At 45.5% G+C, this 144,179-nt stretch overlaps 1 protein-coding gene across 1 annotated transcript; it reads right to left on the reverse strand.

Moving 5' to 3' along the window:
• Positions 1–10,401: 10,401 nt before the first annotated feature.
• LOC128297996 (mushroom body large-type Kenyon cell-specific protein 1) lies at positions 10,402–86,534 on the reverse strand. Its single transcript, XM_053033719.1, has 7 exons — positions 86,441–86,534; positions 39,689–40,072; positions 39,169–39,618; positions 38,699–39,078; positions 38,370–38,628; positions 38,072–38,303; positions 10,402–17,588 (listed from the first exon to the last, which is right to left on the reverse strand). Exons 1-7 carry the CDS (start codon positions 86,532–86,534, stop codon positions 14,291–14,293), a joined length of 5,097 nt encoding a protein of 1,698 aa, XP_052889679.1. The 3' UTR covers positions 10,402–14,290.
• Positions 86,535–144,179: the final 57,645 nt, after the last annotated feature.

Consider the following 144,179-nt stretch of genomic DNA (forward strand, 5'->3'; position numbering starts at 1 on the left):
TACATTTGTTTTTCTTTTCAGACTGACGTGGGCCAAAAATTGTCTTTAATCGGTAGTGTATGGTTTTTCTTGCCCTAACTTTCGTTTGATTGGCAAGGGTTTCAATAATTTTGATTTGTTCTGTTACATTAATTTCGACATTAGCCGTGCCATTTGCCATTCTTTTATTTTACACATGGTTTTTTTTTGTTATCTCTTCTCTACCCCAACATTACAGGGTTTGTTTTAAACTTATGCTCGTGTACTAATTGTCCTTATACTGTATCCAACATAAATTTACATATCACATTTAGACATCAGATGAAATGAAAGCTCCACCTCTCGTAGACGCGATCCGGTGCAATGGATACATTGATCGTTACGTTTCGGTTTATATCTGTACTCAGCATTACTTGTTACAAGCGACGAACCTACACTGTGACATTTGTTTCGGCCACGGGCGTATTAAAATTTTAGATGTATAAATGCATTTTACTTTTGGACAGAGAGTAAATATTCATCGTCAGCGCTCCCGGGCCCAATCATGACGCGCAGGTGGCAAGAGTATTGACACGCGCCTGAACTCTTTTTCGTTTCGCCTTTTTTGTCCGGCCCCTAAAAGGTGTGTATAAAAGCTTCATTTGCTACGGCAATTTCTTTATACTGGTTTCAATATGAAATAAAGGAAGAATCTATAAACATTTTCCCTAAACGGTGTAAACAATGGGTATCTTTTACGATCACTATATCATCCACTAGAAGCACACCTAGCGCACACAGACCGATTTGCCGGCGTTAAGAGATGATAACAACAAAATAACAATTTCTCACCCGCGTAAACGTGGTTTTTCCTGCGTGGTTCATGCGTGCGTTTTTTCTGTCTTCCTTGTCTACTATGTACACAAATCAATGTTCATGCTCGAAATCGAAACAACTAGAGAAGCGAAATTAAACTAAATTGCGCAATGATCCTTCGCCTAGCACCATTGATTAACACATTCGAATGTCGCGCTTGCACTTAGTCTCATAGTTTTAGTGTATGTTTCGTCGAACAGCGCTCTGCTGCCTTCGCCAGTAACATGAATTTTGGGAAAATCAAAACGCTAAAAGCTATCCAATCGCAAAATATCGGGTTCGCGTTCGAGTTTTGGGGTTTGTTTTAAAAATTCCTAATTAATTTAGCACCTTCTCGTTCCGGCGTATGAACACTGTACTCAGTGGGTTCGAATTTAGATTTTGACAATCGAGTCCGAATGCTTGACTGCAAATATAAATCGCATGTAATCACATTTTTGGTGGCACTTTTTTGCCGGTTTTTGATCGTCTAAACAACGTTTTCAAATTTAGTCTTGCCAATGTTTCGCTTTTTTCCTCAGCACGGGTATGGTGTTTCTAAAGTGTAACAGTGTGTGCTTGCAAAATGGGGTTGTAAAATTATTGACAAAAATGCTGCCAATCACAAGTGTTCCATATCGTTCCGCTTAATCGTATCGACTTTTGTGGTTGTTTTTTTTTAAATGCCAATTATAAAGGGTGCTTTTCGTACATGTTTTTGCTTAAGATGGGTTAACAATGGTTGCCGTTTGGGTGCTGGCATTATACAGTTCTGCGTGCTTTAACTGAAACGATCTGTCATTGCAGTTTTCCTTTTTACAATTCCTTGAGTGTAGAGTTCCAAGAAAAGCTAACGAAATGAAAGGTCAGCTAGCAACAAGGTATAGTACTAGTATAGCCTTGAAACCGTGGTTTGTTTTCTCGCTTTTCATGAATTTCCTTGCGTTTTGCTTCGGAAATTGGGTCGTCAGCATCAATACTCTACAGTGGCACAAAATGAAATACCTTTTTTGCAAAAGAAAACAAAAACAATATGTACGTCTTTCGGTGGAAAACAACGAAAAAATTTACATCCGACAAACACGAACATGTACTATACAGATATACATTCATAAGAAAAACTGTGCCGCTCCTGTACCGGGGAGTGTACAAAGTGTGATCATAAGTTAAATGAAAAAGCACAGCTTGGATACATTCCTACTTTTTGCCTCGAAGGGTACACCTTGGTTTATAAATTTCTCTTGTTAATCTTCATGTGGAAAAGCTAGCCTCCAGACGCTGGCCTAAACATGGCGCACAGGCTACATCCTAACCTCACACTTATGTAGCGCGCTTGGGACAAAATTTAACAGATCCACGAACATGCGCCGTACGTGTGGAGGGGGTCCGTATGATATCGTCGCTTTTGCATTTCGTACGAATAATTAATTAATATCTTCCTTTTTTCCCCCTCTTTCCATTTGCTTCCGCTGTAAGGCATTGATTTTGTTTATACAAAGATAAATTTAGTTCACTACTATTACCCTATGTGCACTTCTGTACTTCGAGATTTGATTTTGCGTACTGCCAGATTTGATCTCGACAATGAACGAAACGAAATAAGCAGCAAGACATCTGAACGGGGGGAGGATGTTTCAATAAAATCCATTCGGTTGCTCCTATTGCCGTAGATTTTGTTTAATTTGGATAGAAATATATCTTTTGTTCGCTGTTGCATTACTTTGTTTACTATTTCTGTTTTGCGGGTTTTTCGCTTGTGTGTGTGTGTGTGTTGGTGTGTGTGTGTGTATTCATTAAACAAAAGGACAAATTAAAAATATGTAACTCTAGTTTAAAACTCGAAATTGTTCACAATTGTATAGGTGCACAGGGGCGCACTTGTGTTACGCCGTGCACTTGCATTGTTTTTTCATTGCATCTCCATTTTGTTTCTGGCACATTTTTGGTGGTAAATACTTAGTAGTTGATTTCTTAACATGTTTTTGTTTTAATTTTTCTGTGTGTGTGTGTGTATGTTTGTGTATGTTAGCATTGTCTTTATCTACATAAAACAATAAAATTACAACGAAATGTAGCGAACCATAAAATTAGAAACAATAGAACCAAATATGAATATAAAGAAATTGAAATCGTAACCACACTACGTTATCCCCTGGATCACCGTTAAATCTTCAAACAACCCGAATTGCCTAAGCACGTGATCTGCATTTGCATGGAGCGAATGGAGCGAAAAAAACAAAAAGAAAAAAGTAAGGACCTGATCGCGAACTGTTGCAATTCTTTCCAGACAATTCAGGAAATGTGTGTGTGTGAGGAAGGTGACTGTGTCCGCGAGAGAGTGTGTGTGTGTCTGTGTGTCAAATTCCGGTGTGTTTATTGAGGGTAAATAAAAGACAGTTTCGACATTTTGCGGCAATACATTCTGACACTGTCACGCACAGTGTTTCGATTGTATTATGTATATGTATAAGTATATATATATAATATGTATAAAAAAAAACATAACGTAAAGTATTATTGTGCCAACTGTCGCCCACTTAAAACCAAAACGCACATGTCTTTGTTCACTGTGTCACTTAAGCGCTAGCACTAAACCGAATGAATTTGTGTTGATGCAAGTATACTATTTTGTTTAAATGTATATCTCTATTTTCTAGGCAGCCATTTTATAAGTGTTCTTATCTGTTTATCCCGTTCATTTTACTGTTGTTCATTTTACATAAGACTATATTGTGTTGTGGGTGTGCTTTTTTTTCTTCAAATGTTTGTGTGAGAGTGTGTATGTGTTGTGTGTGTGTGAATAGTTTCTCACATTATTGTTATGCTTATTGTTAGCCCCACGCGGGGGACACAGAAAACCGACCGATATTTGAATTGTTTGTTTGTTTGTTTGTTTGTTTGTTTGTTTGTGTGTGTGCTTTTTTTTCTCTCTTCATTTGGCGGTACGACTTTCCGGGGTTTTCCCTCGAACATGACAGATACAACTCAACCATTAATGCTTACGATGGAACGTTTTGCCACTAGGCAAACAAAGCATCCATAGGTGGTATACACGTGTGAAACAAATTTACTTAAAATTAAAGAGTAAAACGCACTATACAACAACTGCATCCCGGTGCACCCGATCGTGGTGCACGCCATGCAAATAACATTCATATTCATTGCTGGTGGTATTCGCCCGGCGTATTTCTTACGTTTGGATATTTCCTTCCCACTGTTCCAGTTATACAACTATTTAACTAGTCTTACGCTAAACAAAGGGCAGGAGAATGTGCTTCTCTCCGTGCTCCCTGCTGCTTTGCTACGTCTGGCCCTGTTCGAATTTGTTCCACTCTCGTCTAACCGTGTCTAACTGCAGTTTCCGTCCGTTATCCTGCTTGTCTTAACTCGTTGCGAGCGATTTTGTAGACGCACGTTTAAAACCTATGCGGTGCATAAAATAAGTGTAGCATTCGCCCTACGCGCCCTCTTACTCACAAAAGCATGCTACGCAATTTATAGCTAAGCGTTTATCACTATTTGAAGTAAACCAAAACCCCTCGCGGCAATTAAAGGCGGAATTAAAAATGCGTTCACTGCGCCGGGTATTTTTGTTTTACCGGACAGTTCGTGATCCGTTCGATCACGGTCGTTACTGTTGCTTTAAACAACTGGTGTTCCCCGTCAGCGGAAACAAAGCCTTCAAAAGTTCACATTAGTTTCATAAACTGCATGCAAATACGAAACGAAAAAAGGTTGGGGAAACACCACCTCATCTTTGGATCTGCTCGTGAAACTCCTGTCGCTTTTCTTCCTCTTCGCTTGAACCGATTGATCGCGTTCCTATCTCGCTTTTAAAGTTGAAGGTCACAATGAAATAATTGGGCGGCTTTGCATCCACATTTTCATGCATGTTTTGTTCGCATTTACTGTTTGCTGCTGTTTCGTGGCAAATGTGTTCGCAAATCTGCATATGTATGTTGGTTCTGTATTTTGTTTCGTACTGATGAATCTGATCGGTTGATCCATCGGTTTGTGTTCTCTATTGTTCAGTTGCATCTTCTTGTTTCACACTATCTGCGTAAGCCATACTTTAGTGACTTTTTATTTCCAACTTCTACCACATCGCTGTTTGAGAAATTGTATTGTGTATTTGGTTTGCAATATGATAAAGAAAGGATGGTTTCTGTTTTTCCTTGTTTTGTTCGCATGTGTGTATGTATGTATGTGTATGTTTGCATCCGGCTTTATTACTATGGTTTGAGTTTCTATTTTAATGCGCATTTTCACATTCAGCACAACTATTACATGTTTTTCTTACTGTGTGTAAAGTGTTGTATTTGTATGTTGGTTGTTGGTTGTTGGTGTGTGTGTGTGAAATTGAGTTGTGATTTAATTCTATCCTGCTGCTTGGAATGATAAGGTCTATTGTTTCTATTGGCATCGAATGGTCCTCCGCAGACAGTAATAGCGCGGTTTTTCACTTTTACTGATGTCCTGTTCTTGTTCCTTCCCCAGTACTCCCCTGAATGACACCCGGCGGAAAACCCGGCACAGGGAGTACAGGGGTTGTTGCGGTGTGATTTTGTTTGCCCACGGGGGAACATCCGATTTGACATATATTTGCTTGTTGTGATTGTGCTGCAGCAATTGCAGCAGTTTTTTTTGCTTTGTTTGTTTTTACATTCGGTTTTACAGATCGGGTTTTGCTCTTATTGATTCCTATTGTAACTATTGTAAGATACTGCGGTTGTATTGAATTGAACTGTGATCGCTGTGAGTTTGCTGAGAGTTGCCTGTGTTTTACTGGTCACTTATAGAGGATCATCATCAGCTGTTTGGTTGGGTTTGCTTTGCTTTTATTCTTTTTTTTTCGCGCCTTTACGACGCAGTGGTTGGGGGGAAATGTTTTTGGGGGGGAAAAACGTGGGGGAAATATCTTTTTTTTTTGTTGTATTTTTGCTTTTGTTGTTGTTGCTGTATTCCATCTACTATTTATTGTTGCTGTTGCTGTTCATTACGGTTATTAATTACTGCTTAGCAAGAGAACTGTAACAAAATTTTAAACATTAATTGCGCACGTCGAATCGGCTGATTGCGATATCGTGCCTTGGCTGTATTATTGTAATATGATGTGTGTAAGTGTGTGTGTGTGTGTGTGGGTGTGTTGAAGTGAATATGTGAACAAGAGATAAGTCAGTGCTTATCCATTAATTCTGGGCTATTGTACAATAAAGATTACTGCTGTAGGTTGTGGCGTGAAGAACAACACTGTCGGTTTGGAGGCCCTTCAGTATCTCCGGGCTATTGTTTACCAAACCGAGCGTTTTCTGTAAGTGTGCGTGTGTGTGTGTGTGTGTGTGTGTATATTTGTAATAGAGAGAGATAGAGTGAGTGAGTGAGATTGATATGGAGTCTATTGATTTACTGTTTCTTACTGAACTTGGTTGGTTCCTCACAGGACTGTAGCAATAATAATTATAACCGTAACTGGGAGTTTGAAGTGTTGGTATTGCTGGCTGTGGTATTTTATCCATTTTATTACGTTTTGCTATTGTCGGCCCATATTTGGGTCCCGTTGGGCTGGTTTGTTTGTATTGGTGTGTGTTTGTCAACTGTTGAGTTCTGGCCTATTGTGTTACTTTACTGTTTGCTGTTCGATGGTTGTGTTGGGTTGTTGGTCTATTTGTGTGTCAGTTTACCTTACTGTGGTGTATATGGTGTGTACACTGTGATACATCGCGACAGCACGCGTACGCGGAAGCACCGTAACCAAGGCAACGGTTGGCTTCGATCGCGATGTATCTCAGTGCCAATCGACTGTCGGCATAGGCTAGTTTTCAGGGAAGTTTGTAGTAGTGTTTGAGTTGGAGTTGTGTGTGTGTGGGTTGCTGGGGGGGGAGGGGGGGTGGGGGAGGTGATTAATGGTGTGTGGTGGCGTTATCCTGCTGCTGATAGGGGTGGTGTAGTGATGATGATGGTGGTGCTATTAGCTGTTTTTTTTCCTCTTGCATTTATCCGGTTTATCGAATCAGAGTCGTAGATTCGATCTTTTTTGTGTTTTGTTGCTGTTGTTATTTGTAATTGCTGGTGAGACAGCTTTTTGTTGTTGTTGTTGTTGTTATTGTTGCTATTTTGTTTGCTCGTTAATTGATGGATCTTCTTGGATTTTTTTTTACTCGCCTGATTCTGTTCGCTTGTCACTATGTTTCACTGCATAAAACCGTGCTTACATGTGCCAAGCATTCTTCTTCCTATTTCCTTTCTTCCTCTTTTTGCAGATAGTTATGGTGGAGATGCATTTTTACGAACGGTTAAACATTTGCCAAACGCGGTTCAATTGCTCAAATTGTCACATTTCCCAAAAGTGAACAAATAGTTGTGTGTGTGTTTAAACGTACGACAAACAATTGACCATTTTCTGTTGGTGATTGTGCGTGTGTATCTGTGTGTGTGTGTATGTGTGTGAGTGTGTATTTTATGAATGTAACTGTTGCTGTTGCAATACTGTATTGTTCTATAAGGGTTGCTGTTGTTTTATTGCGTAAGTTTGAAGTTGATTTCGTGGTGGTTCGGTGGCCGAAATCCGGTATTTTATTTCTTACTTTGAAACATGTGCCGAAACAAAGCGTTGTTCGAACGTTTACGTTACCGCATTTCGCATTGATAAGATACTTCCTCTCTGTTAAGGTTGGTCCATTCCGGTGAAATAATGCATTATTATGGTGTTTGTAATCAATCGTTTGTAACGCATTAAAATCATAAGGTAGGATAACTGGATCGTTACCATACAGGTTTTGCGATTCGAAGAGGGTTTTTCCGTTTGTTGTTTCGCAGTCGCAAACGCATCTGTTTTGTTGGTGCCTTTTTTGTTCGTGTTTTTCACTCTGCACCGATTCACTTTGGTAGCCGCCAAACATTTTCCGTTGTGTGTTTCGATCACTTTCCGGGTTTTGCATTAAAAAAAAACGTAAGATAAAGTTCCGCTTGCAAATGTGTTTTGTTTTGCGTCTTCTTCCTGCATTCTGTTGCGCATTTTCCCTTACTTTTCCATTCTACCATCGCTCGCTTAGTTACGCTTGCGCACGCATAGTTTTACATCTTAAAAGTTATTTTTGATTTCGTTCACTTAAAGCACAGATAAAAGGAAAACATGGAAGGGTTCGTTCATATTATTTCGCATTAGTAAAACAATAATTATATATTAAAAAAAAAAAAAAAAACATTGCACTAGCTATTTGTTTTGAGTTTTCTTCCACCGCATTGGGGTAGCTTTAAATCGCCTGGTAGAGACCGATCGACAACCGCATCGGTAACGATCTGCCGTTGCCGCTTGCTCTGAAAGGGCAATTTAGTGGCAGCATTGTTTTTCTTTTCATTTTCGAACAAGGGTAAGTAAGGACATGATGTGAAATGGAACGTGAAAAGGAACCGAGTGGGATACGTTTTGGGAAAGAAATAGAACAGGGAAAAACTTAAATGAAAACTGAAAACATTCGCATACAAAAACACCATGGGGAGAAAGGTAGGTTAAAACGTTACGGAACGCTTGAATGGCTGGTGGTTTCGTTTGATACAGAGAGATTTCATCCAACTGTTAGCAGCGTTCTCGATAAATGCTTGCTTCTTTAGCCTCTCCCAAAAACCTTGCCCAAACAACAGTTTTGAACGCGACTACTTCCGTGGAGCTTGCGCGTGTGGCGTGTGTTGAAAAGCTGGCGCGTTGTTTCACCTTGACATTGCACGATTTATGTGAAAGATGTCCTTCCCAAAAATGCAACACGTGTGCCGTAAGCCTAACATAGAAATGAACGAAACATTTGCCCGTGTTGCATCCGGGGTGCTTTAGCTTGTTCTATGCTTGTTCTGGTTTAAATGCATTTTCCCATTTTTCATTGGATTTGTTTTTTTTTTCTTCAATTTGTTATAATTTTGAATACCGTGTACGTGCATGTGTACGTGCTCCGCCATTACACTGGTCTCCCCGCCTTTATTCGGGCCTCATTGTTTCATTCCGTACGCCATACTTACGCCAATAACCACGTACTGGCCAGCGCCGTAATGACTTTTCTTCGAACGCTTGACTGCCAGTTTCTGTTTTGTTGCTTTGTTTTTGTTTTGCTTCATTTTGTAAATATAGAATTAAATAATTTTTCCTATATATTTAAATTTATTACACCTACCACTTGTATTCGCATGTCCGCATGTATATGCTTGTGTGTGTGTATGTGTGTGTGTGTTCGTGTGTGTGTATGTGTGTAGTTAAGTTTGTTCTGTTTAGACTCGTTTTTGGGTTTTTGGGTGTTCGCTTCCTGGCTTTCTCTTGCGCATATTTTCGCATTAATATTTTTTGTATGCTTTTTGTATGGTTTTGTTTAGCTTTTCAGTTTTTTTTGTTTTGTTTGTTTCTTTGTTTTGTCAATATAAATAACGAATATGTTACGGTTTACATCGTTCTAATTGCACTTTTTGTTTTTTTACTTCTTCGTCTTCTTCTTCTTCTTCTTCTTCTTCTTCTTCTTCTTCTTCTTCTTTATCATCATCATCATCTTCCACGTCTCCGTTCCCGCATCCGATCGCACTCCATTCAATATTGTTACTGTTTTCAATTGTTTTTCTTTTTGTTTCGCTTTATCTTTACACCACCATGCATCGATTCCTTGCGCATTCTCAGTCTATGTTTGCGCACGCTTTGTCCCATTTCGTCGCCACCGTTTTTGTTTTTCCTCTTTCTTGGGGTAGCTTCACATGTTTTACCTAAACCGATTTCCACTAAACACTAAAATCGAAGGACAAAAACGTTGCCACATCGTTCCTGCTTTCCGCCGGTTACTTACAACGCTCCGAGCGGTTACTTCGGTACTTCGGTTTCATTCATTCGACACTGAGAAACACTGGTGCACTAAATAGCACGCACTATTTGAAACGGGTGGGGGGGGGGGGGGGGGTTTGTTGTCGTTTGGAAACATTTTTTTTCTGCTTAAAATAAATCCCATCTCGTGACGCGTCGCATACCTGCATACCGCGTCATAGACTTCCTTTTTAATATATATATATACGTGCTATTTTGTTCGGTTTTGGTTACGCTACACCCTGACACCGCTCACTGTCCTTTCGCCTTATCATTTTGCTAACGAAATCTTGCTAGTTTGGTCGAAAGAATCAACGCAACGCAGAAGATGGAACAAACAGACCCGAAACGCACTCACGCACTGTAAAGGGGGTGGGGGGGGGGGGGGGGGTGGGGGGGGGGGTGGCCATCGATAGGGTTGTGCCGTGTCCAGGCCCGTATTACGGCGGCGTTTCGGGCAAACATTCGCCTGCAAATCGCCTAAAAAAAACCCTACCGCTGCCTCTTTTGCCTAACGTCACGTTTTCACCAGTGTGTCTGTTTCTTTAGCTCTCCCCTGGTACCGTTTTGCTGCTGCCATTCGTCGAACAACGGTTTTGTTTTGCTCCTAGCAATTAGCTCCTAAAGTTTTAAATTTTCTTCTTTTGTTTTGTTTATTTAGAGAAAAATATACATCAAAATTTTGGATTATCAATCACAGATAGTGTATAAATATATATTTTTTCTTATCGTCCTTCTTCTCTCTCCGTGCCCTCCCATTTGCCTGTGTGCCATTCCGTTCCATCATCCGAAACATTTACCGCTAGTCTCTCGCTAGTGTTTTTTTTTTGTTTAGAACATTCGATATTCGTGCCGAAATGGGGACGATATGCTTTAGCGGAGTTCCTGCTCGCATCCCCAGCATCGTAAGCATTCCAGAAAGGATGAACGTGTGCGGAACAACCAAAGACTGGTTCTATTTCACGTAATTTGATATCATTTACACACGCCTAGCTACTTAGATTCGGGTGGTTTTGGTAAAGTGTGTTGCATAACTGAGCGATTGAAACGCGGGTAGAGGGGTAAAGAATCGAACTCAACCGTCAAAACGGAAAGCTCACGAGTGTGTGGCCGTGGGAAAGTAATTTCAAGTATCAATGAATCGTACTACATACATCCCTTTCTGCATGCTTGCTACTAAAGCATCCCCCCTTATGTGTGTCGATACATCCACTCGGTTGGCATTTTGGTGGTAATAGCTACGTTTTTTGTTTCTCTCTCCCTCTTTCTATCTCTTTCTCTCTCTCCAGTGATTCGCTTTGCAAATTTCGTTTACATTCCGTGCCCGAACAGTGTATGCCATTCTCTCAGTTGATCAGTTAAATATTTTTTTGTTTTGTTTTGTTTTTTTTTGTGTTATCGTTTGAGGTATACGCGACGTGAAGACACACACATATAATATATTTCTTACTTATTTTCACCCTTAATGTTTTTTTTCTTCTCTGTTTCCTTGGTTTTTTTCACTACTAGATTGGATTTTCTTGACCTATCTGCGGTGGATGCCGTTACGGGCAGCAGAATGGGGTGATGAATGTGGAGGGGGATGGGGGGGGAGGAAAGGTATGAATGATCTCGTTACAGGGTGGGCTAGGTTACAGGGGGGATTTTTTTAATCTTTTGTGTGGGGTGCCTGTTCCTGTCTGGACGGGACGATACACGGCTTACACGCATACATCGCTCCCGGTGGCAAGCCTTACGGTGCGTTGGCATAGGAATTACGCATCGAAGTATGTCACGCTTTTAAATAACGCTTGGTAACGCCGCGTGATGGTGTTTTGACCGCAAAGTGGATGTTGGTTGGTTCCGTACTCTTCTTAACCCCTTACGCTTATCAGCTCGGAATTTTCATGTTTCAGTCCTCATGTTTGCCTTAGAATGTGTCGCTACTTACTGCAGCCTAATACAACACTAGCGCACTCACCAGGCTCGCTATCGAACCTTGTGTGTGTTAGTTTAATCTTTCCACAAATGTCTAGACTTGTTTTTTTAGAAAAACGAAAATACACATCCAGTTATAGTTTAGTGTTTAAATTTGTTGTATGATTTTGTTTGTATAGATAAATTTTGATACGATTTCGACTGCACACAACATCATTTAAACCGGCATACCACCCTTTTTTTTGTTCTGCCATCACTGCCTACTGATAGTATGTTGCTTAAATTTGAATGTAAAAACGTCGAAACATAGAGGGATTTGTTATTTTTATATACTATTGAGAGCTTTTCTTTAGCTTCTACGCGGCTTCCGGGCAGCAAACCTCCATTTTACTCGTGTGTTTTGTTGCAAGACGGCACTAGCACGGTTGGCTTTGGTTCCATCTGTTGCTCTTGTTTGATGCTTTTGTTCCTGTTTTTGAATTTTGACGTTGGTTCGTTACCGTGAAGCAATCCGCTTGGGAAGTGTTTTCTGCTTTGCTTACAGAATGATACAATTTTGAACACCAAATAGATTTCAGGATCACGTTTCGCCTGACAATACGATAATACTTTTATAATTTTAAGGTTTTAGTTCTAAACGTTTTGCCCTTTTTAGAACGACACGGTTCCACCCGGAACCGGTAATACGTTCGCAAATTTTGATATAGCCACAACACTTAGGTATTTTTTAGATTTTCTTAGATTTTACTTTTTGCCCGCTGCGCTGCCCGCGCGTTCGCTCACAGTGAAGTACAATGTTAGAACGCAACTGCCAAAAACATACACGAGTACACGTCTAGAGATATCAATTTTGCATAAGTGTTAGGTTGTTTTTCGTTTCCATTCCTGGAAAATATGCTGGCCCAGCCTCTTGCTGTCAGTTGTCTCGCTGATATTGTTCGCCGTCTGCTGCGAGACGCAACGTCCCAACGCGGGTGGCTCACACGAATGGTTGCCTTTCTATACATGAATGTGTGCTTATATGTGTGTGTGTTTGTGTGTGTGTGTCGTGTTCTTCAGTTTTTGCCTGAACAGAAGGGACAGGTTGTTTTTGTTTTGCTAAAGTGCCTAAAAAAGATTTCCAAAACTTTGTAATTACATTTGTGTCCCACGTGTCCACGACTGTTAATCCGATGTTAATCCTTTACGGCCCTGTTGTCATTCGCACTGGCACTGTCTGGCTAAAAACGGGGGACATTATTTTCTATTGTTTCTGCTGGTGGTGTCGAGTGTGTCAACGCAACGCATTGGAGTGATCGGTTTCTTTACCCCTTTTTTAGTCTATTGCTGGTCAACGGTGGATGCGATGGTGGTGGTGTTCTGTTTTCAATGGGTGCTAGATCGTATCGGGGAATCGAGGGGGTTTGATTTTTGCGCGCGATTTAACCCCCCATTCCGGTTTCTTGCACTTGCATTACTGATTTCGCTAATTCCTATACTCAGCCCGCCGCTTCTTGGCCGGGGTCACGGTGATGGGTGATGGACTGGCTGACAGCACGCACACTGGCATGCTACCATAGTAACGCTCTCGTTGTAGGTTGTTAGTAGTGGTGGTGGTGGTGGTGGTGGTGGTGTGTACATTTGTGTCGTAGTGTAAAGTTGTTACACCAAAGGAGCCTATTTGTCGATTGTCAAACAACGTTTCGTGTGCTTCAAATGTTTTGCATTTGGGTTTTTTGGGGTGTTTCCCTTTCTACCGCCTGCTGTCTGCGTGATTCCCGTTCTATTTAGCTAGATGCGCGATTTTCGTAGCCATTCTGGTTCTGGTTTTACACCTCCAATGCCTATATATTCACCCAGTCTCCCGCACGCGAGATGTACGCGGGTGTTTGTTTGTTTTTTCTTTTTTGGTTGATGTGTGGATCTATGCTCGAACCTCGAACGAGAGCCACCAAGCTACACACTAAAGCTCTAGCGGATGATCGAAAAAAGTATGATCATTCGTGGTATATGTTCCGTGGATGATGCTGTTTTAGAATGTCGATGATGGTGATCGGTTGATGATGATAGACGGTGTAAAGTGTAAGGAAAATAGTAAAGTATTCTTTGCCATCTCAGACGCTTTGCTTTGTGGTGCCGTCCAATACTCTCCAACTGTCTGTATAGCTCTTTGTAACATTATTATCGCTAGGTTTCTCTCTCTCTCTCTCTCTGTCTCTGTCTCGCCACCTGTTCCGCATTTCCGCTTCACTTCTCCCCTGCTGCTTGTTTAGCGATCTACGATAAAGTTAAATCTGCTTCCGCGATCTTCAGCCCTTTCGCTTAAATGGATTAAATTGTTAACACTTCGTGCTCTCTGTTAGCGGTATCTACTCGTTTCGTCAGTTATTCTTGTTTTTTTTTTTGTTTTCAAACTCCCTTAACCCCATTCAACTGCTACTGCATCGTCCCGGTTTTGCCTTCGGTTACCGCCCTCCCCCCAGGCCCTTCCCGAATTCCCGCTCTCGGAATTAGCCGGGGGGGGGACCACTCTTTCTGCTTCTCTGCTTTGACTACGATGATATACAATTAATATAAGAATAATATTTGAACTATGGATTCTCCGTTTCTCAACGAACTGCCCATTTTGTGTACGGTTTGCCAGTCGCGCGGTCGCTCACTTGCACAGCACAGCATCATCGTCACTTACATTTCACACGCTCAGCAGATGGGTCGTCGCAGTTGCATTGCCGATGCACCGCGCAGCCGGCCCTATGAGCTGTCATCCGTCAGGCCCCGCTGGTGGTGGTGATGGTGCTGCTGCAGCAGACTGTGGCGCAGGCTGTGCCCGCCGTGATGGTTGGTGGTGGTGGTGGTGTGCGATCGCATCGAGTCCGTGTCCGTGTCACCGTCCGAGCCACCGTGCTGGTCTACCGCGTCGGACTGGTGGCCGAGCAGCGATCCCCGGGATGCACCGCCGGTGCCGCCTTGCTGAGTTCCGTTGAGTTCTTCCATCGCGGTCCGCTGTAGGTGCGCCACGGACATCGACGAAAGATTCTCGTGCAGTTTCATGAGGCTTTCGACGTTTTTCGCCAGCAGCTGCTCGGTGGCCGATTGTGATGGGTTGTGTTGTTGCTGCTGCTGCTGCTGCTGAAGCCCGTGCCCGTGATGATCGTTGCCCATGCGGTGATTGCTGCTGCCGGTGGAGGACGTGGACGAGGCACCCGGACTGGCCCGCTCGCGCTTGACGCTCTCCGGGTGGAAGGATATCGGGGGACTGGTGGCCGCCCGTTTCGTTGCCGCTTTGGCAAGCAGTGCGACCGTGCTGGCGTCGTCCGACGCGCCGACGGCGGCCGCTGCTGCCGCTGCCGACGAGCGCAGTTTGCCCTTCAGCAGATGATCGAACAGCGCGTTGTGGGTGTTCAGTTCGCCCGACTTCTTGTCGAGACTCTGGCGGATGATGTCGTCCAGGAAGGAGCCCCCATTGGCACCGCTGCCGTCGTACAGCTGCTCGGCCATTTCGCGCACACTGCTACCCTTGGGCAGGGCGGCGAGGCTCGCGGCCGCAGCATTGGCACCGGCCGGGCCCGACTTGCCACCCGCGTAGTGTCGCGTGTCGGCTGGCGACAGTGGGCTGGCCGTGGCTTCCTGCTGAAACCGCTGCATCAGCGACGGGGAGTTGAATACGCCATCGGGGGTGGGTTGGCCACGGGCAAAGTCAACGCCCGCCATGCCACCGAAGCCGGACGCGTGGGGCCAGAAGAAGGGTGCACCGTAAGCCATGGCCGACGCATCGAACATGGGCATTTTCGCACCGAGCGCTCCGTTGGGGGAGCTGGTGGAGAACTGCGCCTGCTGTGCCTGCTGCTGCTGCAGATGGTGATGGTTCTTCCCGGCGTGGCCACTCATGCCGGCCGCACCCTTCGATCCACCGCCAAGCCCCCCCATTCCACCCTTACCCTTATCGAGACCGCGGAGCGAGGACGAACCGTCCGACGCGCCTTTCGAAGACGACGAACCGCCGAGTCGATGATCGTCCAGACCGGGTTGGGGTTTGGGTTCGCGCTTTCGTGGCCGCATCAGATGCCGCTCCTTCACCTTATACTCCAAGGTTGAGTGGGGCACGCCGTAGTAGCTTCCCGCCCGATGTACCGACATTTCACCCCGCTGCACCGCCTTCACCGCCTCCACCAGGCTGTCTCGATCGTAGTTCCGGTACTTGCCCCGCTTGGGACGGGTGCCTTTGCCGCCGGTGCCGGTATTGTTGGCCGCAGCAGCCGCCGCAGCCGCCGCCAACTGTGCCGCGCTGCCCACCGGCCCAAGGCCGGCGGCCGCTGCCGCAGCACTGCCGAAGTGTGAGATGTCGCCGAGCGTTTTGATGACGGAAATGCTCGGCCGCTTCATCTGTTCCATCTGCTGCTTGTGCATGATATCGGACTGCTGCTGGTGCTGTTGAAAGTTTTTGCTGATGCTTCTCGCTATCACCTCATGTACGGAAAGCATCGATTTGCCGGCCGATGCTGACATTCCCGCTGCCACCGAACCGTGTCCGGCGGCTGGCGGTGAGATGGCCGACTCCGCTTTGACGACACCCCGCAGGTTCATCAGGGGTGGCGAAATGACCGAGAGGTGGTTGGCCTGGGCACTCCCTCGCTCCTGCTGCGCTGCCACCGACGATGCCACCGACAGCGAGGAGAGTGGCGACGAGGACGAGAGGGAAGACGCCAGAGACACCTGCGAGGAGGTAGGTGCGGACGCAACACCTCCAATACTGGGCCCTCCGTTGCCGACGCTGTTCAGCAGGTTCGCCTGAGGGCTGGCCGATGCATGCGGAGCGCGGACGGGGGCCGCCACGAGGCTGCTGAGCACGGCGGCGGCCGCCGCTGTCGGGGGCGACGGAGTGGTCAGATTGTGCTGGTGCAGGTGCCGTTCCAGGTCGCCATTTTTGCTGCCGGCGGGAACGCCCACTCCCGGGGAAGCGCCGGGCGCTCGTCCGTAGGACGGAATCTTTAGTATGACGTGCGGATCGTCACCGGCGGCGTCATTCAGCTCGATCGAGGACATCGACGCGGGCGTGTCCGGTGTCCCGGCGGACAGCGTGCGCAGTTTCCCGTGCTGCTGCTGCTGCTGCTGCTGCAGCTGCTGTAAATACGGAAGATAGCAGGAGTCGAGGGACACCGCCGGTGGAACGGTTCCGTTCGCGTTGAGTGCCGCACTGAGCGAGGGTGATCTTGCCAGTGCCGCATCAAGCGCGGAGGAGTTGCCCAGGGCGGCGGTTCCGGTGACGGCCGGATGTCCGGACATGGTGGGGCTGGAGCCCGGCCTTCCCGACGCGGACGCCGCCGCCGGTACACTGCCGCTCGCCTTCTTGATCTGATCCGCCAGCAGCTGCTGCTGATCGATGATCTTCCGGAGCAGCTCGGGCAGTTCGGCCAGCGCTTGCTGCGTTTCACCCGATGCCTGGGCCGTCGCCGTGACCTGCAGAACGCGTTCGACCTGCATCACCAGATTCGGCGTGAGCAGACTGGAAGCGGCCGCGGCCACCAGGGGCGACGACTGCGGGGGCTGTGTCGTCGCGGGAGGTGTGCCAGTCGTCGTGGCGGACTGGCGCGTTACCGGGAGGGTGCTGGGATGTGGCTTCAGACTCATGCCGGCTATGTCGAGGGAGGCCGGCTCGGGTGTGGCACGATGGGCGGGCGGGGTAGCAATGGCGGGCGGCGTTCGGGTGAGGTTTGTCTCGTGCGTTCGGGGTGTGCCGGCGGAGCCGTACATCTTCAGCAACATGTCCGCCAGCAGGTGCTGGGGCAGTTTGTCCAGCAGGTCACCCTCCTTGATGTCGCCGTCCTGCGAGTCCTTATCGTCGTCATCGTCCAGCAGCGACGCCATACCGCGCTTGCTTCCGAGCGCCATCTTGTAGACCTTGTTGCGCAACGTCGATCGCGGTATGCCGTACTGCATGGCTGCCTTGCGTGTGCCGAGCCGCCCGCTCAGTATGTCCTGCAGCGCATTCTGCAGCCCATCCTCGGTGTAGGTTTTACGTCCTCCGACAGGTGATAACCGTGGCTTTGCCCTGGAAAGAGTGCGAAATTGACGGGTGAGAGATGTTTGCGAAATGCACCAGCGAATTCGACAAGGAAAGGAAAATTGATTTTGAAGTGAAGTCGAATATCCCCTCCGAAACGAGGTCGAAGCAATGTGATTGCGTTTTCGAAAGGCGCAGCCGAAAATATATGTCCATCCCTTCCGGTTTGCGGAATGCGATGTGTTCAGACAATGGAGCAACGGCGGCAAGCGAAAGCCAAAACGTCAGCAAACGTGATTTTTCATTAGTTTGCTGTCGTGGACAGAAGATTCTACTCCAGTTCCTTCATGATTTAGACTAACGGCTCGTGGAACGGCTCGTGGGGTTTTTGTCCGTTCCGTGCACACAGATTTGCCTACATTATGCCTTTCCCTCTCTCCACCTCCCCTCCCCCCCCAACCCCATCAACCCGAGCCACTGCCAGGGGCCGGGTCCTCGCTGGGTCCTTCTCGTTGCAGGGTCGCGTGTGTGAGAGTAGTTGACTGTACACATATCGCTAACGCTAGCATCTTACTATTCGCAGACACTTGTTTCTTCCCAACCGACCCGGTTCCGGTGACGGTGATATTGCGTTTCTTTTTTTTTTTTCCTCTTCCCCGCACAAATCCTCTTCACTCCCGCATTCTTTTTTCAAACCCGAACTGGGCGGAACGGTGATAAGTGGTGGCTCCCTCTTGTGAGGTAAGGCTTGGTGAAAAATTTTCGCCAGTCAGAAAACAAGTGCCACTCGTCGTGCCCACAGTGCGCCAGCAGGATGTGATGTGATGTGCCGTACCGAGTCGCACACATATGGGGGGGGAAAAAAAAGGACACCGGGCAAAGCAAGAGCGCACCATTCTCGCCGCGAACACAAAAGGAGCGAATATGGCGAAAAAGTAAAAAAAAAAAAAACGCCCAACGAATGGTGAAAATGGTGGTGAAAATGAAGCACGATGCTCAACGACCAACGACCGGCACTGTGTTGCGGGACTGTGCGGTGGTGGCCACCTGTCTCTGCCGGTGGTTCGATCCTGGGGAGGTTGGGAGGACCGTAACCGTAAGGAAGCCACTTTCCACAACCACTTGCCCTAATTCGGTCAGCAACGAAACACTGGAAGCGGAAGGGCGAAAGGGTAAGGAGCAACAGGAGCAGAGGGGGATCTCATTTTCCATCTTTATACCGCCTAATCCTACGGTCTTTTGGAAAAATAAAATCTAAGCAACCAAGCAACCCAAGCCCCACCCCCCCCCGGCAAAACAATGTCAGTAATAACGACTTTAACAGAGTGGCGGTAGCAGAAGAAGCAGGTTTAAATGTGTGCGCTTAAAATGGCATGAATTGAAATGAAGCGTTGGCGGTCACAGCACACAGATGGCCGCCTTGGATGCACCGAAATAAGATACTGCTGCAATTTCCGGATCCATACCACCAAATTCACCGCTCACAGTGGTCGTCGATGTGGTGGGCAAAATAAAACACAAAACGTGTTACGAACGGCACGGCACGAAACATGATCCATTTTTATGACGCTGACGCGCGGATCCGCGTTTCCTTCTACAGCTTTATTTTGTTTATATCAACCTTGCGCGCAAGATGTTGCTCGAATGCTGTGTGCGCGCTAGATTGTTTGCCGATGCATCCAAGTAGGTTGTGAAGGACTCTAACGTCGCAGAGTGGCGATAGAGCGAGAGCCAAAAGGGGGCGACTTCAATCAACCGAATCGCACCGAAACCAATTCAAACTGATAGATGCAACGTTAAATCAATCCGCCTTCGACCATCCGCGTACGTTGGTTTCCGCTTCGGTTTGCAGTTGGGTGAAGCTAACGAAAAGTAAAAACTCACACACACAAACAGCACAAAACGAGTGAGAGAAAGAGAGAGAAATAACACATCCAAGTGTCGCACGGTGGGCTGAGACAAGGACAAACGGTGGGGAATGGACGCGTCGAGGCGATAATTGCATCATAAAACGTTTCCACACTGCCGTTGGGAGAGTGCCCGGCTCTGGTGTGTATCGATGGCCCCGCGTCAGGTTACTGACCAGCTCAACTTGACGACGTTTATATGTACCTATCGCCGCTCGAGGGGCCGGGCAGATCGAAGGATCTTCTTATCTGGAGCTCCGTCTCCGTTTGGTTCATTTCGCACTTGATTCATACGACGACCCGGCGGCTGCCTGATGACGATGTTCCAAATGCCAGCCAGCGACGGAACCGATGGCAATGGTGTTGATTATGTCGTTGCGTTTTGGGGTTACACTCACGGCCATTTGCTTCGGCATGCCCCGCACACCCTTGTGTCACACATGCTGCCCCGCAGGAATGCATCGGTTTGATGCTTCTTTCGAACGTTTTATGCTCCTTTCAAATCCCGGAGTTTGATTGTCGGAATAAACTGTTCGGAGGAGATCGTTACTTGGGATGGGAAGGAGGCGGATGACGACGACGACGACGACGTCGACTTGCGAATCAGACAAAAACCGCCCCGGCACGACGGCACAACCGTGGGGAGGAAAATAAATAAGAGAAAAAAAAGCGGCTGCGACGGCTTCGTACGAACATTCGCCCCGCAAACACAGTGTCACAAAGCACAGAAGTTGTTGAATAAGCTCGCAAGATAAGCGAACCCCATAAGAATGGGGCGAGCATTTGAAAGGCTACCGAAGAAGAATCCCGCATGAGTGATGTCAAAGTTGTAGGGCGAACGACCGGAAGGAAGGTTCCGCGAGCACGGGGCGTGTGTGTGTGTGTGTGTGTGTGTGCGAGGGAGCCAGCAGAGAGACAGAGAGCATGTCTAGACGTGTCGATTTTTGTGAGGCCTCTTGTTCGGCTGTTGGCCCAAATTCCAGCGTCATACAACACAAAACCACCCCCCTTCCCCCCCCCCCCTTCTTCCTCCATACCTTCCACCCTGTCACCCCTTTCGCCTCTCAAACAGATACGGATTGGGAAAGGGTTGGTGCGGGAGGGATGCGCGACCGTTGTGGGGGGTGGGGGAGGGGGAGGAGAAGGGTGGTGCAATCGGGTTCAAGTGGTCGCGTCATTCCGGGAAAACTTTGGCAGGCAGTTTTCGGTGGAACCGTTTGGTGGGAACCGAAAACAAAAACGGTTGACGCTGTCGACAATTCAGCTGCGTTCGAACATTTGCATCCCAGCAGTACATCGCCTAATGGCGCACAGCACAATTTCCTCGAAATCTTGTGTGTGCCAATCACGATCGGCTTTTTACACTTTCGGCACCTTTCTTCCGGGAAGCGGCCACTTGCAAATTACAGTAGAAGAAATGCAGCACAAAGCCGGGGAGAAAAGAAAACACACCAACGCTCGCATAGTTGAAGGTTGCAACAGCACCTGCAATGTAGCATTCGATAACATGAGAAGAAAGTGCAAATTAAGCGATTATGTTTCTTCTTTGCCGCCTTGGCGATTTGTACGTTTGATTGTGGTACATGGTTTGCGAACCAAGTTCGATTACATTTATATATGAAGTCAACTGAGCTTTGGAAAATATAAATTACTACTTCAGAATTAGAGATATTTGGGTGTCTGGAACTCTTTTCTGGATGCTCAGCGTTGAAGTCGAAAAATCTGATGTGTTCAGGAGCTGCTCAAATCAATCTCTCAGCTGCTCAAGGAACCAATCTTTAATATTCCGCTGATGATTTCAAAGCTTCCAATGAAGCTAATCCAAGAATTTGTGAAGTTACTGATGTCAAGGACAAAGTATCCACAGTTACATGATATAGCGAATTCTTAACCTCACGAAGACATTCTGTAGGTGTTTCCTCATGTATTATTTTCGGTATGATCCAATTGACCATTTCGAACATAAATTTGTTTTAAATGATCGGCAATAATTTAATAAGCATTATATTCGTAACTTTATGGGTTTGATAAAATTAAACAGAAATTATATTCACTTTGAAAGATCATTATTTTGGTGGATAACCGACACAACGAGCCCACATAACCCATCTTGACAACAGAACACGCTGTTTATTATTAGGATTTGAAACATTTGACCACGGACGTGAAGACAGACATGAAATTGACCTTCTCAGATATTCTAACTAGACCAAACTTGTATATCTTAGCCCGTACATTAAGAAACCGTGAATTCTTTGCTGCTCAACTTTGTCGGAATTTGTACAGTTTCAATGATCCTGTTCTAGTCCTTATGAGGAGCTACAATCTTTTTGCTGTCAGCTTCTCTCTGTCCCAGTGCAAAAAATTCACTTCTTCAAATGTACTTACACTTCCACATCAAATGTACCGTATTTTAGTATGTATAACGACCCCCTTTTAGGTCTAAAATTAGGTTTAAAAACTGTTTGAAACAAGAGACCTGGAGCTCTGTAGTACTGGATGCATTTAGAGGTCATGTACCAGCAGAAATTAAACAAATTGTTGCTCAAGCAAAACGTTTCTGGAAGTCATTCCTGGAGGTCTAACCCGTCAACTGCAAACACAACCGTTTAAGGGTAAGATAAGAAAAGAATGGAGTAAGTGGATAAAAATGTGGCCGATTCGAATCTGACTCCAGGAGCCAGCAAAGCGATTGTCGTCAAATCGTTTCAAAAAAGCGAAATCAGTAACAATCTTAATGGGACTGAGGATCGTGCAATTTATGAAGATCGTGATGCCGGGGATGATGACAACGAAAATGTGTTTCAAAACATCAGTGAGGATGATATGAAAGAGTAGTATGAATTGTAATGTTCAAAGATAAAAATGTAACAATAAAATTGTTCCAATTGTTTTAAAAAAATAAATGTTTTTTTTTGCAAAAATCTTAGATAATTCATCTAGGGGGTCGTTATACACCCTAAAATACGGTACACAATATGCGCTTAGTTAGTGATTGGGCCGAATATGTTGTCATACACTTTTGGTAAAATAAAATAAAATAAAAATAGCGTGTAATGGGCACTGGGACAGATTGTACTCGTTATGAGGTCAGTGTTGAACTAATATTCACGCGTGTGTCAAACATACCAAAGAAACGATAGACACCATGCAAGTGTGAGAGAGATGTACACGCATGGAATAGATGCGCAATAGTTTTAGTTTCTGTGCGAACGCCTGCTTGATCGACGGATCGCGATGGTCGCTGTCGGCACAAAAATGGACCGGTTTTTTGTTGCCGATTCTCTTTTGTGTTGTGTTTTTGCCCCACGCAGTCTTCGCCTTTGGAATGGCGGCACGCTTAGACGAATTTACGAAACGCAAGCAAAGCAAAGCAGGCCCAAAATCTACGTATTAGGAACGCCTTCCAATTGGCTGCCGGTCGCAGGAGGCCATGTTGATTTTTGGGATTAGAAATGGTTACCGATCGGATGTGCAAGGGGGAGGGGTGCATGCCATCTATTGTATGCTTTTGCTTCACTACGCTTGCGAAACGTGATCGCCCGGTTAATGGTTTTCCGTCTCGATACTTCGAAATAAACTAATGCTGCCAGTAGCAGCACTGCAGCGCGCACTGCAGCAATGTGATGTAAACGCACGTGCCTGATCTGTCAAAAACAGTGGCCACAAATTGGTTTGCTGACGGTTGAAATAATTTGGAAGGCAACGCTAATTTATATTAGCAGCTTCGCATCGTTTGGGACTGTAACTAAATAAAGAGTCGTGAGCGTTTAAGGACGGCAAGTATGGCATCGATTTTGCAAACAGTGTCACTTCCTGGGGCACAGTGTAAAGCGTGCGTTGTGCAACTCTGTCAGTGATCTGTGAAATCTCACAGCTTATCAGGTGGGATATTTAGAGGTCAGCTTTTAGAACTGAATCTCGTTCGTCGTGCAAACAGTTTTAACGAGCTTTGGCCACAGTTGAAATTTTGCGTGACACGTTGCGTTGAAATGTTTCCATTTTTTTCGCATTATTCCGCAAGACGTCACGTAACAAAAGACGTCTAAAGCAGAATGCATCAGCAGTGATGTATGTCCTTCGCGTACGCCAAAAACCGCCCCGGTACTGGTTGTACTGCTTACTTGCCTGATGCTAGTTCTACGACTTATCCTATTCCGTTCGGCCCAGCTCCCTTTATTTTGACAATTTTTTTTTGCGCTGGTTAGCATGAGCTTACTTGCTTGGGTTGTAAGTCGTACCGTGCACCAACTTAATATGAAAAAAAAATATGTAAACGATGACGTAGACGAAGGGGGTAGCGCTTGGTACGTGGCCCGAGGGAGTATACGCCAAAGTGCATCTTTCTATGGGATTTCCCTACCCTGTACGGTGTGGCCGACCCGATGCGGGCTTTTTTTTCCTTTCCAACGTGCCGACCAACTTTTTTCGGAACGCAATGCATTCGGCATCGAATATGACTGTCCATGTGTGCGCGTATGTGTTTGGTTGTATGTATGCTTTTTAGTGGGAATAGCAAAGTGCAACAGAACTCATACATATTTTCTGAATGCATTTTTTGTGCATCGTCTCAACCATCTTCTCGGTGCGTTTCTCGTCCCTTGCTCCCCTCCCTGGCAAGGTTTGTGGCGGACAGGCCGGGCGGTTTGCATTGAGAAGCCGCATTTCGGTAGCAAGCGGCGCAGAGCGCAAAAAGAATCCGTCCCACGTTTCAGGCAAGCGGCAAACGGGCGTAACACCGCCGGTCCTTGTCTTTTCACCATCCGCCGAATCACCTTTTGCCGTGCATAGCAAGTTACGCTGGGAGTGTATAGTTTCCTTCCTTTGGCACAAGAGCAGCGCAAACATTGCACATCCCGTTGCATCCCACCGGCCGCCACCAGCGGACTAGCAGCCATTGCGGACTGACCAGGGCTTGGCCGGGTTCCCTCTGCCGTTCGGTACATTATCCGTCCAAGACGACGACAACGGCGACGTGCAGAGTGGAGTGGCTGCGGGTGGCATCTTTTGGCTAGCTGAAGCCAACGCCATCGCCACCGGACCGACCGTAACGTACTTTAAATGCATTCGAACGGGCATCCCTTCTTCGCAAGGGCAGTTCACATACACACAACAGTGACAAGCGGTACGGTACGCGAAAAAAGTGTATGGATTTTTTGTTTTGCTTTTTTCCTCAATTGAAGTACTTACAGTGCTGGACAAAACAAGTGCAGTTTTGCATGATCACTAACAAAAAAACAACCCACAGTCATATTTTAATGGAGCGTTACCCCAGAGTGGATGGATGGATTCCACTATCCCTTATAGGTTTTTCCTATAAAAACTATCCTGTTTATGATAGACATAGTTTAACAAAGCAGAACTAATATCTTCTAACAAAATGCACATTAAAGTTGCTTTTATTTCACAACAACGCAACGACGAGAGTAGTTTTAATTGTTGTTGCAAAAAGAAGCTTCTTAGGTCTTCATGTTTGTCTTAATGTACCGAAAACAGTTTAAAGTCCATTAGAAATCGTGGAAAGTCTTTTCAATTTTTTGCATTGTCTCACGCATCTTAACTGAGTTTCCTAGCTATATTTTTCACGCGTTTCCGCAAGAAACACAAAATTCCAAACACACACCTACAAATAACCAACTCGCATACACCGTGGAAGAATAATGTTAAATACCTTGAAGTAATTCTAGATAAGAGAATTACATTTAGACAGCACATAGCGAACAAAATTATCAAATGTGAAACAATATTCTGATCCATTTATTGTTTCATAAATAGGAAATCTAAATTTGATTTAAAAAAACAAGCTTATGCTCTACACTGCTTTGATAAAACCTATCTTAACGTATGTTTCCCCAGTTTGGATGAATTGAAACTTCAAATATGTCAAAATAAGTACCTTAAAGCCATACTAAATGTCCCACCATGGCATAGGAAGCATTTAATTCACAAAGACTGTAATATAAACACCATTCAACAATATCTAACAAAACTAATGTTAAATTACAACGATAGGAATATAATCAACTCCAATTGATAAAATAAGATAACATTAATAAGTAAAAACACTCCTACACACATTCCCATATCCTATCCGGAAAATCCCTTATTGCTATTAAATGGTAATGGTACCTATTCCAAAACAGAATAGCCAAAATAGATCTTTATATGTTGCAAAACGATAAATAAGAATAGGAATAAGAATTTTGTTTCTTTATTATTATTTTTCCCTACGTTTCCTTTAACCTAATGCGGGTTTCTACATTTAAATTTTTTCCCTGCACAACTCCCGTCACAACGCCTCAGCAGGTAACTAAAATCAACAACGACAAGCTCAAAGATTTGTTACAAAGAACGAGGAAAAGACAGAGTCGAACCCGTTACAAAATTATCAAATAATGTGTACACTGTACTAATTAATGTTGCAATCAAATATATTCTTCTACTACTAGTACTACTACGCTGAGTTTCCTAACTTCACCATCATTAGATCATCATTAAATAAATTTTATTTACTTTCTTCAACAGTTTGTTACGGTAAGTGTTTAGCTCAGTTTTGTGTTTTTAAATCCGAGTACAGTTTATTTAGAGTAATTTACAACTTGTGTGTCTTGTGCTCCACGTGTTATCCAGAAACCTACGCTTCTTTCTTCTTACTGACTTTTCTCACTGACTGATGTCATTCCAAACGTCAGACGGTGGTGACGTCTGGATACGTTTAAAAAATTCGTTATGCCCTTTAAGAAGGCATAACGAACAGTAAGTATGTACGAATCGTTGCTTCACTGATTGCAGATGTTTTGTCCAATACTGTATATGCAAGTTTTGTTGCAATTATATAGGTCTTTTGGTAATTTATTCGTTGTTTTGTTATAAAATATTTTTTTTTAAATAATAATAACAATGTAACGATTCGAAAGCGGACTCTGTTGCTACTGGTTTCAGCTAACAATTCCTGGCAGTACCATGAGTGGTTAGAGCAAAAACCGAAAAATGGTTTGGTAAATTGTAGATTTTAAATGCCCGCTTTTTTTTTTTTGTTATTACCTGCCATGTATGTGAAATGCCGCTAAAATGGAGCATACACCGATGGTGCCACTTCAAAACAATGGTGGTGTGAAATGTGACGGTGTCATTGCATTGTAATTATGCTTTTCATCAACTGCCAAAACCACCCAAAAGATGGTCTGAAAAACTCGAGAGCGAAAAATTACAAACAGAGCAAAAAAAACGCTTCCAAAAACCCAAAAAACATATCACCTTCGGGAGGCAAACAGGCGGCAAACTCATGCCCTTCCCATTCCACTCCCATCTTCCCTTCTTCCACACCCCACACACACACACACACGCATGTAGAAAGATTCGAATCTTCAGTTTGTGGTTTTTTGTTCCGATTCGAAGGGTGAAAGACGGTAATGAGCATGTTGGTGCATTTTCGGAGCAATGCATGGAGCCGGATTGCATATATGCAATCGGGGAACGGAAATGGTGAAAATCGTGGAAAAGGGATCTTTATTCGTGCCACCGAAAAATGCATTCTAACATGCATGTGCACAAACATATCAGGCCCCCGTCGTGTGTGCATGTATGGGGCCCCGTGTTTGGCTCGCTTTTCGGGATGGTTTTTCTGCGCTGGAGGTGGTGTGGTGCTGGTTTTTTTTTTCGTCTTCGCCTTCCACCGACGTATGTGTGTGTGTGTGTGTGTGGTGCTTTTTTTAGGATAGGAGAGGAAATGCAATGATAGAATGCAGCTACGGCCGAGAGCGACAAAGATAGTGCGAAGGGATAGGAACAACACGGTAACAGTGCAAAAGGACGGCCGTCAGGAACAACAATCGGCCCCGGCAGGAAGGGCCAGTGTGTAGGAGTGTAATTTATGCTACCGTCAAAAAAGCCGTTTTGCACAAAAAAAAACCCCCCCGCACTTACGCACACTTTTGCAAGGATGGCCGGGAAGATGGCAGAGAAGAAACACCATAATCCCAGGGCGAGTGCACATGCAACTGGCGCACAAAAATTGCACCGTAGGAAATGAAGGTACTTTTTTTGTGGGTTTACATATGGCAGCAAGACGCACGACATACGCTACGACAATTCGTCCTTTCTTGGGGATTTTCGTTGTTCCATCCACGGAGCGTGTGTGTGTGTGTGTGTGTCCCTCGTTCTCCGTCGCTTCCAAAAAGGGAAGGCTCAACCACAGCGACGCTGGAAATGCACTTTTCTGCAACGGGCACTCGGGGTCCGAGGCAAATCGGAAGCGAACCGTCAGCCGGTGGCGAACGGTGGCTAATGAACGGCGGTGTAAAGCCAGCCATCGGTGGCACTACGACGACGATGACGACGACTGCTGGCAGCTCACCTTCACCTCCCAAAACCCCTTCCACCATTCCACCGTCCCCGTCCACCCCCGTGGCGTTGGTTTCGATATGATATGCACTCCGCGAATAGATTGTGGACGATGCGATGCGATGTGCGGTGTGTTGTTTGTGTCGTCGTCGTCGTCGTCCCGTTTTGGGATGAAGGTTGCAAAGGGTGCAAGTTTTAAAATTTTGATGAGAGCTTGCCTTCTTTTTCTTCTTTTTTTCGTTTGTCGGGCCCACCCTCTATTTGTAAATGTTTCGCGGCAAAACCGGGAAGGGCAGCAAGGGAACATAAAATTGCATCCAAACATTGCGGTTAACGCGCGGGCAGAGTACCGACGACGGTGGCGGCAGCATATGTGTGTGTGTGTGTGTGTGTGGAAGCATGTCAGTGTGTGAGTTTGTGTTGCTTTTTTTTGTTGAATTTTCACACACACACACACACACACACGGGCACACGGGGACGGGATGTGGCAAAGCAAGTGTTTGTATGTGTTGATGTGTGTTGGTGACAGAAATGCAAATTCAGTGTGAAATGCACTCCACAGGAGCGGGGGGGGGGGGGGGGGGGGAGTGTGAGAGGAAGGGTGGGACGAGGGGAAGTATTTTACCGGTGGTGACGGTGAATTCGAAATCCTCGATCGCAAGGAACCGCCAAGGACCACGCCACACGGAAGGGTGAGTGATGCACGGGTGTATGTGTGTATGTATGTGTGCGTGCATCGTTGCATGCAGATTTTTTTTGTTCAGCTCTTCTTTTTAGCTAATAAAAGGAAGGACCGTTCCCAAAAGGAAGTTCCTTCCGCACAGTTTTCAATCACAGCGTGCCAGGCACAAGCTGTTCGTTCCATCGCACGTTGAAAGGATTTGGGGTCGAGTGAAGGATGGAAGGGAGGATGGATGCCCGGGGAGGAATTCGTTGCATCGAGTGCAAATGCATTTGCAGGATGTGTGAGCCCACTTTCTGCATACGTGTCGCAACGTGTCTAACGTGTACGGGTACGGTGTACCTTTTGAAGATTCGGCTTCCCTTTCTTCGGCCGAACACGGGCAGGGTGCGTGGCAGTAAGCAGAACGGAAGTTCGGCAAGTTCATTAACCTTTCCTTCTTGGGGCTGATTGATACTGCGGGGCCGGTGTACTAGGGGAGGTGTTACTTTTTTTCATGAAAATTTGATGATATTTGCCCACGTGGTGGTTGTTTGGTGTTTCAGGGTTGGGCCAGTGGACACACATTTTGGATAATGTATTGATTTTTAATGTTAGGAATCGCACATGCTTTAAGAAGAACCGCTCTGACCGTCTCGGGCGAAAGATAATTCCCCAATGTAAGGACGGTATGCTTTCCCAAAGGATTGTACATTCCGAGTCCAAAACTGTGTCTGTCCCTTGAGAAAGATAAACCATTTTTTGCTTTGCTGATGATATCTCCATAATTCATCCTGAAGAGTGTAGTTTTCGGTTCCTTGAGCTTCGTCTCCATTAACACCCAAAATAAAGAGCCTCATATCGCAACTGTGACACTTCTTGAGAACCATTCCTGGATGAGAACGGGAGTCACCTACATGGCGCACAGTGGCAGGATTGTATCAGTCGTTGCCATGTTTCCCTCGCTCTTCCCCGGTTCAGTTCGGTTCTCGGTGTGAGCGAACGGCGGTCGAGCCTTTGTCGAGAGCCATTTGCCTTGGGCTTGAGAAGTAGAGACTTGAGACTACATGGTGCTGTGGCGCCTGTTGCCCTTCTCCTCACACAGGAATCACAGTTTGCAACCGAATGCGAATCGATGTGATTAAATATTTTAAGGTCAGATTTATTATTTATGAAACTCGCGTACTACCCCCTAAACCCTGGCGGAGTTTCTGCATGTTCTGCAGCACGAGCGGTGCCGGGCGGTGCGCCGCAATGGTGGTGTGCAGTGGCGGTAATTTTCGATTAAAATTGCAGTAATGCAACGCACCATCATAGTTCAATGCATTGCGGCAAACAGGCACAGCAACAAGCGTCGTGTCCTGTCCCTCTCTCTCTCTCGGGCACTCACAGGATTTTCCCTTTCGATCAGATCGGGAGATTTTTTTTGCTTAACTTTAGCTCCTTCTTCAGCTTCTTTGTCCATAACAGTGCGCGGACATAGCGTTGCATCGCAGGCAAACATGCGTGTCATCGGATTCGAGCCCAGATACAAGGAGGGGCTCAAGTATTATGGCGATGTGGACAAAAAAAAACCTCCGAACAACGTGGTTCTGAACGTGAAACAGCATACGAGCAAAACGAATCGACGCTAAAAAGGTCAAGACTCGGCGAACGAGTTGTGAGGTCGCGCGACGTAAGCCCTCCATCATCATCACCATCATCATCATCATCATCATCGTCCGAAAGGCGCGAAACGTTGGCGAAACGGTACGCAAGTGGCATTTCGTAATGCCCGCTGACATTTGATGGCCGATCGGCAATGGTTGATCCGCATCCGGCCGGGATTGTGCGGCAGTGTCGTGTGTTGTTGTTGGCCTGGGGGGTGCCAATCGGCTGTTGCTGCGTTAACAATTTATTCGAGCTTCTTTCGAGCGAAATCCGCGGCGTGCCCACCACCGTCAGCTTCCTCATCAGCGCGCGAAAAGGAGATCAAAGGTGAATACGACGACGACGATGGTCACATAACCAAGTGGGATCTTTGCTATCATCTCGGTGCCGTGTGAAGTGTGACGGAAGAAGATTGTTTAGAAACTATTGTACCAAACACGCCGGCCTCCGAGCCGTCCGCGGCTAAGATAACTGTTCTCAAAATGACACCCAGGCACCCACAATCCTCAGGTTACCTTCTGCTTATTAGGGAAACGATAATAATTTGTCAAGACATCATCCAGTTCCAGTGCGAGTCGCGCACGGTTGCCAGCCGTTCCCAAACTCGACCCGTTTTTGTTTTCATCTTAAGGAACGTGATACGCTGCAGATATTATTTTGACCGCAGTTCTTGGAATTCATAGATGGGGTCCTCGTAAGAACCACACAGAGTATTTATTTATCATAACTAAATTCGTATGCAATTTAATGGATTAAAGCTACCATTACTTTATGGTTTTAGTGCATACATTTGGGCATGTTCGGTACGTACTTTAATAAATGGAAAGTGTTTTTTTTTGCTCACTGCGCAGTCTAAAATTATTACAAATGAAAACACGACTTCCGATTGATGGAAATATAACGATATTTCCATTTTGGTGTTTGGTTTGCTACGATAACAACATGTTTTACTCGGCACTCATTTTGGATTGATCCCCCATGGGATGGCGCAGTGAAGCAATAGATGAGAGAGAAAAACAAAACACAATAAAAACATATAGACAGGGAAATAAAAAACTGTCCCATCCAATCCGGCTTCTAATTGGAATACACTCGTCCATAAATATGTGTGTTTTTTGCTGTTGATTTTTACTAGTGACATAGCGACTGTTTGTATTATTTCAACGTATTTTCAACCCGAACGCATTGAAGTCCATCCGGTGCGAATTGCTTCCGCCAAAGTGGTGCCAATGAAAAATGGGTGCGAACAGTGTTCGGAAAAAATAAATCAGAAAAAGCGATTTACGAGAAAAGAGATCAGTAGAAAATTTATAACATAAAAAAAGCACACCAACACACGCAGCAACAGCAGCAAACGCACGGAAACGATTATTTTGTGAGCGATTTGAAACGCATACGCTACGTACCGGGACATAATATGCAGGAAAAAGCAAACGCAAACAGCAAAAATATGAGTTGCAGCAAATCCATAGAAATTCTTTTTCAACAATTTTGTTTTTGTTCCGTCACCAGCGCACCGCCGTCCTGCGTGGATGTTGTGGAATTGTATGGGAGAAAAAATAGAGCCCCCAACCATTGTTGCTTGGCTTTGCAGCGGGGAAGAGTGAAAAAAAAAATCAGGGAAGGAAATAAAATGTTGAAAAAGAGAAATTCCGACAGGTGCATCATTCAATTAACAGCTAGAAACAATGGATAGAGGTTTTCAGAGTTTATGTGTTTTTTTTTGTGTTTTGTTTTATTTAAATTGGAAATAGAAAAATCCTTTTGATGGTTCGACATTATTGACCCGTTGGTGTTTTAAGCATTTTGCATTTCAAAACGGAAAAATTGCGTATGTTGAATGATGTCGCGAAAAGAATGGATCGAATGATAGATGCATACAACATTGCATTGGGCGAGCGCCATTGCCACGCACGGCCCAGAAGTACGGTAAATATTCGCTTATCCATTTCATCGTTGCACATGTTGTACATATTTGCGGAAATCCCGTGCCGAAAGATGAATAATAGTGATAATAAATACTTAGGAAAATGCATCGATTTCCAGTCAAAAGGAATAAATGACGTCTACCTATTCATTGATAGAAATCTGCGTTTTGTGTAATTTTTGATATGATTTATCTCATATTACAGGAAACAAGTTGTATTTTGAGTATTTGCTCAATATGGGTGTAACATAACTTTATTAGAATGGCCAGCCAGAGAAAACCGGCTTTGGAATTTGAATCCTCTGAATTACTCTCAACTTTTCGTTTGATTCGTTTGACATTAAAGCGGAATATTAGTAAAATGCCTCACAGAAAGTCATGCTCTGCATATGGTGGCATCAGAAACGGGTCAGAATTATTATATTTAGTGAAGGGAACAGAAATCCATTATTTTTGCTTGAAATTCTAGAAGAAAACGTTTCTGATTTTGTTTAAGTCACTTAAGAGGTGTTTGCTATGCTAACACTGTAATAAGATTACTGCTTGTTTGGCAACACTGGTGTCAATGTCGACAGCAGGGAAATTGTCAGACGCACGTCTGACCGCCTGGTGATGGCTGACGGTCGTACGTAGGCAAACAAAAGTACGTATAAAGAACAAATTATTACAAACCCAACATTTTTTTTGTGGCATATGTGTTGCAATTCATAATAGATATTTTTCTTCCAGTCCCACCATGTGCACAGTAGAACCTTGCTGGTCATTAGTACAGATTTGGACACCGTTTGAGCTGTTTTCGAGGAACTTTATCGACGCATTTGACCCCTTTGTAATCCAAAGCTTCTATCCGTGGAAGAAATGGGTCGCTATCATTTGGTTTGACCTCCAAGGATTGGAGGTTAAACGGTTAGAATAAGAGGTAAGAGCCAGTAATGTTCCATCACGACATTTGACACCCTCTTGTTTGGCTTAATGCTCTTAAAACAAATACGCTTCTCATCTTAATAGGCAAGAATTAATTTTAGGTCAGAATTTACAAAAAACTTGGGAAAATGTCCAAAATGAAATTAACAACACACTAACCATCAACCGTGCGGCCTGAACTGATCTTTATTGCAGTAAATCGTGTCATATTGAATGTTTAACGGTGACAGCCAGTATCTGTCACATTCAATCGGATAATTTGTCACACTGTTAACACTTCCACGTAGCTCATCACGCAAAGAATCACGAACTTACCAGCCGTAAAGCATGCTGCTACTAATTTGTCATGCGACAACTCTGTGTGTGTTGCTATGGGCAACCGAGCGCATGGTTTAACGTAAAGGGGAAAAAAATGATTCGTTGATATAATGCGACAAACTGTCTGTTCTCGGCAGATTTTGGAGGGGTGGGTTTGCTTGCTTCATCGTGCATTATTCCTTATTGCTTCGAATGGTAAGACGGAAAATAAGTAACAAAATTATAAAATTATTTTAGGTGTTAAATGTTGTCGTTTGAAGAGACCAACAGAGCAAAGTTAATGGAAAGTGTAAAATTTCTTGCACCCAAGGTATTGTTTTTCATACACTACATAACGTGGATGTTGTGGCAAATGATATCGTTAAAGCAACAACAAATTCAGACCATATGTGACCGTAAGGAACGCAACCATACGGTGAAAGCGGACAGTGAAAAGAACGGAGCAATTTGCAGCACAAATTTGAGAGATCCATTTCAAAGCACACCATAAATATTGTAATTCTTTTCCGCTTCTGTTAGCTCCAAACCTATTACACCCTGTGTTTTTGCAGTGCGAAGCCAACGAAAAGGAAAGTTGAAAGGAAAGAAAATGCCTGAGAGCAATGACCCCGGCCCGTCCCGGCTGCAGTGTCGCCTTTGCCGTTCTCGAATCCCGTTTCCCGGGGCCTATCATTCGCTCGGTTTGCGTTCGCTTTCCTTCTGCCATTCTGGCAGAGTAAAACGTAAAACATACGAAAATAAAAAAAAAAGATAAACCGAGCTAAATATTACAAAACAAAAACCGGGGAACGTGTAGCGGAAAGGCAAATATAAAAAGCGAAAGGGTTGCTGCCTTGCGGCCACCACCGGGCAAACTGGCGATGCACCGGCCCAAAACATGCATTTCGTTTGCCACCAGTCGAAATGTTGTCGTTCACCTTTTTTATTTTTGTTTTTTGTTTTTGGGTTTCGGCGTTTGGGCTGGGCATCATCTTTTCGGTTTGGGCGCGCGTGATGCACGAAACATAAAACGGCGCAAAGAACACAATACGGTGAAAGTGGAAGAGCATAACCGGCATTATTAAGGCCGAGGGCAACATGCAGAAGATTGCTTTTTGACACATTTGGCCGCGCGTGTGGCGTGTGGCGATGCAGGATGCGTTCGGGTGAGCGGATGTGCCCCGTACATACCCCCGGCCTGCATTTGTTTTGGGGCGCTGTTCGCTGTTGCTTTGGCCGTGTTCGCGCAGCATGATTATTATTACCATTGCCCGTTTTTATGATGATTATTTTGGCGGCAAATTAACCTCACATACGCGCATCTGGCCGGGTCCTGCAACTGTGCGGGCGGTAAGAGGGGGGGACAGGAAGCCAGGAAGTGAAGCCTCAAAATCTGCTCCAAAAGATTCGCTCCCGTTGCGTTCCCGTTAGATTCGGTGCGATGTGAACGAACTTTGCGGTATTTGCGGATCGGGGAAGGTCCCATATGGGATCAGATGTAAGATTGTGCGTATGTTTGTTTGTTTGTTCGCTGGTGGCTTTTCCGTTTTTCCTTCTTCATTAATTTGGTGCACCACTTGGAGCACCCGTCCCCATGTGTGTGGCAAACATTTTGCATGTGTGGATTCGTTTGAGGGCGCGCACACACACACACACACACACACACACGGGCAAGGCAAGGGGTCGGTCGCTACGGTCGGTCAATTGAAGAGCAAAGTGAAGACAAATGCAATGCGCATCACGTGTGGCGGGTTTTCAGAGATGCCATAAAAGCATCACGAAAGACGCGCGTTCTGACAAATGATGCGCCCGTACCAAATCTGGCCAGCGGAGTTTTGCAAACGTGTCAGCGATATGTTACGATGTGTTAACAAATCACGGCCAGCTGTCATTTTTATGGAAGGAAACCGTTAGCGTGATACATTTTTCATTCGCCATAAAAGGCAATACATCGGCTGAAGGGGGAACGCATTGATCGTGTCGCCTTTGGACGTAGATCGTACTTGAACCAATGATTAATGGTGCTGCATTGTCATGAAGACGCCCTCCCAGATAAGAAATAATAATTAACCTTTTCTTGGCTTGGCTTTTTTCAGCCTCCTAGCCGGTGTGTTAATCTACGGTGTGTACGGTGAAACATTCTAAGATGCACTTGATATCTTCCGCATTATTCCGTTTTCCGATAAGGGCTCATTCAATTATTACGTAACGCAAAAATTGTCAATTTTCGACCCCCTCCCCCCCCCCCTATTGTAACAAAACGTAACACTGGACGCAACCCCCCTCCATTAATTACGTAATATTTCGTTGACCCCCTCCTCCTTGCTTGAAAAAAAATGAAATTTTCTTAAGTAATCCATGTAATTCCATCGTATTTCGACAATCGCAAAACGAAACGAACAAACTGCCTAATAAATTTACTACTCACGCCAGGCTGGCTTGCTAGATCGTTGCTAATAATTTGAAGCGGTTTTAGAACCTACTTCAATCTATTCAGCTACGATTCTGCGTACGATACTTGATTAACCATGTTTGTTTTCAGGCTGTCCTTATCTTTCATCAATATAATTGGTATCATTAGCATGTACCAAGTTAACTTAAACAAGGTTGGATAGGTTCTGCATAAAGATATTATTTTCCGGAAGACGCTTCGTATACAATTATATACAATTCGTACGTAAAATATTTATCAGTACTATTGCTCTCTTATTTATCTAACAACCTTTCTTTTGCGTAGTTGTCTTCTGCTAATTCTCATTATTCATTTACTTTTGACTAACTTATTTTTTGATAAAACACAGATTTAAAGGATCTAAAAAATGGTGAAGCCATAAATACATTTGTTGGTAAAGTAGATTTATTGAATAATTTTCAGTTGAACGCAGCTAGGAGTATATAGAACTTATAAAGCTCTAGTACTTACATACGCCAGTGAGACATGGTCTTTGTCCAAAACTGACGAAACCCTCTTAGCCGCGTTCGAGAGGAAGATGCTCAGAAGCTTTTTTGGCTCCGTATGGAAGGACAATGGAGCCGCTACGAGCTCTATGAGTTGTACGGCGAACCTACAGTCGTACAGCAGAATAGACGACCCAACAATTTTAGCTGGTATGCTGACTTCAAACACGGCCATACAAGCACCGAGCACGATGTTGCACGTTATAGTTGTTGAAAGTTATTCATTGTACCCTGAATTAGCTTCAGAGCATTAAATGATGTCGAATAATTAACTGATGTATAAGCTCTTTACGTTAGTGCATAATTTGGATGCATCATTCTGAGTCTGTTTAGAGCTCTTAAGGCTCAATGCAAGTTTTAAGAGGCGACGATGCCTGCTATGTGACAATGGATGTAAACTGGATCCACTACTCCACACATCGGAATTCAAAATCACCAACTGAGTAGACACCAGAAGTTCTCAATGAATGGGTAGCAGAAGATACCAAGAGACTTGACAAGTAGATAGATAACATGGAATTTGTTTAAAAATCCCTTAAATAAGTTAATTTTTCTTACAGAGACTGTGAAGCGGAAATCTAAATATAATCTTATTTTATGTTACGTAACAAAAAGTTAAACCCCCCCTTCCCCTTCCCCCTATGTAACAAATCGTAACGCTGGTACTGACCCCCTTCCCCCCCCTATCAGCGTTACGTAATAATTGAATGAGCCCCAAAACATTTCCCGAGCATAAGAATTTTTTCTGGTCCGGATTTTTATGCTTTTGTTGGCAAAAAAGGGACACAAAAAAGGGAATCCACGCTGCAAACAGCAATCGCCGCAGGAGTGTTTCGAATTACTAATTAAAAATTTATCCATCGATAACAATGATCACGCGCACCGATAGTCTGCGAGCCGTGGCGAGATCGTGCGAGCGCCAACGATGGATGGATATCGGCCATTTCCTTTCTTAATAGCATTTTGTCTCACTCTCCACTTCCGCAGCGTAATCGCATTCGACATCTAAAACACACAGCCAGCGCTGGCTGGGTGTGGTGGATGGATGGATGGATGGATACACGATACAGAAGCATTTTCTTTTCCAATCACCTGCACCTGTGCACGAAGAACTCTACGGTGCTGAACATTGGCACCCCCGGGGGGGAAAGTGTTAATGAGAAAGTGATGTTAATTGTGACGGGTTTGGAAGCTCCGTGCGATGGACAACAAAAAAACAACCAAACGGCAGGTAAAGTCCACGCGGGGGCAAGGAAAAACATGTGGACCAAAATAGCGCACTGCCCCAAAGAGCGGGGGCTCGGGTGAATCAAAACCAATCAATCGAACCGCTATCGCGCGATTGCCTCAAGAGATCGGGAAGGACAAGGAAAGCTCTTTTGTTTTCCCTCACACGATGTTACTTCCCGAACGGGTGAACTGTGACGCTGGGAGGTTTTGATCGGGAAAAAGGGGGGGCGGGAAAACAATCGACAACTAGTATATTTTCATTATCTCGGCACAAATCCACCATGCGGCGGTTCCCCCGTACCGGGTGGTGGGTATCGAATTTCAATTCCTCCCTGCTGCAGTGCAGGGCGCGCGCAAGAGTGTAAGAAAAGCGAGAAACCGTAGGGAAAAATTCAATTAAAAAATGGCGACATGGGCGACACCATTTGGGCCGTTCGCTGGGCCCGGTGGAGCAATTTGTTTCTATTGGATCGAAGGATCGATGGTTCGATTACGATCGGCGATACCTGAAACCCGTGAACTAACCCGGGTGTTTGGGAAGGAAGGACATAATTGAAATAGTTTGTCGATGGGCCATGCCGCATGTGGGTCTGCCCGAGCGTCCTCTATCATACGTAGAAAATGCGTCACTTACTTGTAGATGTGCTTCGAATCCATCATACTGCTCAGCAGTGATGTCATGCCGGAAGTGCCCGGTTTCGCGCTGAGATCAAGCGGTTGCTCCCCGGTTCCGCCAACCGCCGGTCCAAGCTCCGCCGCCAGCTTGGCCGCGGCTGTGGGGCTGATGGCAGCGGATGGAGCCGCCCCAGCACCAGACTCGACGGTAGTCGGTGACATTTGCTGCTGTAGTTGCGAATACCAGAGCGCTGTTCGGGAAGGAAGATATGATAACACACAGTAACGCATCGTGACGGCGTAACGTCGTTACTTACGGTTGTAGAGCTGGGCAAGATTCGGCTGTAGGCCCTGCAGCGATGCCGCCGCCGTGTACTGTGCCACGAACGACTGCAACGAGGGCAGATTTTGTGAGACTCCGGCCTCGCGCAGCAACGCGGCCAGCGACTTGGCGGACACGCCACCGGCCGCACCGACGCTCAGCAGATTGGCCAGCAGTTCCGGCTCACTGCTCTCGCTCGTATCGCTATCGGATTCGGCCATCGCGGCAGCAGCAGCAGCAGCAGCAGCGGCAGCCTAAACAAAGACCACAGCACAAGAGCGTTAGTCCTCCTCCGGCACTGTACTACAGACGGCTCGTACTTACCCGTCGGTTAAGAAAACGGTCTCCTTCAATCGGGGCCGGTCCAGACTCGGGCACCAGCTCGCCCGCCTCGTTCACGGTCAGGAGCTTGCCGTCGACACAGAAGTAGCACTTGTCCTGCGGTTTCCAGTCGATCGGTGCGGCAGCCTCCGATTCCGTGGGCATTTCCGTGGTGCCGGCGGAACCGTCCTCTGTCGCCATGCCGTTGCTGCGATGCTGGATTGTGTTGTTGTTACTGTTGATAGTGTTGTTGTTGTTCGTCCCGACAATGGGCAACTTGGACGCGAGGCTCAGCTTTGCCGCCGCCGCCGCCGCATCCGTCGACTCTGGGTTTGGTTGTTCCGATTTGATGAGCGACGCATCTGCACTTTCGGTAGAGTTTTCTGTGAAACAACGTGCAACATTAAGCAGTGCAACGGCTCGTCCAGAAAGCTTGAGGAATTGGGTTGGGGAACAGGGTGTGCGTCACTTACCTACGGGTTCCTGTTTCACGATGGACACACTGTCGTGTACGGTGGCAGTTTGGTCTCGTTGGAGATCGGGACTTGTCACGGAAGACGCGCGACGATCGGGCGTGCTGGATGGTCTTGGCTCGGCAGTTACTTGCTGGGGACCGGAGGCTGACTTGGGCCGCGCCGGATCTCCATCGATCGTGCCCGAGGGCGACGGCGAGGGCATGGGCGACGCACCGTCCATTGTCGTACCGGTCGATGGTGTCGCGGTGCCGTTATCGTTAGCGTGACAGTCGCGCGACACCGGCGAGACCGACCGATCGTCCTTGCCGTGTCGCGGCGATCTGGCACTAGCGGGGCTGAGCTTTTCCGATGCCAGACAGTTGGTGGCACGGGGACTGTCGGGGCTGGCGGAGGCGGCAATTTTTGGATCGACATCGACGTCGCCTTGCGGACAGTGCCCGTTTCTTACTGTGTTATGGAAGTGGGGAGAGACAACGCGTGTTAGAGGCGTGACGTTGCGCTGCGGCATTGCGCTTACCTATTGCTGTCGCGGCAGTCGTGTTGGCAGCTTGGGCAGCGGCAGGTGTAGTGAGGGAAGCCACGGCAGCAGCGTTGGCTGCGGCCACAATGGCGGCGGGACTGGTCTTCTGATCGATCATGCCGCCGCCAGCAAGCGTGAGGGCTGCGGCAGCGGTTGTCGCGCCGGCGGTATTCATCAGCTGCCCTTGCTGCAGTTGGGCGGCCGCGGCTGCAGCTGCTGCAGCGGCGGCAGCGGCCACACCGGTCGTGCCGCTCAGCAGATCGTCCTCGGTGGAGTTTGTAGTACTGGGGTCCAGCAGATTCAACTGTTGTCGCGTTAGGACGTCCTGATAGTGTTTCCATTTCCTGCGTCCCATCAATTCTTCAGCGACACGTTCTAGTCCTGTACCGGGGGCGATAAACGGAGAGCAAAGTTCAAATGGACTTCAAATACTACGCCGAAACTCATCGAACACCGGTGGTTATGTATTGCGAAATGTATGTTGGTTAGTAAGAAAGAAGAAATCTATCAGATGATGTGTTATTTTACAAGTATATAGCATTCTCCGCCAGAAACAGTCAATAGATCAATAAAATCCAAGCCAACCAATAGAACGAGAATCTCGCAGCGGACCAAGGTCTGTGTAGGATAGAGGTCGAGTAATAGCCAAAATAGGGGTTCGCCATTTTGGATTTCATTTGACATTTCGTCGCCCGTGTAAGATTCCTTACATCTAGCCTACTTGTTTACTATATCCCGATTAATCAACACAACTACACACAAAACATTTGAATGGAAAAGGGCGTCCAAACGTCAAATCACGTGTAACGAACTTTTGGCTACTTGTCAAATTGCTCTATATTACTCGACCTCCAATCCTACACAGACCTTGGCAGCGGACAGTGTAGCAGTGTTTTGTTTGAACGTAATGTCAAGTAACAAGTACCAATCCGTAGTAGGCCAACTAAAACATATCCTTTTCATTCCCTTGTTCAAAGCCAATCGTAGTAGGCCAACTACAGTCCTTGTTCAAAGCGCACGTCGTTACAACACCAATGTTTCAACTAATTACAAATCAGTTCCAGCCTGTTCGGTCCCTCCCCTTTGCGTCCTGTGTGTGTTTTTTTTTTCGTTACTAGAGTGCGTTTAATTTCTTCGACAGACATGCTAAAAAGCGGGCTCCGAAACGGGAAATGCATTGGACCGACCGGCTGGAATCCGGTCGGAGAAGGGAAACCCCGTAAGCACTTCGCTAATCAATAATCATTTACTATGGCTCCTCCCCCCCCCCCCCCAATCAGTACCTTCCGCTGCTGCCTAGCATAATGTGGCGTGTGTTTTGTGTTTGTGTGTGTGTGTGTGTTGTTGTTGTTTTTGTTGTTTAAATGCTTACAAAATGAGGCCAGAAGGGAAAAAAGCCACCCAAATGAACATGGGATCTTTTGTGTTTTTCCCTTTTTTTTTGCTTCCAACTCCTGCACGATTACGTTAATGTTGTTACTTTCGTACGGTTCCAAGCACATCGTCACATCACGGCTGGATCTTTAATGTTGCCAGTTTGTTTTGGCGAGTTTCCCCCCTTCAAGAAGGGAGCCATTGTTCGGAAGCCAATGTTGCTCTAATGCTACATTGCTGCCCTCCCGGTTTGCTCTGATCTCCCCCACCCCTGATTCCCCTCCCTGTGAGGCCGGAACCGAGGAGTTTATCTATTCGCGCCAGTGGGTAGTGAAAAGAAATAAATAAATAAAAAGAAAATAGCAACCCTTTTGCTTAGTGTTCAACCCCGCTTCGATAGCTCGATTCGATCCTATTTTCAAATTTTAATTACTTTCCGTTTCCGTTGCCTCCGCTGCGGGGCCCCCCGGACCACCATGCAACCAAGAAAGCCAAGACCGTGCCCGGCAAGACCGTGCGGGCGGGTGGGCGTCGGTACGAGGGACGAGGGTTCGAATCCACACGCAATTTTGACCCATTTAACCTGCATTCGGTTAAAACTGCCGGGCTTTGCTGCAGTTAGTGCAACGGGGGGAGTAACGCGTAACGCGACCGGCAAAGCACTGCAAACGACGGTAAGGATAATAATTAAGGAAACCCCCGTCGTACCGCGTCGACTCTCTCCACCTCCGTGGGTGTTTTTCACTCGTCATCGATCGACTTGGTGAATGCATATTAAAAATGCGTACTTTTTCTGTTGTTCCTTCGCGCGGCATGCAATTCGCCACCCCGCCTCGTGCTAGCGTTGCTGTTTTTTGAGGTTGTTTAGGTGATTATTCAAAAGCAAAAGCGGTACGGTCAGCTAGACTAGGGCCGCTGCTCACAAAACAGGATAACAAAATGTAGCATTTTCATCGAGTACATCGAGTGCGCACCGAAAACGAACCAGCGTGGCCCAAAGAGCGAAGAAAAAAAAGTGTGTGTGTGTGTGTGTGTGTGGATAATGCCTGCTGCAACGATAATGGCCGCGGACCGCGGTACACGCATCGCAGTGGAGGCACACAAAAAAAAGCAAAAATAAAGCAACCCTTCTCACCCACCCCCGGGAGGCCATTTTCATCCTGCCCGTGCGTGTGTGCATGTCATTTACGCGTGCCGTGCATCGTTGGATCGCTACCCCTTGCTTAATGCACGTCGCCAGCCGTCGCTCCCTATGGTCAAAGTTCCGCCGAATGCAAGAAATCATTTAACCGGGAAAGGGAAGGTCGCCGGTGCCGGACGCTCCAAACCGTCCAACACCGTCGGGTTCGGTTCTTAAGTGGCGAAAATCCTAGGCAACGATTTTCCGGTTTCCCCGGCTCCCGCGACGCCTCCTTTCGCCCGCGGAATTTGGCCGCACGGCGCTCATTGGGCAAGAACGGGGAGAACGGCTTCATTTATGCGTAACAAGCGCCAAAGTGCGTTCGGCCAACACGCTTCACCGCGCACCCCCCCCCCCCCCTCCCCCCCCCCCTCGCACAGCCCGCGCCTCCACGAATTTGCCAAACTTTCTTGCTGCCCCCCACCACCTTCATCGCGGGGTTCATCGGGTCGAACGAATTGCTGTTGCAGCAAGGGCGGTGCATCCTGCCCTGGCGGGACAAGAAGGCCTTACATCCTCTGGCCTGCGGTGTTGCGTATCACGCATGTTTCGGCGAGCACCACGTGGGGCGCCACCGAGAGACAGTCGGTTGGGTAGGCAGGGAAGGAGGGGTTCGAACATGCCTCAACATGCCGAAACTGGACCCTACGCACATACATAAGTAATAAATAGAAAATCGATAATGCATTTCATTATTTCAATATTAGTTTGCATTAAGTATTATTATTTCTGTCCTGCACCAAAGGACGCCACGCACACGCAAGCTTGGGCTGGATCTCTTACGGCCATCTCGCTCATCTGCAGCTCTGTTTGTGTGCGTATTTCGGCTCTCAAATCTTGATACATCCTTATCACACTAACCCGGTGCACCATTCTTCCCTGGCGGTTTTGCGTCCTTTCCTTTGCGCGCACCGGTGCACTGGCGCTTTGTAAGGACGTACGTGCCCCGGAATCGCGTATGCGCACGTGTTGTGCAGTGATGGAGGGCTGGCACGGCAGAAGAATATCAAAAATATCAACACGAACAGCGCAATTCCATCATCACCCAAAAACGGACCCACCGCCCCTTCTTCCGTCTTTGGGTCGGTGGTAAAGTTTCTTCCCACAGCAGTACGAACGTTGTCTTCGTGCCACGCTCTAGCCAGGGAAAGCCTACCAATACATCTTCACAGGTTCGTTCGGCCAGTTCCTACCGAAAATTGGAGAAAATGACCACGTACTTCTTCATCTTGCCATCGTTCGTACACCCATTTACCACCTCTCCATGTGACCGATGCAGACGGTCCCCCAAAACCATGCCACAAATGCCGGAAGGAATGAGAATGAATGCATGAGGTCCCGCTGCCTTACCGCAGCCTCTGCCTGAGACGGGATGGGAACGGTTCGATTCTCGAAAATTGCATTTTCTGGCCACATCCTAAGGTGCTGTCGTCTCCCACCGAAAACCCACCCCATCGCACCCGGTGTGCCATTGTGTGTTCGAATCGAAATCTTACCCCGGGTCCATGCATATAAACACGCACGCATAAATACGCACATAACAGCATCTCGGTCGCTTGCCCCAAGCATCATCGTGTCCGGTAAGAAGCACAGCACACCGTCCATAAGGAAATTTCAAATCTTCGATCGGATCCGAAATTTACCATCCCCCCCACTGTCGGGTTAGGATGTCGTACTGCCCTGCTGCTGCTGAGGGCGGCCCAAAAGAAGAGGGACGTCGAGTAGGCAAGAATAAGAAGACTGCTTCTTCTAATCTAGAGCACCCGGAAGTCTTCGAACCCGGCCACCCGGCATGTCCTTGCCCGGAAAAACCACACACCACCTGTCCCCCCCCCCCACTCAACTGCTCCCCAACAGCATGGCTTCCCGGCCATGGTCATGCAGAACAGAAAGAGACAAAGATTAGGCAGAGGTTGGGCAGGTGGTAATGAAGAAAATGGTGGGCATTTCGGTGAGGAAGCGGAGCGGTGGGGTGTTTGGAAATATTCCGACCGATGCAAAACCCACTCCATGGGCACGAGACACACTGTGCATTGTGTGGGCATCCACATCTCCGTTTGGGGTTTCTTTCCCCAAGATGAAAGAAAACGGCAAGAAGTGCGACACCGGCTGAATGGAAGGAGGAAGGTGTGAGAGGTGGTACCAGTTCCGATCTCCCCGTTTCTTAACGTTTCCTTTCCCCCCTCCCACTGCACACGAAGACCGAAGGACGAAGAATTGCTTTAGACGGCCCACTGTGCGCTTTACAATCTAATTTCGACTGCCTCCTTCCATTATTGATGCATCCGAAATGCATCCGAAAATTCGTACCCTTTGGGGTGGAGGGGGAGGGGGAGGGGGAGGGGGAAGGTAGGTGCATCGGGTTTGCAGGGCAAGCACTCATTTGCACGCAGCAAACGCAAGGATCGGGCCAAAGTCTTGATGATGTCTTGTGTCGCAAGGCCTACTGTTCGAGAGATCCGCACGGTAAGATGGAAATTGTGCTCCAACAAACCGGTGAGCCCGGACCGAAACTGGAGAAAGGCTACCGGGTTGTTAGTGTGCTGCCCGGTGCGTACACTAATGTACCTTGAAGAAAATTTCAACCCCCCCCCCCCCCCCCATTGAGTCTCACTTCATCCACCCTGCTTATATGCCTTCGCCCTTATGTCGGGGGTTGGGTTGCTCGGTAGAGTTGCCTTCTGGTCATTCGTCTCACTTATTCGGCGTTACTCGACCCTCGATGTTCCGATGGGATGGGTAGATATGAAAATCGAAGAAACTACGGCCAGAGCTTGCAAGCCGGCAGAGGGACGCATGGCACACAAAGCGGATGGATTTCATCGTCTTAGACCAGGCAATAGCCACCCAGCTGCAACGTCTTCCTCCCTGTGACGGTTGTAAATAGAATCCAGTTTCGGAAATCCTTTCGCACACCAATACACACACACACACTAACACCAAGGCAAGGGTGGTACAGTGCAGTCGAATGGCAGTCGAGCAGCCCTTTTCCTTATCTCGAACTGACCATTTTGCTGAGAAATTTTCGGATGACCGCCCCAATCACCGCCACCCAGTTTCTCACCGCCCGTGCAGCCGAAAATCCTTATCATAAACATAATAACATGTTTACGTAGGTTTTACACACACGAATTGTGCTATAAATTATTCGGTAGGAATCGAATGTTTCTGCACCGTGTGCCGCCCATTGTTTCCGCTTGTGTGCGCGCCCGTTCGGAAGATTTCCATTACGAGACGAGGTTTCGAGTGTCACCCAGGCGGGGAGGTGGTTTTACGAAAAAGGTGTATTTTCGGACCGGGATGGCCGGGACGGGCGGTAAGTCAGCGTGTCAGCGGAAGGCTTGGTCAGTCAGCTTCGGTCAGTTGTGGTTTTGTGCTCGTTTGAACCAAGCCGGTGGGGTCGGTTGGGATTTGTTGCGAAACCCTCATCCCGGTTGGCACATACATGTGGCACATCGAACGCTATTCCGTGCGTGGCCATGTCTTCGATCGACGTGTTGGTAGCTCCGAAAATGTGATTAGCAAATATGGGGTGGGAAACCGATGGTCACCAGGACCGGATGACGGGGATGGCATGCGTGGCTCCGTACGGTTTGTAATGCCGTTGTAAGGCCGGATGGAAGCTGAAGAAGGTGAAGGTCCGTGCTGTCGGGTGGATCAAAACCACCTCCTTCAGGCATTCTTCTCCTCCAGTTAATCCTTTCTCTCTTTCTCTATCTATCTCTCTCTCTTTCTCTTTCGCCTTGCTATTTCGCCTTAAAACCAATGCCTTGGGGCGAACTAGTTTCTTGTGTTTGATAAAATGTTTCAATTTTTGGCATCATTCCTAGGCCAAGGAGAGGAGTGCACGTGTGGAGTGGGGGGGGTCTATCGTTAAGAAAGTGAAGAGCAAGCACTGAAGTGAGACAGGGTGTTGTAATTGGAATTGGATTGCACTTGGGTGAGGACACTCGATTTGGCAGTCGACGAAAAGTAGGCTGTTGTTGGTTCAATGACAGCAAAAGAAGCGTCGTGAAGGGGAAGTGAAGCTTACAGCAGTTACTGCTAGAAACCATCCGAGTAGCCTGATGTATTCCAACGAAAGCAGTTATAATTGGTAATATGCTGATCGAATGCAGTGTTTACGCAACGTGTTGTTTGTGAATTAAATTTAAAATAAAATCTAAAGCGAAATTAAAATTTTAAATTAAAGTCCACGATGTCCACCAGTACAACGTCAGACAGGTTTTCAAATGTATAAGACGTTGGTAGCTGAACGTGGTAATACTGTTCAACATTGCAACATACAAGTTGTTTCATATACATATGTCGATCAAATATCAAATAAACTGACCATCGATTGCCAGAAAACGTGTCATCTTGAAACTCATTTCGACATCTTCAAACGGTACCTTTCTCCACCTGAGGTTGACACCATCGCACGATGTTGGGGGTGGACACCAGCACGAGCACACGGGTGTGTGTGTGTGTGTGTGTGAGCAACATATTGTGCTGCATACCGAACCTCCGTCCCCTGTTCGACTGATTTCGTACTTGAACGACATTTCCTATGTCTCCGAGAAAGTCTTCTTGATATCGTATGGCCGTCGGGCAGGGTTTTCCTACATTTTCCCTACATACCCGAACGGAAGACGGTTGAAACGGGTTGCAGAGCGGGAGGCGGGCCAGTGATACAAATTTAGGTTTTAAACCACATTTGCATCTTGGTTTGGCATTTCGAACGCATTTTAATAGAGTTTCTTCGCATTCGGTACCGTATGTCTTAGCCGTGTTGTGTGTTGCAGCGAATGAACTCACACACACGTGCGGATGGGGCAGGATGCGGCTGTGTACCGAAAATTCCGGATGCAACGTTACGCACTTGCGCCCGGCACCAGACTGAATGCAGATTATTGGAATCCAGGGCGCCGGAGCTGGAGAGGTTATCGGAGTTATTGCAAAGGATCAGAGTGCCAACAAAAGTAAAGGTAGTTGCTTTTTCTCGAATGCGAAAATTGAATGCAAGCAACCGGACGGTTCGATATCTCTGCATGCCGTGTTCCTCCTCTGTCATTTGCATTCGACTTGGGAGTGGGAGTGCGGGAAACTTTCTTTCGTTCGAACGCAAGGAGCTGGTCTATAAGAAAAGGAAGTGTCCAAAGGAATACCACATAGGATGGCAGCACTTTGAACATGAGCCGGCAGCAAATCTTATGGTACTGGTTTCGCATCTATTAGGAACCACCGGGGCACTGACGCCTGCAATAAGATACAGTTGCCAGATTTGCCAGATGCGGTAGATGAGTTGTAGTGGTGGTGGTGGTTTGCGTGTGTGTGTGTGTGTGTGTATGTGCACCGAGAGGCTATCGGGCCACCCAAACTCATCGAAAAGGCTATGCGGGAAGCATGCATAGTTTACAAGCAGCAATTAGATTTGCCTTTATACACGCTCGGCCGTCTCGCTTGCTCGTCTCCAAAATAACAAGACGATACCATTATTGCACGAAACAGTATCCCACGCTCCAAAAGAAAGACAGTGTCTGGAGAGGAACTGGCCATCTTCCTGCCTTCGGTTTGGTTGGGATGTCTTTTTAAAATCAAAATTAATGAAATTTCCAGTCCATGCTACCGGTTCACTCCGGACAACGTCTTGCTAATCGAAGACGCAGAATAAGGAATGCCTTGGGGGGGGGCGACTTGGGCAGGTAGAGACCCGAGATCCGAGCGTTAACCATTAGGTGAGTTGCAACATTCAGAGCTACCAGAGAGCCTGCTGAAACTATCCACATCCAAGGCGAAGGCGAATGAGGTAAGACATTTTGGCGTTGGCTTCTGGTGTGGATTAGAAGTTGGCAGCTCTTCCCATTCGCTCTATTCCAAGATGCCACGCTGGAAGTGTGGAAATGGACAGGACAATAAGAGGAATGCTTCCGCTGCTCCTTCGCAGAAGAATAGGCGTACTGTGCTGGCTGGTCTGTGTAATAAATACCGATCATAACTCGATCATCAATCAATTCTTCCGTGCATTCGGGTTTCTTATTGATTGTGAGTTTTCTCGAAACTGCCATCGCCGCCTCCGTACTGTGCTGTCACAAGTAAGACGGGGGGGATCGTATTCTTCAGATTTCGTCCATCGTCCATCGCCATCGTGCATCTCAATAAATTCACATTGTTTCGCCGGCATGGCTCGAGACGGTTGCCCAAACGGGGGAGTTGTAGGTGGACAGGCCTTTAATTTATATTTACCATAAGAGCTACCGGCTCACACACCGAGACCATTATGCTGGGCAGCCCGGGATTTCAATGGAGAAGGGACAATCTCGAGTGGATGGGAAAATAGCATGTCCGGGGAACCATGTCCACAGCCCATGGAACGTCTTGCAGTGGAAGAAAGTTTGAAGAAAGAGGAAGATTCCTCAAAATATTATGCCTATCGAGCAGTGGGAGAGTGTCTTCTCGTGGCCCTCCTCGTTCCAATTAGGTTGCAGCTGCTACGCAAGTGCGTGCACATCGACGAAAGGAGGTAGGACGACGACTCACCTTTTGTGTGTCTTGGCGTTGTTGTGAAAATCATCGCCGATAAGAAAATCTTTCCCACCCACCACCCATCTGCACCATCTTCCGATTCTGGTTGGGCTTCTGGTTTCGGGAGAGTTTTCACACCGGCCAAGTGCATCATGTTGGTTGGGTTGCTGAGCATCGGAGCACACTGGATGACCTTTTCCAAGGTGCGCAGGGCGCTCATCTGGATGCACGAAAGGGAAAGCGTGGGACGTGCCTTCTCTTTCTTCGCATCAACATCAAAAAACCACTCACAATTACCTGTGTGTGTGTGTGTGGGTTTGTGTTCACGTGTGTGAAAGATGGAAAAGCCATCAAGAACATGTACACGCAAACGGGCATCGTTAGGTTTAAGATTAATGTGAGGAGATTCTAAAATTTCGTCTCAGAAATCTTACAAAAGCAAACGATTTTCCACACGGGACGAAGCCACAAGGCTTGGGGGAAGGGTACCAATTTTATGTACCCCCACACCCACAGGTACGCCATATGCTGAATCCCGTGCAGACAACGCAACGTCCGATACGCATCGAAGCTCATCAAGGATCTGTTCCATCCGAGGCCCGATTCCTTGCATTCCCAACTCCACCTCACCCAACCCGGGTGCTCTGGCAGATGGATCGATTCCTGCCACTGCCATTGGAGAAATCGAATCCTTAATAATTTTCTTAAACTATCCACTATGGCCGGGTTTCTCGGGGCCAGCCTTTTTCTTGGCTTCCGGGGGAGCCACAGGAGCGTACCGGTGTTCGATTTTCTTCCGTGGGCGAATGTTGTTTCTTGCCCTGATAAGATTATGATCCCGGTGCCGGTCCAGACCTGACCTGAAGGGGGCTGGATAGTGAGATGAAAAAGATGCCTTCGGTGCGCAATAATCTTTTATCTTTGCCCCCCCCCCAAAAGGTGCACGCATACATGGATGCATCGAGCAGCGTAACCCGCCTCACCAGGCTCTCTAACCATGCCTCTGGCCGCACGTAATCAATGAACGAATCAAGCAAACGAACAAACTTCTTACCAACAATTTTCGTGCATGAGCGTCTTTCCAGGACCGGTCCAGGAACTGTCGGAGAAATGGGGAAAGATTCCCGGGAAAGGATAACCACTGGCCAAACCTTCGGCTCGATGAGTACGGTTCGGATTTTGGAACAGAGCTGCAATCTAGCTCGGGGTTTCGATTGTGGTGCTCCTTTGCAATGCATCGATTTAAGACTTGCACAAAACTTGCAGTGCAGAAAATAATTTTCTTTCAGATTTAAATGCATCTTGTTTTGTGAGTCTTACACCGGTTAGACCGGTTATCTATTTTTAGAAAGTGTTACAAATAAATTTCACCAAAGATGCCTCAAACGAAAGCTATTTTTTCAACCTGAAATTAAGGGAGGCAACTTGAAATTAAGGAGCCGCACGGCAAACGGGGTTACCCGAAACCCGGATGGGGGCCAACATTCGCATGGAAAAAGAAGCTTGACATCGTGTTATCGATTATTTTCCGCACCCACTTTTCTGCGTGAAAAAGGGCACCAAAGTGCAAGCTGCAGCAGGGCAGCAGGGCCGGGTCGGAAACCGGCAGGAACGTAGGGGATTTAAAAGCAAAAAAAAGGAAGGAAGCAACTACACTACTACTTCGTTTCGTTTTGGTTCGTCCGCGGTCGTAAAATTTCTTCCGTTTAACCTCCCTCATCCCCACCTCCCATCCCGCACACTCGTGAGAACTCGTCACTGTGTTAGCTAATCCTGACAGCTAGTGTTGTGTGAGTGTGTGCTGTTTGTGGGGGTGGGTGGGGAGGGTGGGAAGGTTTTTTTTTGGTTCTTTGTATTTTACTTTCCCCCCCCTTCTTGACCGCGTGTCCTAGGTCGCTTTTCCAAGTGTTCCAAGGTGGGATAAGGAATTGGTGACGATGACGCGACCGAAAATGGCGACCGAAACAGCAGTGAGGCGGATCGATAGCGAAAGAAGTGCGAATGAGCGTGACATGCAACCGTGTACCGTGGTGTTTGTGGCACTTTCGAGGCCACATATGTCGGTTTTGGAGGTGGACATTTTTCTTCATTCGAGCAGCATTTTCGAGTCCGGAAATAGTAACACAAATTCACTGCCCCAACAATGTGTTCGTGAAGGTGCGATGGTGGTTATAGGGTGGCGCTTAAAACCCCTTTTTTGTTAAAATCTGTCACTATTTATACTCAGTGGACATTTTGCTGTGTAATATTTACTCTTTTCTAATATTTACTAGTTTACCCTTTATCATGACAAGGTTTGTTTTTCCTTTTTAATTATTATAATCACGGAAATATTGAAGTATTCAATTAACAATTTACATTTTATTGTAAGTGTAAGCAAATCTTGCATTTGACAATTGATTTCAACCATTGCAAGTGTGATTGTTGATGATTGTTTTGAGTAACGGGTGGAATAAATGTCCACTGACTGATTTAAGCTCAAGACATCCAGGAGCACATTATGGCATGGAATGAAATAACAATTGCTAATGAAAAATAAATCATACGAAACGGATTGCAAGCAGCGCTGGCGTAGACAGAATATTAGAGTTTATCGAATCGAATAGACAAAGATGGCTACAGACTGGAGGGTGCTCAGGAAAAAAAAACTCACACCCACACACATACACCGGGGTGGATTTAAAAATCCCGGGGATTCTGCATCGATGATGCATAAATATTTCACTTTGTCATTTATATCAATTTTGCATGAATGTTTTTACAAATAATGATAGGATAATAATAGGCTCGGGTTGCCGGCAAAAGGGGGGGATGGCGTCATGCACGGCCCGGATGGAGTGCAGAGAGAGAGAAAAAAAAAGTAGTATATATATAATCGGGTTGTTCGGGCGTAAATACACGTAAATTGTCGTCCCAGGGGGGGGCATGGGTCAGGTTAGAAGACGGGGCAGCCATTTCCACACCCCCGGGGGGGGGGGGGGGGGGGGGGGGGGGGTGGAGCACCGTATGCTTGTTTGCATGTGACGTGTGTGTAGGCGAGCCTTCTTCACGGCACATACCGTGTCACCGCGATATCTTGTCCCACCCTGCCTTGCACCCAGATTTGCTGGAAGGCTTTGTAAAAAAAAAACACACACACACACACACACACACACTTACACATAGGCCATACACATACACGGTCCACATGCTCTACTAGGCGTCTCCATCGGACCTGAAGAAGTAAGCGAACCATCGACGGTGCACGCAGGCGGCGTCCCGTCTGTATTGCTCCAGGGTTAACCACACTCCTTCCGCAAATACTTCCCCCCCTCCCTTACCGTTGTTCATTTTTAATTTACGAAAAGCTGAAATTCATTTTCGGGTCCTGCAATTCAATTTGCTGCAAACGGATGATGATTATCCGGGCAACAACGGGCAACGCCGGTCAGAACGTATTTAAGGTCGGGCAGTGCGGACGGTGGCCATAATTATGCTATCCATCCTTAACCACCGCTCGGCTGGCCCTTGGCTGGCCTAGGCCTCCGCCTAGGACACGATGGGGCGCACCGTGGGCAAATATGTGCGTATTGGTAATTTTGTTTGGTGAAGGGAAGAACAGAGGGAGAGAGAGAGAGAGAGAGATGGAGAGAGAGAGGGAAAGGGAGAAAAAAAAACACCGAAACAAGGGGTGAAAAAAAGTCGTTGGGGTGCAATTGCAGTTGAACGAAATACGAAAAAAAGGTGCATCGATCGCAACAGAATGCAGGCACACTCGGACAGGCATGCATCAGCTTTACCCCAACCGTTCACCCAAACCGGGGTTCGATGTTGTTGGGTTCAGCCCTACCGTTCAGCCCCGCCCTGTTCCCCTTACCCTGACTCGCAAACGGAAATGGCGGCAGTAATGGCAGTCGAATTATGTGAGTTGTGATAAAGAAAAAAAAAATGTCGAACGTGCGACAGGCTAATGGATGAATCGGTGCGCTGGCTAACGGGAGAGGGGACGAAAAAAAAGGGTACTTTTGGAGCATACATAGAAAAAAAACTCGTATATTAAAACGTAAACCCACACACACCGGGGTGCTCCCCACATGCCGGGTTTCCCGCCCCTTTCGTATGTGCGCCGATCCCTGTTTATCCTTCCGTTTCTGTCCTCCATTCGCTTGTTATTTGTGCACCCTTCTTTCGTGGGGTTTTTCCCCCTCCCCCCCCCCCTCCTCCCCTTCCCGACGGGTTGCCCGTTTTCCCTACTTTGCATGTTTCACTGTATCTCCAGTTTTGTTTTGATTCCACCACCGCGCACCGGCGGCGCACGGGTTTGGGTAGTCGTTTAGGCGTCTCGAATGAAACATACGCTTCATAAACATGAGCGCACCGGGCGTAATCATCAATCGGTATGTTGCCATTGCACTCCTGCATGTGGAACCACGGCGAAAACGATGGGCAGTACAACGCCAACCAAACAGAAAAATAAAAAATGAAACACTATTTGGGAAGAATTTTTGTGCATCGATTCTGTGCGGCTCGGTACCGACACCAACCACACGCTGCTGCGGATGTATTGATTAATGCAATATGAGCTTTATGTAAATGTGATCGAGAAACAAATACTAGCCAAAGTGGGATTTCATTGAAAAAGTGTTGAAGCACTTAAATAATGTTAAACAAACCGAACATATCGGGTTCGGGGTTCGGGGTGTTTCATCAACCAAAAAAAAAAGCCAGCTGCAACTGCACTGCCTCCTTCGATGAGCTCACTATCGTGTTACACAAGCAGCAGCACGTCATAGTTTGTGTGTGAGTAGTTTATTTGATTAGCAACACAAAACCACAACCTTCCTCAACACAACTTGGACCGGTGGCAAGGCGCGATGGTTCGAAGGTGTCAGGCACACCTATACTATTTTGGCCCGTACTAAACCCGGTACGGAAACGAAGTAAATAACAATGGAGGCGCATGGTTGTCTGTGGTGCAGGAGTTTTCGGTGCGGCCAAACTAGAACACATTGGCATATCGCTTCTTCGGCACTCAAATACGCCAAATGGCCATTGAAAGGATCCAGTTCCGAGCATGTGGGCTATCGCTGACGCTATTGTTAATAACTTATTCGTGTGATTTCTTCGACTCCTCGGTTCGGCAGTGGCGAAATGGCGTTTCTTTTTCCCCCCGGAAGCATAATGGCAAAAGTGATACGAACCCGGTGCTACCGCACGCACCCTCTTCCGTTCAGGTCCGGGTGAGATATCGTTACAAGACGGTGGCCAACTCTCCTTACATCGAAGCCCAATTGTGGTACCATTTTTAAACGCATGCAAATACAAAAACATAAATAACTCATGCACGCCTGTGAAGTACACGGCCGGATTTGGAAAATACACCCGCAGCACATTCGGTTGGGTGGCGAGCGCTGCATAATTTTTCATACACGTACACCACCGCCGTAAGGAATGCAACGTGCAGCGTAGCAGTAGGCGTAGAATTACCAACGGGTAGCGCTAGTCTCAAATCTTATCCACCATTCCGGGTGTTTCTCTGGGTGTTTCGTATGCTTCTTCCAGCTATTATGTCGCACCAGGAAACAAAAGCAGCGAAGCCATGCTAAATGCAGCTTATTTTTATTCGTTTTAAAATGTCATTTTCTGCATTATTGACACAGTTTTCTTTTTGTTCGTTGGGCACCCTTGTAACACCCTCGGTTGCTACCGAGAGCGTAGCGAAAACTACCAGCCTACTAGAGCGGGATGTAATAATACCATTAGCTGTCAAATGGCTACCACTCGCTGTTGTTGTGGTGTGAGTGTCTGTTTGTGCCACATTATATGGGTTATTTTCGGGTAAAGCTAACGTCCGTCGTCAGGAGAGTAAGGAAGCGAGAGGAAGAGAGAGAGAGTGAGAAATATGTGAACAAGATTGAAGATTTGTCTACAAAACGCAGAAATTGTTTGCTAAATAAAACAAATGTATTGTGCATTAATTGAATTGAAACCCAATACATTTGCTATCATTCCATAATTGCAGGTTACCTTGAGCGCCGTTCAACACGAGAAACACAATATTCTCAATAATTTATCAATGCCCCGCAATAGATGCTAGATTGTTTTTAATTTATTCTGCAATAAAGTCACGCTCGCTCTAACAAAACGATAAAAATGCAAGGTTAGCAGCGGAACAACGATCATTGTGTACGATACTCCGCGGGTTTCTGCGCGGCCCGCTCCATCAAACCACGACTCATTCCGGTCGCAACAAAGACTCGTCCGCAAAGGCAAGACAAGGCAGCAACAGCAGCAGCAACAAAAAGGCCAGACAGTAAGCTGTATACGCGATAGGGAAAGAAGATGATTCACACGTATGTGTCACAATGAGATGATCGGCGAACGGTGTGTAACGGTAGCGGCGTCACCAATCGCTAAATGGCCATCAAGAGTGTGTGTGCGCATAGTGTCGGCGAAGGGCGACTTTGTGATCGTTCGAAGCAACACAAACGCCTTTGTTTGTGCCGTTTGTGCAGCGCTTTCACAGGAACACTTTGTCGCATCCGAAACGGGTTAGGATAATTTTGACACCTTCGGGGATGCAAAAAGGGATGCAGGTGGCACAGACGGGACACACACGGACGGGAAATTATGTACAATTATTATCTGTATGTTGCTTTATTTTTTTTACTTCCTCGCCCTCCCCCCATCTGTTTTTTTTTTTTTGCTATTGCCCACACGATGCGCACTTGTAAATGATTATTTTGAAATGAGTGTGCGTGTGTGTGTGTGTGCGCGGGCGTATGTTTGTGTGTATTGAATTTTTGCATTTCTCTCGTTCGTTTTTTTTGTTGTTGTTGCTCGACACAAAAAATCAATAATTTTGGTCGTTGAGTTTTTAACCGGAACGCGGTTGTCCGGTGGAGTGCCGTGTCCATTTTTCCGAGGTGCTTATTTATGTTTTTTTTTGGCTTTTCCATTTTATATATCACATGATCAACACAATCATGCGTTCTGGCCGTACGCGCACTGATGACGGTGTGCGATGTATGTTTTCTTGTTCAAAAATCAACATAATTTATTCATTTCCCATCACACATCGAGCCGTCCTTTTTTCTACCTCCAAGCGCTGCACACCTCAGCTGCAGCTGAGCCTATTGATTTTGGCATGACGGCAGTCCTACAAAATTTACCAAAACTCCTCGAAATTATATTGTTTTCTTTATGGAAAAGGGGAATTTTTAAATTTATTTTCAAAGTTATCATTACATTTTAATTGAGGAAAAAAAGGTTAAAATAATTGATTAAATTCACACAAACTTTGAAAACCTATTGTATGATTCGTTACGATGGCTCCTGAATGAACCGCTCTTACTTTCACCGCATACTTTCATCTCGTGCTCACACATCCCAGAAAGAGGTGCAGACTTTAAATTAAAGCCCAAAATAAAAATAAAATGAACCCAACTATTCATCAGCCAGCGCAGCATAATGAACCAACCAACCAAAAACAAACAAAAAAAAAGGCAACGAAAGTCACTGCTTTCATTCCAAGGCCATTCTCACCGTGTGCCCATCGCGAAAAAAAAAACAAGACAAATTTTATCTAGTTTATTTTTCGGCGCGCGGGTTCAACGATTTGTGTTCGGCCCAGTGCGGTTTTGTTTGCCTTTTTGCAATGCCAGCTCGCAAGGTCGAGGACGCCATTTGGTGTAGCGAGTTTTTTTATTTCCTTTTGGTTTTTTAGCGGTTCGGTTGTGCTGGAATTCTGGCGCTACTTGCTAGGGACAGACAAATGGGTTCGGGCAAAATAAAACAAAAACCCTGTCCACCAGGCAAACGCAAATAAAAACCTGCAATCCCAAACTGCAGGGCGCAATATTTTCATTCCCGGTGTTGGTGTTGGTTGGGCCAAGCCGCAGCGCTTTCATGTGTTGGTTCTTTTTTCCGCAAGGGCGAGGAAAAAAGGAAACCCAACCAAACTTGTGTGCGTGTATTTTTTTTTTTTGTATATTTATATAAAAGTGCAATCCCGTACATCGTGGAATCCCACATCCAATCGGACGGATCGGAAGGCTGCGTTCAAAAATCGACATAATGTTTAATACTCCAGCATCCGAAGTGCCCAAACACGGGGCACCGCTATTTTGCCATACATAAGCTGCGTTTTAGCTGTGAGGGTGCTGATGTTTTTGCAAATATTTTTACTACGGTGGTACAAAAAAGAAGGCTGGCAGCATCGAATGTTTCGCCGAAAAGAAACACCGAATGGAGGGACCCGATCGTCCCGGCGCGCAGCAGCATGCCCGGTGGTTCCAATAAAACCATTACAATGAACCTCTCACGCATACATTTATATTCTCATTAACCCATCATCGTCATCACATCATCATCAGCATCGTCATCATCGTCGGTGTCGCTGTAGTTACCAATGGAAGTTAGTCCTAGCCGAGCGCACTCCTGGCAAAAGGTTGGACAGCACTGGTGCTGACTGGGACGAAATGCATTCTCTGTGGAGAAGTGCACACCCGTGTGTACACACAGCACACACACATACAAAAAAGAGGGAAAAAACATCCAGTGGGAAACGGAAAGGATCGAAAAAATAAACCTTCATAGTCGTAGCGTTAAAAATGAATTTTTAATCGGTGGTGATGGCTATGGCTCGATGGTACATTGTGCTGGGGCAATGGGCACGGAACAAACCAGGGAAAACCCGGGTGACACACAAGGTGGAATGGTGGAAAATATATATAAAGTGTGAATGGGACCCGAGAGAAAAGAGTGAGAGAGAAAAAGAGTGTGCAGAATAGCGGGATAAAATTGCGTTTTTAGGGATTCGGAAAAACTGGACAGAGGTGTGTGTGCAAAAATTCGATGCTGGCCGCCATACCGAGGGAAGGGGGGGAAAAAAATGTTTTATTTTCGTACCACCGTGAGCATGGAACCCAAAAGGTAGCACGTATCATGTGAAGAGGGGATATGATTCTTCTTTTTCTAAATGCTCGCCAGTATCCTGCCAACGGTACATACATGCGCGGATTGCAACATGTTCAGTTTTCGTACATAAATCCATACATACACCCACCGACACCGGGGGTAGAGGGTTTGGGCAGATGCACTTGCCGTTGCTGCTGCTCATACGCGAAAACCCGAAAGTAAAGGGAACGAAGGGGATTTTTTTTTTGTGTGTGTGCAAATCATTCACATTAACAGGAATTTTGGGTCCACCATCATTATGTTTCTCTCCGTTCTGTTTTTCTAGCCGCGGCGACTGTTTAAAGCAAATAAAGCTGTTTATTTATATTACTTTGCAGTCGTAATGATTCAAAATCTAAAAAAGCGTGAAATTTAAAAGATTTATATTGATTTTATATTACATTACGTCTACTCTATCCTTGTCTTTTATTTTAAATCTCAAAATGAATAGTAAACTGCTGACATGAAAGGGAAATTTCCACCAGATGTGCAATATTAGCACAATTTTTCGAATCATGTTTTCGAAATCATAGCAGGCTCGTCATGTTCAAAATGTCAAGTGGAAACGGAAGATGCTTCTAGTTTTACACCGCACACTGTAAACACAATCTTTGACATGAAGTGATAGCAATTGGAGCTCTGCTATTCTCCTATCCTTCTTTCCGGCCCAACAACGTCAAGAGGTCTAAGGCCTGTGCCATTTTTGGCATTATAAAAACGTTGCTGAAAAGTCAGTGTTGCATACGGGGAATAGGTCCGGTTGGGATTTTGTCCCAGTCTTGTCGTGTGATCATAAATTACATCACTCAGAGGCATACTAGCGCTATTTTAATATACATCACTTTATGCAAACAAAAAATTGTGAGAAAAGTGTTGAATTTTTTGATTATTACAAAAAGATTTTTATTTTAATATAATGCATCTGCTACACCCTTTTTTTAATGTATACCTAACACAACTCATATAATTTAGACAAACACCAGAGAGCAGGAACAGCTCGTTGTTGGTGTTGATATCAATGAAAGTGATACATTGTGCACGGTTTAGTGTATATCCTATCCCAATCGAGACAAAGACACCAGTAACGGCGCGAACGGGGGTGCGTCACCCGTACTGACAACGACCATGACCTACCCTAAATACGTGTAAACAGTCTGCGGTGGTCGTGGTTGTCGTTTACCCATCGTCCACTCGGCTCGATTACAGCCGAATCCAGTCGAGTCAATACGTTTTGTGCCAGAAACCTCAGACGGCAAAGAAATACAACCCAAAAAAAAAAGACACACTCACACACACACAAGCTCCACAAGAAGGGGGTGTGAAAAGAGGGGGTTGAGTCGAGCAACCGAAAACCCGTAACCAGATAGCGCTCGCAAATAAAAAGAACACCCCAAAAAAAACCTTACGTTATCGTTGCGTCGCAAGCGTGCTCCACCGTGATGGGGGGCATCATCATTACGGTCCCGATCCGATCCCGTCCTGCTGCTGTCCGCCCGTCTGGGTCGCAGGCGGAAAGTAGGACAACGGGAAAGCGACAAACAAAACAAGAAGGCGCAAACCGCGAGCGACCGAAAAACAAAGCCAAGTCCTCTTTCACGGTCGTGGTCGAGCAGAGGGCGCAAAATTTGGAGAGAGCGTTACATGCACGCTGAGGCAGAAATCGGCGACGCCTTGTGCTGGGTCTCGTAAGTGCACGCGCGACGGTACCGCTCACGGCCTACGCACCGACGGCAGGCGGCCCGAATTTGGGGTTTCGGGCACACCACGCGGTTCTCATCCTTCGCGGAGCCACGCAGCGTCACGAGCAGCCGGCAAACCGGCGGCCGGGCTCTCACCGGGCTCACATAACCACATGCAGGCCGGCACAGACTGCACTTCGGCAAGATTCGGCCGGCGTGCATATTTCGGCTGCAGTTTCGCTTACCGCATGCGTGTGCTGGCAGCTGCTGCTCGGGCCGCGCCAAAATGTGCCGAAATCGAATCGAATTTCGTCTCGATCTGCGAACGAACGAACGCCTGCTGCTCTGTCCGGCCCGCTGGACGGCGGAAGACCTTGAGCTGAGTGTCGCTTTGTTTATCTCGCATGTCGACGAAGGGATCGCATTTCCCCACCCTTCGCGGCACAGATCGGCCGCTTTCTGGCACGGGCAGAAAGCGGAAATGTCTCGTTTCAGAACGCCGCCTGCATTGCCCTTGCGTGCCGGCCCAAACACATGCATGCTTTCTCTTTTGCGTGCACTTGCTGCGCTTCCTTTTCGCTGACATGCATTTTCGGTAAGATGCCAGCCGAAATGAGGCCAGCGTGCTGATTCGCGTCATCGGGTGCATTTTTGCTTCTTTTATGGCGAGGGAGGTGGGATGATGATTGAAGTGATTCACACGAAAGCGAAAGTGAGGATCTTTCTTGTGGGCCGCTGGTCGTTTGTGAGGTGCGGTGCGGTGTGTGGTTCTTTGTTATTGAATTTTTGGAATACACTTGATGATAGAACGCACGCCGCGCGCCTCGAACGTGCGCTCAAAATGCAAAGTATCGATGACGTTCCGTAGCAAACCATGACAAAGCGATAAAGTTGCTACATCAGCCGAACAAGCCGAACAAGCTTAGGTTATACAGTTGCGAAGTAAAAATAACGACCAAAATGGCCTTTGAGTGAATGTGGTTGAATGCATCCATTTAAAAATTGAATTAACTCCAGGGATTTTTCATACCAGTTCCCTGTCATCTAATGAAGAATTTAGCATTGTTTCCTTTTTATTGAAGCTTTCTTACTAGAGATGTGCGCGCTGAGTACGAGTGAGTGAGTGAGTTGAAACCATCGAAAGAGTGAATGAGTATAAATCAGCACAAGGAGTTTTTATGACTCCTATAACAACTCTTTTGCGTTTATACTCACTCTCACTCTCAGTGCCGACTAGAAACTCACTCACGAGTGAGTAAAACTGTCTTATCACTCCTTAGATTAAAATCACTCTATAAGAGTGAGTAAAAGTGTATTATCACTCTTTTGAGATTGTAATGTACTGTTTCTCTTGTTGAATTGTGTTGAGTAAAACAGGAAGAGTGTAAAAGAGAGTGAGTGTGTTTTATAATTCATTTTGGATTCAAATCAGTGAATAGGAGTGAGTAAAAGTGTTTTATCACTCTTTGTGGATTCAAATAATGCTGTAAGTATATTGAAAATGAATAAATAATAATGTATCACACCTACAGAATAATTTCAATCCAAAAGGAGTGATAAAACAGTTAAACAGTTAAGTTATAAAACTCACTCTTACAGAGTAATTATAATCTAAAGAGTGATAAAACAGTTTTACTCACTCGTGAGTGAGTTTCTAGTCGACACAGAGAGTCAGAGTGAGTATAAACGCAAAAGAGTGGTAAACACATTGATGCAGTGTAATACTTTTTAATGAATTTCAAAAGAATGAGTGAAGGTTTCAAATCTTTAAACCCACTCTTTGACTCTGATTCAAATCATTGTAAAGAGTGATTATTCTCATCTCTATTTCTTACCATGCACAACCAAAATTAGGCAAAGCTATCAGTTAATTTGCAACAGTTTCCAACGAAAACAGTCAGGCTTCGTTCAAACGACATGCATCACACCAGAGCGAAAAAGTTTTACATCATACATCGTATAACATCTTTTCCCAGCAAAGGAAAGGCCATGAAAGAAGTAAAAAAACATATAAAAGATGAAAACTTTGTCGTGTAAAAGTAACAGTTAAGATTAGTGTTGTGACTTAACGAATCTTTAGAGAAGAATCGTTCCTATGACTCTTTAGTGAGGATTCATTAAAATCAAGAATCGAATCTCAAATGATTCATGAATTCCCAGAGCAATGGTGGATCATGCCCATCTTGATCATGTCATCTTTGAAATAGAGATTCAGATTCATTGATTCAATTCAAAGATTCAGTCAGAATCACCCAACACTAGATGAGATCAATCACCTGCAGAAGTCGTCATAGCATTTGGCCCAGAAGAAGTAATTGAAGATGAAAATTATTTAATAGTAATATTTTACTAAAGATTGTAAAAAAAACCCACTTGCAGAAGACAGAACTATTTGAAGGAATCCTCAAAAGATGGATCTCATCCACTAGTATCAAGGTTAATACGAAAATACATTACATGTTACCAAGGTTACGAAACACCTAAAGGTTTGACATCCTGTCATCCTAACACCTGTCATCCTGACACCTGTCAAATGGCATCCCGATAGGTCAAACAACTTGATTGAAATCAAGTATCTTGCACAGTTTTTAAGTCATCATTGAAATTCAAGAGATGTCATATTTTTAATGCATTCGTTGTTGCAATTTCTTTGCGCAGGATATTCTGCTGCGAGAGAATACTAATAAAACGTACTAACGAAAGGATGCCACTAGATAGAACCAACATTTTTAAAAAGGTTTCCTGGCCAAGCAAAATGCAATCACCAATGGCGCCAAAAATGCATCGCTTGCTTCAGATGCCGAGTACAAGCAAACAACAAGCCCAAGTAGAGCGCGTGCGAGAGATTCACGCGACACGATGAGTCGCACTTTGAAAAATGCGTCCTAACTCACGTCCAAACCTGGCTCGTGTCCGGCTCCCTTCCTGGGTTCCCTTGTGTGCCAACCGCGGTTCCATCAAACTCGCCCGCTTGCTACCCTGCAGGTGATAACTAACTAACGAGGCGCCTGCAAAGAAGGGCGCACACAACAAACAAGGTTGACAGATAAACGATAAACGATTTTGCGAGCGGGTTGGGGGGGCCAATTTCAGGTTAATGAAGCAAGCTAAATATTTGCTCATTGCTCATTGGAATTTCTCATTTCGGGTACGACTTATCGGCGGTTGCATTTAAAATCAAATGGTAGTAGGCCGTGCACTAGCGAACGGCCCGGGACTTTTGCTAACTAGCAACAAAGTAATTGGTACTGTATTGGACACGCGATTGTTCCAACGTTGCGTTCCAAGGTACCGCGCCAAACAAAGAAGCATTGCCAGCGGTGGTACGTATGGGCATAGCGCTAATCACCAGATATGTGACAAGTTCTAGAAGAAGCCACCCCAAAAATAAGACAAAACTTGCAAACAATCGGAATACGTCGTCGTTGGGTCGGCTTGTGGAAGCGAATCAGCAGCTGCACGTGCGGAGGACGTGAGCTATTCTGATCTACCCAGTTGTCCAACAAAGCCCGGAGGGGTGTTGCGGGTGGCTTCTGTTTGGCATATGTGACAGATAAGTGCAAGGCTTGGAGGGTGGGAGGATCCGGACGGTGCATAACTCACGTTCCCTTTTCCTGCTGAAGAGCAGCAGCCTGTCGAATGGGTTCGCTCTGTCCGGACGAAACGTCAAACGCCATTTTTTGTTCGCAGCAGGCGACGCTCTACAGCGCAATGAAGCGCACCATTACGGTGTTTGATCGCTTTTATCGTTTTTCGATGCCAAAATGATTGCAAACCTGTGGCAGTCGGTGTGGCCTCCCTCGCTTCAAGGAAGTGCAACCGGTTCGCTGGCTGCGAGTACGACCTGAAACAGTGCAGTAGCGAAACAAAAAGGGGGGGTATCGGATCGTTAATGATCACGAATTCTTGGGCAGCGTACGAACGGCCGTCTCATTCTTTCTCGAGCTCGATCGAGCCATCTAGCTACATACGAACACTAAACAAAAAAACGGCACCTTTATGACATGGTAGTGTGCTGCTGTTGCTGCTATTGCGGGGAGTATCTAGTGACCACTCGTTAGGCGCTAATTACGCACGTTCGAGCGCGCGCTGCAGCGAAGTTGTGCCGTTTGGTGCTGGGGGTCGCCATATTGCACTTCCAAACGATCGATGATCGAGGAACTGAAACGATGAAGGACACCGTAGGCGAGAGACCGTTGAAGAAGGGGGTGGAGTGGCAGCTAGGGAGGGAGGGGGCATTAGGCTGCCCGGAGATGCAACTCCGTCGACGAGGGCAGTGAAGTGTGGCCAGCAGCAGGGTAAAACTTGAACTTAATGCAGTTGGACCGTTTGCAGGTAAAACCACTTCGAGGTCTCACTACCCCAGCCACCCCCCCAGGCGCTGGTGGAATTTCAAGTTTAGATTTATTTAAATTTATCGAATTAAGCTAGTGGAACCGCAGCCTGGGAAGGGGATTGGTGGATTTGTACGGTAGGGATGAAGGGCAGAACCTGAGAACCTACGAAGTTGTCTCGTGACGGGGAGGCCAAGCGTTAAAAATGGCTGTTTCGAGGGTTTGGCCTTTCGAGGGCGCACGATTTGAATCTTGAATTGGCGTATACGTGGATACACGAACCCGTTTTGAGAGCCGCGATTCTAAAAACCGCGCGCGCTGCAGTGGAAGGTGTTCCGTTGTTTGGTTCGCCGCGGACAGGGCTCCGGCGTCCGGTTGTTCTGCATGCATCTGTACATGGTTGGTTCGCGATCGGTTGGCATTGAGCGCTCACATGTCATAACCTATTTTCCAGCGTTTTGTTCTAAAACTGTGGCACCCCTGGCACGTGAAAGGAAACACAAAATACGCAACAAATAGTCACGGTGGTGGACGGGTTGCTTTTAATGATTGCAAAGGCAAAAAAAAAAAAGCCCCGCGACGGCAACGCGAGCGCGATGCATTTCTCTGATCCGTTTAGAGAAATCGCTAGATGTAGGTGATCGTTCAATCAAAATCTCATTAAAATCGTCCACTTGGCGACTCATTAAGGTCAAGATTGCGAGGTGGAACCGTCCGGTTGAGTCATTTCGGTCAAGTTTATTTGCCGTATGCGTCGGTACAGGTATCGAATGCGGCCAGTTTCGAGGCTGTTGCAGCACAAAGTTTAGCACCATCCTTCATAAATGAATGAAAACTTCAACTTCAACTCAAAATTCGCAAAATTCGCGCAACGCAAATCCAAATGTGTCGCAACTTGTCGCACTCACGGTATTGCACAAGTTCGTTGCTTATTCTTCAAAATCCCACATTCAATCACCCAAACTGGCCTCAACCAATGGCGAGGGCCCGAAATCCGGTTTTTCTATGCAGCGCCGAAGGTTTCGTTTTTTCGAACCAACCGACGACAACCGCACCGAGGCACACACTCATCCCATCGCCCCGGCTGCAACGATGCATTAGAAAAACGGAACGCTGCAGTTGAGGCAAAATCGCATCATCGCTTTGTCCTCGTCTAGCTCCTGTATCGTCTCCACATTTCGGTGCGCTTAGGCCGTTCGGGTGCGTAGAGCTGCTTTTTCTAAATCCTATTTCTATTCCTATCGCCGGGCCGGGATGGGGGACGAAGCAAACCAGTTGTTTCTGTCCCGGTTCGGTACAGAACGTTTTCGATAAATGTGTTTGTTTGTGCTCAGCTGTGTGTGTGTGGCTGTGTGGGGAGGCCAAAGTTTTCTAAGCATACGCCATCTGTTGCATCCGTTCCGCACACATGTGCACGTTTTATGGACGGTTTTTTTTTTATTTCGGCAAAAAAGCGGTGCACTCACTGGTGCAACCTGATGCAAGCTGATGGGAGACACAGCAGGCGAACCGACACTCGTCGATGCATACTGTCCGCCGGGATATCGAGTTGGGAGCGTGTGATCAGCGCTCCAACCAAACAAGAAGACGATTAGAATCGGCACAGCTGCTGAAACATATGCTGAACCACTCACACACACGAGGTTCCCAGTTCTAAAATTTACCCAATTTTCCACCGGCAACCCACCGGCCACAGTCACAGCGTCACTCCGATGCATCGTTGCGTGATGGTTTTGGGTGAGAGGAAGCGTTCTAAACGCACTCACCCCTAATGCGCTTCACTTTTTCGACTAAACGAGGCGACTAAGCACGTGCAATCGGTCGGACAGTGCCGATCGTCATCTGTTGACTGTTTTCTGTTGAAAAAGGGTATAAACCCCCAGCATCGCCGTCACCGTCAAGGTGAAGATGACTGACCACCCGACCGATCTGCAGCCGCGGCCTCGAATGGGGGGGTCAGGTGGGAATGCGCACCAGTTGCATTTACTTGCACCCAGCACGGCGAGCAAATCGATACAATCGGGGCGAATCGGGGTGTTCGGAAGAAAATCCGCCACCACACGATGCTGCCGTCTGGACCGACGGCGCGTCTGGAAAACTCGTCGTGAGATTGTTGCTCCAATTCCCTCCGGTGCACTAGCGCACACACACACAGCCACATAGTCCACAACGAGTCCGCCGTCCGCCGAGACCGTGACGTATTTATAAAGGTGCATCAGAGCATCGTGTCCTCGGCGCCACGAACCCTTGACCCTTCCGTTTCGCGCGCGCACGGGTTCGTCGCCGTGGGATGGATGCCGACCTTCACGGAAAACCATTACCATTCGTCGCGTGAAAGCCGGTTTGTATGTGTGTCTGTTGGGCGCTTGCGATTATGCAACGGCAACTGGCAATCGGCAGTGAACGTAGCATGCAGTAGCCCGAGCATCAGAGACAGCAGATTTTCCTCCCGGTGCCACACCCGCCCGGGAAACCACGTAACACCGATGCCGACTTTTCCACCGCAGTTCCTTGCGCGCTGCACGGCGCTGCGGCGCAGGAACGGTGATGCATATCTTACGAATGCATCTTAAGGCCCATGCGGTGAGTCGCGTGGTACGTTTCATTCACAAATCGGCCCAGCACGGCCCAGTCTTCCTGCAGAATGTACGCTAGGCTCCGTTCTCTGCCACCTTTATGGCACGAATTGTTCAATGGCCGCACACACGGTGACTCTTCAATGGGATTGTTCTACAATCGGGCCGTGCGGTGGAGCGATTAGTGGTCGGTGGTGTAATAGCATCCTCCGGCGGATAATGAAGTTGAACCGTTTGGGCAGCCGAACGAAATCACTCCGCACACCTACTTTAATCGGTTTGGGTGAAACATTTGTTCTCGCCGTGTGACGTGTCAAGAAGCATCAAACGGTTGAAATTAATGCTCCTCAAATTGAGCATTTAAAAATTAACATTTCCACCAGTTGTCTTCATGGGTGTCACCGAACTGCAACCCAGTTCGCGGCGTACGTTTGTGTTTGCTCGTGCAGTTGCAAAACCGGATGAAGGTAAGAAAGCATATTTTTGAGGTGAAAGCAAAAAACAAAGGCCTCCTATGATGCAAGACGCGTTTGATTGCTTCGGACGTCAAACGTCAAACCGTCGTTATTTGCCGATTTTCCGCACTTACTTCATTCAACCATTTTTCCTCCCCCCATTTTATGAGGTTTTCTTCTAGTTCGATACAATTTAGTAATGTTATTACCTTCTGGCCGCTTTGTCGCGGTTTGGTTCACTGTTTTGCTTCGTTTACCCCGAACCGCGTATAGTTTTATTTTTGGCCGACTTCTGACTCGCGTATCATCGATTCTTCCACTGCACGTCGCAAATTTACATTTCATCATCGGCCGGGCACCCGCCGGGCTGTGCGGCACTTCTTGTTCTTGATAGAACGCACAGCAAGGCTATTCGCTATTACGATCGATGCATTTTTGATGCCGTCTGCCCAATGTTTGTCTTTCGACTGCAGTTTGTTGCAATCTAGCGGAAATTAGTAAGAAAGAAGGAGGAGCTTCGAAAAGGCTCACTGGTTTTTTTTTTCATATGTTTAACGTAAAGCTTAAAAGCCTTTTCTGGTTAGCTGTTTTCAGACAGGTTTGCGCAAAGAAAAAGGTATGTAACGTTTCGAAATTTCCACCGAACAAAGTTAATGAATTCTAAATAAGACCAAAAGAAACGATCAACGAGTTTAATAAGATCGATTGTTCAATAACAATATTAAATATTATTATATGTATATAATGTTCTGCTATACACAGTAGACGAAAGTAACAAATATAATAAGCAAGTTGGTCATATCATTTTAGAGGAAAACTCATTTTATACGCAATATAGATTAAAAAAGTTGCACGTGCTATGCTATGTGATGGAATATTATAATTTGCTTATACTTCTACTCTCCACTACCCAGTCCATATTTAACAGAAATGTATTTAAAATGCTGTATAATGTACACGAACGCTGAGTCATATAAAAATATTATTAAATTATTCGGAAACCCTCAATTTGTTAGATTCATTAAAAATTGCTACAAGATTTTAGTATTTTACTGCACGTCTCGAATTCAAACAAAAATCAACTCGAGCGCAATGCAACTTCGCATCGAAACGAGGACATTGTGTATGTCCTATTACAATTCGAAAGGGTTGAAGTTGCGTTTTTTTTGCGAAACGCTTCCGTTTTCGCAGGAAGAAGAAGAAGCAAGCGCCAGACATCTGTTTTTTTTTTTTGTTGCTTCATGTTCCTTCTTTATCTCGTCTCACAAACACGGGATAAAAGGCACAAGCAATGGAGCGTAATAAAACGAAGAAATCCCGAAGCTAAAATGTAGTCAAAGCGATCTGATTCCCGATGCAAACATATGTCTGTCTCATTATTCAACACATATATCGCTGATTTATGCAGCTTCTTTCCCATGTGCATGTCGGGTCAGCAAGTTTCGCGCTTGTTGAGCCTGGCTTGCGCTGTTTGTATGCAACCGGCGGCACGGACTCATAGCTTCCGAAAGTTTGGACCAGTAATCTGGTCGAAATGCTGCTCGAAACAACCATTTTGTGGTGGTCGTAATCCCTTTCGGGGTATCTCACCCAAATATTTGCAGTGCAGTTTATTATTTATGAAGAGCGTTTTGTTAGTAAAACCATGCTACACAATTGTATTTTACACGATGGAGTACTTGTTGTTACGCTGTTACGCGATTGACAATTACAGAATGATTACAAATCAGCCAAAAATAGTTTTCAATCGAAACAACCACTATCTAATATGCATATGTACAAGAAAACAGACGATTAGTGTGAGGAAAACGGACAGAAAGTTAACCACCATCGAATTGGAGCCCTACGGGGCCTAAAGTTAATCACAAACGACAACCAAACGCCTTGGTTTTGTTGCCAACCAACGACAAACGGGCTAAAATACGGAAGGTGAAGCACAACATGAAAGAGAGAGAAAGAGAGACAGACACGCGGTAGTGAAGGAAAGAGAAGTGGGTACTGTAAAACTCACGCACTCATATCTTTTGCCGGCAGGAAGGAAGATGCCTCGGAGAACATCACGACATCGAGGTGCAAATGCGCGATCGGAACGAAACAACGGCCAAGGTTTTCCTTCATGCAGCAGAATGTGCTGTGAGGGAAGGAATTACCGGGCTGGTTTGTTTGACTGCTAACTCTAGCTAACTCGCCACCTTTGCGGCAACGAGGCACAGGCTGAGCTGCGAACAAAATTGCAAACACCTCCGTCACAACGCCACTATTATGCTGCCGTGTTTCACGATCTTCCCGCTAGTGGTGGCTAAATTTTGGCTTTCCTCGTTCTTACTGATTCAATAAGATCTGACTGCTGACTTGCGCTAGTTTTTTTTTTGTTATTAAATTATTTTTGCCGTTTGTGGGTCACCAACATATATATATATCGCTTCCGGCTTCTCACACTAGCCGCGGTGCGTGAGTCACATTGAAACGACCATGCGACCCCGGCCGAGTGGTGGACATTTACGAGCGAACGGCACGCTGACGACACTTACCACTTTTCATTTAAAAAAAAAAAAGCACGCACTCACACACACACACTTCTACGCACTCCTTCGTACTCTCGTTTGCACTGCGCCCTGTCGCGCAATTTACGTGGGACAAAAACACGCGCACCGCTCGTTTCACATATATGTACATAAAATAACAACTACGCGCACGCACTAACGCACACTGCTGGAACACAGAGAGATGTACAAAGAGGCAAGAGGGCCGTCAGCTTCGATCGATCCCTGGACACACAACACTACCGGCAACGCACAGCACAGTTCGCTGTGAGGAGGGTATGTGTGAAAGCACACATACAGCATCGGTTGTACAATAGCGGTGGTGGTGGTGCGTTTAGTGTCGGCTTGCAAATTCGCGAAGGATCGATCACAGCAGGGTTACGAATGTTAAAGATTAAAGCAAAACACCATCAAAGGGCTACACGATCACCTGTGTTTCTTTCCACTAGCAAACGCCACTTTCAGCAAAAGCTGATTAGTTTTGTATCGACAACGGACGATAGCTGGTGTCACGCCGTACTTGCATTTGCACAAACCCGACATCGGTTAAGTAACACGGGTGCATATGGGTGGCAGTATTGTTGTGCACTTTTGCTGATGCTGCACCGGCGTCGATAGTATCTAAGACGCTTGCCTCCTGGTAATGGTGAGTTTTTCTTACGCCACTCTTGCGCGCACGGACGCGATCGTAACTCGTGCCGATAGGATGCGATAGCTCGTTGATCGCTCGGTCTGTTAAGCGCACGTTGTGGAGGAGTTTGAGTAAATACAGTAACGAAACTACACACACACGCAAAATAAATGAAAATAAAATGAAAACATTGAGTAAATTCGCGCACTCGCAGCGGGCCCAAACCCGGAAAGCTTTAACAGAATAATTCACAAAATATGTCTGCCAAAAACGAAAACCGAAACCGAATGCCAAACAAAAAAAAAAGCCCACTCATTTTACACAAAATACAAACGGACTCCCCAACTCCCGACTCACGATCACCGTATACACGCACGCGCGATTATAACGGGCCTTTGCTTAACCCTGCGAGTAGCTCAAAAAATGTGTAAAACCCCCCCCAGTGGGTAAAACATTTAACCGAAACAACAAAAAAATATCGCAAACAAAACATAAACAACCGAAAAACATGAATACGAACAAAACTTTACACGACACCAACGAGCGAACCATTTAACAGCGACACCAAAATTTCTGTCGACATATACAACGTTTGGTGTCGAAAATAATTTGAACACACTGTTACACGGGCTTTTAACAAACAAACAAAACAAAAAAATAATACAGCAACTTCATTTTTGTTGCAATATTTTTTGGCGACGATATTGTTACAGTTCACTGGTGCACATTTTTTTTCCTTTGTTGGTGCTTCTCGCTGCGCTTGAATTTTGGCCCTCGAAGGTAGCGGCTCGTGCCCATTAACTGGGTTCAGTTTTTTTTTTTTGCTGTTGGTTTGTGTGTTTCTGCTGCGGTTGTCAAATTACTGCCAATGCATCTAGAGAGAAGTGCATTATTTTGATGCTATCGGCCGCAGCACTGGTGGGAACGGCTTAGTTTAAGCTAAGTTTAAGCTGAACGGAGCTGATTGCACCATCACCGGGATTCTTTGCAGCAGATCACGCAAAACAAAACAAAAAAACACCGTAGAACAAGTGTTGCAGAGATTCCGACGCACCGATTGAGTGCATCCGATCGCGATACGCGACAAGTTTCAGTCGGCACTGTCACACACGAGCGATTCGTTCGCCTCAAAGACAATCAAGTTACTTGATCTGTGTTGCCTGGGCAACGCAAGGGTAAGGCACAGGCTGCACAACTGCACGACCAGGCAAGTGAATCACATTCGCGTTCGGACGAGCGCGAGTCACTGGTATTGGGGAATTTTGGGGCTTTTTTGGCCCACACCACACCACACCGCGGGAAAAATCACCAACCGCCACGCGTCGTGCCGTGATCAATGCTTAGCAGGGCTTAGTTCGAGTGCTTAAGCCGCCGCTACCGTGAGATCACGCCACTTCCGTCAACAGGCACTGGACATGGACACACGCACTCGCACACAAAGCCCCGAACCGAACGCTTCATTGGCCCCAACGACCACCGGGAGCAGTTACAAAATGCTTCAAAACACCGGACACTAACACGGGATGGTGGCGGGTGGTGTATTACGGTTCGCGTCTTCTCTCCCTGCCCACCCCCGTGCCCTGCCGGGGACTTTTCCGCGATCCTACGATCGGACTCCGGGTCCGCACAACTGCGACGACATGCGGCCGCCAACTTGCCGCCAACCGCCGCGTGGGTTAAGCGTTGCGGCTCAGCGTGCTGGGAAAATGACTGAGCCTGACGGACTGTGAATGGTTGAGGCACCAGGCTTACTCGGGTCGACTCGGGCCGCGTCCGAAATTGCGTTCCGGTGCATATCGGAGCAGTGCGTTGATGCGACTGAAAAAATAACGGGGAAAACGCCGCGCAAAGGACTGAATGCCATCGTGCCGAGCAGGCGCGCACTGCCAAACGACCTGTTGGCTCGCTCGCACCACCGGTTTCCCCCTTTCAACCCCACAGGGGTGGGGAAAAGTATGCGGTCACTCACGAGTGCGCGCAACCCCCCCCCCCCCCCCCGGCGGTCACTCACCAACACTAGCGAAGAAGCGTTACGTGCAGCTAGAATCGGAATCGGAATCATGACCACTCCAACAATTGCATGCACAAGACGATCGGCGCATGCGAAACGCGCGTTTGCATCGGGAAGTGCAGTAGCTCGCCGAAACTGCATCCGTTGCACTCGTTCCGCTGCTGCTGCTGCTTGGGTTGGACACACGTTCTCGCTTGCTCCCTTGTTCGCTGGTGCCGCGAATAAAGAACAACCGAAAGCGTTTTCCCCTTTTCTTCCCAAGGGGTGTTTGGTAGCGGCGGCGGCGGTGGTGGGGTTGAGGTGCCCTTGCACATGCACTTTAGAACGGGATGACGATAGATGCGCAGTTCCGAGAACGAACGAAGTCGGAACGTGAGATAGAAGACGTTCGGAACAAACACCACCGAAGGGCGAGCGATCACTTTAGTGTGCGTGTGTGTGTCGGTAGTGGCCGTAGTGGTAAGACGAAGATTGGCGCACTTCCGCCTCATCGCACCCTCCCCGTCTCTTCTCCCCCTCCCTCTCTTCTCCTCACCATCTCACCCAACCCCATAAATGGTGTCTCTTCTCCCGTCGCGTGAATTGGGAGACTAAATTTAGTGGCCTAAAAAAATGTCTCTCCCTCTCTATTACAAACGGCGGAAAGAAGAAGCAAAAAAAAAACGACTCACCTACAACCCTGCACCCTGTTGTGCAGGGGTTGTGCATTAGGGGTTGAATCACAAATTGGAATTATCCTTCTCCCTTTCTGGACCCTTATTCTTTTTTTTTTTTGTTTGTTGGTTTGTTTGTACGCTCTTAGCCTGTTGCCTGTCTCACTCTTTCTCACCAGCTCTCTTGCGGAAGAAGCTCGCACGAAATGCGCTCCAAGCGGTAGGTCCATGCGACTGGAGCGTGCTTAGAAAATTGGCACTTCTTGCGTACTTGGAATTATAATGCAGTCTTGCAAACCGTCGACGACGACGATAATGTGACGATGAAAGATGATGATGATGCGTTGAGAAACGCAGCAACTCGCGCGCCCGTGTGCGTGTGTGAGTTGATGAGAAAAAAGGTGGGTGGGGGGGAGGGTGGATATAAAAAGACGATCGGCGGAGGAGTGGCTGTAATGGAGTGTTGTGAAGGGAGCGGAGGGGTTTCGAAGGACATGGCACCGAACCGATGGAACGGAACGAGAGAGTTTGCCAAATGTTGCCCAGTGCACAGTGGAGAACCGAGCGAGATAAAGAAACTTGTTGCATCTTGCAATAGGTCGCAGCAGCATGGTGAGATCGCTTCTCACTTCTCGCTACTCATTGTCCTTCCTTTTCCATCGGGTTTCTATTCGCCTGCTGGGTTTCTTTCTTTTGCGTGACTTTGAGAAGTTGGTTCCGAAGCTGTAAAAAATTCACTTGCCACCTTAGAGTTAGAGACCCTTTTTCTGGACATCGTCAAACAAATGTGCGTCACCACACTGGTATCGGACTGGTAAGCGATAAGACTGAAATAATGAGCTACTTTTGGCAAACATACTTGATGGCTTGATGACATTCTTAGCAGAAAACACCAAATTTGGTAATTTAAACCGCTTAGGCTTAGTTTGCATGGGAGGAGAGTTCGTGTTGTCTCATAATGTAGAACTATAGCGACACGGAACCACATTCGAGGTATCAGAACTACTGTTTTTCCCAGAAATCCTTGAATTTATGAGCTGATAGGTGGAGCACAATCTTCCGTTGGCGGTACACAAGCACAACGCGCTCTGTTTTTCCCAGTTGTTGATGTGGTTGGCTAGCGAAACTGTGATTAGTGTCTGCGAGCGGAGCCTTATTTTGATAAGAAACAAGCTCACTGCGTGTGCGTATGTGGGGATGCGTTTGGGGTTGCGAAAATGCAACACTCTGATAAGCGCACTGAAGGGTATGCGACTGTTTACATAAACTATGGGGGGGGGCACTGTACATTGCAAAAGTCACAATCGCGAGTCGGTTCATCCAAGCATGTTGGGGATGTTTGTAAATAACGGCCCCTTTCATTCGAATATAGTTCGATCGTTTGTCATTGACGACGGCACAATTGTATAATTAAGAAACTTCCGTGTTGTATTATTTAAAATTTTATTGAAGGACAAATAGAAATAGACATCTTTTCCATGTTTATGCATGGCATCAGTTCCACATCAAGCATTAAATAAATCGTTGATTAATACAACATATTGCACCACTTGAGTAACAGTAACTAATATTTGTTCGTCTTATTGAACTTATACTTTAAAAAAAAACCTTGCTGCAATTATTAGGCTTCTGTTCTTTTTTTAATTGAGGGTTTAAAACCCATTCTTAACAGCATGTGGGGCGTGGTTTAAAATGGAAAATGAAATGGTAATAAATATCAGAAAATTAATATTTTTGTCACTCAAAATTCTTTTAGTTATGGAAAATGAGGTGTTGAATCAGACTTTCAATTTTTTTTGTCAACAGCTTCAGTGTATTGATCATATTTCCCAGAAAATGTCAAACATCCACCTCATATTGGCACACGATTCAACAGGTGGTTGTTTAGAATTCCTTTCCGTATTATGGTGCCATAATTTCTTACAGATTCTTTTCATCCAATTACTCCACAACAGATGAAGATATCACTGACAGACACACAAAGTAAAGCGTTAGAGAGCTAATTAGAAATGGCTGATAGTGCAACAACTCACCAACGTTGTTCATTTTGTCTGCGGAATTTTCAACCGGTTGCCGATCATGCAACGATGCAGGCTGCAGCTGATCGATTGCCGTATGATGAATGCGATGATGAAAGTGATGGCGTTTGGAATTAGACTGTTGTTCAATAAGCCCACCTCCACCGCGTGATGTCACTTCCGAACCAAAGCAAAACATTTCGCATCTAACCACTTGTCATCGGTGGTCATCAATATTTGATACTAAGCGTTTTGAAGCAACTCCACTAACGACCACTGCGATCACTGTTAATCCGTAAATTTGACACACGACAGACAGTTAAGAGCATTTACAATGCAGCACAAAAACAACGTGGGGATTAGTTTTAGGGGGCGGGGGTTTCTTCAGTTTTGGGTCACAGTTTCATCGGTGGGGCACAGTAAGATAGTTGCACGACACTTTGTCAAGTCTAGATTTCACGAATCCACAAACCACCATGCGTCTCCACCAGTCAGCTGATAAATCACATCCTTTGCAGGTCGACCTAACAACAGGTGGCACAAGCACAGGTGTTGCATTAGATTCCAAAGTCCGCTTTAAAATCAAGCCATGGTACACTACTGATATTACACTGATCACCTACTGATTAATAGTGGCTACATTTTCTCACTCCTCACAGACACTTTTTTGGACTGGTGGAACTTCCTTTGGGAACTGTCTCGGTAACGGTCAAAATATTGGGGTGTCGGGACACTCGTTAGGATCGCTAGCAGCGCACGGTATTGTTGTTCGAGAACTACTACAACATCCGAATCGACCCGGTCCGGGCGAGAGTCACTTGTTGCACTCGCCATCGACGAAAAACTTGTCCAAATAAAAGCGACGACATTGCGCCGAGAATGCGGAAGTGCCTGAGGAGACAGGCAGGCAGGCAGGCGTGACAGGAAGTGGCGAGTGGTTCGGTGGTTCCGAAAAATTGCCCCAAGTCGCCCCCCCCCCACCTCACGTGAGGGACCCGAAGAAGTGCACAGAGCACGATGATCAAGGTGGAGGTGCAGCGCTAGTGTAGGGTTTTAGCGTGTGCTGGTGTCTAGTGCCACACTATTCGACATCTTCCACTTCCTGCTCCAGCATCTCCTCCGGCAGCATATCAGCATACAAAAAATGGGTGTATGAAGCACGAACGTATTTAGTTTCGCTAGTTCGCTAGGGCTGGCAGGGGTGGAATGGTGCGACGGCCCGAAAACTGCCGAACTCCGTACGAACCCCAAACGAATTCACATTTCGACCAGGGCGCGGCGGATGGCAAGGCAAGACACCGTACCCCGGTGCGCGGTGCTCCTGGCGGCTAGTTTTTCTACAACATCATAACAAGGATGCGGTAGTGTTTGTGCCAATGCATCCGAAAAAGAGTGCACATGTGCGCGAGAGCGAGAGAGCGCCAGCGATAGGGAAAATGAGAGAGAGCAGCAGCAGCACGCGAAGTCGATGAAGCGACTAGGAAGCCGAAATGCATCGCGATTACACCGATCGTGGGTGCTCACGCCGGTGGGAAGGAAGGTGCTTGAAAAATGTACAAAACAATGAGGTTGTGTAAAAAAAAACAAACCCAACTACTGCCACCCACCCGGCCTGCACCGACGCATACAATGCTCGGGTTGCAGCTGCGTGTGGGCGAGAAAGAGACCACGATCGTGAAACACTGTGGCACTGGGGCGAAGGGACCGGAACCGGTGACCGGAGGGGGAGACATGGGGAGAATAGACGACTAGAAAATGGCAAATACGAACAGGATCCTTCGGGATTCGGTGCTTCTCCAAAAAGAGCAAAAAAAAAGAAAAAGTAGCATAAAGAAGGAACAGAACACAACCAAATCCACCCGGCCCCGAACGGTTGAACGAACGAAGCGCTGGATGGCACACGAGCGTCGGAATCGAACGAACGAAAAGTGACGAACGAAAAATATCGCCAAATCGCCACGGCACCTCCACTAGGCACCACTAGGGGAAGCTTGATAACTAAAAACATTTTCAGCACGGTGCCACGATTAGCGATGGTGTGTGGTTGTGTGTGTGTGGGGAACGGAACGGAACGGGGAAGACGAACAAAAAAAAATGCGAAGGTGTGCGAACGCGCAAAGAAGATCAACACCAACACTAACAGCTTAAGTAGTGATTCAAGAAATGGGCCACGGGGACGGCAAGTGAGCCTAGTAGAGCCCGGGAGTAAAGGTGCGGGAGTAAAAATATAATAAAATGAGGAAATGAAAACTAGCACTTGGCTGGCAGGCGTGTGGATTGGTGGCTACCAGGGGGACATGCCCCGTGGAATGGATACCGAAAAAATCCTATAAAAATCTTCCGGGAACCGGGAACCGGGATGGCTATCGTGCTGGCTAAATCGGAAAACAGAAAACGCAATGCTTTGCTGAACGGTTTGGCGCTATGTGCGAAAACTACCAGCCGGGAAACTACATAATGCATCCAAATGTTATTATATACACACACACCAGCTCTTTTTTAGTTTTAATTCTCACACCAAGACTGCGGAAATGGTGGTCTCTGGAGCTCTGGAGTTCTTATATTTCGGTTCATCGCTATCTGCCTTTGCTCTATTGGGGGTTGTTCTGGGGGGTTGTGTTTTTTTTTTATTTTATAATCAAAATAAAGGAACTGCATCCATGTTTAATTATTTCTTTGATTATATTTCCTTCTTTCCACGCTGTGGGGCTTTATGGTTTTGTTTTAATTTTGCTCCGCTCCGTATGCGGTTCGGTTGAGAGTTTCTAACAAATGAACAAATGAAAATTTATTAAACGAAATTTATCCTAAACGTAAATGGCACAATTTTTTGTTTCCCCCCTAGGCGGGTCGAGAAAAGCAACACGTATGGTCGTGTCTCGGTATCGTCACCATGCGCCTCCATGCGACTGGCTTCTTCGCGTAAGGACGGCTCGTTGCCGCACGAGCATGAGCATGGCAGGCGTGTTTAATGCTACACGCCAGGGTAAAACCACCTGTTGGTGGTTTGTTGATGCATATTGCCTTGGAACAGTGCCAACCGTAATGCAATGCACGTGCTATGTGTTAAGGGGTTGCGAGATCGGTGGGTGGAAGTAGCTGTCGATTGGTGGCCCATATTGAATGGAATAAATTTGAGGGACACATCGTTGTTTGTTGTAACAGTCAGAAGTTTAGAAGATTTTGAGTCCATGAAGACAACAAGATAAGTACATAATTTACTAACATTCTTCGAAGTGTTTAATTAAGAAAAATTCACTTCCAGCTTCAAATGTTAAAATAAAAATAAATAAACTATTCATGTAATACTCAGTTGTATGAAATCGGGCGGCTTTTCTGGCCATTTGAGAAAAGTGTTTGCTAGCACTGAACAATACTTCACTGAACAGTGCGAAGGCTTGCACGGAAAGTTGCTCAACTGAGATGAATGCCTGGACGGGCACGAACCGTAAGGATGCTTTTCCCCGGTGCATAGGTATGTGTGAAGGGGTTTTTGGTGGGTATCGCAGCATTTGCGCTGTGCGCGCATTATTCTTATTGAGCGTGAAAAATAAGCAACAGCAAAAAAAAATACTTGAAACTCAAAACCGAACAGACGAACAAAAAACAAAAATGTATGCAACAGCAACAAAAAATTTTCAACTTCATCTAAAATCGCACTGGGTTCATGTTTTTCTTCCCGCGCCATATCTCCGGTGGGGAAAATGCAGCGAAGAAAAATCTCCCTTCGATGGTGCGGCTAAAGCAAAAAAAAAAACGGTCTCCAGCTCAAAACACAGCTGAGGAAAAGAAACATTCTGCCGTGGAGGCCGTGATAAGCCGAAAGAAACAGAAATAGTGTGGCACAAACGAACGGGCGCAAAACAGATGGAACAGAGACATAGATATAGCAGGGGAGCGGTATCGGGTGGCCGTGAGGACAAGCGGCAAAGAAGCTTGATGCAATTTTTATACACTATTCCTTTTCCTACACAGTGGGAAAGTGTTTGTAAGGATATATATATATCTATATATATATATATATATGCATGTATATGCCCGCGTGTATGTGTGCGTCAATTTTGCCCTTTTTTTTGCTGGTCGCCCGTAGCCAGCCAGCCAGCCGAACCGTAGGTTGATAGTTTGCGTCTTGGCATTGCATTGGCGGAAGCGGATATCATCAATATTCTTTTTTTTTTGTTCGTTTGTTTCCCCACTAAAAATCCGAACCCAACTGGACATCTCGCACAAGATGCAGCCCAGCAGCCCAGCGGTCCACGGTCACCACGGCAATGGAACGCTCGGAACGTGGACGCAGGCGGAAATGGCGGATGGTGGATCCTATTTTTTAAGCACAGCTTTTCTCACCTCCCACCCGAAGTGGGTGGCATTTCTCGTGCTTTTCCTTTCCTGTGGTCTTTCCTTCGCGGAATTGAGGTTGAGGAAGAGTGGCGGCTCGTACTTTGATATTCGGTTTTTGCATTGACCCTACGAGTGCACTCCACTACACCGAGTGGACCGCGCTCTCGCACACATTCAAACACACACACACACAGACACACACATGAAAATTAGAGCTAGGTGGCAACTTGGGCCAAACTTGGGGAACAACTTGGTCCCGTGGTACAAAAAGGGTGCAGCAGCGCACGGACTCAATATCGCGTTTTCGCTACCGAGTGCCGATCCCCATCCAGCGTCGTGTGGCGGTGGCGTGTAGAATGAAAATGAATAATAAATAAGCACATAAGGAAGCGCATCGTTGCCAGTGCTGTGCAATGTCCGGGCCTGGGTCGCCCTGGCCCTGGTCAGGAAGTGGTCGGGGCGTTTCGGGCAAAAAACTTTCCAGCGAAGGAACCGGAGGTTGGTTGGATGGAAGGTGGGAAAAAAATTAGATCCTTGCCCGAAACCGAATGCCGCGAAAGGGATAAAACAAGGGAACGGGAAGCTGACGGAACGCGGAACGCGGATGTGCTGTGAAAAAAATCATTAATTTTTGCTTCCCTTGCCCAAGGAGTGGAAGAAGTTTGGGCGCGATGCGCGGGGGTGTTTCTCCGCTGCGTTGTCCGAGTGTGAGTATATTTTAAGGCTGCACCTATCAGCTTTGCACTTCTTGTCGGAGCTGCTCTCTTTCTTTCTCTCTCTCTCGCTAAGCGGAGGCCACGAACGGAGCTGCAACTGGGGACTTTCTAATGAAGAAACGGTCCCAAAGTGTGCATGGGATGGGAGCCTTTTTTCTCTGCGTTTTTAGTCCAAAACCCAAACCATACCCAACGTGGGCATGTGTCCGGTTCCATCATGCATGCAAGGGCGAAACAAGGGACAGCGAACGGCTTGTTTTTTTCGATGCTACTTGCCTGAGCAAGCAAAACTGTACGGATTGGGTTCGAAATTGGACAAAGAACGAAAATGAACGAGCAAAGTGATGGAGAAGTTAAAAAATCGTCGCCCCGGATCAAAACCTGGCTGGCTGGGCGAGAAGGAAGTACGACGAGCAGAAGGAAGTGTGGACGGCAGCAAGTCAGTGTCGTCTGAAAGTTCCCCAGCGCTACACCTTGGGAAAGCGTCCACCCGGACGGATCTAGACGACGAAACTGGTGGCAATGGCCAGACAAACAGGACAGTATTGGGGAAAAAATTGACTTGAGCTACTTTTTTGACAGTCGTTTGACTAAACAAAGGCGTGTTGGTATTGGCAAGAAGGAAAGCACTTCCTCAAGGTAATTTAAGGACCTTTCAATAAGTTAGGATACATTTTCAACGTTGTGCATATTAAATTGAGGGAGATAAATTTCGCGAAATGTGTGAATACTAACTATAAACATCTTAACAACACTACAATGTATTGGTAGCAGCGCTAGTCTTCTCACGACAGGACCGGTCCAAAATCCCATCCGGATCCAATCTCCTGAAGGCAAAAATTTGTCTATGTAATTAATTAATTACGGCTTAATCATTAATTTTACCTCTGCACCGTATGCCGAGGATGTTTCTCTCTGAATGATTTCTCTTTCGAATGCAGTTGGCTTTTATCCAACGAATCGACAAGGGCGATGACTTTGAAAACCTGTTGCTTGTTCCAGGAAAACATACAACTGAATGAATTTCTTGTGTTTCCCGTTGGTTAGCAATTACAAATACGTTTTTAAAAATTCCGGATGCTTTTAGGTAGCCAATGACCAAACCATTTCGAATTATCGAAGTAATATTTCTTATTCTATTTTATTTATTTTTTATAGCATTTTATACTTATTTAATAAAATACTTGTCATAAAAGAAATGTCGCAAAATAATGACGCCGAGTCGATTAGCCGTTTAATAACGAACGATAACTTTCCCATTCACCCCGGTAGTCTCCATTTCACACAGTAGGCTAACTACTGCCGACCAATAAGACCGGAAGCAACCGTTGCCGCAGCATGAACAATAACAGCAGCAGAAAGACGCAAACTTTCAGCCAACATTCCATTCATCCGGCCAGTACGACGACACTATCTGCTGCACCGGCATTACGTTCCATTCGCTGTGTCCGCTGTGTTCGCCCAACGGGGAAAGGGTCGCATTGAGTAGGCCTTCCGTTCGCTTCCCGCCAGATCGGGCAAGATGTGCTTGAGCGGCAACGGTGAGGCAACTACCACCACTAGACAGCACGGCACAGACCGTGTCGGATCGGCCCATCAACAAGTGTTTCCGCCGGCAGAACCAAACGATGGCATGCTGCCAACGTGCGCTCGATGACGGTGGTCATACCGCTGCGGCGTCACGCCATTATTCGCCAGCGCCCAAAAAACGCCAAACCACCACCGCTGGAGAGCACTTGACGCGTACTAGCGCACGGAATCGTATGATGAGACGAGCTTCTAAGTGCTCCATACGCGAGGCGATGAAATTATCTTCGTATCGTGTTGCCTGCCGCCATGTCGCCGCGGCGAGAGCTTTCGGTGAATGGTGCGCTTGGTCGCAACCGTAAACAAACAATATCCGTTGCGTGGCACACTCACCAAAACAAAAAAACAAAAACACACGCAAAAATCAACTCGCTCAACGCCCGTTCGATGGTTGATGGAAAACGGGCATCGAAAAAAGCGATGGCAGACGAGTGAAGACACTGCCAGATAAAATGCCTCCTTCCGGGAAGTCGGGTGCCTGTCCGGTTAGTGTGGGTTGATGTTTGGTTAAAATTTACCGCAACATCACCATGCGCAAATAGTGCAGCCGGTCTCGCCTCATTCGCGTCACAGCGACACCACAGCGGTGTGTTAAAGCAATCCGCCTCGAATGTCATTATTTATTAACAAGCAGTTGTATCTGAGCAAGTGCAATGGCAATTCTAAGGATAATGGAGGCGCCTGGTGGAAATTGACATACGAGGTAAAACAGGTTCAGAGCACACCTTTAATGATGTAACACCCTCTTCGTGTGAAGACTAGCGCCAATACCTATACATCACCGGACCACCCCAATCGCCAAACCTCGGAACGAATTCCAAAATATATGTGAAACTGTCAAAAAATCACGAGACGAATACAAAAATATATGGGAAACCGTCAAAAAACCTCGGGACGAATTCAAAAATTGGTGGGACGCAGTAAAAAAACTGTGGGACGCATTCAAAAATTGATGGGAAACAGTCAAAAAATTGTAGGATGGATTCAAAAATTGATGGGACGGATTCAAAAATACCTGGGACGCAATCAAAAAACCTTGGGGAAACTGTCAAAAAATTGTGGAACATCCTGTAACTTACCATTAATGTAAAGTGTACCGAGATGGTCCGAACGTGTGTACATACACGAAACCGCTTTAGGTAATTGCATTAAATGCAACACTAACAAAGGGCCGAAAAAAGTTTCCCCGACAGTTGGAAGTCCACTAACACTCCACTCACAGGCAGCGCAAAAACGAAACAGTGCAACAGTCATAAGGAAACGAAGCCGACAGCCACAACTGGCCGCATGCAACAGCCCTGCCAACCCCATCCTTCACGTCTGTGGGATTTTGTGGGATTTTTCTCCTAAAGAGTGCGGCTCTGTGTGCGGACCCTGAAAATAAAGCAACACAGGAAACGGCAGCTACTAGCCAAAAGCTGAATCTCCATCCGGCGGGCGGGTGATGGGAAAATTGGCTTCCGCTTTGCCGGGCATACAACAGGCCGGGCATGGCAACCAATTCTCTGCCCGGTTGCATTGAAACAGAAAACCTTTTCTCTTTTGGATGTTTTTGTTGTTCGTTTTCCCTTTGCCCGTTGCTCATGTGCAACAGGCTCGGGTTATTGGAAGTCGTCGTATCTCGGCCTGTCTTCGAAACCAGTTCAGAACCGTCCGTACGGGTGAACAGATTTACCCCCGAAAATGGTCAATTCTGTTGGTTTATGGTTACGGTTTCGAGTGCTGGGTCAGTGAGGAAGAAAACAAAAAAAGCAGCAGCCAAACCGGACCAGGAGGACATCGTATCCAATTCTAACGACCTAAACACCGTGCCTTTGGTGTCTGGACTGTGGACTGTGGACTGTGAGGGTCCTGCTCCATCGTTTCCATCGTTATGCTTGCGAGGACGATTGCTCAATGGATACACAAAAGTGCCCACTTGTCCGAAAATGTAGCAGCGGTCCGTCCATGTCGGGTCGGGGACAGCCCCGGACGCTTTCACTCCGCTTGCAATCGTTTATCTATTCCTGAAAGAATGAATGCAATGCTCTTATCGTTTGCCCCAAATACGGTTTCATTCGGAACGGTGACGGTGAACGTTCGCCACACCAAAACGGGTCATTTTCGGAACGGTGGATGGTGGCATTTCCACAAAATACCATCCACACATGCCTGCCTGACACCGGTCAGGTCCGGTGGTTATCTCTATCAATTTCAAAAAGTTCACCCCACAAAAAGTTGATCGTTCACAGATTTTGGTGCCATTTAACTTTCGGCCTACCTACCGTTTGGCAGACTGGCAAAACCCCGACAGCGCTCCAGGGGGAGCTGTGGAAAGCGGGGGTGGTTTGTGGGCCCCCCTTTTCCCTTTGGCTCGTTTGCCGGTCTGTCGGAGAGTGTCTGTCTGCTGAGCACATGTTTTCGGTTGTTTGGGCAAATGTTTTTGGCCGCTCGTCAGTTTCGCCGGTTAAAGGGATTAAGTTATTAAGTGATTTCGTTGCCGTTCCATGGCGTTGCAACAAAGTGCTCCGAGTGCAGTGCATGGGGAAGGTGCACAGTAGGTACAGTAGGGGCACTTGTTTGGAGTGGAACCACTAGTTGCTTTTCTGAGGTTTGAGGGTGTTACGCACACATGTTTGTGTCAGCGATTAGCGATGTTTCCTGCCAATTAATAGCACGGTGGCGTATTAGAAAAGCTGGAACGTAAAACCCGGCAACGAGTGACGAAAACGTGTTTTGATCAAATTTAGTAATCATAATAATGGAGAAGAAATTACGTTTACGTTTCTGTGCCTGTTGGTATACATAATTTAAGCTTTCTTCCCAAAACAAAGCACTTTCTTCCTTCCACGTTCTCGTGCTATCATCGTGGTATCGATTCCATCGAGTGAATAACGCATTATCCATGCGGTGTGCTGCCACCAATTTCGGCGCGACGGATTTCCATCCATCAATCCGGCGCAATATGGGAAAATCCTTCATTGATTTATATTTTGTGCGAAAAGACCCTGGGCTGTTCCATCTGTTTCCGCATCAGCCGTTTTGTTGTACGGTAAAAAACCCGACCGACATTCCACGAATGCATCCACACGAGCTCCAAACGTCTCCAACACACTTTGATAGAGCGATTTTGTGCAGCAAAGAAAACTTTTCGCCATCGCTCCCCGCGCTCCACGGTCCACGGTGTTTCGCCGTCTCGTCCTTTGTGCGGCGTTTGTCGTTGTTTTCGGTCGGGCTTGAAACGGAAACCTGTTGCCCGTAGTGTGTGTGTGTATGTGTGTTGGGTACACCATCACCACCAACATCGGAAACGGCTGCCATCCCTGGGCCCGCAAACTGCTGCTTCCACCGAAAATGGCGTAGGAAGCTTTTCCACCACACAGTCACGTGTTTTATTCCATTTCTGGCCAGGGACGCACCCGGACGACTTCGGCAACCAACTTTGGCGACGAAAGCGATAAGGATGCACGGGAAAAGTGGCAAGAAAAAGGTATCCAGACGCGGTTCGGTGAATGGGGAATGGGACTGAACGAAAATTGGACTACCATCCCGGGCCAAACGAAGGGCCCGGAACGGTGCGCCCTGTACGCTGGGAAGTGACATTTCCGTTCCTTTCTAGTGCGTTTTTTTCTTTTTTTGGGGGGATGGAAAGAAGTTTTCCGTTCGATCCACATTCAGAAGATGCGGACCTGCGGGCTGCGGGAGCTGGATGCACGGTCGTGGGGAACCAAGCGAGAGCGAGGCGACAGAAAGGCGATAAAGAAAAGTGCAACCTTCTCGGTCGAAAATGGTGCACCATCTCAAGGAGGACTGCGCCCACAAGCAGAGAGAGGTCTGGATGAAGCGGTCTGGGTGGAGGGAAGGGGGAGGAGGGGAAGGAGAGACCGCCTTGAAGCACCTACCCCCAACCGACGGCTCCGGACGGCTTTAGGACAAGACAAATCGGGTGCTGGTTGATGCAGGCCGCGTTATACAACAAAAATTGATCGCTTTTCCTACGCTATGCAACCGTATAGTTGCCGGGTGGAGAAAACACAAGGAGCTCTCGAATTAGGGGGGGGGGGGGGGGGGGGGGAGAGGTCGCAAAACGGTCCCCGGGCGGGTTGGTATTTTCGTGTTTGTACAGGAAGCCCAAGGAAGGCTCTTCGCCGATTTTCGCCAAAAGGGTGCGCATAGGGAGGAACGGAACTAACGAAAAGCGGAAACGACTGACACACAAGCGCACAAACCTGATTATATTTCCTGCATCGCATCGGGTGGTGGTGGTGGGTTTGGCTGCCCGTTCCTTCACCATACCGAGTGTCCTTCCTCGGGCATCCCTCGGGCAACCGACCCAGACCCAGACGGAGAGTTTCGGTTTTATATACAACGACTTTCTTTCTCTGTGTGTACGCCATCACCATCCACCTCTCTCTTTCTCACTCTCTCATTTGCTCTCCTTATCATTCTCATTCTCTCTTTCTTTCTCGCACAACTCGCCACGAACAAAGCCTTGGCTTCAGGGTGCGCCTGCAAGACATATACAGACTGCCGCGTCCACCAAAAAGGACACAGCTGGGGCACATGATGATTGGGGAAGGGGGGGGGGGGGGGAGGGGACACGTTAACGAATAAAAAAAAGGTAAAAAGTGAAACACAGTACGAACTGGTACGTGCCGCTAACAACAAGTATCCCATCCCATCCCATCCTGCCAGGAACCCGAGCAGGGATGCACTCACACCCACCCGCCAAAGAGGCTGGTTGTGGAGTGGCCAGGGGATTTGTTGCGAAAGGGATGGGAGAAGAAGGAGGGTGAAAGGGGGGGGGGGGAGGGGGTGGAAAAAAACGTCAGAAAGCAACTCGAAAATATAGGAAAATTTCACTTGTTGCGCGCGTCCAACATGCGGATGCACTACTACTACTACTACTGCTGCACAGCGACTCGGGAGGAGTCGACTGCTTTTGCGAGGTGTGTCTGACAGCAAGGTTCGTGCACGGAATCGCGCTCCAAGACATCGCGACCAACAACAATAAAAAAAAAAGCAAGTACTTTATTTCGGCATGGCAACAAACGGCGTAAAGGCTGGAAGATGCCATCATTTTTCCACGCGTAAACGAGTGCCCCGCCAGGCGTGAATGACAAAATTTGTGCATTTTGCATTTTTTGTATGGGAAATCTCCTTCTCCCCCTTTTGCTTACATATGCGTTTTGTAGAATAGAACGATTAGGAAAGAAATTGATTACACTTACCGACTATGTGCACCATGTTTTTCGTCCACTTGGCCAGCTCGCGTCTTATGTAGCGCCGCTCCTGGACACAGCGAGCGTACGAACAGTCTGCCATCGTACCGACCGGCCAGGGGGGGACGCGATTCCAAGAAGCCACAGGTGGTTCCGGCTTGGCAATTTGTTGTGCCCGGAAAATCTTCGCCGCACATTCGCGCTTCTCACACTGCGCACCGTGCAGTTGGTGGGCTGTTCGCTGCTGTTCGCCTCAGCAACATCAATTCACTAAAATCGGTTCAGAAAAAAGCGACCACCAACGTCACACCTGTTGCAGTGTTCACCCGAGCCAACTTCACTTTTTCTTCTTCGTTGCTTTGCTATCGACTGTTTGCTTCGTGTACTGTAGCTTTCGAGGCTCACACAATGGCGCAAAGGGATGTGCTTCTTCACACGTTCCTCTCGCAAACACGTTCGTTCGCACGTTACAGTGATTCCGTGCCGGAAATGGAATGCAAAAACCACACGCGGGACTCACTAGTATCGCCCCACACGGTAAAACGTACACAAACACGCAGAACACACGCGCGCCACTCGGTATCGGTATCGGCGGCGATGGCTACGACTACTGATGCAGAAAGATGCGCCCGTCGGTGGATGCAGAGGATCTGGGCTGAAAGTAAACCGAAACGAGAAAATAAGATAATGGGAAAATATTTTAGAAGTATACCAAATCAACAACAAGTGGTCGGGATTTTGAAAACGAGCGGGACAGAGTGACACACAGCCCGACGCAACGCGCCGAACGAACGAGATGCCGCGCAGGAGAAAGGTTCCGGAACACGCCAAACACTGTCCTTCCTGCTGCACACTTCTCGAACGCAAACGGAAATAAGTGCTAGTGCCGGAAAAAATTATATACATTAAAAAATGCACACCAGAAAGTATTGCACACACAGCAAAGAAAAACATAAGCGCTGCCGGCGAGAAAAACGGGGCGGGGAAAATGTGAACCCCCCGGAAGGGGGTGGGTAAACTAAACGAAATATACAACATTAACTTGTATGGTGCCTGAGCGAACCAAAAAAAACATAAAAGCTCCTCGAACGAAAAAGAATGAAGAGCAAAAAAAAAACGACACACGAAACACCATATAAACTCCTAAGCAACTTGGCCAGGGAATTGGAAGTCCGGAAATGAAAAGAAATCGTTCAAAAAAGTGATGCACACACACACACACATACATACACATACACACACGGAAAAATAGAAAGAAACGCTATAAGAACGAGGGCCACTTCCGCTCATATACGCGAGCGGCACACATACTCTGTTGGCCGGACGAAAAATGCATCTCCAATGGGATGGGGTGGAAATAAGGAAAGAAAAAAAATATCCAGCTCACACACACACAATCCTTCGGCCACCGTTCGCAACTTCGTCCACTAAAACGAGCTGCAATAGCTGCAGTTACTTAGCCTGGGACTGGGACGGTTTCTGGCGCTGTGTCTGTCCGGTGTACGAATACATACGTACACAGGCAAACAAACCAACGAAAAAAAAAGCAAACGCAACGCCTGCCATAAAAGGAAACCCACCACTACTACCAGTGCACGCAGCTGCATGGAGTGCACGTGGGGTTGGGGAAATAGCATTTTTCCGGGCGACAGCAAGACGCCTTCGCGTTCTGGCATTAGTTACTATCGCACTTGCACTTGGTTCGCTTTTTTTTTTGCTACTAAATCTGTGTTTTTTTTTGTTGTTCGTTTGCTGTTGCCTATTATAACCCTTTAGAGTGGAATTGGTTCGATTTTTGTGGAGCTTCTGTGTCGTACAATGGGGTGGTAGGAAAAAAGAAAACAACGAGACTGCTTTGGAGAGAAATTATGATTCTTTAAATAAACATACAAAACGAATCCCCACTGGTTTGTTGGGAGTTTGTGCGAGTTCCGCATCGTACTTACCGTTTTCTGGAATGAGTTTGAGTTCGAATCAATACGATGGCCGTGTTAGCTTAGCGTCATGGCGGCACAATGATATCTGAAATGGTACAAGGGAGAGGAAATTGTATTACTAAGGTATTCCAAGCGTTTCCATGGAGCCGTGATGAAGTAACTTAACCCAAAGCAAACTCCACGAATCTAAGGAGCCTGAATGCATATTTCTAATAAGAAGCTAATAGTGTTGTTGCAAATTCGGAATTTAAAAGTATATCTTTAACAGCCTCGTTATACTGAGAGAAGTTCAAAATTTATTACTCGTCTTTTCTCGATTGCAACATGAATAGGGCGCGATCCTCGCAATGCAGCCCTTTTTATTGCCTTGCTGGTGGCGCCCTCTCCCGTCATTTCTTTTAAGCTCCGATCCTCCAGATGAGCAGGTTGTGTCAAAAAAACTTTGACAAGTGTGTTGATAGCAAATGCTAATAATTTTAAAAATCAAATAAATGAGTAACAAGAAAGAGAGTACTTTTTCTATGAATGATTCTCTAGGTTCCTTGCTATCTTCAAGGAACTCAAGAAGATGGGTTAATAAGTACTTATGGGAGTCTATTTTCTATAAGTCAATACTCCTCTGGATCTTGGTATACATTGATGCTATAGACATCATTGGCATATGCTTGCCAGAATCTTCCCAAAGAATCGGCCAGATGGAGAAGAACCTCAGGATATTAACGAGGGAAAAACCAAATTAATAGTGACACCACCAATTCTGACTTAATCAGCGATGGTCTACAGATAAGTCGTTTAAAAAATAAAGCTCTCGAAGGTCAACACCGATTACAGCATTGATGTTGAGATACAGTCTGAACAAATTCCTCTATTCAAAACCACCTATTCTGACGATCGAAGATGGAGTTATGTGGAGCCTTTATAGTATCCGTATAGAATCTTTGTAGTTCCAGTAGTGACATATGCCTCGGAGACTTGAATTTTGTCAAAAACTGTCGAAAGAATAAGTTTTGGCCCCAAATGTGCAGAAGAATAATGAAGGAGCCGCTATAGTGACAAGTCTGATGAGTTGCGATGAACTCACTAACATCTCATCTCATCGTCATCTCATTAGAATGGTACCGGACGACTCAGCCGGTAAAGTCCTTCTAGATCAGCCACAAGGATGTTGGTGGCATGGCAGGCAATGTAACGAATACATTAGGTTCTTCCACCAGCGAAACCCGAAAAAAATAGAAGGACTTCTTCAACAGATCACATCCTCTATGAGGTGGAGGAAGAGCAAGGAAGCAACATTGAAACTCACATTCAACCACAACGGCCAATACATCGTACATGCAAGTGTGCCAGCTTAACATTCAACAGGTTTTACAATCATCTCCATCATCCCTATCCTCCGAGCGCAAGACGAAAAACTATTCGATGCTTTGGCTAACGGGCGGAAGCAAACTTCCGTTGCAACCACTCGGAGCGCCATCACCGTTGTGGAGCAACAGTTTTCAAAAACGTCGGAACAAACATTCAGTTCGGCACGGAAAACTTCTCCTGGTAAATGCTACAAGCGGTGTGTATCATGTGTTCCTCGTACATTCTTGGTTATATGTTTTTATGCTTTGTCAAATCACCCCACGGAGAAGAGCCACTGGCGCAACAGGTCTAAATAAAAACCATCCACAGACAGCACCTGCCGAACACTGCCGATTGCCGATCCAATTCGTTATCTGCTCTCCGGAGGGAAGCAAATTTGGGAGTACGTAGTACGGCTTTCGTGGCAGATTTTGTCCGCAGACACCCGAACCCGAACCCGATCCCGCCTGTAGTGCAACCACAAGCGGCACATCCGTGGCGAGGTGCGAACCCAGCACAAAGGAGAGAAATTTACGTTAAAATGCCGAAAATTTACACGTCACCAAACCGCTTGCTCCGTGCCGTACAGCACCGATGCCGAACCAGACTGGCAAGCTTCCGTAATTTGGTTTTGTTTAGCAGACGACGAGAAGTTAAACGATTTGGGACCGGTTTTATGGAGTGTTGGTTTGCACGATAAACCTCTTCCCGCTTCCAATTCCCCACGGTCCAATGCCGGTCCCGTACGACGGGCATGAGCATAGTTAAAGTTCAGCAATGTGGCATACCGAAAGGCATGCCCGGGAACGCAAAGTACGATAGTCTACACACCGCATTTTCCCGGGCAGGAGAAAGATTTCAGTCCCGTACACTCCGGCCCCGGACCTGCCGGAGTTGCCTGCCAGGGAGCAGGGAGCCAGCTTTTAAATTCGTATTAATTTTCGGTTTACATTGACCAAATGGTACCGGGGGGAAGTCGAGTCGCATCGCATAACGACGAGTGCTTCAGTCGAGTGGCCGTACACTGTTGCACACTCGGATATCAATGCACCCGTTGCACCTGCGAGGTGACGGCATTGGGAAGCTTTTTTTTTTTTGGTTTCGGAAATAGCTTCAGCAACGTTCGGATCATTCGTTCGCTTGCGTAGTCGTTTGGCGTGTCTGTATCGTACGGAATGGAATGGATGTGCTGTGCTGGATCAACGCCACTACATGCATCTCGACCGTTTACGACGCGACTGGATGCCCGTTCGGAGCGTAATGGCAACGGAACGAAACACGAAAATCGAAAAGGGATTTCCTGGCAAGTCCGACACCAAAATGGGGATCCTTCCGAAAATGAATGAATTGATGAGAGGTTAGGTTACACATGGGGGAGGCACACTCCCACACGCTATCCTCAATCCCGCCCAATCCCACCCAATGTGCACGCGGTGCAACAGATTGCATAATTAGCAATCGAGCGTCAGACTGCGCGTCGTGGCCGGATCGCATAACTCTACATCCTCCGCCAGGGCAAATGTTGGTTCGTGGTGGCACGCTGGCGAACAGTACGGTCCGCTACACGTGGATGTCTTTAATTGGTCCCCCCCCCCCCCTCCCACAGGATCCAAAAATCTAGGTTCGAACCCGGTGCCGGAATGGGCACGACCGTTGCAAATCGTTTGCCATCGACCGCTTGCTCGATTACTTTCGGGGCTGGCAATTTTAATCCAATAATCGACCGGCACCTAACGGGAAACGGGTCGAAGGTTGTCAAATAGATCGTTCGTACTTCCACCACGCTGACGATTGCGGACGGGTTTTTTGGTGCAGCTAACTTGCAAGGTGTAGGTGCGAGCTAATAGTGAAGTGATCAATCAAAAATTTATTCATAAACTGGGAAACGCATGGCGATGGCTGAGGAAACATCGTTCGGTAATGCAATGGGCACGGTCGCATTAGCTCGACTGTTCTGAAATGAAAGCATAATTAGAACAACCGCTCCGGGATCAATCATGCTTGCTGCCACAGCCGACGGTTGGCACTGAATGCCACCAGTGAATACCATTTGAAACAAATCAATTTACGAGAACGAAGTGTTAAGTTCAAAATGAATTTGATTAGCTTGTGCTGATGGTGCACGAGCGAATTCCATGCTGGGTGTTGACTGACATACATTTTGACGTAATGTACAATTATGATTTTGGAATTTGAAAATGGAAAACGGAATACGCGTGGCTGCTTATCAACATCTACCCACAGCAAATGACCACTGTTGTGCTCTCTTACACTTCACTTGGCAGAAAAAATATTGTCTTTGTTGTCGGTACACCTTCACTGCAATATTCCCGCTTGATTAAAACAGCTCATAATGCATCACACCCACAGTTGGTCCCACCAAATACACAGCATGAACGCTTTCGCCATATTCGGCTCGCTGTGAAACCCTTTCCTAGTATTTCTAGTAGACTAGAACAGTGATCGACAAAGTACGGCCCTTTGGCCGTTTCATTGTAACTCTTCTTCGAAAATTATCCATCTCATGTCAAGCTTGATAAAAGTATACCACAAATTGTTCGAGGATTTAAACCTTGTTGGAGATTCATAAAAATATTCGAACATATTCCAGAAATTGATGAAGATTTCCTTAAAGACAGCGAGACCAACAAGAACAAGAGATCTTACTTTATCCGGGAAGTTCGGTTATTACGATTAATTAGTCGGTCTGAATTGTACCACGTTGGAAGGTAGCCAAGGTGAAGCGTCGTATAACTATGAATAACTATGCTTTGAACAACATTGTGCATTTATTGGATACTGTTAATTAGTAAATGTTTGAAAATAAATGCTTGGACCATGAAACGAGATCGGCTGAAAGGAGCTTGAATCGAAGTAAACATGATGGAAGCATGATTTAATAAGCAATAGATCTAGAAATGTGTTTTACTCTCTGTGTAGGATAGAAGGTCTGTGTAGGATAGAGGTCGAGTAATAGCCAAGATAGAGGTTCGCCATTTTGGATTTCATTTGACGTTTGGTTGCCCGTGCAAGATTCCTTGCGTCTAGCCTACTTGTTTACTATATCCCGATTAATCAACACAACTACACACAAAACATTTGAATGGAAAAGGGGGTCCAAACGTCAAATCACGCGTAACGAACTTTTGGCAACTTGTCAAATCGCTCTATATTACTCGACCTCCAATCCTACACAGACGTTGGTTTTACTACTCTTTAAATGACTGAGTTACTACTAGTTACTCTTTCAAAAGAGTTGAATCTCGAACCTATTTTTTTCCATTATGTGGTATCCATTATATCATTATATAAAAATATACATTATATAAAAATTACTAAAAATAGATATTCCCTAACCAAACCTTTCAAAGCAAAAAAAAAACAGTTGAAATTTGTCCACAGCAAACCAAAGAAAAGATGCAAAAAGAAAAATCTGGTGGTTCTTTTACTTGATTACTTCTTCTTGATATCGTTTCCTGCCTTCCGCTTATCAACTATTCCATTCTTCACTTTTGGAATTTATTCTCTTCGATAAATTGTTCCTCTCTACTCCTTTGCTTTTCTTTGCGGAATTAAATCTTACTACTCCTTTACAATTTTATGCAGAATTAAATCTTACTGTAATGCAATTGCAATTCTTTACGGAATTTAAGCGAATTAATCTTTTGACATGCTGTTATGGAATATTTGTATTTTATTCAGCTGCAAATTATTAATTGATTTGGGAAGTATTACTGTCAGTAAATATTACTTTAATTGGGAACAATCTCTGTCTACAAACTGTCAAATCTGTCTACAAACAATTTTTATGTATTACACAAATACAAGGAGTTTCTTTTAGAGAAAGTAGAGAGTTAATTCACTCACTCATTAAAAAGAATTGCTCAGATTATAGAATCAAGATCATTTTTGCAAACCTCTAAGTAGACCATCTTACACGATTTACGAAAAACGATTTACGATTTATGAAAAACAAAATATTGATTCAGAGACACTTTCTGAATATTGTTTGTGGATTGTTATCTCACAAGAGAAGCATTTCTTGATGATTTGCTTACACTGGCTCTCACTCTTACTCACAATCTTAAAATCATCGATGCTGTGAGAATTGTGACATGTATTTCCCATAAATGTATTCTGAATCATTGCTCACAGTTCTATTAATTTGGTCCACCAGTGTTGGGTTAGCAATTGATTTACCCCACATTTTGCACTTCTAATTGGACGACCTCGTAGATCCACTTTATTCCCTTATTAAACAAAGCAAAGCAAAGCAAATAAAGCATAGTTTGAGGAAAAACCACACGTGTTCTTCGGTGGGCAAGCAAACCAAAAAAAAACCAAGCGAGTATGTTGCTTTGTTTCGTTCCTAAAAACCGTCTATCAGACTATCCGGCAACAATGGCCCAAAGTGTTTGTTGCACATGGCAGATCGGTTGTCTCGCTAAAGAACGATTTCCAGACCACTCGCTATCCCCGAACCACCTAGCGGTGGCAACAGGTGTTTGCGACGACGATGCGGCACTGAGCGTCACTCCGGCAAAGTCGGCACGGAGCTTATCTCGGTCACATACCAATCCGTGTGGATACCGGTCATGTGCAGCAAAACCGACCGTCGCCTGATGGTGGCATGTCGGCGCGGGTCGGCGCTTGCATTTGCGTCGGTGGACGGCCGATGTTTACGTTTTCAGTCACGGAACACGTCTCGGGCTATCGAGGGTTATCGAGCGACCGGGGCCAACTTGTGCGGTTTGCGAGAAAACAGGTGTTTTTGCCACCTTACCAGCCGTCGGCATGCTGGCCCGGGTAGCGCTGCAATCAAAGCCCAAGCGGGTGGACATGGAATGGACATATCAGTAGTAGGAAATAGCTCTCCGTGATTCCGGCACGTGTGGGTTCTTCGGCACGAGTAAGCGGACGGTTTTTTCTTTCACATGTAAAGGGTTTTCTGTTTTTGCTACCGAATCGAAATGTTTATACATTACACGTTCTAGTTAGAATTATGGGACTTTTATAAAAGATCTGTATGTACGATGACGGAGAACACGATAACGTTTTTAAACAAGATCCATGTTCAGATCGATTTAAGTTTTACGCTAAAGTATTTTAGCCCATTATAGTATAGTAAAGTATTATAGCAAATATTTAGTTTTAAGGGATAAAAAACCTTTTAATTAGACTTAGACGTAGACTTCATCATCTGAACGTGAACGTGATGTTCATCAGTCTTCAGTTAAAGTATATTATTATTATTATTATTATTATTATTATTATTATTATTATTATTATTATTATTATTATTATTATTATTTTCCTATTTTTTACTTCTTCAGGAGCGGTCAGGCCGTATTGCTATAGTCTTCAGTTAAAGCATATTATAGCAATACGGTCTGGTCGTTCCTGAAGAAATAAAAAAAAAAGAATATTTAAATAAAAAATAACAATCCTGACGTATTCCTCCGGAAGAGAGCATGTCAACTTAAAAGTGCTTCCTGCTTAAATTACGGCATCGATTTCGCCCAGCTGCGTAAACAACGGCCCAAGTATTACGACTAATACGACTGATGAGTCAAAAGGAGCACATCCGCGGTGAGGGGAAGCCACCCTAACAACGGGTTTTCTTCGCACAAAAACTCTAATCATAGATACTGACCACGGTCAACTGCCCCATCATCCTCATCATCATCTGCCGCAACTGCTCCAGTAGTCGCCCTAACTAAAGTCTTCTACGAGTACGAGGGAAAACCGAATCCCCTCAGCATCCAGCATCAGGTGGCGGATAGAATGAATCAATGAAATGAAGCTCTCCACATCGCTCATGAAAGGAAAACACGCACAGCAACAAAAAACACGCCACTCGTGGACGTAGAACAGTGGTGCGTATGGAGATGATTGAAATTGGTTCGAAATTAAGTGGCAACTAGAATCCTAGTCCGATTCCAGCTTCTTCGCAACTGTTCTGCATTTTCTGCAAGCAAGAATTTTTGCAAACCCCAGTAACGCTATGCTTCACGGGAACATTTTTCCCTCCTCTAAAAACTGCCCTTTTGCATTGAGGCGACTCGGTTGGTGAGGCAGCTTGATCGACCGACGCTGAATGTTGAATGATTACAGAGCAAGATCAAGAGCACCGGGAGAAGACCCTTGAAGGAGTAGCAAAAAAAAAACTGAAAGAAAGAAAAGGAAGCTGAACAACCTCAATGAATGGCGTAACGAGGATCCCATCCCCAATCAATCCACCTTCGTGCGCTCGTACGCATTTTCATGTTCCATCCACTTTTGAGAAATCTAACCGTAATTCTTAACGATGTTCAATAACGGGAGAAGTTCCTGTTTGGCTAGACCTAGTGTGTGTGCAGCAAAGGGCGATCGCAAGAATGGACCAAGTGATAGAGGTCGGTTTGCTTCGCTTTTGTCTCTACACCGTGATTCGCTAACTTGCCAACTTTTTTTGCTGCTCTCCATTCGCTGAAACGGATGATTCGCCACGGCAGTCTACACACAGCAGCCTTCCTTCGCCTGTGATTATCGATACCTGTAGCGGTATTATTGATTTCATTTACATGAGCTAACAACATCCTGCCATTAATGCAGGTGGAGTTGATTGTGCCTAATAACAATATCATGTCTTAGCATCGTTGAACCACGTGTGGTCAGAGTAGGCGAGCGCCTTTCGGTGCATCAACTAAAGAGCATAAGCCTCCGTGGACGAGCATCGGAATAAATTAGTTGTCTCTATTCCAGGAACAACCAGTTGTTAGCAGTGACGTAAATAAGATCACTTTTTTTGGTTTTTAGTCATCTTATTTGTATTCACAAGCTTGCAAGTGTAAGTTCACCGCATCTTCCACTCTGCTTGGTGTTGACATGTTGTTCAGTTGTATGTTACAGCTCCGCTTTCGTGGGTGGTTTTCAGAATTTTGACATAAATTACATGCTCTTTTATTTTAATCTTTGCAATTCAGACAATGTTTTAGTGGATATTCGTTGCATTTTCGCGAACTTTTAATTCGTAAACAATTGTAACACTTCTATTAGGGTGGAACCAAGGTCTGTGTAGGATAGAGGTCGAGTAATAGCCAAGATAGAGGTTCGCCATTTTGGATTTCATTTGACATTTCGTCGCCCGTGTAAGATTTCTTGCGTCTAGCCTACTTGTTTACTATATCCCGATTAATCAACACAACTACACACAAAACATTTGAATGGAAAAGGACGCCCAAACGTCAAATCGCGTGTAACGAACTTTTGGCTACTTATCAAATTGCTCTATATTATTCGACCTCTATCCTACACAGACCTTGGGGTGGAACAAACTTTGCTTAAGGAAAATCAAAGCTTACTTTGTTTCTCCCCAAACAGTCACTGTTCACTCAAACATGCCTTTTCGCTTACCGAGAGAAAATTCATGTAGCGACTGGTGCTGGTTCTGAACATAACCTATTAGCTCAATGCTACATGCAAGCGGCCGGGATTTCTCACGATCGAATTTTATGAAGGTCACCGTCTACCCTCGCACTTCCTTGCCTTCGCTGCGCCCATATCTCGGCTGCAAATAATTCGTGCACAATCGCAAAACGCGATCTGCCTCTCCGCACACGATCGCATAGCACGGTGGGACCTACCAGCAAGACAAGTGTGTATGCTAATTTATTGGTCACCTTATGGATCGCGATGTCGTTCCAATGCACTCCCAAACAACCCGGTCCGTACTTTATTCCGTTGCTCGCTAGCCGCGCGAGATCGTTTTGTCTATTTTACCTTTGCGGTAGTAAGCTTTAGCGAGAACAGGTTGTTCACACACCCTCATCCATGCGAGGAAAGCATTCGTTCGTTCGTTGGTGCGAGCGCGAATGGAGTTCGCGAGCGGCATTTATCCCAACTAGCGCTATGTTCGCTAGCCCTTTTCTCGACGAATTTGCCAAGAAGTACAGAGAGTTGTCCAAGATCGACTAAAACACAAACTCGAGGGAAAGCAGAGTCCTCCCCATTCGCTCTTCAAGTGCGTTTGGTGACACAGGAACGACGAAGTGGTGGAAAGCGCACATTCGTGAAGGTTTCTGCAAACCGCACAAAACGCCACGGGGGGAAAGGCGAAGGGCGACTCAGATGGTAGATAAAGGAGCGCAATTTAATAATAGATATATTGTATATCGATCAAATTATGTGCAATCGCTTGCTTGCTTGCTTGGCGGCAGCTGCTTGTTGAGATGTTGTCTATTTGTGTCCCGTTCCATTGCGTCCTCCATTCTTGCACACATCCGCACTAGTTCTAGCGCCACGCTGTCACTAACGCAAACGACACCACACCGCGTGATGCTACTGGTTCAGTGGTGAAGCGTTGACGAACTTGATGCAATAAGTTCAAATATGGTTTTTCGAACATTTTGTTGCTCACCGACTCACAGAGGAGCTTTATAGTTGCTGCTTTGTTACGTTGTTTATCAATAGAAACAATTTACTATTTGATTGATGACGAAGAAGATGATGAAGTTTTTGGGATAAAATAGTCAAAAATAAACCGAAATGTTACTGCAGTGTATGCTAAGAAAGTAAGCTGACAGCTTCCGCTGGTTCCATTTTATCAACGCAATAAGCAACGAAGATCTCACCGCGAACCGTGTTTGGCTACAATATAAACTCCCCGAACCAACGTTCGCTCGCGATGGGCAGCAGAACTGCAGTAACAGCGAAGCTAGCAACTGATAGATTCAATCTGATTCGGCTAGGACCAGTTTTTCTCCATTCTTCCATCCACACGTCGATGGTGGCGCGATCGTAAGACAACCAACGATTAAACTATTCAACTACTACCCCTCCCGCCCTTCCACCACCCGCCCTTTTATGCACCCTTTAAACACACAACAAAGGGCCACTGCGGCCACGAGCAACGGCTAGCGAAAATCGATTACAGACGGTGGAGGTCGGGAGGCCTGGGGGAGGCGGAAAAGATGACTTTTCGCGCACAAACATACACACGGATACACGGGCCACACCAACCTAACAATCAGTACGGTAGCAGCTCGATCCCAGAACTGGCTTCGGAAGTTTGGGATCAAGCCGTTCCCCATGGACGAGAGATCAAGTGCATTGGACGGCAGTGGGCTCTGGGGCCTCACGCCTGACTAGGCATGGACGGGATGAAGAAGATGAAGCGGGCAGGATTCCATTAACGATGAAAGATGGTATCAACGTTGGGCGACTGCCTGCAACCACCGTCAACGGCCATGTTCGGTGTCGTGTCTACGATGCTCAAAGAGACGCGCCCGTTATCTCGACGTCGTCGACATGGCGGGCCAAAGTCGGGCCGGGATGCCTCTGCCTCAGAGATCGATTGAAACGACAGAAGCGACAGAAGCGAGGCGACGGAAATTAGTCCCGATAGGTGTCGTACGCGATCGATGACTTTTACCAGAGTTCGTCCCGCTGGGCCGCTCCACTCAGTTCCAGTTCCTTTCGCGAGCTTTGCCTTCTCCTGTTTTCCGTCTTCTTTGTACGCGGAAATTCGCTGGCCCTCCCCGGAAGATGTCTTAATTGTGGGCAGGATAAAACGGCAAGCATAACCTTGACATGTTGCACAATGGGAGCACGATAAGGTTGAGGTTGGGGACGGTCAAACCATTTTAATTCTTCGATAATGCCACACGAACTGCTGCTCAAAACTTTTTTCAAGTAGCAAGTAGTAAAGGTAGCTAAGATTAATGTGTTTCTTGCCAAAATTCGCTACTAATCTCTACGGAGGCCAAAGTGCCACAATATCAATATAATCATAAATTTAAATCTTCCCGGCACAGCACAAAAGTTATTCACGGAACCAAAAAATTAAATAAAAATGAGATGGGTCGTTATGGAAAGATGCACTTTTCTTCTTCGCTCTCGAGCATTTATGTCATTGCCAGCTCCCTTGGTCGAGGTGGTCGACGGCGGTGTAGGAAAGACCTCAACGAGTGTAAATACACAAACACATAAGCACCGCCGTGTGCTGAAGCACATACCATCATCATCTGGACGTGATCAGCGCTGCCTTCGTAAGGACGAACTAAAAACACAATAGGAAACACTCGACACTACGGTGGGCACCGGAGACAGGGGCACAGAACAAAACACTCACTATGACCAGTCCACTTTGGTCCATTCTATCTCCGGGGACTTTGGGTTTTTTTTTTTTTGTGTTCGTTTTTTCTTTATCTCTCTCCCCCACACACACACACACAAATCTGCTGTCCGAAACTGGCCAGTGGCGAGGTGGGTAAAAAAAACAGTACCAGTTTATGTGTCTTTGTGATGGCTCTGTGTGGCCAGAGAAGATTCAGCAAAGACAAAAGGAGTAGCGTAACTGCCAGACGAACTTATACATACTATATCCTGGACGCTGGCAAAGCCCGGTAGCCCATGTACCCATGTGCGGTAGTTGGGACGGGCCCGGGACGATGGTGCTGGTGTTACTAAAATAAATAATTCGCTCCGTTTTTAATTGGAAAAAAGTCACTTCTGCCCGGTTTTGCTTCTTTTCTTTTTTTTGTTGCATCGCTTACGGTTTTATTTTTTTATTTGCATATGGCACTTTTGCATCTTTCCCACCGTGAACGGGGTTTTAGGTGCATGTAGTAAACGAGATGCCATGAGCCATTTGCATTGGTGGTGGTACTTTTGGAGAGTGGAAAATTTGAAAGACTGTACTTCAGTTCTAATCTTTAAATCTTCATTTCATGAAATGAGCGTTGATATTTCTTATGCTAGCTTTTAATCGTTTTGTACATTCGTATCATTCCACCATCACACAAAATGTGAATCGAAAAGCTTAATGTTTCGAGTGATGTAAAAATACCATAAAATGATTTAACTGTTGTAAGGGCTCATTCAATTATTACGTAACGCTGATAGGGCGTTACGATTTGTTACATAGGGGGGAGGGGGGGTTTAACGTTTTGTTACGTAACATACGATAAGATGGTACTTAGATTTCCGCTTCATAGTCTATGTATGAAAAAATAACTTATTTTAAGGATTTTTATACAAATTTCATGTTATCTATCTACTTGTCGATTGTTTAAAGGTCAAGTTTCTTGATATCTTCTGTTACCCATTGATCAACCATTGATAACTACTGATTTCCACTCAGATGGTGATTTTGGATTCCTGTGTGTAGTAGTGGATCTAGTTTGCATCAATTATCACAAAACAAGCATCTTCGTCTCATGAACCTTAAATTTAGATTGAAGAGCTCCCGGTTGCCGTGTTTGAAGTCAGCATACCAGCTAAAATGATTGATTTTAATGGTGCTGAATTTTAAGAAGCTTTTCAATTCATTTTAACCGTTTTTTTTTCCACACCAAATGCCAACCACCATAACCTATAATGCCTAGCCAAATAACAAATATTGACATTCCAAAATTCTGATGTTCCATTGGGTGTTAAACTAGAGCTATATAAGTTATATATACTCCCAGCTTTGTTCATCTAAATTAATAATTCACTAAATCTATTTTACCAACAAATGAAGTTATACTTTCACCATTTTTATAGAACCTTTAAATCTATGTTTAAAAAAAAAGTTAGTCAGTGAGTAAAAAAGTGAATTCATAATAAAAAAATAATAGAAGATAACTACGCAAAAGAAAGGTTGCTAGAAAAATAAGAAGCAGTACTGATAAATCATTTACGTACGAATTCTTGTTCTAAAGAGATTACTTCGATTAAGTTGATATGTAATGCAAACTTCACAACGAGCTTCTTAAGCTTTTTTCAGTGGCCGATTAGCCAATGAATAATGGTCCTACGTTTGGGATCTGAGGTGATTGAGGACTTGTATACGAAGCATCTTCCGGTAATTGATATCTTTATGCAGAACCTATCTCGCCTTGGATTAGTTAACATGGTACATGTCAATGATACAAATTATATTGATGAAAGAAACGGACAGCCATTGTTAATTATTAACAAATATTGATAAAAAAAATATCGTATGCAAAATCTTAGCTGTATAGATAGAAAAAAGTTCTAAAAACCTCTAAATATTAGCAACGATCAAGCATGTCAGCCTGGCGTGAGTATGAAATTTATTAGGCAGTTGTTGTTTGTTTCGTTTTGCAATTGTTGGAATACGTTGGAATTACTTAGATAAATTAAGGAAAAATTCATTTTTTTTAAACAAGGGGGGGGGGGGGGTCAACGAAATATTACGTAATTAATGGAGGGGGGGTTGCGTCCAGTGTTACGTTTTGTTACAATAGGGGGGGGGAGGGGGTCGAAAATTGACGAATTTTGCGTTACGTAATAATTGAATGAGCCCTTAACAGTTCATCCATCGAAAATATCCAATTTCCGTATGAAATTCAGGGCCACAATATCACAAATGAACCCATATTTGAGAAACGCCATTCCCAATAGCAAGCTCTAACACTGACCTAGATGCACCCCCCCCCCACCCCGACCTGGCAGCAGCTCGTATCGCCACCACCCGAAGGCGTCACAATTCGCGTTGAAATTTCGTACCATAAAACATGCTGTAAGCCCCTTGTTGACTGATAGTTGATACGAAGCGAAAATTGTGCACTATTTAAGAACGTTACTTTCTGGCCCTGGGCCCTCCTGGTATGTATGTATGCCGTCGGTACTTTGCGCGTATGTGTGCTCGAGGAACCAAAACTAAGCGCTAACAATAACACTGATAATTGCAAACATTGACGCAATCTGCCTGCAAAACGGTTGGCCACTTTCTTCCATTCGGTGGCACTTGCGGGTCGGTGGACGGTGGTGGAAAGGTGAGGAGGGAAATGCACAGATAAGATTATAGTTGCAACCCGCAATCCACCCGTGGCTTGGGTGAAAATATATAATCAAATTAAATGTGCCCACTAACTGACAGGGCCTCCTTCCACCCCAAACCGTCTGTCTGTCCGGCGGTTGAAGCAATGGTTTAACTAAATGGAGCAGTGAACTGACATCGGCAGTGCCTGCTGAGTATTGTACTTTGCACAATAAACGCGTTTTTGGATCATGTTACTAGACCACGCCATTTTAACAACTTAAATGACTTCATTCTCCGGTTGGGTTTTTTTTTTAGTTAAAATCATATTTTTATTCATCAAAACTAATTCATCCAAAACACAGTGCAACGAAAAATGTGCAAACTGTCATCGAAAAAATGAGAATTTCAAAACCACGCCACCATCAAATGACACACCAACCAATGAGTGGAAAATCCCCAAACCGAGTGCTAGGTGCACTAATAAAAGCCTCTCCAAAACAACGACGGCCACATTCGCGAATCTAAGTCACGTTGCACCACCCAACGTTTGCTGTTCCAAAAACGAACCAAAAAGGCGGCACTTAGCAATGACACACACACACACACACACACACACACAGTTACAAGGCGCGCAGTTACAGCAAATAGTGCATCCCCACTGCACCTGCATCCGCATGCACCGTGCGCCAGTCCACTCGAATCGTGTGCCATATGTGTGTTTAGCCGTGCAGCCGCTGTATGCGTGCCCCTAATACAAGAGTGATCCCGCTCATTCATGTAGGTTGATAAGTGTACCGAAAACAACCGAAACGAAGGCATAAATTGCCCGTGTTTTGTTGCGAAAAGCCGCACCATGCAGGGCTGCAGTTGTTGCAACTTCCAGTTGGTACGTTTTGTTTTGTTGCATGTTAGATTGACGCACTTAATAATGACAAGCTACCGCAATGTGATATTTTTTGTACATTCGTTTGCGATTGTAAACACCGTAAGGAGCTTTATTGAGGAATTTAGGAGCATAAGGAGCATTAGGCATTGATTGAAGATTGACTATAATAAAATTATAAAATACATATCACAGAATATAAGTAGTATACAGCACAAAAGTCCTCCGAAGTCAGCAAAATTAGACCGTTTCGTATACGCTCGCACACAGTGAAGAGTGTCCCAAAGGCCATTCGTTTGACATGCCGTGTTGCGCATTCGAAAAGCACAAGCCTTGTGCTTGTGTGTTGTTCGGCTCGCTGTCGTCTTTATAGTTAAAACTGATTAGAAAACCAAATAAATTCGCACTCCGCTGTCCGTACGCTCACCGCTCAACACAAACCCGTCCGCGAATCGTTTCGGTCTTGCTCACACTGAGATGCAATTTTGAGGAGCGAATTAGCGAGAAACGGCAAGACAGTAGTTTAAGAGTATGTAACTAACATGCATGTGCTAATAATCGCATGTTATAAAATACTAATATTACTTTGTTGAACAATTAAGATGTGTAATTTAGTTTTACTTTACAAATATTACAAAAATCTCTTAATACAATATCATATATATCACTACATCATCACAAAAATTTAATTCCTTTTCATAATTTATTAATTAATAAAAATTGCGCTCTCATATTGTTCCTAACATTGCTTCATATCAAAAGCGCAATGTTTCCTACTCATGCCTTACCGTTTCTATTTTTTTTTGTAATTTATTTCACTCCTTCCTCTGAACGCATCAAACAGGGTGACCTTCACTCGAAACAAGCTTCCTCGCTGCATGCCCCGTAGCCAAGCATCACCGCGCGATTGAATAGCTCGCACGTCTCACAAAAGCTGTATTCTAAATTCTTAAATCTTGATTAGTTACCCTACCGCCCCGTAACATCCCACTCCCCACCTTTACCTTGACTTGTGCGCACATAGTCGTAAATAAGTTGCTTGGTAATTGATCGAACAGAAGGGAAGTTTTAAAGAACTGCACACTCGAAAGATTTCCACACAGTTTTAAGATAAAATAAATAGATAATTAGTTAATAGAAATATTAAAAAATACATATATTGGTTTAATAAAGTTCGAAAACAACAATTGAAAATAAATCTCATTAAAGAGTGCTTAAATGGTTGACCTCATTAATTGAATGTGATTTTTATATAGCAAATAAACTGTGTGTCATTTGCTCTCAAATATTTGATATATTGAGGCATAGAACTTCACACAAAACTTCACCATCTGCTACCAGGCATACAGTCACCGCGAGATCACCAGCGATATCAGCTCCAAAACAAATGTCAGAAATGATCATTAACATTCAAGGTCCAGAACTCACGTGGCCAGCCCAACCGGGCAAGTGCATATTTGATTGGCAACCGAAAAAAGCTAACAAACAAAAACAGCAGCAGCTAAACCTCCCACCACACTATGTTACTGCCGCCACAAGCCACAAGTCGAGTGCAGCAGTGCACAATAAAAACAGCACCCGAACGGCAAAATTATCTGCAAATGCAACCCACGTGGAAGCCTTCACACCCGCCCGAATCAGCGGAGCAAATTAAATTTTGCTTCCACCACCATCCACCAGGCCCCGGGACAGCGAGAAAAAACACACGCCTGGCAGGCCTGATGATGTTGCATTTGTTCAGGCCTAATTCGTGCTTCTGGCCATGGGGGGAGGGGGGGGGGGGGGGGGGCACGAGTGCCAGTGTGTAGGTAAGGCGTTATTGTGCTGCGATGCACTTTTTGACGATGCGTATGCGGTCTGATTATTTTCTATTCTATCGGCCTCTTCCCCCCCGCGCTTCTGCGAGATTAGTCGAGTTCTAGTTTTTTTATTCTCGTTTCGATTGCGCGGCCCAAAGCTAGCTGGCACCCCGGTGCAGGTGCATTTTGCCACCCAGTTTCTTTTGTCTGTTTCATGCACCCTAATTTTTGCACTTTCCTTTGCATTCTGTTCTGCCGTGTTCTGCGCTTTTGAACGGGTTTATTATTGCTACGCTTTCTCCATTCCCGATGATGAATTCTAAATGCAGCGCGGAATGGCTGACCAGAGTGCATTTGTTTGACCCGCTTGTTGTCTACCGTAATGCTGCTGCTGTGTAGTGTAAAAACAATAACAAATAAAAAATCGAAACCACCCCTGACTGCCGCCGGACAATGCCAATCAACACGTGGGTTTGGGGTTTTGGGGTAGCTGGCTTTGTCATGGGGAAAGAATCACTGCACGGTTTTAGCAGAACCGCTACTGTAACACATATTCTCTCAAAATGTTGCATGTTTCCGATTTGCACATTTTTGCACGCCAGGTACGTGCGCGTGCCACTTTGTCAATAGTGTGAACTCATTCTTCATCATCTCTGGTTAGAAGGTGCAAAACATGCGCCTATACTGTATGTAGGTTCTTTTGATAGAGAACAAAAAGGCTTGTGTTCTGGCTGTTTGAAGCGATTTTAATGAGACGTTCGTTTCCACTAGTTGTCATTTTGTTAACAACCTTCCAACGATGAAGTATCTCCGAACATTATAAGGCTTGGTTCATTTAGAAATGGGGCACTTTGCACAGCGGGTATCTTTTTTTTATACCATTAATCCAATTGCAAAACTTTGTATGAATGAATCATAGGTTTCAATATAATATATTTTTTAAAAAATATAAAAAAAAATACACTTCGCTTTTACGAAGAAATTCTCGGACTTTTCTGCTTATACCGCCCATCAACCGCCGCACAGCTGCTTCAGTCACTGTCCTGGCCATTAAATTCCACCAATTCTTCATTTGTATTATATCCTTAGTTAATTGCACCCTTTTTCTTTAGTTTTTGTTTCATTATTGCCCAATATCGCTCTATTGGACGGAACGGGGGGCAATTTGGTGGATTCAGCGTTTTTGGTATAAATTTCACACCATTATTTCACACCATCGCTAGAGAGTGGTAGTTTTCCAAGAACATGGAAGGAGTCATTGGTAATACCTATTTCCTAAAGTGAACGGTGCTGCTAATGCGGAAGACTTTCGTCCCATCAACATGCTTCACATACTCGAAAAAATTCTTGAAATTGTAGTCAAAGAGCAATTGGTGCAATATCTGAATGGACACGAGCTATTGATTCGCGAACAGTCAGGATATCGGCAAGGTCACTCGTGTGAAACTGGTTTGAATCTTGTACTGGCGTGATGGAAAGTGTTGATGGAACAAAAGGAGAAGATAATTGCTGTGTTTTTGGATCTAAAACGAGCATTTGAGACAATATCAAGACCGTTATTGTTGTCAACGTTAAAGCGTTTTGATATTGTGGGGAGGAAGCTCAATTGGTTCGAAAGTTATTTAAAAGATAGTACTCAGCGAACATTGTTTGGAAACTCTAAATCAGAGGCTATAAAAAACACCCTTGGAGTTCCGCAAGGAAGTGTTCTTGGACCAATTTTTTTTCATCATGTACATAAATGACATGAAACAGGTTTTGAAGTCTTGTGAGATCAATCTTTTTGCTGACGATACGGTTATGTTTATCTCGCATAAGGACATCAAACAAGCAGAGTCTCTCATTAATATCGAAAAAGCTAGCGTTAAACATTAAAAAGACCAGCTATATGGTAATGTGTACTGGTGGATTGGACAACCCTCCATCCATCATTATCAATACGGAACGAATCGAGAGAACCCGACAAGTTAAATACTTGGGGGTTATTTTAGATGACAAATTGATGTTCCCCACATAGACTGGGTCATCAGCAAAGTGGCTAAGAAGTGTGGAGTGATAAGTAGACTGGCGAACGATCTCGATTTTTTTGGGAAAGTTCACCTCTACAAATCATTAATTTCACCACACTTCGATTTCTGCTCGTCCATTCTCTTTCTTGGAAACAAGGGGCAAATTATTAGGCTTCAACGATTGCAGAATCGTATTATGAGGTTGATTTTGGGTTGTGGTCGACGTACATCGTCTTCTGTAATGCTAAATATCCTGCAATGGATGTCAGTAGAGCAGAGGATTGTGTATCAGACAATGGCTTTTATATTTCGACTTCTGAACGGCCTTCTGCCCGGCTATCCAGGAGATAGAATAGTGAGGGGATCTGACGTACATGGGTACTGCACACGCAGGGCAGATGACGCCAGAGTTCCGAACTTACTAACTTATAGTGCCAGAAATTCTTTGTTTTTCAAAGGGATTCAAAGGTACAACAAGTTGCCCAATGAACTAAGGAATGCGAGTAGTTTACAGGAATTCAAGCGTAGGTGTGCTGTGTATGTTAAACAAACTGTGTAATGTGATATATGTGTAGATGTCCCATGTCACTCTTTAATGTGTAACTGCAGTTGTCATCACGATCTAGATGATGATGATAAGATTATTAATTATTTGAAAACAAAAAAAAATGTATGAGACAACACAGTTTGAGACACGCGCGCGTTAAAGTGGACATTTGATGGACATTCAGGGGTTCCGTTGTTTTTTTTTTTTTTGTGCAGTCTGGCAAGGTCGACTCTCAGAACGTTCTCTTTTTCCGGAAGGTAGGTCTCTAACACGCTATTGGTGTCTGTAGACCTGGTCATATGCATGGAACAGTCCCGAAAGCTGGTAGACCATTACCCAATCAATGGTACTAGGCATACCTCTTTAACGGACAACGGGGAATTGTACATGGGAGTTTAATTGTTGGAAGTGTATAGAATTCTACGCGGGCCTTCGAAGGTTCCTTGATGCCACCACTTACCGACTAGTTTTTTTTTTATATACAGGATTATCAGAGTTTAAATAACTTAAAGATAATTTCGTCTCTCTCAAACCTGTGTTGGGGTAAGAGGTGGGACTTATCATCATTATCGTTGTACGTCCTTGCTATAATGGCAGCTTGCTAGATCAGGCCAAAACATTACTGACCCATGATGAAACCTAATAAATGGCAAAATACGTTTCTTAAGACACTCATTCCTATACAAATCCGAATTCATGTTCTTATTTGTCACAAACACGTTGGTCTTCTTGCCACATGAACAGATTCCTTGCCAAATCATACATTTTTTAGTAAATTTATCGGCAAAAACAAATTTGAATCTCTTGGGGACGTTGCCGCGAACACCCGGGATTTGTTTAAAATCGGCTTTCACGTAGGTTTCATCGTCCATCAAAATGCAACCATGCGGTTTGGTCAGCACTTGATCGTACTGCTTCCGAGCTCGGTTTCTGGCCATTGTTTGTTGTTTCATGTTTCGATTGGGATGTTTACTTGCTCGAAAACATGTAAAACCTTCTCGGAGTCGGATTCGCCGGTCGGCGTTAATATTTTTGGCCAAGTCGTAGTCGGAGATGTTTGGGTTAGCCTTGATTATCCGAATGACTCTCAATCGCAGCTCACGATTGACGATTCCACTCCGTCGCTTAGTTTGCACCTTACGAACAATCGTCTGTGTCTCCTTGTACTTTTTAATCACTCGCGCAACAGTCGACTTAGGCAAACTTAACTGTTTTGCCAGCTCCCGAGATGACACTGCTGCTGCATTTTGCAGATAGTTGTGCACTATCAGTTTTCGCTTCTCCTCTTGCATGTCGAACATCTTGGAGCTGGGACAACAAAATTGCGTGAAGTTTTCACAAAGCGAAATGTTTACTATTGTCTACCAAACGCTGTCAAAAGTTTCCATTTTGGCCACGGGGGGGGCGCCACTATAAATCAATCAAAGTGCCCCATTTCTAAATGAACCAAGCCTTCAATGCCAATTTTGTATCAAATAATGTGATTTGGCGAGGAAATTTGCTGTATTATTTCAATGTAAATATGAAGCAGTTGCTGGAATTCATCGTATTTTAGAGACAAACTAACCGGGGACAGATTCCACTTCTTCGAAGCAATTTAAAATCAAATGTCAAATGATTTAAAATCAAATAAAAATGTTTGGCGAGACACTTAACACGTTGACTGCCAAGCCTTTTTGAGCGAAATTCTTCGTCAGGCCACGGAAATCGCTATCGTGAACCTTTTTTCTCGCTATGATACGATAAGAACTTTATTCTTAAAAACAAGCAATTCAAACATACACAAACAAACATTTATTCTTATTATTGTACCGGTCTTATTGTTCTCAATTAATTTTTTATCTTCAGGTTTCGTGCATGTGACCGAAACAACAACAAACAATGCTTCACCATCTTATAATAAATAATAGGTCCTAGGTCGACCGAGTACACCCGGGATAAGGTGTTCATTCACTGTTTGGAGAAGGAAATGTCTTCAAACGAATGTGAATTGTACAATAGATTAATTTACCGTTAGTTGTAAGCAATACGGCACTGGCCGTTCTTGAAGAAACAAAAAACTATATACTCCTAAGTAACTAAGTATTTACATAATGATACTAATCCATTTATGTAAAACATACAATTTTACAAAGGTAAGATAGTATGTGCAAATGGAAATGCTATAATGCTGTTCGTATTAGCACGTTCATAGTATTCGTACTCTCCGTATACGGCACGTCGTGCCAAATTGTTGTCACCCAAAAAGCGGGTGTCGCGGCCTGGTGAGAAGTATCGCCGTCACCCACTTTTTGGGTGACACGGCAGTCAACGTGTTAAGCTGTGGTCCATTATGAGCTGAAAGAACAATATGAAAATATCACACCGGGGAAGTCTACCGGCGACATTCAATGCCCTTAAACCCATTGATCACTTGAGAGAAAATAGAAAAGTAGCAGTGAAAAGTGAAAATAACCATAGAACACTATTTTTTTTATGGAAAACAACCTAAACCTTTTTGTTTATTTCCAATTTCTAGACTTCAATATTCATATCAATTATAAATTCAAATTACTTTCGAATAAAAGCAATTTTAACTCGTAAACAAATTAATGCCACTGTGAGATATATGAGCAGTAATCCAGCAGCCTCTGGCATCGCTTAAAAATGGCGCTGATAATTAAATCTATTTGCCTGCGGAAAATAACTGAACGTTTCGATCATTCATACCTGCTTTTGATGGGCACGATTGCGAAACGATCGTTTTGCTGGAGTGGGAAATCCCCGACTAAATCCGTGGACAGATTTTACGCGGAAACAAAAACAGGTTATTGTTGTTTTATTACGCGCTTCAAGCATTTCGACAGAGACTTGATACCGACAACATTATGATCGAATGTAGATAGTGAGTGCAAATGTTTAGCAGACTCATACGTGGTTTTGTGCTAATTAATCGATGCTAGTGGGCTTGCAACTATCAACAAACAAACCACCAACCATTTTGCCATTTCTTTCTCATCGAACCTTTTGCGAATGTTCGGCGACAGCCGTACTGCGTGTAACGGTGTTCCCGAACGTCTTCCATGTTTCGAGCCATGCAGCCGATGCGTATGTAACAAAACAACCGCAACAAAAAAACACAGTTTGCCATCTCAAACATCCCGAACAGTTTCGAAGAGGCACCGGCAACAATCATTCGGTTCAGTCGCAAGTTAACGGGAATCGCGAAAGTACGCGTCCGCAGATGGTTTGAAATTGAGATGATCATGGCGCCAATCACGTTGATGATGATGCTGACGGTTGATGTTGATGGCGATGTGAAGGCAACAACAAACAAGCTGGTTCGATTGCAACCGAATAGCAGTTTTGGTACGCATCGATAGCAAACACGATGATTTCAAATCAAAACGCTTTTGTTGGTTCATACTTTCACCAAGTCCAACCAGTATTTGTCATTGATATGGGGGATTGATATCATAAAAATAACATTGATTCGGTACACACGAAGATTTGTAGCAAGTATTGAAATTGAGATTGCAATAATGGTGTAATATACAAGAAAATTCATATCGGAAACGTTAAATATTCATATAAAGGCAGAAAGTCTATTTAAACGTGGTGCAATATGTTTATTCCAACCTTAAAAAACAAAACTTAACAAACAATTTGACTCTACGTTAGTTATTCTACACTACATAAACAACTAACTTATTATCCTGGATGTAATTTTATATAAAAGTTTGAACCAGATTAACATAACTGCAAACAATTTGATCTTCGGTTTTAACATTACCACAGAAAATTAAGAAATTAATCTTTTGGACAAATAATTAAGTACTTAAAAACCCCTACATGTCAAAACCAGATTTCAAAACATCGTTCAGCCATTTTTAAATTTCAGAACCTTCTGTGGTAGCAATAAAAAACGAACTCACAATAAAGCAATATGCAAGAATCGCTTGATGAGCTTGGGTCGAGTGGAATGGTGAATTGTGAGCAACAAAAAAGCATTTTTGCAACTCCTTGGGGATGCAAATGCTCGGCATGTGACGGAGACAAAAATCGTCACGAAGTACCGATTCTTCAACGGTGAGGTGAGATTTTTTGTTCCCCCCCCCCCCCCCCCTCACTTCCTGATTCCACATTCCTGCACCGTCCGGATTCCGTCTCGCTCGGCAAAAGAAGGTGCAAATGGGAATTTATCCAATCGATGGACAAAAAGGAGAGACGAAACCATCAGCAGCGCACAGCGAATGACGACGTTGGGTGTACGAAAACAAATTGAAAATTAAAATGCGCCACCAGAGCAAAAGCAACCAGTGTACGCCAGCACGAAGACACCAGTGTGGCACCAGGGGAAATGAGAGAAATGGAAAAATTTTGCTAACGAAAGAACACACCCTGTGGAACCGACCTCGCCCTCGTCCAACATCCAACAGCCCAGCGCGGTTAGCATGCACTGTGAAAAAAATGCACCTCTAAAAAAATATGACTAGACCCCGGACCAACGAAAAAAATACATACACACACACACAAATACACAGAGAGAGAGAGAGAGGGAAAACTATCCCTCAGATAGCGTGGTGAAAATATCATGCAATGCCGGAAATATTCCGACGAAAAAACAAGATTACTTTCAACACACCGCCCGCTTTCACCGCGATCCACCACAATTGGGAACGTTTTTCATCTTCCACCCGTCATCGCCGCCGTCATCATCATCACAAAACGCATCGGGGCCCTGCTGGCACAAGAGAATGGCACACAACGAACGGAAAAATCTATTCGAGAAAGCAACCGAAGAAAAAAAAACCCACTCCCTGCTGTTAGCACAATACCGAACCAAGTAGGCAAAGGGAAGATACAAGGGAAATTGGGGGGGGTTGATAGGGAAGCAACGGACGGGGTGGGTGGAAATTTCGGGTATGCGAAAAGCAAAATTGTCCAAGACAGCGCGATGAGGAAGTCTTTGTTCTAATGGGTTTCGTTTCGGCCATGGCGATGGTTTGATTTTGTGTGTTTTTTTTTTTATTTTCGGGAGTTTGTGTCTTCCCATTCCCATATATCCTTTCATTTGGGCCGAAAGTACTTGCCATCACCCCCGGTACCATTGAATCGGGCACAAAAGAATGGAGAAAATTAACCGAACTTTGTAAAAATCGATCGATAACACTGTCTGGGAGAGTAATGAAAAATATCGATCATAGATACTAGCTGCGTTACTAGCTCTGACTCGTTGTGGCGAACGGTTTTGATTGATGAATATGAGTAACTATGGGTGATCGAACGTTCGAAGCTTGCTTTGATGAAGGGCAAGAAATTATAACCATTAATTATTAATTTGTCGTTTTCGTCTTACACGTGGTGCAAGGATCAAAGTAGGCGTAAGATATCTATTTCCAACTCGATATTTTCCGAAAACACTTTCTCAACGCTGCAAATCTCAAAACATTTGCTGAGCGTATTCAAAAATAACTCCGAAGAAGCAGCCAAATGCATCACAATGCTCGGCGTGGAATTTTAAAGACTCGCCACCTACTTGCGGATGCGAAGCGAAAATTTTTGGACTTTGCTTTCGCGTTAGTAGAGCACCCTGTTGCGTTATCGGCTCATCGGCCGTCTGTTTCAACATGTAACTGGGACAAGCAGATGCAGCTGCATGAGTACCACCGAACAAGCAGTCAAAATGCAAACGAACTGCAAACTCCTATGTCCGATTTCCGTATGTAATTTTTGTCAAATGCCTTCAAACGAATCGGGCCGGGTGGCGGCTTCCGCCGTGCAGCTAAACTGGCGCCCGAAGGATCTAACGAATTTACCACGTACGGGTATATCAAGATACAAGGCCCGGTACCTGAAGCTCCGCACACAAAGTACTCCCGCGACTCCCGCGCGCAGTAACAAAAAAGGAGGCCCCCCCCCCTTACGATCGCATACACGCCAGACATCGGAACGTCCCAAAAGGTGTACACCAAACTCGTGTGAATTATTCAACACTTTTTGGCGCTACCCCGGTCCCTTCCGGACCCTCGCGTGTACGCTCCTCAGTTGTCGCACCAGTTTCGTGTGCTGGGATCGGCCGAGCAGAGCGTTTGCCTCGCCACTGCCCGCTCGCATGTACGCCAGTTGCATATGTGCATTCATTGAAGTAGCAAATACATGCAGCACTATCGATTTTTTCATGCATTTCGTGAAACACGCACACACGAAGTTGAGTTATTCTGGCGTGAAACGATGTGTGTTTTTTTTATTTTGTTGCTATTTTGTGTGATTTAGGCGAATACCAAGGCGAGTTTTGGGCTTCTTGCCGATGGTAAATGTGCTGTATTGCTGTTGATGTCGCCCTACACTTTGCAGTTTCTCTTCCACCGCCACAAATGTCAAGTAATGTGATTCATACCCGTATGGTACGGGTTATTTTCCTAGGATATTCATATTACTTACTACTTTCGGAGCGAAAGCGAGAACAACAATTCAGTATGACTTAACTACGCCGAATATTAATTGACGATTCGTTAAAAAAACGATTACAAATGTACACTTTTTAACAAGTATTTTGCATAGAGCGAGTCAATCAAACTTCATCGATATTGCTCCTCTAAATGTAACGAAAATGAGCAAAACATTCATGGAGTTCATTATTCCGGAGCTGAAGCTACGAAGCTGAAAAATGAAAGAACATCATATGAAATGGGTAGTAGATGCTCAGATCAATACCAGCAGATAGTTAATTGCTGGTGAATTTGTGTTATTGATCGATCGTTTAGGATCGGAAAAGCATCGATTAGCTTCTAACAGGATACATGAAAGAAAATCAACTCTGGAGCCCCTTCATATCAATTAATTGATTTCCACGCATAACAAACCTTTAAGCTTTGTGCGTGTAATAATTGAAGTAGTGGAGCCATTCCAGAGTTGCTTCATTATTACACCCAGACACCGACGATGATAGATCAGAGTTGACTAAATAAACTATCCGGAGTTAAATCCGGTCGAATTCTACCTCGTCTAAAGACTGGAATACGGAGTCGGATCAGTCGTTTAAGCAGCATTCCAATAGCGTCAAGTATGAAACATCCCCAGTCGTTAACTATTTCCGACTCCGAAAACATTCTGTTATATTTTAAAACATTCAAGTTAAAAACCAAATCCAACCGTTTCGAGCGAGTTTAGAATTGCTAAAAGCAGTGATTTCCACTAACCGCATGTTTACTGGTTCCGGATAATCGACGTACAACTTTACTTATTATTTAATGAATTTATTCTAGAGTATTGAAGTGAGAAGTATTTTATTAAAAACCCTTATAAGAAGCTAGCGGTGGACATACGTGAAGGAAAACAAAATCCCAGCGATGGTTTCGAAAAAACCAAAGTGGCAATTTTGATGTTGGAAACGAAGTGCATGACCGATCGCCAGAAAAAGTTTGAAAACGCTAAGCTTCTGGTATCGTTCTGGTAGAATTTGGTAGAAAAGAACACAATTCACAACAATTGGCCGAGTCAAACGCGAGCAATCGTCCAGACTACGAATTTTGGTATAAAAATTAATAATTCGAGGATGCAATTAGCAGGCATAAATGGAATAGTTCAATTGACTCTCATACTTGGCAATTCCACTACCAGTTTTTTGCCAAACAATTGCCAAGCATCGGCTTCCATTTTTTTTAGGAACGGTAATCAAATTTATCAAAAAAATATTTGTTTAACAACTGCACTGTAAACAGTTCATATTTAACAATCTTTAAGTAAAAGCCGTTTGCAATTTTAGACAAACAGTGGTTTAATAAAACGTAACAGAAGAAAGGATTACGGTGTATTATCGTGATGAGAACCACACCCACGCTTAAATAACACGAACCAAAAATGTTAAATATACTCGAATTATGAATTAAGTTTCCTTTACCCCAAACCATTCCCCCCCCCCCCCCACACCCCTTCCTATTTTCATGCGACAAAAATAACGCTTGTGGCAAGATAGAAAGAAAAAGCAACAGAAAATTATCATTTACTTCGCCACATAACTCTTTACCTTTGGCCCAGGATACTTCATTTTGCGCAGATATACTTTCGGTTAATCTTATGCGTTGACTCAAGTAAAAATCATTCGCTAACGAAAGTAAACGGGTCGCTAGTTGTGCTGAGCTGGGCAGCAAAAAAAAAACTATCATGGCCTCCTACTAGCAGGCACGCAGAAGAAAAAAACAACTCAGTACGCATCCATCTTCACCCAAGATGGCCAAAGTCCATGTAGGGGTTAGTTTGTTTTGTTTCCTTTTTTTTTTAATGTGCGTTGCATCTTTTTATACCCTTTATCACACTTTTTCTCTCTCGTACGCTTGTGCTATTGTCTCTGCCTCTTTTTTCTTCCACGCTATCCCTCTCTCACTCTTTCCCTCGCATTCACTCATCTTTTCGATCCTTATTTTCTATTGCAGTGCTTTTATGATTTCTTTTTTCTCTACTTGCATCGCACATTTAACTCTTCTCTTTCGCCAAAGAGATTTTACTTGTCGTATGCTGCAGACCCATTGCAGGAAGTCATTTGAATCCCTGAAACTCCCGGGATAGGAGTGGAGGAAAAAGACGTCGTATTATTCGCTGCTTTTTTACATTGCTCCCAAATCTCTTCTCGTTGTTGCCTTTCGATAGCTACGCTTCCACTCTCCTATCGTCACGTAGCCGAAGGCAACAACAAGGAAGAAAAAAAACAAACCTGCAGCAAAACATCATCAACAGCGCCCGTTCCCTTCCCGCTCATTGTCCGCGCAGCCCCCCACTCGGTTGCAATGTTTTCCGAGCTGCAACTCGGTCCGATTTCCTTCGGAGCCTCCGTTACAGTGTGTTACGTTTTGGGGAGGAATTGAAACGAGGCTAGGTGGGGTGATTGCATCAACAAAAAATGCCCCACACGCCACCCTCACACACACACACACACACACACGTACCCTCAAATATGAAAGTGTACCGCGGAAAGACACCCGCGGGATGCACCACCACGAGAGGAAATTAATTCTTTCTTTCCGAGGTGTTGTTTTTGCCTTACTGTGGACTTCCTCTTTCTTTTTTTTGGTTTTTCCTGTCCACCGCGAGCAACACCCATTTTGACAGCCCCAGCTTCCTGCTGCTGGGCCAAGGATTTGGATCGCGCGTTAGTTTTTGTTTTTCGTACTTCAGCCCGCTTTTAGGTAGCTTGTTTTTTTTTCTCGCAGAGCAGAAGCAGCAAAAAAAAAGGATGATAAAAAACAATTCCTCCGTTCGTGAGCGCTCCCCAGCACCCAGCTCCCCGGTTTCCGGCTGAAGATCCTTAATAGTGAAAATGGAAAACAGCATTAAGGCAGAGCGGGGAAAAATGTTTTTCAAAAAAAAAATGGCTGCGCTCAAGAAACGACCACTACGTTGCATCTTTCTGCATTACCAATTTTTTTATTCATGCCTTCCTCCCTCTTATGCGCTCCGCTCACTCCTCCTCGCTTGCGCATAGCTTTCTGCGTGACATCCGTGCCGTCAGTTTGGCGGACACTCGTCTAGGCGAAACGGGTATTACTGGAGCGATGCATACAGCTAGCCCGGGTGGTTACCGGTGGGGTTAGACGTTGGAAAATGAAAAGTGTGCTCCAAGGCAACAAACAAAAAAAAAAAAAGGGAGAACACTCGCAAGATGAGACGAGAATTTTTAATATAATTTAAGTTCATTTTTTCTCACCCTTATCGACCTCCCTTATGCTCCCGGTTCCACTCGGTACGTTCCATCGCTTGTCATCTTATCCTCGGTACTAGTACATTGCTGCATCCCTATTTTGCTGCTGCTAAGATCGAACCATCTCCACCGCCTGCTGGGGGATGTTTTTTTTTCTCTCCTTTGCTTGCATTTTTCGGTTGCTTCTTTTTTGTTGCTAAACTTTTTTTTTAAACTTTCGCTATTTTTCTACTTCCTTTACTTTGCTTTGCGCCATGGCGATGTTACTCATTTGCACCTACTCTTCCCTCTTCAATCAAACACTACGGCGCTGCTATTGTTCTTTCAGTCTATCCTGCTCCGTTTGGCGCGCTGTGTAAGTTTTCTTCCCTTTACTCTTTTTTTTTCACTTCCGTTACTCCTTCGAACATGATTTTTATATTTGGACGTTGTTTGCATCATTTTTCATAATTTTAATTCCAACCCTCTACACTTAACTGAAGCGAAATCACTTTTTTGCCCTCTGTGTAGTCGGTGTAGATTTTTTATCTATTTATCCAATGTTCTTATGTGTCTAGTCCCGCATTCCAACTGGCCAACTCGATCCGCTTAGCGACATGTTCATGGAAGCGTTAATTGCAAAACTGGAAACCATTAGGTACGTACGGTTTAAACACTGTAACTTCAAGGAAACTCAATTTAATCAGTGACGGAATTTGATAAAACGCATGATTTATAGAACATTATGCATTATTTCCCTATTTTTTACAAAAAAAAACTGACTAACAATTTGGTCTAAAGTTATCAGAAAATAGTAGTTAACTAACGAAATATATCACTCCTTTGAATTCAAACGTAAATAAAAGGCGCATTTTGTGCCAATATTTGTCTTTTCTTGTCATAAACAGTAAATGAAACAATTTATTAACTAAATTTGGGCATTTTAAAACTCTCAATCGACTAAATGCTCTACTAATTTAGACAAGTCCTTAAAATGTCATATAGGACTAGATATGTTTTGGTGAGGAAATCAACAGTCCTCGCAAAAGGAAGTTGTTGCGGCTGCTTGGATTCCTTCCACAACTTACAATTTGACCGAACGTCGAAACCCGAGACCATCAAACCGTCCTCTCTCGACACTTGTTGCTTAAACATCATTCCATTCTATCCCGACCGTACCGAGTAGACCATAGCTTCGAAAGTCATATATTGAGAGCCCGTGAGAGCTTTTTTCAGTTGCCTTATCCGTTTCCAAACCATTTGAAGAAAGGATGCCCGTTGAACTAAAAACCCATAAAATAACAACATTTACACCACTCAATGGAAAAAGGTTGTGCTGTCCTTTCAACCGTTACTTTATTTTCGGATTGCGATCCCACAACCACAGCCAGAATGCCATCCCGGGAGAATGCAGCATCGTGTCCAAATAAAACAGTGCACCTAAATAGCCCCAACGCTTTGGTCTATCATTTAGTTCGGCACACAATACGGGGCATCGATATCGCATCGATTAACTCCAGTTGGGCATTACATCGATAATAAAATTAAGCTTTTCTCCGATCGTCATCTTGCACCATCAGCACTGTCCGCAGCACCGGATGCAACACTTGCATCAATAAAATTCGATAGCAAATCGAGGTAAACAGGGAGGGCCCGAGCTCAAAACACATTAGGGAAACGAATAACACTGAGTGTCGCAAAATGGGCAACGGGAATTCAATTACACTAGCCCGAACCCAAACAGCTCGTGGCTTCGATTAAGCTGTTTTGCATGGACCATTAGCTTTTCGAAAGCAATAACGCGAGAGGAACCGTGGAACGTGCGCCATTGTTAAAAGAAACTGTTTGTTAATTGACCAAATTGTTTGAAATTGTTATTATTCTCCCGGTTGTGTTGAATTCGGTCTACTTTATCATTAATTGGTAAATTGATTCAACTGTATAAATAACCAATGAATCTGATTAATAAATAGAAACACATAGGTAATGTTTCCTTGTTGATCCGATTAACACCACCATGTTAAACATGCTTTTAAATGCTGTTTAAAAAATGTTTTAGTGCTTTAAATCGTTATACAGATCATAATATAATTATTAATTAGTTTTTGAGTATTTTCGCGGTTTTGAGGTACAAATTATTTAAAAGTATTCTGAAACCATCAGAAATAATGCTAAGATTACATCAATATCAAATATCGAAACGAAGAGATTACTAATTAAAATCAAAGTTAAACCTCTTTAAACTTTTGTATATACATGCAAATGATTTTCTCTAAAATATCTTAAATATATATCACATTTATTTCGCACATGTTCCATGTATTTACCAGTGTGCACAATATCATTGTTATCTAACAATTTGCTACTAATTGTATAATACAAATTGTATTATGTATTAAGAGATATTTAATGCCATCAAACCGCATAGACCTTTTCTAATAAATTGTTATTAACAACTTCGTACTTGTTTCCATCAAGATTGTATTCATCTTTAATCAACAAACAACAAAACAATACCTAGACTGACAATTATTCATGCACGCAGCGTCCACTGCGCCGCCAATCGTTTACTAAACAACTTACTTTGGAATAAAGTAGCAGGAAGGAAAAGTTGAACGTCGTAGCAAGAAAAAAAAACACTCACACAACTAACCCCACCGCTGACCCTCAGCACCCTTCCCCATCCTTCGGACCCCCCGAACGGATCCGGTCCCGGACAGCGGGGGGGTACAAACGCCGAACGGCGCAACCAAAAAACCGGTTCGGTGCATTTTTTCGAGATCAAGTGCACAACCATCACACAGCCGTCATTTTGTTGCCTGGAACCTTCAATTGCAACCAAACCACCAACTATCCATGGCTGCCTGCGGCGTCAATCGTTAACCCTCTCGAAAATTCCCATCGTGCGTCACTCTTCCTGCTGCGTCTCGGGCACCATCACCACCACCACCACCACCAGTACAAGCCACGACCAAATAACGAGCGATCGACTAATTGCCATCAACTCGAAAAACTAGTCCCTCGCACTGCCTGCACCGCTTGTCCGCTTCCCAAACTAATTTACTATCTTGCCTCGCTACCCTCCATCATCGATGCACCGCTGACACCCCGGTGTCATTGTGGGGCTCTGGAAAGTTCCTAAAAATTCCCCACAATTTCCGACTGCAAAACCTCCGTTTCGGAGCTTTCGGAGTCGGTTGGACGAATGATAATCCAAATGTACCAAGCGCATAAGCGTGTGTCCTGCCTTGTGTACTACTCCTCCGCTCGCCATTCGCACAGATCTCAGCCACTCCCTTCTCTGTCTCCCCTTCTTCCCCTTTACCTCGCTCCTGGCCAACCTACAAACCGTTCACCGAACCTTATGACCCTTCCGACATGCCTGTCGGAGCTCTAGCCCTGCAGCACCCACCGTGTCTTACCGTGTCGCTGTCGTCGTTGGCTGCCACTGCAGTAGTTAGTGAGGCATATGTGTATGTGTGTGTGTGTGTGTGTGTGTGTGTGTGTGTGTGTGTGTGTGTGTGTGTGTGTGCTTGTGCACGGATGTGTTTTATATGATAGGAATATGGAAAGAAAAATAACAACTGTAATGTTTGATTTTTGATAACAAACGAACCGAATGATGCAGACGTACGAAGAAACGATGCCGATTGCCAGTGCCAACCAGCACGAGCCTCAAACTCTCGGGATTCGGTCCCCCTTTCGAGAAGGGGTTTTAGAAAAGTGTACCACCGGGTGGGGGGGGGGACCGTGGTGTGCTGTCCACGATGTAAAAGGTTTGGAAAATTATTTTTTCCCCCCTTGCATTCCCGGGTGTACCCGGGAGACAACCCGGGGATGTCGGTGTTGCGCGCTGGCCCGTTGTTGGTTTGTCCCAAATAGGATAACGGTCATGAATTGTTGGCGTGAAGAGCAGACGGCCCCGTGGAAGGGGGGCTTGGCGCGCACAGAGGATCTACAAAATCAACAAAAAGAAAACGAAACAACAACATGTCGCCGTATCAGAACGATACGGCACAAAACAACTATCAGCACAGCACACCGTACATGCAATGTGTGCGTTTAACTTGCTGTGTGGCGCACAGAAGGGTGGACATTTTTCACAAACTATTTTTACAACAACGACCCCCGTGAACGGTGGTGGGTCGAATTTTCATCAAATACTGTCCTCAAAATGTCGCCATATTGGTGTGTGTGTGCCTTCATGTGTGACAATCGTTGTCCATTTTTTGTTCGATTTTTTTTTTTGTTTTGTAATTTTTGTTTAAGTACGTTGGCCGGGTGGACCATTTGCGTGACACAATGTCCGAGAGTAAAAGGGAACATTTGGAAAAAAAATAACATGCATGAAATAGGACAGTTTGCAGTAACAGTCACCACGTGGGGGACGGCAACACGAAGCAGCTTGATTGTATAAGAGGATAAGGAAGGCGCGCAAAACTATACGCTATACAACCGCTCCAGTGTGCACTCACACATCGTGCAACCGGTTTGCGTATATGTCTATCTGTGTGTTGGTGTGTTTCTTTTTCTTTTTTCGTTCCTTACCTTCACGCTTTCGTTTGTTGTTTCGCTTGGGCTGCATATCGACACCATCGAAGGGCCTGCAGCGCGCCCAAGGTCTATCTTCTTCCAAGGCCCGTTCGAGGGGAGTGCGAATGACAGTGAAATAAAGCTCCACGTGGACCAGGACAGGAATAGGTCGTGACTGTTTCAAGTCAACGATTCATTGCTCACGAAGGCTGTTTTGATGGGCTTAAAATAAAATTTTTGGGCGAATTTCAGGAGAAGTATCCGAATTTCCGTATCTTAATGCTCCCTACTGAAATGATAGTTCCAATGATAGTTCTCAATCGACACACACACACACACACATCAGGGTCAGAATGACTCTTTCTAAAGAGCTCTTACGACATTCAATGACGCACACCACTCGTTCGATTTTGACATCTTGGTATTTGGATTCAACTCCCGTCCTTTATCTCACTTAAACTAAATATGCTTCTCTTGGCAAAAATTCTACTGATGAAATTGAAGACAGTGTTAGTAATCACAAATCAAGTGTTGAAGGTCTTAGACAAAGATATTTATATTCAGTGAACAGATCTACATTCAATTTGATTTCAACCTAATATTCCGTTCTAATGAAACTACAATACCGTTCTACTAGAAGCACAAACTTAATCACGATCTCGAAAGTGATTTTGGTTCATTTTTTTACACTAAAACGCATTGTGTATTAGTTTAGCATAGAAAACATAACTACAATGACAGTCCGCCATTGTCCAGCTGCTTTGATGTTCAATCTCCATAGCAACGCCATTAGATCTTTTCGCAAAAATGCTTCTACAGCAAACGGCCGCCATCATCTAATCACCGTCATTATCATCATCCTCATGATCGTACAGTTTCGGTTCCATTTTTGACATTAGCCCCACCGGCAGAAAGCCAAAACGGGACGGCATGATTATTAGAATTGGGTTTTCTCATTTGCTAGTGCCCTCCATTCAAATTTGGCTAGCAACAAACGGGCTGTCGCCCCAGCCCCACCGGTGGTGCGTGGCGATTTGACGTGCGTACAGCCACGGCACGGCGATGGCTGTGTGTGTGTGTCGTGTCGCGTGTGCGTTCAAGTAGAACAGAGCCATCCGTAGCCTTACGCCGACAAACAGTGTCGGTGGCGAAGGTGATGCCGCCGTGCCGTTGGTTGGTTGGGCGCAATTTAAACTTTTTTTATTTGGCAGCTGGCCCGTTAGCCACGCCCCACGAAACTAACCTAACGATGGACCTCTTTTTGTGTTGTTCATGCGATAAAGTGCCCTCGTTCAGGCGTTCTCCTATCGCTAACCGTCCCGCACACACGATCGTGCGATGTGACCGTTGTGTTTTTTTCGGTGGCCGGGACTTCTCGAGTCCCGACCCAAAATGGTTCGCATTTCCACGCATTCCTAGCAACACAGTCTCACTGAATCACTCAATCAATGCGAATACGAATTACACGTTGGAGTAGAGGTTGAAAATGTCCCCTCTCGCTCCCCAAACACGACTTACCTTTGCGATGAAATGTCGAAGGTCATGGATGGGTCCGGCACCGGCCACATTTCTCCTCACCGGCCACCTGCCACGGGCACCTGCTACGATGCCAAAGATCACCGGCAAATGCCACTGGGAGCGTGCTGGCCGCGTGGTTGTTTGTCTATTTTCTTCCGCTCCAAGCTCCAGGCTAGGTCCATGGGTTACGAGCTTTTTTCCCTTTTCTTTTCACTTGCGTGTGCGTCTTATGCAACAGCAGCCTCACGAACACCGAGGCAGCACTGTGCCACAATCACTAGAGCAACAACACACACACACACACACACAGCTCGGGGCGGCCCAAGTGCCATGGTGCATCATGGTTACGCCGTTTGCAAACGTGCACGCCTTGGGCTCCTTCGAAAATGGGTAACGTTCGGCATGGACCGCGCACTGTACGCGCCCGCCATTGGCGCCATTGCGGCCGAGGTCAAGGGAGCGCAATATTTGCCACTACACGCACACACACACACACACACCGGCACGCACGCACACTAAAAATTGGACTAGTTACTGGCCAACACAGTGAACAAAGGCACCGAAAACCGTTTATATGTTGCTCCTGGGCAGAACGATCGCTAGATGCATTTATTCTACGCACAGTGGAAAATATGCTCTGTAAGTAAAGGTCAAACTTTAGGAAAATTCTAAGCATCGCGGAATAAAAACTGATCAAAGAAGTTACGTTGTTCAATGCAGAAGCCTTCCTCTTATCGAACCCCCGAACCGTGCCTCTGGCCTGATCATGAGTTATGTCCGATGCATCATACGGTGATCGGTAAATCGGCCACAATCCACGGCACTACTCCTGTTGCTCACGGTGGATGCATTGTTTTGGGGTGGCGGATGCGCGAGGCATACGTTTCTGTTTGTTAAATGCACTCACTTCTTTCAAGGAGAAGCTCCCCCGAGTCCGACAACCCCATCTCACTCGACCACCCTATTGTTGTATTGGATGCTTCCCCGCGTAGTGGTGTGCGACCCGTTTGGATCTCTCCTTTGCGTGTAGCCGGTAAGGGTGTATTCGTGAGTGTACAGCTGTGGGAAAAAGTGCATGGCAAAAAGGACAGACTAGTGTCCGATAACGGATATCAGCTCGCACGGCAAGCACTCGCATTTGCCGGAAACGGATGTACAACAGCACGATCTACACATCGCACAAACACTCCCTTGCGCTACTCACACGCATGCACTACACCACCTCTACGCACGCACGCATACAGTGCAGCGCACGGAGCAGATGAGAGATGCGGTAACAATATCATCAACAAACCACTCCAACACCAACACGTTCGTATACACACACATACACATAATCATCGGATGCACCAACAACAGGTTGGCCGAGTCGATTCGAGGGCGAACACACGCTGACAATCGACTGTCAACCGGTACGGTCAAGCGAATGCGGTACACTAATCGAGCCCCATTGGCATGCTGCACCGTGAGTACATTGGCGGTAGTGGCGATGTTTCTTTCGTGTTTCATTTCCCTTTTGTCTCGCGACAGATTTCGTGGCCTTTATTTGCTCCAAACCATCGATACGAACGGGGGGGTCGTGAATGATGGGTCGGTTCTATGGCGAGTCTTTAAAGTGGCGCTGTTGATTTTTTTTTTTCAATAGTTATGCTTTTGTTTACCAAACTCGATCACTTGCTTTTAAGATGAAGGCAAAAAACAAAAAAAAATGGTAGTGAGAGCAAGACAAGGCAAAATAATAGAACGAGAGAGAGAGAGAGAGAGAGAGATGGATAAAGAGAGAAAGGTATAGAGCGAGAGTGAGAGAGCGAATGAGGAAGGTAGATAGAGCAAGAGATCGCTTGAAACTAGGATAGTAGGCCCTGACTGTTGTTCCGACCCTTTGCGACGAGGTCGAGAATGCAACAAATGTACAAAATTGAAGTAAAAAAAAGCACATACACACACACACACGCGAAATGATTGAACGAAGCAGCAACAAATTGGCGGCAGACGGGCGCACGAGAAAAACTCACTCACTACACTTCTCGGCGTTTCGGAAACTTCGCCACAACTGTTTTAGTGCAGGCTGCTGCAGCGTCGTACAACCGAAACAACAACCGACTCAACCCTTACAACTAGCTGCCACCCCCCCCTCCCCCGGCCGTGGTCGACCGTCGCGTCGCGAACCCCCCCCCCCCCGTCCCCCCCTCGCCGCTTTTCCTTCTTCCTCGCCCCTACCACAAAAGCTTCAAAGCTACAGTGACTCGTTTCGTGGGCAGCAGCAGCGATGAGCCAATGGGGCAAAGGGGGGGGGGGGGGGGTGTAGGTACTCCAGACGCAGCTACAGACGCCATCCCATCCCGCCCTCACCTTTAGCCTCACCATGCGATGCACACGACTTTCGTACTTACAGCAACCTACTACTAGCGCACTAGCGTAAGGTCAAACACAAGCGAGCAAAACAACAAAAAAAACGCGCACACACACACACACACACACGCACTCACAAAACCGCTTTGCGCACGCACACCAACAAGCAGGATGCATCGTAGCAGCAATTGGTACGAACTCACCCTTAAATTTGTCCCGTCGATTCAACTCATCTGGCTGAGTGTCCCATCCCACCACCGTACCGTGCCAGAGCGAGACGGTGTACATCGTACCAACACGGGCACACCGAGAGAACGCACCGATGGAGTCGCCTGGTACGTGAAAGAGAACAACGGCAAAACATTCTGCAACTCGCGTGCATGAGTGACGTTCGCCGGTGACTCACGGTGTTTCCTGTGTGCGATTGCAGTTGCAACGGCACGGCACTCAAAGGGCCCACCACAATACCTCTGACGTTGCCACCGAAAGCCAAGCTTAAAGTTCGGTACTTGAGCGCGCCAAACAAACGCGCCAACCTGCACTTGCACCAATACAGACGAAGATTATGGTAGGTAGGGGAGAAAGGGAGCAAGGGGGGGGGGGGGGGGGGGGGGGTTTGAGAGACCGTGAATGATGACTTGACTGCCCACAATCTCCGAAATGGGTGATAATGGACCCTGAAGCGAGCCCTTTCGGTGCTGCCAAACACCGCACTTTTGAAACTCCGAATGCACTTGCAGGGTTTCACCACCGGGGAAATGGCCACTTGTGTGATCGATCAATGAGAACGCCGGTATCACGTGGACCCACCAATATTACGAGCACAACAAGTCGTTTCCCTGTTTTAATCGCGCTCTATTCTGGCAACACTGCTTCACGCGCATTTCTTTCTGTTTATCGCGCTGCGTTGCGTAGCCATTGTGATCTGAAGGATGAAAGATTAAGCATCCTTGAGCGATGAACTGACCCAGTCAACATTGAACCGTCTCGTGCGGCCAATGGTAACCAACACAACGATATCGCTGCATTCGCTGATCGCACATGATCGCTCACGCGGAGCACTCCCGCGATCGCTCGAACCGGCAACTCATGCGTCTCCCGGACAAAAAAAAGCTTCACGCCGATTCCCCACGCACACACACTCAAACGGGTGCGTGTGTAAATGAAGCCGCTCACGAATGGGTGTGAACGCCGGGAGGGGAAATCGCTTCGATCGGTGAGCGACCAAACACCCCAAAAAACCCACACTGCCACACGGGCGCTCACACAGCCGGCATCTTCATCGGTGCAGCGAAAAGTGCACGTGCATCGTGAGATGCATCTCAACGCATGTTTGTGAAACGCGCTGAAACTCAACCCAGAGCCGCACCCTTTCACCCCTGTTTTGGGCACGATCTATCCGTCCCGCTCCGGCACCGTTTTTTTTTGCGAATGTCTCTTTGCGCCCCTCTCTTTGTCCTTTGTGGCGCGGATAGACCGTAGTGAGCCGAAGATGGATGCTTCGATGTGCCAAACACCGTGCCCATGGGCCTGATGAGAGCTGCGATGATTTGAATGCGTCGCGGTGGCACCACTCGAGAAGACAAAACCGGCTTTCCAATGATGAACAACCGGGGAACAGATTCTTTATCAGGCAAAACCATTTACACTTACAGCCCAATGCCAAGCACCCGATCGATTATGACAGTATATCGTTTTATGATGCACACCGGGTAGGCATTTATCTGCTACGGTGCTGGAGAGTTGCGTTTATAATTACGGCGTAAAAGCAGAACTATTGCCATACCAAAGGCAACATTTCTCTTCAATTCTTCCAATTTCGCTGGAGCATTGTTTCCCCACCGGAGACAGAGATTGTAACATAGAAAAAAAAACAATCACAAAAAAGAGCTGTTTCGTGAGGAATGTGTGCATGAGCCGACATGATCACGCCCAACGCGGAGACCTTCACAAATTGTTTGTTCGCATAACTCAAAACTAAAAGCCAAACCGTTCCCGGCTTGGAAGTGGATGATTTAGTCAATTGATAAGATTACACACCGGTGCGCATTGAGCGGTATTTGGAACATCGATCGAAGCAGGCCGTGTGCGTCTCGATGCGGAAGCACCGTGTTCCTTCGTTCCTTTTCCAACCACGCACACGTTGCGTTATCTATCGTGCACTTTAGCCGACTTCATCGAAACGGGGCGCTGGCAGAAACTGTGATGGGCAGAATGTTTTGCATTTGTCCCGCAACGGCAGATGCAGATGAGGCTGGCCAGATTTCGAGAAACGTGACTCATGATGCAAGCCTTCCTTATTTGTTTCCGAGAAGAAATGTGAACAACTGCTGCCGGTTTTTTTTTTTAGCAATTTCTTTCCCATCACCATGATTTTGTAAGGAAATTTCGAACGCCATTTTATCTCAATTTAATTAATGGCGCAACGCCGTTCAACGCTCGAGCAGCATAAAACGCTGCAATATTGCTTTATCTGCCACAAAATCTCGCGGGAATGATGATGATCTTTTTTTTTCAATTCTACCCCTCACCGCGAAGCCGTTCGCATCAGCGCGGCCATAAAGCCTGATCGAATAAAGCGCACACAGCGTTTGCCCTCGTCAAAAAATGTAAAGGCCACGGAAACGCACGCAAATCTCCGATGCGCGTAACGCACAAACATGCAAAACAAAAAACTGGTGGCCATGCACGGTGGGTTTAAAAATGTGCGTAACTACGGGGCCGGGCCAGGCCGCAACAGCGGCGAAAAGAAAACACCATCCCCAGTGCTTTCTTCTCACTTCTGCCGGATTTTTCTTGCAATAAAACGTACGAAACGAGCACCACAAAGCTTCCTTCTTCTTGCGAGTTCGTCACTTGACTCGCCGTCACCCCCCCCCCCACCCCCCCCCTTTTTCCCCGTCAACCATTCCCCTAGCCCGCATCCGGACTCGGCCGACCGGCCTCGAAATGATCGCCGAAACGCACACATGTGTATGTGGCCGCGCGCAGTTTGGTGCGGGAAGTCGAACGGCTCGAAAAATAAATTAACAATAACAGCAACATCAACATCAACAACAGCAGCAGAGCTTGTGCTGTTACGAACCGAACCGAAACGGCCAAACCGAAGGAACGTTTCGAGCGAATCCGAACCGAACAGATAGTAAAAGCGCGAGGCAAAACACAACAAAAAAGGGGACAAGTTAGTGAGCACACGGCGGAAACAAACGGTTGGCGGAAGGGCGAGCAAACCCGCTGAAGAAGGGAGGAACTCATTCAACTGCATCTCAAGGTCTCTCTGGTCGCCGCAGCTCGATGCAGTTGCAATTGCCGCTTGTTCTCTCGTCGCCCCGCTGCACTTGGGCGGTTCGGACACGAGGAACGGGGTTCGGTTGCGTGGCGGATGGGCGGCTTGGGAGGGAAGTGGGCAGGGGGGGGCAAGCGAGTTGCATTTCGGTGCAACTGCAGCCACACGCTCCGCAACAACAACAACAAAAAAACAAAGCAAAAGCAAGAGCAACGCAAAACACACAACGAAATTCTCCAGCCCTGCGTTGGGGGGTACGAGAGTGAGAGAAAGAGAAAGAGACCGAAAATTCGGGGACCGTATGCAAGTTCTGGCCTTCTGCAATTTTTGTAAAACGGTTGTGATGTGTTTGTGGGAATTTACTAGTTTACAGTTTATGTATGTGTAGGGTAGGGGTTGTATTTTTTTTGTTTGTTTGTTTGTTGTTGGTCTCTAGCGCACGTTGCCACAATGCACGCTGGAAGTGCGGTGCGACAACTTTTCGTCCCATTTCGGACAATGCGTCTACGATGGAATGCGTGTGTTTGTGACATTTATGCGAATTGCAACGATCGCCGCAGACGATTGGAAGGGTCAACCAGGGTACCATGTACGTATATAAAGTCTGTTTTTTGTCTATGTAGATTCTCTGCAGGACGACCGAAGAACTAAAGCCAAGACAGGCTGCCAACACCAACTCCACGCGGCACACTGGTAACCCTGAGAAAGCGGGTTGACCGCGAAAAACATTCCAGATACCAGATGAACATTTATCTGCATGTGCGTGTGTGTGTGTGTATTGGTGAATTTTAATTAACGCCCAATTGCTGTTCAATGGTAACCGGTTCCATTTTTTGTTTTTGCAGTCCAGGCAAAGCAAGGGCAACAGAAAAACGTGCCATGAAATGGTCATAAAATTGCGCGTAATTCATGAATTCGCCACGGGTTACAAGACGGGTGCTCGAGTGTGTAAGACCCTGCCTCGAATCCTTATTCACTTGGATGAGCATAATGTACCGTGCATTATATGCTGCAAGTCCTTCTAATGAATTCCTTTCGCCCGAGGTCCCCTTCCGGTGCACCGCTCTCTGCAAAAACATTCCTAATCGTTGTGCTAACACCGTTTATTCACACCTCCGATCCAGCACACGTACATCTATTCACAGAATCCGGTGCACGTACACGTCCTTGCTAAACCCCTATTACCCCACTTCCGGGGACGCTTATCGGGGCGAAACCCAAATCGCTCGCTTCATTTGCACCGTTTAATGCAATTAGGTGCATACCGGCGGAGACCCGATACCGACCTGATATAACCGATCGCTTCCCCAAAACCCAAACGACACCTAAAAATATCCCACCAGCCCGTCCTCCCGGGGCCGGGACGGACCACCTTCAAAAGGTTTCGATGATGTGCCCGGCGACCGACGACGTACAGCGCGTGCCTTCTTGCTCTCGTTCTACTGCGTGCATGGCGTGCGACTGTGTCGACGGATCCTTCTCGCTGGCTGCACTCTCCGGTACGTATCGATACAAAGGAGAACCTGTACGTGTACCCAGCATTTGATTACACTTCAAAACCCGAATCCTTCACCCGTTGGCCAACCGGATACGACCGCTTCCGGGCGGGCATTCTTCCCAGCCTGGCGCATCTTTTCACCGCCGCCGGAAGAAAACCCTCCAGGTAGGCTTTCCGCAGGACGAACTGGTTGCCGGTTCTGCAAAACCGTTCGCTGCATTGAACCGAAAACAAGTACACACACACACACACACACACACACACACGTAATTTTCTGACACTTTTTCCGATTATTTCCCTTTTATCTTTCGCCAACCGTCGGCATCATCGTGTCGCAGTCACCGGTGTCGCAAACTTCAGCCAACGCTGCTGTCGTAATCCTAGTCGTCGGCATACGGGGGCATCGTTATGCTAACAGGCTGGAGACAACAACAAGACGTGGCCTGGCACGATAACACAGTGTGGTGCAATTGATTGGCGTGAATAGAAGCGAAATCTGAACGCTTACTGCGGGAAAACTCATCATCTGCAAACGCTGCGGTGTATTGCAACACACGCAAACGTTTTTCCCTCCAACAAGGCTTGATGACGAGTTTGTTCGAAATGGAAAATATCTCCGCGAATATTCCGCACACCACACAGACTGCTGCTGTGTGGAAAAAGAGTGCCACGAAAAGAAGCGAGCCGAAAGATGAGCTACACGCTTTTCGTGCAAAATGAAGGTGTCGTTCCGTAACGGACGATAGGGCCCGGTGGTGTACTTGGTGTTCCCAGCGCTCTCTGCCAATGATTCGATAATACACACATCTGCCGGGGCCCATATATTGATGACGACCATCAAAGTAATTTCAAGTGGTTGCAACGTATCGGCCCCGGACGCTTTCCAGCGCTATCGAATGTGTGAGAATAAGGTGCGACAACCGATACGCAAGTCGTTCGTCACGTTTGAAGGGCACTGATGCTTGGTAACGATGGTAATGATATTCTGGATTATCTAATTACATAGCATACTTTTTAATTGAAATCACTATTATTATTATTATTATAGACGATGTTTAAACAACGAAGAAGCAACCTGAAGAAGCTACTACAACAAAACCTTCCGAAAGACTTCAAGAGATTGTAACGCCGTCCACTGTTATTTTCATCTAAAACTGTTCTTTTTGAGGCACACACGCCTCAATAACTATTATAATTCGTAAAATTATGATATCCTAACTTTGGTTTTCATCATTTTCATCAGGAAGTTTAAACAATTTTACTAATAATGTTCAGATTTTTATCGACGAGATTCACAACACTACGCCATATAGCTAGAATGCGTTTTTCCAAAGAAATCCTCACATATCGACTACCACTGTGCGTGACATCAGGAACTTCAAGATCTTCATAGCAGGTTTACTATTTTTCCAGCTAGTGCTTAAGAATACGCTCAAATCGGAAAACCCATCGGTTCAAGCGCTAACCTCCTGGATGGCCAGATATCCCTCAACGTAAGGTTTGTGTTCCATTGTTTCATCATTCCTAAGGTGTGTAAGGCTCCATAAGCCATCGTTCTATGCAATTTGACGTAACAGGTGGTATTTGAGCTAACTAACTAATTATTTGAGCGAAATAAATCCGAGTTTTTGCGCCAGTATGTTACCATGGATGAGTATTGGCCTCTCCAATTTCACTCCAAAGTCCAATAGACAGTCATCCGAGTGGACTGGACACGATGAACCTGCTTCAAAACGGGGGATAACGCAACAATCAGTTGGCAAGGTTATGGCGTCATTTTTTTGGGATTCTCAAGGAGTAATCTTCATCGACTATCTTGAGAAAGGAAAGACCATTAACAGCGACTACTATATCAAGTTATTGGAGCGTTTGATGGACGAAATCGCCAAAAAACGGCCACATTTGAAGAAAAAAAGGTTTTGTTTCGTCAAGACAACGCACCGTGCCACAAATCAGTGAAAACAATGGCATAAATTCATGAATTAGAATACGATTTGCTTCGCCACTCACCGTATTTCGTAGATCTGGCTCCCAGTCACTAACCCCATTTCTCAGAACCCAAAAGGATGTCCTCTGAGAAGAAATTTTCGTTGGATAAAGAGGTGTTCGCCGAAATTGAGGCCTTTTCTGAGGCAAAGGACAAATACTACTACAAAAAGGGTATCGAAAAATTTAAAGACCACTAAAATCGGTGTATTGCCCTTGAAGGTATGTATGTTGAATACAAAAAAATAATTTGACCAAAAAAAAAGTGTTTTACTGTTATAAGCCAAACAATTATCAGCCCACCTGATCTTTGAATATCCGCTCTACAATATTCTTTGGTTCGGGGTCGAAGATCGCCAGTAATCTCTTCAGCGAACAGCAAATAAATAACCACTTCTTTAACATAATTTCTCATAAACCTACAATAATGTATGCAGTAATAATAATAATGCAGTTTTAAACAGTTGGGAATTCTATCCTTGGCCGCAGCAAACATTCTACTTGTAATCTCTGGTCTAGGTACTTCTTCGTAATTTGATTAACTGCGTCCATGTTACATGTTCTCCAAGGTGAACGTGAAGATCACTTTGCTTTCGATCTTCATCTCTAGGTAAATTAAACATACAGTAATATTTTGTGAACCACATATATTCAGCATTAACACAGGTAATTGAGGGTAACCTAATATTGAATTTTTGCCTTCATTGCCACAACTAGCAAAACATCAGGTTGTTAATGTTAATCGAAGAAACAACTTAACCAATTTTCTTGGTTACTTATCACTTACTTAAAAACTTACCACTAAATTTTACCTCATAGCCGAATAGGCTTGAGATGACGTAGAATAATTTCAAACGTCATGCTATCAAAAAGTAAGGTTAGGTTAACGCAATCCCCCAACAAACAATATTATTCGCTTCTGGACCTAGAATCATTAGACAATAGCCACTGAAGAACTGAAGTCTTGTTCTTTGCAGAGATTGTCACTAGTAATGATGATCCCTACCACGTACATAAGCTTTATATAGCATAATACGCTCATACAGCATGCAGACTGCGTTAAATTCTAAATAAAGTTCCCGCCAAACACATTGTCGGACATCAGTGTCGTTTTGATTCCACATTGTTTGTGTCTTGGTTGAAAGATGCTTTTTTTGTGGTCAGTGTGGATTCCATTTCTGTCCGCTGTATATATTTGTGCTTTATCAAATATATTTAACCATCTTTGGAACAATCAATTCAGAGTTTCCTCAATTGAACTCAAACGAAATTCACTGAAGTACTTTCAACTTCGTAAGAATCGTAAGAATACTAAAATACTAAACTTGCCCAGGCAGATGCAGCATGCAAGAACAAGGATACACGGTGCTGGGCCCGCACGATGCACGGATGGAAGACGATAATTACACCTCTACTGCACCAGCACCAACCATTATCATCATCATGCAGAGACGGATTACTATCTTTGGCAATTAAACCGTGATAAAAGCGGTTCGAGAGGATGCGCAACAAAACAGTGCAGGGGCCGGTTCGGCGGCCAGGAAAAGACGAAAAAAAAAAAGTTGAATTCCCGTTTTCGCAAACGAGCCCGAACCGAAGAACGTGTTCGTTCCCGTTCCCGTCTGCCCAAATGCAGCCACGGCAGCCAAACGACTGCAGCCTACCCCGGCCACCAGTAGCTGCTGCATCGTGCGTGCGGCTGTTGGCGGTAGGCAGAATGGCAAAAGGCCTCACGGTCGCGAACCAAAATCCGGTTGATGACAAAGTCACCAAATGGCACATCACAAATGCACCCCTCGGCATCCCATTTCATCCACCGTCCGGTAATATGGGTGTGTGTAAGTGTGTTTGTGTACGATCGTAAGAGGGTACCAGCTTCAAGAAACCATCCATCAGAACGAACGGATGGAAGAAATTAATATGGAGAATGTGAAGGCAAGAAAAAAATGAGCGCTTGTGCTCGTACACGGTACAGAGGGAAGGGCCAGGCCAAGGGGGGCTGAGAGAAGCGGCATTGCGGGGAAAACCCTCCGAGCTCGAGCTGGCCCCAAAGGAGATGAAGGACGGAAAATGAACGAACAAAAAATGCGCACACACACACACAGTGCAGCAGCCGATGACCAACGGAAGGGAAATGGGAGAACGGACCGACAAGCGTCAAATGGACGAAAGCAGCCACCAAAGTGCATCGGACGCCCGGTGAAGACGTTCGCGAGACGGTGAGGGGCACCGGAGCACTTTTGGGAAGGTGGTGTAGCATACGAAATGACAGGAAGAGGAGGGGGGGGGGGGGGAGGTTGGCCACGAGAGGGCAAGAAAATCGTAAGACGGAAAGCAAACGACGCAAGAAACCGGGCGAGTCGCACAGTGCGGCTCTCGCCATGGCACAAATATGGTTGCCTCCCAGAACCAACGAATTCTGCCTTGCGCGAGGTTAGTTTTGTTTGGCATTTCAGTTCTTCCCTTTCGTAGCCACTATGTTTTTTTTTGTTTTGTGTTTTCGCTTTTGCACTGTGTTGCCCTTTTCTGCTTCGATCGCTTCTCGTTCGCTTTATCGCTTTTTATCAACCCTTTTTTTTGTGAACAACTTTTAAGGATGGTAGCTGGGTTTTGGTTGCTTAGCAACGGGTCCGCCATTTTGTGATGATTTGGTACTACTTTTTTTGTATCGCAACTTTGTTTTCCATCGCCATTGCTTCAGAAGATGTTTGCTATTAGGTTATTTGGAAGTTACAAAAGTGTTATTATGATTTCAATTTTATTATCGCCATTTCAGTGTCATTGGATCCGAAGTTCGAGGGTACTAAATGCAGGAAAAATGTGTGGGATTAATAGCAATGCTTCCTTTTCGGCACGCATTTGCGAACGACACGATCGCTAAAGATCCGCACCGCTACACGTATGCTGATGCGTGTACAGACAAACGTTTCTCTCTTATTTTTTGAGAATCAACACAAGGCGGGCAGAACGTTTGCTCTGTCTCTTCGCAAACGCAACGCAATTCGTCTTTATTCTTTTATCGTCATCTTTTCGCTTCGGCCATTTGCTGCCTCCATCATCCGTCATCATCTTCGCCGCAGTGATCGCGATCGTTCCGCGGCCCGTTCGGCATCGAAAATGCTGTTGCTGCTGCTGATGATGATGATGGTGATGATAATTTTGCGAACGAAAAAATGCACACACACACACCCAGTGCGCTCGTGTGTCGCCAACAAATCCAACGCCAACAAATCGAGTGCGTTTTTTTGTAACATTTTTTGTGAACGCTGGGTATATGCGACTGTGTTGTGCATTCTAATAATTCGTTGCCGTTTTCCAACCCCTTTGCGATGATGATCACCCGCCATCGCCGCTCCACACCCTGCAACGAAGTTTTCCGTACAATCCGCTTCTGGGCCGTGATGTTTGTTGTTTTTGCCCCTTTTTCCATCTACGATCATCGTTTTCGCTTCGTTTCGGTTACATATTCTGCTCATATATTCGTTTTGGCGGCGTACGGTTCTGGTGCTTTATGTTCTACATACACTGCCACACGGGCAAATTTCGTGTGGGTAGCCGAGGTGTGGGTATGAGTTATTCGAGGGTGGTAAAGAGTGGTGTTTTTTTTGCGTTTCGATTTAAAGTCCGCTGCATCCGCGAGCACACAATGCTTTCGCCCGCATCGCACCCGTTCCCGAAATGAATGCGCAATTCGTTGTTTTTTTTTGTTTTGTTCACGGTACCAAATGCATCAACAACAGAAGACATTGACCCCCACGATCGTTCGTGGATGTGCTGTGCGTAGAGTGGTTGGTGTAGGTCGCGTACAGTATCGCCATCAGATTGTGGTGAATTGCGGTAGTATGAGCATGGTGGTTGTTTCAATGATAAATATTCATCTACAAATTTCTCCATTTTAAACAAAAAATTAGATATTTTATTTTTGAACAAAAAAATAATTACTCTAGCCATGAAAAGATGTCCTGCAGCACGACCTCCATTGTGCTGCAGCACAACATATCGAACATTTTGCTTCCGGTTAACTTATCATCCGTTAAAGTTCGACCACACCCGGTCGAACCTGACCAAACCACACGAAGGATTCTAACGAGTTGATTTTGATTGACGGTCTCCCCCAAGCATGGTAACCCTCCTTCCGCGGCAAGGTTCAACAAATATCGCAAGGGATGGATGGGTGGCAGCAACACGATACCCAAGTGGCACCAGTAAGGAAGTCACGTAAATTGAATTTCAGCACTTTCCGCTTTGCCCCAGCCTTCGGTATCCCTTTCTTCCGTTTCACTACTTCCTGCTGGTGTGGGCCCGTTGTGATCCGGGGATGGGGGATGTGGGGGATGGTTTGGGGTGGCTCACATGTGCCCGTCGTTTTAGTTCTGATTTAGTTTATGGACCACCCGATGGAACTTCACTGCCACGGCAACCCTGTCGAAACGGACAGGTTCGATTATGTTAACAAATTTCCCTCTTTCCCACCACAAAACAGAGGGTTTCGAAAAACAATCAACAAGTGTAGCGGGGGTGCAACCAGTGCTGCCAACATCGTTTCATAATTATTTCAATTTTGACGTTCCAGCGAAACGTTGGTAGCAATTGTTTCTGCTTAAATCGCCTCAATCGACTGTTTGCAAATTACCAAATTAAATTATTATAATCTTTTCAGCCCAACTCGCATACTGTAACCAGCGGCAGACGGGAGACAGAACGAAAGTAAAATAAACTCACTCCGACGGAGCAGCACACGGCAGCTGGTGGTGGCCGCGGACGAGTGTGGCGGTGCCAGTCGTTTTCGGAAACACCATCTGCCCGTTTGCATGGTCTGCCCCCCAACCTCAACACGGCCACAGTTGGTGTAGGTCAAAAAAGTCTCAACTTGCCTGTGCCGGCAACCCGTGGCGCAAGCAGCGAAACGAAAAACCCCCCGAAAAGGGACGACGAAACATTCGCAAACAGCACTCACAACGGGTCGGTGAGGTGAGAGTGAGGTGAGGAGGGGTGGAGGGTTGAGAGGGGAGGGGTTGGAAACAGGAGACGGCCACAAAACAACAAAGCAAGCGACGAAACGATGCCTCTCTTCGGCATCGGCAAAAATGATCACACATACGCACGCAAAAGCTTACGAAATGCACGGAAAGATGTGCGCAGAGAAACATGAGAGTGCGTGAGCGAGGAAGAGTGCGAGCCAAAAAAAAAAAAACGAATATCTATATACACCCTGAGTTGTTTACTCCATTCTACCGCATCTCCAACCCTTCCTTCCTTACCCCTTCCTTCTCACTCCTCCTTCATCTTTGGGTTCGCCAAAACCCTCCTCTTTCGCATCTATTCATTGAGGTGCTGCTTTGGATGGAACACAAAAAGAAGCGCAGCTCTGCACTTATATTTTGAAAAATGCTCTTCCAATTTCGCACACACACACACACACACACACCATACTCACACAATCACACCAGGTTTGGCGGAATGTTAGATCGGTCGACAGGGCAAACGGAACGAGTTTTGACGTCACTATTGCATCTTACTAACCGAAGTTTTAAGCCGGGATGTGTGTGTAGAGAGTTTTGAAGAAAAAAAAACACCCTAACCCAGCCCAAAATAAGCTGTTTACTCATTTTTTACAATTGCATTTAATCGAATAACACTATTTTTATTTTATGGTATTAATGAGATTTTCAATATTCAAACGGAATTGCGCACGGAATGCCACGTAGTTTTAGAAAGTTTCTAACCGTTGTTAGTCTCCGCAATGATGCATATTGTAATTATTGTTCTTTTTTTCTCTCATTTTCGTATATACTTTCATGCATCAACTTCCTTCCGTCTGGTTTCGAGGCCGAAATTGAGTGACCGTGCACCGCACACCGTGCACACCGCGCCAGCGCTGGGACAAACGTGACGAAATCATTCGGGCACCAAAGAGGAACCGATCAGTTTGGCAATGAGTACGGGTGCAGCGAAAGCGAAAGTTATTTCTGTCCGTATTCTCTCCGCAAAGAGGGTTTTGTGCTGCAGCAGCAATAACAACTGAAACAACAAAAAAAATAGCACACTACTGTTGACCTTGTGCGGGGTTGTCGAACGTGGCCAACAACCTCGGTCACGCTACTCAATTTTCAATCGGACGCACTGATCCATTATTTTGGAATAGTCTCTTGCGACTGTAGTCCTAGGCAAAAATATCAATTACAGTGAGATTTAATGATAATGATGCATCCCAACCTGCTGAATGCTAACGGCAAAGATGGCTTTGGAAGGGTCAATTTGATTTTTAGGATGTCAAATATTTGCCCGTTTATTACGTGATTGGGATACAACAAAATCATTCATAACTTCGAGATGCATCAGAAGGGCAAAAATCATTTTACTGAAACTCATCTTCTTACGCACATTTTCACGTTCAAGAAAGTTACGCACACAGCTGCACAGTTTTCGATCGTTGTCGCTCCACCCCCGGGGGAATAATATTTCATTTCTCACTCATTGCAGTTTTGTTTGCAATCTCACACCCAACGACAGCAAAACGAATAAACGGGAAAAACTTACACCTTCCGCAGTCCGGTCCATGAATGTGCTTCACTCCAATCCGTTGCGAAGTTGCAACATTACGAGTTCCATGCTTTCTTAGCCTCATCATTGTCAACGATGCTGCTGTTGCTGACGTTGGTATTATTCGTTGCAGTGCGGTGCAGAGTGCCGTAAATGGCAACGACAGCCCTCAAGGTCTGTTGGATTTTCTTCGGGTTTTTTTTTTTTGTTTTCGTAAATTTTATGACCCATGATGGGGTTTTCGTTGTGTTCCCCATTTTTATCCCATTTCGCTTTAAGCGTCGACGGCCGCTTCCTACAATTTTTAAACGTGCGTATCGACATTCGGACCAGTGCGCAGAGAAATGGGTACGCATCTCGCAGGCGTGTTGTGCAACGCAACCGTAAGCGTGTACACGACACGACATGGGGACGCAACACATGGATCCCGAATATGGATGACCTCATTTTCAGGGTCCTTACAATTTTCGAACCCGAACCCCTGGTGGAGCACTGTGTGACATTTACGAATGGCCGACTATTTTTAACCTTTTTTTTGCATAACCTTTGCCACAATGCTGTAACAATTATGAAACTGTATGACCACAGAAAGGGCTGAGAATACAGCTACTCAGTATTATTACTTTTTAAATACAGTCACTTCAATTGTACAACAATACATCAAACGATTACCACATGGTTCACAAAAACAGTTCAACCATTACACTGCTTTCTTCGCAAAATTAAAAAAAAAATGGTATCAAACGACAATAAAAAAAACCAACTACTAACGAATTTTCCCCATCAACATGCAACAAACAAAAAAAAACCATGCAGTTTCAGACGAGGAAAAGCAGAAGTTTGCGTTGGCCCCCGTCGCCGGGAAACCCTTGCAGTGTGCCATCCAAATGTCAATCGCCCCGTAATTTAAGCTCATTACTTCCCTTTCCCCCCTACCCTAGCACAAAATGCACCCACCCGAGAGAACCATCACAACCCGTTCTAATCCAACCGTATCGTTGACGACGCCGGGGAGGTTGACGACTAGTTGCAATTTTTCCATACCGCCTGCCTCCCTGTCTGCAGCCGGGTGGGTTTCCGTTATTTTCCTACCCATCGAACGGCCAACCCCCCAAACTGATGGCCAAAGAAGAGCGACAATGATGACAATGATGGCTTTACGGCTCTACCCGAAAACCATCATCAAAAAACTACATTCAGCCCCACACTGCCGTTTGCATGGTACTGGCCCATCATCCGTCCCTCTTTCCCTTTGTGGCGCACCAGACCACAGCAGTTAAATGACAATCACAAAGAGCTCCGTCTGGTTTCGTAGTGAACAGTCGGCCCAAAGCTAACATAACCTAACCCAACGTACCATCCGTTGAGACACTGGCACTGGCGGGGAGTGGGCGGATGGGTGATAAGGGCGGAAGTAGTGAACTGAACAAAATTGACGAACAAACACCAGCACAAATGTTGCTTTTGTCTAATGGTGCTTTAGGGACACTGGCCGATAGCCATCACACTGAGAAAGAGTTTTGTGTTAATAGACGACGAAAAGAGAAAAAAAAAACATGTGCTTCGGTATTGATTTTCTTTTGGTTCATTTTATTTGAAAAATGATTCGCACGCATTCACAAAATTTTATTTAAAAAAAAACAAAAAATAAAAATTAAAACATTCTACTTTAGGCGAAGATTACAATAAATTACTTTCTGTTGTTATTGTATATTTAAGTTATGAAATTTTTTATTCCTCAACTTTCAATCTATCCCGTCATTGATTTTAATTAATTGTTTTGAAAAGAAGGGAAGTAAACATTCAGAGCAGTGCATCTGTAGTAGGCTTAGAATTTATGCTCAACTGATTGCCATAACTATGGGGATTTTTCATTTCCCAAAAAGTGCATATGACATCGAAAAGAAAACTTAACTAAATACTGCACTCCAACACATGCCTCTTTAATTTATTATTTATTTATTCCATGATGACGGCTCTCGCCGTATTATCGACACCGTAGTGTCGAGTAGTATACAATTTTACAAGGCATTTCCTCCTTGCAGTTTGCCTTATCCCGGGCATACTCGGTTGTATTGGATGTTGGAGTATGTAAATGCCCCTTTAATATCTCATAAGAATACAGCTTTTATTTAGGTATTTGAATTCGTCTTATAAGGCATTAATACATTTACGAATTTATTGAATGATTATTGTTTGTTTCTGTACGAAACAGATGTTCTCGTGGTTGCTTTTATGTCTTCATCTATCTTAACAAAGACCAAAGTGCCGAGCAGAACTGTTGATCTAGTCACCACTGCACAGAACGCCCTGATAGACATCAAAATAAAGCGAAATAAAGCAGAATTTCAAGATGAAGATCGAAGTGATCCTGCAAGTAATTGAAAAAATCGATCAAATCAGATATCTGACAATAAACTTTATTAAAACGGGGATCATCATAGAATTGCTGCAGTTAATTTCAAACAAGTGTCGCAAACAAAAGAAAATACAATTTCTTGTTCTAAATCCTGTTTTCCTTAATTTTTACTTAAGATTTGTTTCAAATCTCTTCAATTTCAACGATAAATCTTAACATTGATTTAATTTCTACTCAACTTATACCACCTGCACAGTAAACACTGCTAGTGCATCGATGCATCTAGCAGTGCATGGAATTAATCAAAGCAACTCAAGACAAGCAGCAGAACTGCGCAAGAGGGGCTAAAACAAGAAACAAAAACCGCGAATCGAATCGCGAAATGGCAAAGAAACATCCGTGTACCGTCTATTTTAGGTCAAGTTCGCAGCACGGCGTTGAATTGCATCGCATTGGCGTTGGATAAAGTAAGCCAAAGCTTCGTGGCGATGTAAAGTAAATGCAAAACAAAAAAAAAACCGATATGCAAACAGTGCACGGCCCCGATCAGGTTGATGTTTCGGCAGTGGTCGTCGATGCAAGGGAACATGGACAGATACCATACAAACAATTATTTTACTCCTTTTTACGATGATGTGAGATGTTTAATATGTATTTTTAATTATTTTCTTATGCCTTTAATACAGCAAATTCCATGTGGACGAACTTTTATAACGCATTTAATTTTGAAATTGCAATAATCGATTGTCACCAAATGCCAAAACCAGCACAAACCCAATTCAGCGATCATCAAACGCACCGCGACACGCATAACCACAACGCCCCGGAGAGATTCAGCTGGTCATTACCCGATCGTCGTCATCATGACGTTGTCGGGGTGTCGTCTTCGCTGTCGGCTTAAAGCATAAAGAAACCAACCACACATTCCCCCACGTTCTATTCCATCGATCTCCGTAGCTAGATCTACTCCAGCGAGGTACTTGCTTGCTAGAAGTATTCCCAATGGTACCGATGCGAAGTAAGCTCATGGAACGAGTGTAACAAAAACGAAAAATACATAAATCGACCAAAAAAAAAATGATACAAAGCAACGCTGCAAAACCAAACGACGGACCATGGCTACAGCAGACTGCAAAGACTCGACGAAGAAACTCATAAATAAAAATTAACTTTTGTGCGAACCGTACGAAAAAAAAACACACAAACAAAAAACGAAACATAAAGATGGAGTCGCATGGCAGAAAACTCTTACCACCTCACACACACACACACGCGCGCGTACGCAGTCATGCCTTCTGCCTTCACGGCACGCCAAGATGCCTCGCACTCTCGTTGTCATGTTCGGGCCAATCCCCAAATGTTCAGCAAATAATGCAAGAAGATGCAACAGAGTACAACGGCACCGAGCATGACCAAGGCCAAGCTATTTTTTCGGATGTCTGGTCAGGCCTGGTTTTGGTGAAGCGAAACTGCGCCCAAAGCAAAACTGCCAAAGCTGGAACTCGGGTGCGCGCGCGACGTTTCGCTATCGCTGCCATTGCCGGCAATACCGCGGCCTGCTCCATTCTTGCCCTGCGTTCCCGAAACCGAAATGCGTTTTATTTTTGCCTCAAGAATATTTGCGCCCAACAACAGGAAGTGGGGACCGCACACATTTGTTTGCTTGCGCGAAGAGGAATGCATGAGGGCTTACGCCCAAGAAAAACAGGGGGGAAGCTCGTTTGGCTTTCGTCAGAGATAAACTGCACGATGGAAAGCTGTGGGAGCCGTGGAAAGGAGCAAATGCAAGAGGAAACACTTACACGAATGGGTCGCCGGGCAGCAACTGTGATACCTTAAATGCGCCGCACCTTCTGCAGCTCTTCTCCACACTCAATCGTCTCGTCGTATGAAACAGTATAACAAGCGGATTTCACGGTCCGTTCATAATTTTTGATAACAATTTTTCACTCTAAATATGGCCACAAATACAATACAAGGCATTTCAGAGATTATCATACTATGAAATCATAATTTGTTGAATATTTTGATAATTTAACAATTTACATTTTTAAGATAATTTAAGCAAACTCTGGTTATCTTCCATGATACTTGTTTCGATGGAATGTTTAGAATATTATCTTTAATAATTATTAACTCGTGTTCTGTTTATCACTTTTGTAAGATTATTTCACATATTCAACGGATCCGCTTAAAAGGACGCCTTTACACATTTGTATTATACTTTCCTCCTTCGTTTTTATCTTGATCTTGATTATGATTCTGATTTTACAATTATTAACAATATTTTAAATTGCGTACAATTTATTTCCTCCTGATTTTTATTTAGTTTTCCTTTGAGTTGTTGAACTTAGTTAAAGTTATATTTCTAAAATATAATTACTTTTCGCCGTTTTTCCTTTCTTGAACATCTTTTCTTTAGTTTGTAGCATATCGTACAAACTATTATTCCAGCTGAAATGAATAGCTCTAATATGTGAAACCCTTCCCGATAGACTAGCCGGGAGAAAAAGTTTCGCAATGGCGCAAAGAAAATGTCAATTTAATTTACCTTCATGCTTCATACACAATATAATGCATATTTGCCACGCTCCTTTACCGAACTCTGAACTGTGCAGTGCGATTCATCAGCCCCATAAAAACACATTTTCCGTGTGGACATTTTTATTGGGCGTGTAGCTCTGTAAATAACCGCCATCCCTCCAACAGGCACATCCTCGTTCGAAGGACATCGACTGCACTGACCAT

Source organism: Anopheles moucheti, chromosome 2 (genome assembly GCF_943734755.1).
Source record: "Anopheles moucheti chromosome 2, idAnoMoucSN_F20_07, whole genome shotgun sequence".
NCBI lineage: Eukaryota > Metazoa > Arthropoda > Insecta > Diptera > Culicidae > Anopheles > Anopheles moucheti.

Coding starts and splice junctions, on each gene's coding strand:
- LOC128297996 (XM_053033719.1), bottom strand. CDS start 86,534: ATGGCAGACTGTTCGTACGCTCGCTGTGTCCAGGAGCGGCGCTACATA. Junction 39,079..39,168: donor CGTGAAACAGGAACCCGTAG/GTAAGTGACGCA, acceptor GTTGTTTCACAG/AAAACTCTACCGAAAGTGCA. Junction 38,304..38,369: donor TCTTGCCCAGCTCTACAACC/GTAAGTAACGAC, acceptor CTTCCCGAACAG/CGCTCTGGTATTCGCAACTA.